Below are 137,802 nucleotides of genomic sequence, written 5' to 3'. Positions count from 1 at the left end.
CCATGCCCCTCAGAGCAGGACACAACACTAACATTAGTGCAGGCATCTTAGAACCCACACCACCCACGCATTCAGGGGGAGTCCTGTCTGCAGCCTGCTGAGTAGCCCTGTGCAGGGGCTGTGGGGCACTGGGGACAAGGCGAGGTCCTTGCTTTCCTCAGGGCAGTTCTGGCCACAGGAACCTGAGGCAGAGACAGCGATTCCCGTAAAGTCACCAAGGTGAAAAGAGCCTGGAAGGGCTGCAAGGCAGATGGGACAAGACTCCCAGTGGCAGAGAACAGGTGTGGACATGGAGGGAAAAGTCCCACAGTGCCAGGATCACAGACAAGAACGAAGTCAAAGTAACGGGAGTGGGGGGTGGGGGGGTGGGGCTGGGATGGACGAGGAGCAGGCTTCCTGGTGTGTAATGTCCATTTCGGGCTGTTTGAGAGACAAACACTGGGGTGCACCAGGTGCGGTGGAGATGTGAGACTTTGCCACTCACAGACTTGTGGTGTGTGTGTGTGGAGAGTGGGTTGGGGGTGTGAGAGAGAGAGAGAGAGAGGAGGGAGACAGGAGGGCTGCGGTGGAGCAGCAGCGTGGGACAAAAGAGAGAGGGAAACGAGAGAACTTCCCTGGCGGTCCAGTGGTTAGGGTGCCGCACTTTCACTGCGGGGGTCAAGGCTGGATCCTAGGTTGGGAACTAAGATTCCTGCAGCCTTTGAGCCTTGGCCAATTGAAAGAAAGGAACTGAGAACGGAGGATGGGTCGTGGAAGTGTCTTCAGTTCGGCTCAGCAATTTGTCCACAGCTACCAAGCTGGTGAAGTTAGAGCTGAGTCCCGAGTGGGGATTTCCTTTCGTGCTTCTTACCACTTACTTCCCGCAAGTGATGCAATACTGTTAGCTGGGTTTGCAGAGTCTAGTTGGACCTTGCTGTGTTCCCATGTGACTTCCCGGAGCTGATGTAACTGTTTTAGGGTCGAGCTTGATTTTCACTATCCCTTGATAGGTCACCCAAAACAACACTACTCTTTCCTCCCTGGGGACAAATGGGCCCTAAAAGCTGCACCGTTTCGTTTTTTTGTTTGTTTTGTTTTGGTTTTTTTTGAACAAAAGATTCTTTAAATTCTATAGTGCTTTACAATTTTCAAGCGATTCACACACAGGATTTCATATAATCTCACAATAACTCTTCTTTTCCCCTCATCCCTATCTTGCCCCTCCCTGCTTCCCTCTCCTCACTGGTAACCACCAGGTTTTCTCTGTATCCCTGAGTCTGCTTCTTTTTTGTGTGTTACTCACTAGTTTGTTGTAATTTTTCTATTGCACGTGCAAGTGTAAGTAACGTGTAAGTAACATCATACAGGGTTTCTCTTTTACTCTAAACCTCATCAGCTGTGACAAAGCCATAGTGTCAGACTTGTTCTCAAGGTCTTCCTGTGCTCTGAGACCTGTTTCTTCTAAGATTTGTGTGGCTGTGGGGTTGTTTTTACAAGTAAAAAGACAGCTAGGTTAACAGTAGACCCTTCCGCCTGGAGTTCAGGGCAGCCATTAAATAGTTTTTTCAGGATGCATGCCACACCTGTTTCAGACTCAAAACAGAAATCAAAAGAACATCTTCAGACCCTTTCCTCCTAAACTAGACAGAGCCCCTGAGGCTAGTCGCCTGATGACTGGGGATTTACCCTGTAAGCCCTGTGGGTTGCTGCGGAAGAAAGTGGAAGGAATTTGCAAAATGACTGACAGCAGCCCAGAAGGGGTGCTGAATGCAAGGGAGGGTGGGAAAGCTACTTTTCTGTACAAATCGAGGGGAAGAATAGATGCGATGAGCATATTCTAGAATCTCAACAAAAAAGAGGAGGGGAGAGGAAAAAGAAGAAGGGACACGGGAGGGAGGAGAGGGGAAGGAAGGGGAGCGGAGAAGCTTGCAAAAGAGTTTTCCATTCTTTTTCCTTTGGAATTTACTTCTGGGACAGCCAGACAAGCCTAGGACCGGGACGGAGAACACAGGCTCTTCTCCCTCTGGGCCCGGGTCGGTCCCGCCAGGCCCTGAACCTGCTCCTTCCCCGCATGCAGCCCACGGTAGATCTCGCTCGGATATGCCCCGGCCGCAGCTGACCCGGGCATGCACACCGCCGGGTCTTTTCCCGCCGCCATTTACCGGCCACCCGGCGCGCGTTCCGGAGTGGTACCCGCGGTGGTACTCACCCACAACACGACACCCATGACGAAGACGAGGTACCCGAACCGAAGTTTGGGGCCACCGGGGCGCCCTGCACCGGCGCTCGAGGAGGCCGGTGCCTTCCGTCCCCGCTGCCGCTTGCGGTCGGGCAGCGTTCGCTGTCGAGGTCCCCGCAGGTTGATGGCAGGCACAGTCATGAGGAATCTTCACGGTCGTCCGTGGAACTTGGAAACCCGCCTCTGATGGCCAGACGTCGGAGCTCCTCTGTATGCCGCCGCGGAGCTCCTCTGTATACCGCCGCTCCCGCGCACTGTACTCACGCTTTCAGAGAAAGCAGGCAGAGGTGGCCCCGCCTTGTCTTACTCAGGATGTGCCGGAAAAATAAGAATCTCCGTCTCTCTCTCTAGACGGCGAGTTGAACGCAGCCTGTGCGTGCTCAGTCGCTCAGTCGTGTTCCACACTTTGCTGACCCCATGGACTGCGGCCCACCAGCCTTCTCTGTCCATGGGCTTTCCTAGACAAGAATACTGGAGTAGGTTGCCATTTCCTCCTCCAGGGATCTTCCCGATCCAGGGATGGAACTCTCCTGTCCTGCATCTCTTGCATTGGCAGACGGATTCTTTACCAGGGAGCCACCTGGGAAGGCCGAAGCACGCAGAGTTGGCATTAAAGGTTCTTCTTGAACCGGATCCCTTCTCAGGGGCAACGACCCTCCTGAGCTACCTCTGGTCCTCTGACTACCGCTCTCAGCTTCTGCTCCTCCCAGGCTCATTGACAGTGTGGGTGCAAGGGAGGGGTATCACTGTCTCCAGAGTCACATGGCAGCTCTGTCCCAGGGGAAAGTTGTTGAATCAGAGGTTTGCTCTTAGCATCTTAGTAGCCAGGTGCCTGACTGGAGTAGATACTCAATGAACAGGTGGGTGGACAGAATGAAGGTCACAGAGACGGCCATCGGTGGGTCTGAATTCAGGTCACAAATAGGCTTCGGATGTCCTCCATCACTACCTGTGCGTTGCAGTAATGCCAGGGTCAACGTCTGCCTTTCACACGCAGGACTTCATACGATCTCCTCTCGACCCTACTGCTCTTGCAGTCAGGCAAGCTAGAGGAATCCACTCCATTCAGCCTTTCTTGGAAATTTTTCTTCCCCGTAGATTCTTTAAAGCCTTTGGGAAACAGAACTGCTGGACGCTAATTGGCATATGAAACCAAACGGGCCAGGAGGAGGAGGAGGTCCCCACGTGGGTCAGGCGCGTCCAGCTGTCCCGAAACATCTGCGCTCTGCTGGACTTAGGTTGTGGGGAGTCCAGTATTGGGTAAGCGGCTCAAGCCTAGGTCCTACAAGGCTAGGGCGACTGTGGGCTGGGGACTGGGCAGGGGAGACACGAACCGGGAGCCTCCAGCTCCACCCTTTTGTATCCGTTTTGTGAGGCCGGTGTGGTAGGAATTAAAATTCCTTTTTCCTCCATATGTTTATCCAGCGGTTCCAATACCATTTATTGAAAACACTTTCTTTTCCCATTGAATAATATTTCTGCCTTTGTTGAAATTCAATTGACCATCTGTATGTTCCATTTCTGGACTCTATATTGTGTTCCATGGGTCTATTCATTTTCTGTCCTGTGCCAATACCACGTTACTTGATTGTGTGTGTGTGTGTGCTCAGTCGTGGTCCACTCTTAGCGACCCCATGGACTGGAGTCCGCCAGACTCCTCTGGCTGTGGAATTTCCCAGGCAAGAATACGGGAGTGGGTTGCCATTTGCTTCTCTAAAAGATTTTCTGACACAGGGATGGAGCCGCGTCTCCTGCTGCTCCTGCACTGGCAGGCGGATTCTTCACCAGTAAGCCTCCTGGGAAGCCTGTTGCCTTGATTACCATAGCTTTATAGTGAGTGTTGAAATCAGGTAGTTTAAGTCCTCCAATTGTTCTCTTTTTCCTCTGAAATTGTTTGCGTTTCGATATGTTTTATATAAAATAATTTAAAAAGTCCTGCTGGGATTTTAATCCATATTGCATTGAAAGTGATGATTGACAAGAATTAACATTTTAACAATATTGAGTCTTGCAATCAATGAGATGGTTTTATATTAGACCTTTCTTACTTAATCTTGACAACATTTGGAAGCTTTCTGTGTACAGATTGTATACATCTTTTGTAAATGCATTCCCAAATGTTTTTGATGTTACTTTCAGTGCAATGGTTGAGATTATTGGTTTTTCTTTTCAGTCCATGGGTCCCAAAGAGTGGGACGTGACTGACTGAGCATGTTTTAGACAGCTTATAATTTCAGCTTGCTTTTTTCCAGTTGGAGAATCTTAGCCTTATAAATGACATGTTTATTCTAGTTACATTCATTGTTGTAGCTTTATTCGGAATATATGATTTGCCACAATTTTTTCATTTTGCCTTTGTTTTTTTTAACAATATTTTCACTGGGTATAAATGAGTAATGAGTCAACAGGTTTCTTTCACCACTTTAATTCTTAGCTCCATTGTTTACGTCAGGTCATTCATTGGTCTTTTGAATGCAAAAAAAAATTTTTTTATGCACAAAATTTTCTCTTTGTTACTATGATGTGCCCAGGTGGTGTTTTCTTTATATTTATCTTTCTTTGGGGCTTTCTAAGCTTTTTGAATTTGTAAATTGGTGTTTTGTACTACAGTTGAGAAAATTACGGCCATTTTTTTTCTCATTTGTTCAGTTATTTCTTTTCAGTCTTCGATCCCAAACATATTCCATGGTGTTGTCCCGAAGGTCACCAAGACTCTGTTCCTTGTTTTCTTTCAGTTTTTTTTTAACCTCTGCTCTTCAGATTGAATGCTCTTTAGATCTATCAAATCTCTCTTCAAGTTCACTCATTATGTCTTCTGCAGTGTTCAAACTCTGTTAATAACATTCAAGTGAATTTTTAATTTCAGATAATGGGATTTTCAGTTCTAAAATTTCCTTTTGGTTCTTGTTTTATAGTTATCACTTCTGTGCTGAGATATCCTAACTTTGTTCATTTTAATACTTTTCTACAGGCCAAACATATATTTTAAAGCTCCCCAAAAGAGATTCTATTATGAATTAGAGGTGAGAACCAGTAAAAAGATATAAACTTTACCCGGAAGGAAGAGATATGTAATGGGAAGTATCGGTAGCAGAAAATGTTAAAATCCCTCTGTCCATGGGATTCTCCGAACAAACATACTGGAGTGGGTTGCCATTTCCTTCTGTAGGGGATCTTCCCAACCCAGGGACTGAACCTGGGTCTCCTGCATTGCAGGCAGATTCTTTACTGTCTGAACCACCAGGAAAGTCGACAGAGAAGGTATTATACTTGATTGACAAAGAAGTCTAAAGGGAAACCCAAAGACAACAGAGAATAGATAAACAAGCACAACAAGGGAATTTTAGTCTCTGACAGCAACCGCTATCACAAAAATAAATAAAACCTCACCCTAAACACCTACTTAGCTCAGTTCCCTTACCAGTTACATTATGTCTAACTTTAAGCAGAAAATTATATGGCATCCTAAAAGACCAAAGCCAAAAACACTCATTGAGGTTTAAGAGATAGAGCCAGCACCAGAATGAGACACAGATATGGTGGAGATGTTGGAATTATCACATCGGGAATTTAAAACAACTAGGCATAATATGCTAATGATTCTAATAGAAAAGTGGGCAGCATGCAAGAACAGATAGGAAATGTAAGCAGGGAGATGGACACTTCAGGAAAAAAATTAAAAAGAAATTCTAGTAACAAAAACCCCCACAATGTAACAGAAAAAAAGGATGCTTTTCATGCGCTCATGAATAGAATCAGCGGAAGGGGAAGCATCAGTGAGCTTGAATCAATGTCAACAGAAACTTAGAAGCCTAAGTACAAAGGGGAAAACAAGAATTAAAAGAGCAGAACAGAATATTCAAGAACTGTGGGACAATTTAAAAAGGAAGTAACATAAACATAAGGGGAATACCAGAAAGAAAAGGAAAAGAGAAGAAAAAGAAGTATTCGAGGAAATAATGACTTCACATTTTCAAAAATAAATGATAGACATCAAACCACATATGTAGGAAACAAGCAGAACGCCAAGCAGGAAAAATGTTAAAAAAAAATTTATGCATAGGCATCTCATACCCAAGCTACAAAATACCAAAGAAAAAAAAGAGAATCTTAAAAGAGGCCTGAGGCTGAAGAGGGAGGGGATATATGCATATATATAGATAGCTGATTCAAGATGTTGTACAGCAGAAACTAACAACATCGTAAAGCAATTATACTCCAATTAAAATATTTTTTTAATTATATGGTTTCATGATTGATTGTGAATAAACTGAATTTCAATTCTAAAAAAGAAAAATCCTGAAGGAAAAAGCATTTTTCCTGCAGAGGATGAAGAATAAGAATTGTAAAAAAAAAAAAAAAAACCAAGAAGAAAGTGAGGTAAAATACTTAAAGTGTGAAAGGAAAGAAAATCCCACCAACCCAGGGTTCTTTGTGGAAGAAAATTGTTCTTCAGAAGTAAAAGAGAAGTAACAACTTTCTCAGACAAACAAAAATTGAGGAAACTTGGGCCTTGCAAGATATGCTTTTAGGAAGGTGTTTTGTTTTGTTTTTTTCCAGAAAGAAAGGAAATGATAGAGGTCAAACACTAAGATTTGCATAAAGAAAATAGCTTTAGAGAAGGAATAAAATAAGACAAATTTTTTAAAAAGGCAAATTAAAATCTTGTACTTATTTTTTTGAAAGAAGGTCTATATATTCAACAGTTCTTTATTGAACACCGACTATGAACCAGTAACTCTTTAGACTCTGGACAGCCAGAATGTCATCCTGGAGCTTATCCACTAGTAAATATATCCACAAACCACTTTCTGATTCTTCAGTGAAAACTATATTAATTATATTGCTATGAAGTTTGACTATTTAATCCAGATTAGAGACAAATGACATTCTAAGATTACTTATTCTCGTTTGGTCCAACAAAAACTCTGGAGTGAAGTCACTCAGGTGTGTATGACTCTCTGTGACCCCATGGACTGTAGCCCACCAGGCTCCTCTGTCCATGGAATTCTCCAGGCAAGAATACTGGAGTGGGTAGCCGTTCCCGTATCCAGGGAATCTTCCCAACCCAGGAATCAAACCCAGGTCTCCTACATTGCAGGTGTCTTTACCGTCTGAGCCACAGAGAAGCCCATTTGATGCCACAGATAATAATTTGTTCCAAATGATACTAGCCAAAAGGTATGTAGTGATGATAACTTCTTGATAAGTGAAATGAATGAAAGCAGTATTATGAAGGATGGGAGGGAGGGATTGGGATGGCATTGCTGTTGAGTACCTGTACTGCCTGTGAAGTGATAGTGTTATTAGAAAAAGGACTTGGATTAGTTTTATTTTTAAGTTCTTGTTATTTGTGTATGTGGCTGCACTGTCTTAGTTGCAGCAGGTGGGCTCAGTAGTTTTGGTGCACAGGTTTGGTTGCCCTTTGTAAACCAAAGGACAGCTACTTAGAAAGTACAAAAAGAAAAAGAAGAAGTAAAACTTATATGCCAACAGAGGTTAAAAATGAAATCACATAAAGTGTTCAATTAAACCCACAGAAGCCAGAAAAAGTGGAAGTCAATACAAGAAACAAACAACAAGGCAATGAATACAGAACAGTAACAAATATTTTAGATTTATAACTCAACTATATACATAATAATTAAAACATCAGTGGTCGAAATACCCCAACTGAAAGGCAGGGACTGTCAAAGTGGATAAAAACAAACAACACTCAACTGCATGATGTTTGGGGGAAAAAAAGGCAATGGAGATACAGACAAGCAGTAAAAGTGTAGAGAAAAATATGCTAACACTAAAACTAGAAAGGTGGGATGCTTATATTAATTTCAGACAAAGCAGACTTCAGAGTAAGGAAAATTATCAGGATTACAGAGTGGCAACATGCAATGAAAAAAAAAAGTCAATTCTGCATAATTTTTCCAAAGACATAACAATCTTTAATGTGAATGCACCTAACAACAGAGTGTCAAAATATACATGAAGCAAAAATTGATAGAAAGGCAAGGAGAAATAAAAGAATCCTCTATTATAGCTAAAGACTTCGATAGCCTCCATCAGTAACAGATAGATCCATCAAGCAGAAAATCAGTAAGATCCTAGTTGAGCTCAACAACACCATCAGTCAACTGCATCTGTGACATCTATAGTCTACTTCATCCAAAACCAACAGAATACATGTTCTTTTCAAGCTGACATGGAATATTCACCAAGATAGATCACATCTGGGCCATAAAACACTCCTTACCAAGTTTTAAAGAATAAAAATCTTACAATGTCTGCTCTCAAACCACAATGGAATAAAACTATAGAAATCGATAACAGAAACAACTGGAAAATCCTAAAATATTGGAAATTAAATAATAATTTCTCAATCACACATGGTCACATGAAAAAGGATTTAGAGAAATGGAATATTTTGAACTAAATGGAAGTAAAAATAAAATGTATTAAACTTTGTGGGCTGCAGCACAAGCAGTGCATGGAGGCAACTTTGTAGCAATGAATGCACATGTGAGAAAGGAAGGAAGATCTAAAATCAACAGTCTAAGATTTCATCTTAGAAAACTAGCAAAAAGAAGAGCAAGTTAAATTCAAAGGAAGAGAAAGAAAAGAACAAATAAAAACCAGAGCAAAAATCAACACAACTGAAAACAGGAAATCAATAAAGAATATCAACCAGACCAAAGCTGGATGTTTGAAAAGATCAGTAAAAGTGAGAAATCTCCCATGAGGTTCATGGGATAGAGAGAAGTGGGGAGAGGTGGTGGAGAGAGAGAGAGAAATGACAAATTTCAAGGAAGAAGCAGAGACCATAACAACTAATCCCAGGGATGTTGACAGAATAATCAAGTAATATTATGAACTACTACTATGTCTATGAATTTGATAACCCTGATAAAATGGGCCAAATCCGTTTGGTAGAACTTAAGAAAAATAGACAATCTGAATAGGCCTATATCTGTTAAAGAAATCAAATCAGTAATGAATAAAATACCCAAACAGAAAGTACCAGGCCCAGATGGGTTCACTGGTGAGTTCTACCAAACATTTAAAGAAGAAATTTTACCAATTTTCCACAGTCTCTTCCAGAAAATAGAAGCAGAGGGAATACTTCCTAACTCGTTCTATGAGGCCTGCATTACCCTAATATCAAAACGAAAGACATGACAAGAAAAGACAACTACAGACTAATATCTTTCAAATGTCCATGCAAAAATCCTCAACAAAACATTAGCACATCTAATCAAGCATAAGAAGAATTATATACCATGACCAAGTGGGATTTATCCCAGGTATGCAAGACTGGTTTAATATAGGAAAATCATTCAGCGTAATCCACCACATCAACAAGCAAAAGAAGAAAATGGTTTGCTCATATCAAAAGATGCAGAAAAGCATTTTTGAGGAGAGTATGTAGGGACTTCCTTCATACTGTTAAGATGCTGAAACTTTGAAATCCTGATTTTGCCCACATCTTCCTGGATGCTACTTCCCTGTGGCTTTGACGGTAAAATATCTGCCAGCAACGAGGGAAACACAGTTTTGATCCCCAGGTCAGGAAGAACCCCTGGAGGAGGGCATGGCAAACGAATCCAGTATTCTTGCTGGGAAATGCCACGGACAGAGGAGCCTGGTGGGCTACAGACCATGGGGGTCACAAAGTGTCGGATACAACTGAGACTAACACTCCCAGATCCTACTGTACTTGAATGGTTAATAAAACCACACTTCAGTTCAGTTCAGTTGCTCAGTCGTGTCCAACTCTCTGCGACCCCATGAATCACAGCACGCCAGGCCTCCCTGTCCATCACCAACTCCCGGAGTTCACCCAAACTCCCGTCCATCGAGTCGGTGATGCCATCCAGCCATCTCATCCTGTTGTCCCCTTCTCCTCCTGCCCCCAATCCCTCCCAGCATCAGAGTCTTTTCCAATGAGTCAACTCTTCGCATGAGGTGGCCAAAGTACTGGAGTTTCAGCTTTAGCATCATTCCTTCCAAAGAACACCAAAAAAAAGTTTCTCCTAAACCCTGTTTCAAATTGCTAGTGTCCCCCTCCTCCCTGTGGGAAGCAACAGGATTTTTTTTAATCTTCACTATGAGAACCTGGCAGAGCTCCTGGAAGTAAAACTCCTCACTTCAAGGGATTCCTTCTAAGACTGGCCTTCTTGGTGTTTTTAATTTTCAGACTTATCCACACATATAGTTTTTTGATACCTTGATGCTGGTTTCAAAGGAGGATTTCTCTTGCAGGTGTCTGCTCTAGCAAGTGTGATTCTCTGTAGCATATCTGTTTCCCCAGTTTTGGTGATAGAAGTTTGCCCTTTGACCTCAGTTCTCTGATGGGTCTAAGAGTTGCTCATTTATTGCTTTTTCAGACCTTTGTTAGGACACAATGATGGCTTCCAAGTTACTTTTATGCTGGACTGAAAATATAGAACAATTTGGATGGAAAGAGTGGAAGCGAAGACAGTGAGATGACAAAGTGATACATTTGGACTTGCCTGGTGATCCAGTGGTTAAGAATCTGCCTTCCAATGCAGGGGATATGGGTTTCATCCCTGATCAAAGAACTAAGATCCCACATGTGACTAAACCGCAACTACTGAGCCCAGGCGCCACAACAAAAGATCCTGCATGCCACAGCTCAGACCCAACGCTGCCAAATAAGTAAATATTAAAAAAATAAATGGGGATCAATTCTTTGGAGTGAAATTGAACAGAATCACAAATGGTCACTGAGTCATTCTAAAGAGTCGTGGCTGTTAATAGGTAGGGAGCAACAGCCTCTGTGGTCTGGGTGCTTTGAAGAAAGAAAAGGGATTTCCCACACCTGTTCTTTGCTCAAACTCCTCCGTCTGAACATGGAGGCAATTAAATTTAGAGGTATTTCAGCCCCAAACAGCTAAGAAACAAACAGTCATTCGAACAGATCAAAGATTCAACTATTGTATTAATACATTGTATTCAGGTAAATATTGTTATGCAATAAAGGATAACAATTTGATTAAATTGTTTCTTTATTCAGAGTTTGGTCAATTAAATTCATTCATTTATTCATTCAACAAAGTCCTCCGGATATGCCAGGCACTGTGCTAGAAACACACATAATTAACAACACAGTCCCTAACAGGAGGGCACTTCAGCTAGTCAGAGATACAGGCACAAAAACAGAAACTTAGAAAACAACATGGGGGACTTCGCTGGTGGTACAGTGGATAAGAATCCACCTGCCAATGCAGGGGACATGAGTTTGATCCCTGGTCTGGGAAGATCCTAAGTGCCTCTAAGCAACTAAACCCGTGTGCCACAACTACTTAGCCTACACTCTAGAGCCCAGGAGCTGCAACTACTGAAGCCCATGCCCCTAGAGCCTGTGCCCTGCAACAGAGATGCCACCTAACCGCAGTGAGACGCTCATGCATTGCAACGCAGAGTAGCCCCCGCTTGCTATAACGACAGAAAACCTCCCACCCGCCCAACAACAGAGATCTAGTGCAGCCAATAATAATAAAGTAAATGAAAGCAAACAATCTGGCACAATAAATGATAGGAACACAAGATTACAGAAGGATAAGGAGCGACACCTAATCCAGCCTAGAGCAGGAAGGAAGGAAGAGGAAAGAAAGAGATTGGGAAAGTCTCCCGTAATACAGCAGTGCCTGAACAGAATATTAACAAGCCTGCCTTCTCCCTCTGTAAACCTCACAGTTCAGTTCAGTTCGGTTCAGTTGCTCAGTTGTGTCTGACTCTTTGTGACCCCGTGAACTTCAGCACACCAGGCCTCCCTGTCCATCACCAACTGCCGGAGTCCACCCAAACCCATGTCCATTGAGTCGGTGATGCCATCCAACCATCTCATCCTCTGTTGTCCCCTTCTCCTCCTGCCCTCAATCTTTCCAAGCATCAGGGTCTTTTCAGATGAGTCAGTTCTTCGCATCAGGTGGCCAAAGTATTGGAGTTTCAGCTTCAATATCAGTCCTTCCAACGAACACCCAGGATTGATCTCCTTTAGGATAGATTGGTTGGATCCCCTTGCAGTCCATGGGACTCTCAAGAGTCTTCTCCAACACCACAGTTCAAAGCATCAATTCTTCGGCGCTCAGCTTTCTTTATAGTCCAACTCGCACATCCATACATGACCACTGGAATAACCATAGCCTTGACTAGATGGACCTTTGTTGGCAAAGTAATGTCTCTGCTTTTTAATACACTGTCTAGGTTGGTCATAACTTTCCTTCCAAGGAGTAAGCATCTTTTAGTAAATCTCACAAGCTAAGAATAATGTATTTTCCTTCTCATTACTCTTTTTGCCAAGTCCTAATGGCTGTAAATCATAGGAATGAGAACTAGAAATAAATGGGGAATGCAACAGGGTATGCATATTTATACAACAATGATGAGGCATTGTCAATAAGCAGGAGAAATGACATGGGGCATTGTGCATCATAGAGGCATTGCAGTGTTTGAAATATCTGCAATGTTTGTACTTTATGGCTGAAGTTAGGCTGCTTCAGTATCTGGCCAAAAACATATTGGGGCATCAGTATAGAAATAGCACAGCCATGACACACTGATGTTTAGGTGATACTCTGTTCTTCAGACTCCCCAGAACCAGAGGATTTCTGCAATCACACATTTACAGGAGATACTACATTTAAAATCAGAAAGCAGGAGCTAGGAAAAAAACTCAAGATCATAATGTAGAAACCTTTACTTCACAGAGGAGGAATCTGAGAGGAAACCTGCCTCTCTGAGTGCCTGCAGCTCTTTACCAATAGACATGAAACCAGAATGCAGGTCTAGGTGATTTCTTTCTTTCTTTTTTAACGGAATAATATCTAAGTGTTGAGCTATGTGTTGGGTACAAAATATGAAATTTATACTCACTGATACTTCTCTACTGTCCTCCACCCAACCTCCTGCCACAATATCATACAATCTCATTCATAAATATTTTTTCCACAAAAGAAACACTACGTGTTTTAGGGATACAGAATTTTTCTAAGTTATAAAATACATCAACATATACTGTGGGGAAGGGGTGTAGACATGAGCTGGAATGGGACCTGAAGAGGAAATAAAATTAAGACAAAGCTGGAGGAGGAGAGCAGATGATAAATGAGCTGCCTAGGCAGACACCTCTCTTCCCAGGAGAGTGGGGACCAGCCCCCAAGCAGACTCCGCCTTGGGATCTCTCTCTGGCATTCCCCAACCAGAAGCCCTGCTGCTGGAGGATGGAGACACCAGGAGGAAGACCAGAGATTCACCCAGTGGAGCTGTGCCTCTCAGCCTGAAGGGACTCCTGTTTCCTCGGGCCCATGTGGAGCCTGTGCCCGGAAAGCTACCCACTCCCTTGTCCTGCTCTCTGCTCAAATGCTCAGAGAGGGGGCAGCCCCGGCAGAGAAGAGCTGCTGGCCCTGGCCCTCAGGGGCTGGTGTGTGAAGTTGTCTTGACTGCTTCTCTTCTCTCCCTCAGGTCCCAATTAATGGATTCTGACATGGATTATGAAAGGCCAAACGTAGAGACCATCAAGTGTGTGGTGGTGGGGGACAATGCTGTGGGCAAGACCAGGCTTATCTGTGCCTGGGCCTGCAATGCCACCCTCACCCAGTACCAGTTGCTTGCTACCCACGTGCCCACGGTTTGGGCCATTGACCAGTATCGGGTATGCCAAGAGGTAAGGTTGCAAGTCTATGGCCTCACTCATCTGGGCTTCTTCCCCAGGGATCTCTCCAGAGGGGCCTTATGCTGAGCTCACGGAAGCCCTTTAAAGGTTGAGTAGAGGCAGCTGAAGAGCACAGATCCTTGGGAGAGGCCTGAAGGGAGCCCACTCCAGGGGAGGAGTCCCCAGCCTTTTGTGTTTGTCTGAGCAGAAGCCTGGGGCATCTTGTGTAACATAGCCCCCAGTAATGGGAAGCCCTGGAGCTGGGAAAGGGGTGGTGCTTTGGAGAGATGAGAGCTGCCAGGAGAAAAGAAACTGCTGGCTAATGATACCCAAAGACCCAAGGCTGGGAAACATCTGATGGCAGGTACAGCTGGGAACAAGGATGGGCTCCTTGGGAGATCGCATCACTCCCATGACTGTCTGCCCTCTGGAGTCTCTTCTGTCCTGGCCAGCTCTTGTTAGGGGACTCAGGTGTTCTAGGACACACAGAGGGAGACACTAGTTGTCCCTCAAGCCCCCATGCTGTGGGACCCAGGAGTGAGCTAACCCCACCCCAAGTTGGCATGCAGGGTCCCCAGGAACCATTGCCTTCGCTTCCCCCCCTCCCCGTCCCACCCCGCCCCCTCCCACCCCCACCAGATGCTAGAACGTTCCCGAGACGTGGTGGACAATGTGAGCGTGTCTCTCCACCTCTGGGATACCTTCGGAGACCACAACAAAGACCAGCACTTTGCTTATGGGAGGTAGGGAAGGCCCCCGCTGCCTGCAGGGAGCCAAGTGGGTGGGGTTTTTCCCCGAGGTATGAGGACACTCTGTGAAACTGAGTTAAAGGAATTTCACTCTGTGAAACTGGGAGGAAGGAGTGGAGAAAACAGTCTTGGGAGACCCTTGACGGGAAGGCAGCCCGGGCTGGGCAGGGAGCCGGCTTTGCAATCAGGAGGCCAGGTTTCAGTTCTCCCCTGTTAACCAGTAACGCTGGGACTTTGAGCAATTAGGAAGGCTGTTCTGAGATGAGTTTTCTCAGATGAGATGGTAAAAGTGGTCATGTCTAAATCTCAAGAGAGCTGTGAGGTCAACCCAAGAGTCTTTGAAAGCTTTCAAGTGCTAACTTGGGGGTATAGAAATAGGAGGTGCTATGATTAAATGTTTTGGGGAAGATCATGTGAGCCGATCCATATGACATTTGTGGGATTGCAGTGTAGGGGTGCCGTTGGGTATGTGTTCTCCCTTGTTCCAGCAGCAGGGAACCTATCACTAGCTTTTTTTGCCTATAACCTCACTCTCTCCCACCCCCAGATCTGATGTGGTGGTTCTGTGCTTCTCCGTTGCCAACCCCAACTCCCTCCACCATGTCAAGACCACGTGGTACCCAGAAATCAAGAACTTCTGCCCCTGAGCACCTGTCATCTTGGTGGGCTGCCAGCTGGACCTGCGTTACGCTGACCTGGACGCTGTCAATAGGGCCAGGAGACCCTGGCTAGGTAGGGAGTCCTGGTGCCTAGGGAGGGAAAGGTGGCAGATGGGGAAGGGGAAGAGGGGGTGGAGGGAGGTTGTGTGTCTCTCAACTCCCTGCTCAGCCCTGAGAGAATGCACAGAGCCTCACTTCTCTCCCTCCATTTGAAGCAGATTCACATAGGGGGCCAGTTAGAATGATCTTTCTTTCATCCATCCATCCATCCATCCATCCATCTATTACACACTGAGTGGGCAATACTGGGCTAAGCATCATGAGGAGAGAAGGAGAAGGAGAGGTAATCTTTGTATGAAAGGAGCTTATAATCTTGCTGGGAGACGAACTGGATAGGTGAATATGTTAAAAACCAGCATACTAATTGCCAGAGAGGCAGTCAGCCCTCTCACTACTCTGAGCCGGGGAGATCACCCAGGCCTGCCATAGAGGCCTACCTACCATGGAGGGCTACCTGGAAGAAGAAGGGCTTAGAAGTCAGCCTTGAAAGAATGGTAGGATCTGGCCAAACAGAGGAGAAAGGGAGTGGAAATGAGCAGGGCAGAAACAGGGCTTATACCCAGATCCTCAACAGGGATGCCCCCAGTCAGGTGAAAAACACACAGGATCAGGGGAATGCATCTCCCTGCCCCCCAGCCCTCCACCACCGACATGAATTTGGCTTCCCTTCTTGAACGTGCCAGGCCCATGAAGCCCAATGAGATCCTTCCCCCAGAGAAGGGCCGAGAGGTGGCCAAGGAGCTGGGTATCCCCTACTACGAGACGAGTGTGGGCGCAGTTCGGTATCAAGAATGTCTTCGACAACGCCATCCAGGCAGCGCTTCTCTCCCGCCGGCACCTGCAGTTCTGGAAGTCCCACCTCCGCAATGTGCAGCAGCCCCTGCTACAGGCACCTTTCCTGCCCCCCAAGCCGCCGCCCCTGCTCATTGTGGTGCCCGACCCCGCCTCCAGCAGCGAGGAGTGCCCTGCCCACCTCCTGGAGGACCCGCTGTGTGCAGATGTCATCCTTGTGCTTCAGGAGCGGGTGCGCATCTTCGCCCACAAGATCTACCTCTCCACATCCTCCTCCAAGTTCTACGACCTGTTCCTCATGGACCTGAGTGAGGGGGAGCTGGGGGACCCTCGGAGTCAGGGGGTCCCCGCTCAGAGGACCACCGGGGTCACCCTGATCAACACCACCACCACCACCACCATGGCCGGGACTTCCTGTTCCGGGCAGCCAGCTTTGACGTGTGTGAGAGCGTGGAGGAGGGCGGGGGCTCTGGGCCCGTTGGGCTCCGGGTATCCACCAGCGACGGGATCTTACGGGGCAATGGGACAGGGTACCTGCCTGGGCGGGGTCGAGTGCTGTCTTCCTGGAGCCGAGCCTTTGTGAGCATCCAGGAAGAGATGACAGAAGACCCACTGACTTATAAATCCCGGCTGATGGTGGTGGTGAAAAGGACAACTCCATCCAGCCAGGGCCGTTCCAGACTGTTCTCAAGTACCTGTACACAGGGGAGCTGGACGAGAATGAGCGAGACCTCATGCACATCGCCCACATCGCTGAGCTGCTTGAGGTCTTTGATCTGCACTTGATGGTGGCCAACATCCTCAACAACGAGGCCTTCATGAACCAGGAGATCACCAAGGCCTTCCATGTCCGCCGGACCAACCGGTTTAAGGAGTGCTTGGCCAAAGGCACCTTCTCAGGTATGAAACAGGCTTAGGAGCTGGTGTCCCAAAGGCAGGGGAGTTCCCTCCAGGCTCCTTCTGCAGAATCTGGGTTGGTCCGAGTAGCATTCTGAGTCATCTCAGCCACTGATGTCCTGGAGATACTGTGGCTCTGCTCCTGAAACCTAGAGCCCCCAGCTTGAGATTGTGGTCATGTGGTGCTCACAGAGTGTGGCTTCAGGAGGAAGCAGTCATCTTGGAGCAGTGTCGACCCGTGGGGCTGGTTGTCCCATATTCTTTCACCCCATCCTCACGTGATGCATCTTCTCTCACCCAACAGATGTGACCTTCATCCTGGACGATGGCACCATCAGCGCCCACAAGCCCCTGTTGATTTCTAGCTGTGACTGGATGGCTGCCATGTTTGGGGGACCACTTGTGGAGAGTTCCACCAGGGAGGTAAGGCTAGGATGGAAACAGCTGGGAGGGAGAGAGGTTTACTCCCTTTCCATCTGAGGCATCTGTTACTTCACAGTACTTCCTTCAGCCTTGACTCTGTACAAACCACCAAGTGATGGGCCCAAGAGAAGTTTATGAGATGGCTCCTATAGTCATGGACTTTGCAATATACCAAGATGGACAATTATGGTCACATCCTAGCTCTATAGTTGAGAAAAAACTTTTTTCTTAAAGCAGTAAGAACAGATTTTTATTCAGAAACTATTGCAATAGGGGAAGAGAGACCTCAGTATAGAAGTGGTTTTAATTCTTAATTGAGCATGATCAAGTGGGGTTTATAGTCAAGGTGTAGGGTGGGAGTCAGTGGGTAGAAAATTACTAAGAGGAAACATCAGGAGTCAGTGGGAGTTCTAGCCAAATCAAGACTGGAGTTCAAGTCTGATCTCCTTTCTGCCCTTCTCTGAACTCTGACACTGACTGTCCATCCCTCAGCCTTGTAGTTAACAGTGTCCTCCTTTGTGAATCTACTTAAAGTTCCAAGGGTCCACACCAAGTTTCTCCAGCTGATCTGAGGTTTCCCTTGAGTATGGGGATGAGGTCTTTTATTTCTGCTGAGTACCCTTCTCAGCTCTGGTCCCTTAGCCAGTGCTCAGCAAGCACTTGAATGAAAAGCTGAACAAAGAATGTTAGAGCATAGCATCCTATAACCCTGAGAAGGGATTTCCTAAGATTTCTGGGTCTGGTAGATCCTTTGGAGGAGGGAAGGGCACCCCTTTCCAGTATTCTTACCTGGAGATTCCCGTGGACAGAGGAGCCTGGCGGGCTACAGTCCATAGGGTCACACAGAGTCGGACATGACTTAAGCGACTTAGCACACACTGGAAAGGGAGTCCTTCTGGGAGGTGAAGAGGAGAGTTCGAGGTTTGAGTTGCCTCTGCTCCCTGAAGCATGAGTGGGTTGAGATGTGCAAAGTGTGAGATGGGAACTCTTCAGAGCCACAGAAGCATCTGTAAAGTTCCAGCCAATTCCCAGTGCAGCCTGGAGAGGCTGGCGGCTGATGAGAAAGTAGTTTTTGTGTTGGTCCTGCTCTGGAGAGATCCCAGAGGCCCAGAGCTGTAGCTTTGAGCAGCCCAGAGAGACCAGCTGGTGTTCGCTCCATTCATCCACATCCCACTTGCACTGCTCCCCGCAGGATAGAGTGGGGTTGGGTGCAGGTGACCAGAAGGACTCCTTCATGGTTCCTCCAAACCAGAAAGATGCTAACGCGAGTCCAGGTCCTTTTAAAAGGTGTTGGAGCCCTGCTCACAGGTGCTCAGCAGATGGGTTCATTGCAGGCTGTTGGTGTGGGAGATTAGCCTTTAGGGAAGGAGGGGTTCTGAGCAGGTCCAGGGACCGCAGAGGGGTGGCAGCCTGTCTATGGGAGACCAACTGTCCAGGCCAGAGCCTTCTGAGTTCTTCGGAACTGCTGCTCTTTCCCTAAAGCTGGACCTTGCTGCAGCCTGCTCCATTCCTTCCCATTCACAGGTGGTATTTCCTTAAACAAGCAAAAGCTGCATGTGGGCCATGCTGGAGTACCTGTACACTGGCATGTTCACCTCCAGCCCCGACCTGGACGACATGAAACTCATCATCCTGGCCAACCGCCTCTGCCTGCCGCACTTGGTCACCCTCACAGGTAGCTAAGCCCAGGGGAGGAGCCTCCAGGGAGGAGGAGGAGGAGTCAGGGGACCCCCTGGGAGTCATGATTTCTTCTCTCACCTGTCTCCTCCTAGGGGACAGGCCACCAGCACCAAGGGGATATGTTAACATAGCGTGAGATACATCGGTGCGTATTGGGGTTGCGGTGAGGACGTGGATGTAAAGAGATGTGTGAGAGGGATGCTTGGTGGGGTCACCTTATAGGTCTCTCTAGAGGTTATTGCGGTGCAGCAAGTGGGCACCAGTAGATGCCAGGGCTCAAGGTTCTCAGCTTGGCCACACTCAGGCAAGCTTAAGAAGCCAAAAAGAACAGAACACCATTCCTCATTCCTACCCTTGCATCTCCTCTTTCTGCCTTTCGTTTTTCTTCCCCTTTCTCATTTCCTTCTTCTCTTCCACCTTCCCTTTCTCTTTCTTCTTCTAGAAACACAGTAAACATTGACCTTATTGTTGGTCACTCCTAATTCTTTGATTCCTGGAAGATCCTGTGAGCTAGAGCTCAGGTTTCAGGATGGACCAACCCCAGAGGCTTGGGTGGAGCAGGGACTGCGGCAGGAGGGAGACCAAGGAGCAGCGCCTGGGGTGCCAGGGCAGGAGGAGAGATGGTGCAGTGCAGATGAGAAGCCGTCTGGAGCCCTTGGTGCCCGCCGACAGGTGGAGCTCCTGAGCTGGAGTCAGCATGTGTGTTCCATTGATGTTGGTGTTGGTACCTGTACTGGCATTGATGTCCAGGTTAATGTCCTTGGGTGGGTCGGCGGCAGAGAGCAAAGCCTCAGATACTGAGCTGAGGTTCAGGGAAGGACCTGGTGTTAGACCTGCTGTGGCCCTTGGCAGATGATCAAGATTGGGACTTGGCTATGAGGGAAGCAGCGATCCTATGATGATAAATGAGTTGAAAAGTGGCGCCTGGTCCCTGGAAGAGGTGGAAATGATAGACCAGAATCAAATATTAAGAGCTGAGCCTGCAGGGGCAGGCCAGGGGACACTGAGGGCTTTAGGGCAGGGAGTAAGAGGCTTCTAGAGATTTCAACTGCAGAATTCCCTGGTGGTCTGGTGGTTAAGGCTGCACTTCCACTGAAGGGGGCACGGGTTCGATCCCTGGTAAGAGAACTAAGATCCCGCATGCTGAGTGATGCCACCAATAAGTAAATAAAAAATAAATAAGATCACAGCTGCAACAATTTGAAAAAGTGGTACAGCATTCCCAGAACACAGAAAACAGTCTAAACTCTTAGACTAAATAACTTTTGAAAGACTTGCTGCAAAGAAATGGCCCAAATGAAAAAAAAAATGTATTCAGGTGTTTCTTTAAGTTTGTTTCATCATAGCAAGCAATCAGAAACAAGTCAAACAGGCACACTGGTTAAGCACACGTGGATGGATTTTGCAAGGTAGCCATTAAAAATGTTACCTCTCACTGCTGCATGGAAAGGCTTATAGAAAATAACATTGAATGGCCTTTCCTTTGAAATGCTTCATAATCGCTAAAAATCATCTTTAACAAATATGTTTCTATGTACCTTGTCAAGGAACAGTGGAAAATGCCAAATGTTGTATAATAAGTGACATGTTTTGTGATATAAGCTTACTATGAAGTTATTAGTTTAAGCTTAATTTTTAAAATGTTAAATATTGCACAAAACATGTAATATGTGTTCATCTTAATAAATTATTACAAACCAAAGTGGCCCTTGCTCGCCACACCGGAGCCCCCAGTCTGTCCCTCTCAACCATAGGCCCTCCCCACCCCAGAGTAACCGTTCTGCCTATTGCGCTAAGATTTGATGAGCGCTCTTCCTTACTCTTCTTCATAGTTATGTCATCCAAGTGTGCATCCTGAAACACTATAGCATGATTTTATTTTTTGTATATCTTTTAAGGTTTTTTTTAATCTGTAAGTACCTTGTCTGTTAAAAACAAAAACAGAAATTTCCCTTGCGATATGTTGGAAAAACCCTCTGATCCAGGGAACCTAGATTTATTTACTGATCACCTTTCTGTATCCACCATGTTTCCCTCCTATCAACTGGCCTTCAGGTCTAGAGGCTAGATTAGATCCAGTCTTCTTTTGGTGAGACTACATTTTGTAGGCTGTTTCTGCTTTTCATCAAGAAACATAGATCATCTGCTTTTCTCTCTTTTTGTGGTGTTAGCAGCCTTTGAGTTTTATTGCCTGTATCCATTTATTTATTAAGTGTTGTGAAATGGTAATATTCCAGGTCTTTTTTTTTCTTTTTTAATCTGTTAGAATACTTTCCAAAGGAGGGAAACTTTCCCTCACCTATAGTTTGATTTCCCAGTAGAATAGTTCATGTAGGAAAGGCAGGTGAATATGTGGCATTTTAATTTGCCAGTTTTTTTTCTTTTCTCTCATATTCATGTACTTATTTGGCTGCAGTGGAGTCTTAGTGGTGGCATGAAGGATCTTTAGTTGTGGCATGTGGGATCTAGCTCCCTTACCAGGGGTTGAACCTGGGTCCCCTGCATTGGAAGTGTAGAGTTTTAGCCACTGGACCATCAGGGAAGTCCCTGTTTACCAGTTTTCAAGACACACATTTGTTTCCTATCATCCTTTGAGAGTGACCAGTTGATTTTTTGTTATTAATATTACATGTGATTATGAATTTTTGGACTTGAACATACTCTATTGGTTTTTAGTTCAGGTCACTTGCTCAGTCGTGTTCGACTCTTTGTGACCCCATGGACTGCAACATGCCAGGCATCCCTGTCCATCACCAACTCCTGAAGCCTACTCAAACTCATGTCCATCACGTCAGTGATGCCATCCACCCATCTCGTCCTCTGTCGTCCCCTTCTCCTGCCTTCAATCTTTCCCAGCATCAGGATCTTTTCAAATGGGTGGATTCTTCACATCAAGTGGCCAAAGTATTGGAGTCTCAGGTTCAGCATCCGTCCTTCCAGTGAATATTCAGGACTGATTTCCTTTAAGATTGACTGGTTGGATCTCCTTACAGTCCAGGGGACTCTCAAGAGTCTTCTCTAACACCACAATTCAAAAGCATCAATTCTTTAGCACTCAGCCTTCTTTATAGTCCAACTCTCACATCCATACATGACTACTGGAAAAACCATAGCTTTGACTAGATGGACTTTTGTTGGTAGAGTAATGTCTCTGCTTTTTAATATGCTGTCTAGGTTGGTCATAGCTTTTCTTTCAAGGAGCAAGCATCTTTTAATTTCACGGCATCAGTCACCATCTGCAGTGATTTTGGAGCCCCCCAAAATAAAGTCTCTCAGTATTTCCATTGTTTCCCCATCTATTTGCCATGAAGTCATGGGACCGGATGCCATGATCTTAGTTTTCTGAATGTTGAGTTTTAAGCCAACTTTTTCACTCTCCTCTTTCACTTTCATCAAGAGGTTCTTTAGTTCTTTGCTTTCTGCCATAAAGATGGTGTCCTCTGCATATCTGAGGTTACTGATGTTTCTCCCGGCAATCTTGATTCCAGCTATCGGTTTTAAATCATTGCAATTAGCTTTATGGAAACTCAGATACTCTGCTGTTCCTTTAACCTGTAGAAGTCTTCTCAAGTTGGCTGCAGAGTCTCTAGAGGAGCTTTCGATGCTCTGGAATGACAAGATGTGCCAGGTTCATTGTGTACATTTCCTGCCCCATACCCGGTATCAGCCATTTCTCCAGGAAGTCTTGGCTTCCTGTAGTTGGAAATGGGATTTCAAGGCTACAGTATTTGCATTAGCAATGCTTTTGCTATTGGGATGGCTGTTGTTTCTAGGTTTTTTTCCATGGACTCAGCTGAGACATATTACTTTTAAAGATAAAATACTTTATCAGTTTATACTGCTACAGTTAAAATTCAGAACTCAAAGTGTTTACTTCTTCCCTAGAAAGGTCTTAACATGAAATGCAAGGTTAGTACACAATTTGTTACAAAATTTAAATTAAAATGAACAACTTGATTTAATCCTTAGTTCTAATCGATAGTTCTCAGCAAATTTGAGATTTAATACCCCCTCCCATCAGTATCAATGGCTGATTCTCAGGGGTGGGGGCTTTCACCCCACCTGTATAACTCCTTGCTGCAACATATGTAGCTTAAAAAACTTCATAGGTTATTCTAGTCTCCGCCTTCACTTCCCACCTCCTCTCCAGTGGGAAAGTCTTGCTCCAATCCTGGTTTTCTCACTGGTAGGAGCCGACTTAAATCTCCTGTGGCCTTTCCTGGCCTGTTGAGACTTGCCCTGGACCTCTCTTTGCCCTGCTGTGGGCCCCTGCTGGGGTCGGGGCGGGGATAAACAAGTGCCTGTCCACTCCTGTGGTTCTTCAGCCCATTCCTGGCTGTGTGTGTGTCACAGAGCAGTACACAGTGACTGGGCTGATGGAAGCAACTCAGATGATGGTGGACATCGACGGGGACGTCCTTGTGTTCCTGGAACTGGCTCAGGTAGGATGACAGGGAAGGAATCTCTCCAACATTCTCAGCTCTGGGCTCTGCCTGTTGGCAGCAAATGGGGAGGGTTCGGGAGGTGGTGGGTAGGAAGGGAACCCATTGACAGACTTGGTTCCCCCAGTGGGCAGACCCATCTTATCTTGCAGGCCAGAGGATTCACCCCAACATGCCAAGAGAAGAGGCTGGCTGTGGCAGGAAGGGACGGAGACTTCAGGCAACCGTTGGGCCGGAGAGGAAAACCAGAGCCCTGTATAGACGTGGTTGCTGCCTGCTGGGGTCATTTAAGGCACACTGGGGACTCTCCATCTAAGATGGACTTCCTTCCTCCATTTTCCCAAGTGATAGTGTCAGTTGCTCAGTCATGTCTGGCTCTCTGCGACCCCGTGCACTTTAGCCTGCCAGGCTCCTCTGTCTATGGGATTCTCCAGGCAAGAATACTGGAGTGGGTTGCCATTTCCTCCTCAAGGGGATCCTGCTGACCCAGGGATTGAACCCAGGTGTCCTGCATTGCGGGCAGATTCTTTACTGTCTGAGCCACCCAAAACAGTCAAGCAAAATCTCACCTACCAGCCCTCAGGGTGCCAAACATTCTAAAGATTAGTTTATGAAGTTAAAATATGGCAGATATGCCTGGGAGGCCAGCTCTCTAAGCCCGGTTGTCAGCACCTTAATGCAGGCTGCTCTGGTCCAGCATGGAGGATGAGGGGTCAGATCTGAGGAGGGCAGACCCAGTAAGAGGCTACCTCATAGGACTGTGGGTTTCTGGGGCTGCTGGGGGCAGGTCACAGGTGAGGTGGTGGTGGTGGTGGGGCCAAGGAGCAAATCCATGTCATTCCGTCATGGTTTTGTGTGGCCTTGCCTCTCGAGGTGGGTTCTTTGTGACTCAGGGCCTTTGCCCACCTGCGCCAAAGCTCTGGCTCTGAAGGCCAAAGTAGACATCTGTGTGCAGACCTTGGCCCAGAGGTCCCAGCACAGACATGCTCCTGTCTGTTCCCAGTTCCACTGTGCGTACCAGTCGGCTGACTGGTGTCTTCACCACATCTGCACCAACTACAACAATGTGTGTCGCAAGTTCCCCCGAGACATGAAGGCCATGTCCCCAGGTGAGCATCCCCAGCGGCATTTGTCATCTCCCTCTCCTTGGGTCCAAGCCTCTGACCCAGGGCGCCCAGAGGCTGCCAAAGACCCCTGTGGGTGGGGAGTAGCCTGCAAACATGCACCCAGCCCAGCGGAGGGGGTCCTGGAAAAAGCACTGGTGTGGAGGGCGGCTCCCCCGCCCCGGCCCACCAGAGACCTTGGGCAATTCACTCTGCCCCTCTGAGCTCCTGCTTTTCACAGGTACAGTCAGACTAGAGGTGGTATTTTTTAGATGTTTGTGGACCAAACTCCACATTAAGAAAAACATTTTTGTTTGTTTGTTAATTTTTACAATGTTGGTTGGTTTCTGCCAAACAACAATGCAAATCAGCCATAATTATACATATATCCCCTGCCTCTTGAGCCTCCCTCCCATCCCCACATCCCACCCCTCTAGGTTATCAAGAATTACATTGTATCTTGTGACCTAGTACACATATTGAAAAATTCATCAGTTGTTTTTAATACTGTTCACGACTCATGACATTAATTTCATAACCTAGGAATGGGCACAAGTCACAGCTTGGACAACACAGATCTGGGCATCCTCTGGGGTCCCTGCAGCTTGGTCTCTGCTTAATTGATGTCTCAGGTCCTGGGGCCTGACAGGAAGCCAGGGGTCCAGGATTCATGGGATCCAGGGAGAGGTGTGGCTGGCCTCCCCCAGTTTCTTCACTGGGCACCGTCTGCTCTGCTGTGACCCTCCTCCTCACTAGTACTCTACCAGGTCTCCCACTCCTGCTCTCTCCTCGTCACCCTTCTAGCATTTTCTTTCTAAAGCACAGCTCCAACTGCCTCACTTCCCTGGCCCCAAACTTTCGTGGAGCCCCCACACCTTCTAGAAGAAGTCCAAACCCCTCAGCCTAGCCTTCCCTCCCATCTGACCTCCTGCATACCCCCACCCCCCACACCTCCCCTCTCAGAACCTCATCTCTGCCAGCTGCACCTGCTGTCGGCCCAGCCAGGCTGAGCATCTTCTTGCCCACAGCTCTTCTCACCGTTTCTCCCTCATCCGTTGTTGCAGCCTGCTTTATTCTCCAAGCCTTGATAGGATCTTCCCTCTGCCTTGGAAGAAAAACGCAAGTGGAAATGCCTTTCCCCAGTGTGGACTGTCGGCTCCACTCCTTGGGCAACTGACTCTCTTTGGGCGCTCAGTGAAGGCAGGGCTTCCGCTTCTGGTCCCCAGGGGTTGGCATGTGGGCCTAGGAGGACCAGAGGCATGTTCCATGGCAGCGGGGCAGGGGTGGGAGTCCCTCTGCCCCTCCTCCTGCGTCTTCCTCACCCAGCTCTACTGCCGTTCTGCCCCAGAAAACCAGCAGTATTTCGAGAAACACCGGTGGCCACCCGTCTGGTACCTGAAGGAGGAAGACCACTACCAGCGGGCCTGGAAGGAGCGTGAGAAGGAGGACTATCTGCACCTGAAGCGGCAGCCCAAGCGGCGCTGGCTGTTCTGGAATAGTCCATCCTCTGCGTCCTCTTCGGCCGCCTCCTCGGCGTCCCCATCCTCCTCCTCGGCTGTGGTCTGAGATGCTGCCACCCTCTTCTGACCCTGCTGCTGTTGTCCCCACTTGTCTTTGCCCCTCTGCTCCTCCGCATCGCCCCTTCCACCTCCCAGGGACAGAGGACTCGCATAACCAGGACCCTTTGCGTGGAGCTGCCCTCACCAGCCAACATAGCTCAGCACAGAGAGGAGGGAGCCTGGCCTCGTGGACCAGAGCAGTGGCCCTGTGCAGAGGTCCTGATTCCATGGCTGGCCGGGAGACAACTCTTGGAGGCGGGCATCAGGGAGAGAGCTGAGGACTGTGGCCTCTTGTCTGTGGGTCGCAGAACCCTAGCATCAAAGGGGAAACTCTCCTGCTGGGAAGCTGTGTGTCCTGGTCTGCGCAGGCGGCCCCCTCCCAGGGAGCAGCAGTGGGCAGGCAGGGTCCTACCTCTGTTGGCCCCACGTCTCCATTTATGGACTTGAAGGGTTATAGAGGCTTTGTGGGCCTTTCCACGTGGAGCCTACTCAAACCCTCACTGGAAAAGTCAGGGTAGAAATTAAGCCTTCAGAGCCCAACTCCAGGCTTCCACCTCTGTGGTGCAGCTGCCAGAAGCCGCAAGCAGAAGACTTGCCCTCTGCCAGCATTGCTTCCGGGGCTGTGGGCAACCAGGCCTGAGAAGGTGGCAGAGGTTTTTCAGAGCTTCAGCTCTGGAAGCAGTGCTTCTTGGTGCAGTGAGAAACTTCTCTTTCCCCCATCCTTTACCGCTCAGGTTTGGAGATGGAAACAAAAGGAAACACTGGAACAGGGGGAGAGAAAGTAGAGGGTGATGGGACCTGAGTACAGCAATCCCATGCTCCTTTGGGCTCCTCCCCCCCGCTGCTGGCCAGCACAGCTTCTAATGGGGAGAGGGTAAATTTTGCAAAAATACGCAGACAATGAACAAAATCACTACCGACAAAAACATTGTGGCCTCTGTCCCCTCAAAAGAAGAAAAGCAGAAAAAGACCCTGGATGGCTCTCATTCTTATAAAGCCAAGCAGGGGACCCCATGTGGATGAGGCAATGGTCAAGGTGGGAGAATTGACTCCGATGCTTTTCAGGAAAGCAGTGTCACCGGCTGTGACCGAGGACGTCCTGGCCCCACTGACTGACTCTGGAGGGCACGGTGCAGGCCTTCAGCATGCTGGGGATGAGGTTGCAGGGGCGGGGAAGGTGGGCTCGGGAATCACCATGGTGTTGGACCCATCGTGAGAATCAGTCTGTTGTCAACTTCAGCAGGTAACTCCATAGGATATGACCGTGTTGAAGGGGTGGGATGCGGTAGGGGTCAAAGGTCAGGGCAAAGGGCACTGACATGGAGGATAGGAGTCTTTGTAAAGAAGGATCATAATGAAGTACATGACCTTACCCAGTGCTGGTTGGTGATAACAGGGAAGAATGGGGGAATTGAACAGGAGCAAAACCAAGGTCAGTCCAGAGAAGAGGAGGGAGGAGACTGGAGGATGGTGGAGGATTAAGACAGTATCTTGCAGCCCCATGGGGGAAAGCTGGGCCACAACTGACCCTGTCCCCCTTTTCTGATTCTGATTTGTATCTCACTCCACACACCCTTGTTAGATTCAGAACACAGGGTCCCTCTGATGAAGGTGGAGCCAGAGAGACTGAGCTCCTGTCCTCAGCACTCAGGAGTCATCTCATCTAAGAAAGATGCTTTAGGGAGAGGAACTGGGTTTTGGTCCCAGGGCCCGGTGTGGGGGGCTCCACCTCCAATAATCTGGCATAGAGCAAACCCCCCCAAAATGGAACCTCTGCATCAATTTTGTGGTGCCAAGACCTAGAGATTTGAGGTCAAGGCCTTGTCAAGAGAAGGAGCAGGAGGTGGCCGGTCAAGTGGGTCTTGAATGACTGTGACCCTTGGTGTCTGAGCCCTAGACCTCAAGGCCATGGCTGCCTCCCCTCCAAGTCCTCCAGGTGGCAGGCTTGGAAACCAGACATGTGCTGCCCTCTACTGGCTGGTCAGCTCACTTCTGCTGAGCTCAGGCTGAAGCTGAGGTGAAAGGGACAGAAGGGGAGCCTCCGAGGTGGGGTGTGCTGCTCTGCACCAGCCCCTTCACTCTGGGAAGGGTGTAGGAGGGGCCTTGGGGGCCTCTCAAGAACTCTAGGGGGATGGGAGAGCCAGGACCTGAAATCCAACGGCAGGGGAATTAGGTCTCCATGAGCTTGCAGGCCTGAGTCGTCTGGCCCAAAGATGAGGATGCAGAAAGGCCAGCAGGGACAGAAAGGAAAGGTGGCTCAGGAGTGGCAGGAGGCTCACAAGTGAGAGGCCACAGCAGGATCCCAGCAGGCAGGGTCTTGGCACCCCTTCCCAATAGCTCCGTCAGAGCCAGTCCATACCTCCAGGAGCCCAGCAAGCCCAGGTGGGACTCAAGAGATACCACCTGGGGAGGCTGTGAGGGACCTCGGCCAGCCCAGTCAGGGGAAGGGCAGGGAGGAGAGGGATGGAGGAGGGGCTGAATTCCAGTCCCCCAGGAACCTGGTGCCCAGAAATCTTGAGTCAGAGCGGGAGACACATTCATACAGGGCAAGCTTGAGCCTGAGGCATAAAAGCAAGAAGGAAGGAGGAAGAACACACACACCTGCACCCGTATCACTCAGAACTCTAGAGGAGAATGGGAGGATGGGGGAGAAAAACACACACATGCCTCTTTTTATATAAAATTGCATATTTAATTTGGTCATGAATTCATAAACACATGAGTATTTTGTACCTAATGGCCTTTCTTGTACTGTTTGATATTTCCAACAAACTCTTCTAAAATAAGAACTTCCAACGGGGAGAAGAGTAAAAAGATAAACCACCACTAGTGAAAAAATTAAGTGCCTATCTTGGGTCAGGTGCTCTTTGGATTGGATATAAAACAAGGCAACTTCATGCTCTCACCAAGCTTACCTTAAATAAACATGATGAACACTGACAAGGCTAATACTTTAGGTGGGCACTAAGGAAGTCCTCTGAGAAAGGGATAAGTGACCTGACACTTGATTGAGAAGAATTCATTTCTATCTCCCTCTGAAGATGAAGGCAGAGTGTCCTCCACAAAAGGAACAACAAAAGCAAGAAACACGTGACTTCCGGGGAACAGAGGGGCAGTAGGGCAGGACCTCTGAAAGGGAAGAGGAAAGGGCTATTGCACCAAGGCCACTGAGGTAGGACCCCTACCAAACTCCACTGGAGCACCATACCCTGAATGTCCCTAAATACTCAGCCAATTCTAGTTTGGGTCCAGCCATGCCAGTCTTGGGCACACAAAGTTTTGAGATGGAAAAGATAAACTGAGGAGTACTACTTTCATAACATCATCCTGCCATGACTGGAATACTATAGAGATAGGTGTGCTGGAAGGAGGGCTGAAGTGCTTACAAAGTATTTTTTACAGTAAGAGGAAGTGATCTGCCCTCCCTGAGCTGAGGGTGCTGCAGTGCATCTTCCACACTAAGAGTACTCAAGCAAGGAGACCTCCCACCAAGAACTGGGAGGGCAAATGGAGGAGGAGCCAGAGAAGGGGAGGAGACACCAGGAGAGGCCCGCTTGCATGTGTTTATTCTGAAAACCAGATCACAATACAGACAGGGCAAGATGGCAGAGCAGAAAGACCCTGAGCTTGGGTCCTCTCACGGGCAGCCCAAATTACAACTATTTGCAGAGCAAGCCCTGATAAAAAAGACAGGAACCCACCAGCATAGATCTTCTACAACTAAAGACATAAAGCAGGAACCACACTGAGATGGTTGGAGTGGGCAGACTCACACTATCATCAAGTACCATACGCCTGGGTGGACAACCCACAAAGTAGGGAATTATATTGCAGGGTTTTTCCACCGGAGAGTTCTGAGCCCCAGGTGGGCTCTCCAGCCCAGGGATCCTGCATCAGCAAGATGAACCCTCAGAGCCTTTGGCTTTGAAGGCAAGCAGGGTCCTAATTTTGCGTATCCCACAGGACTGGAGGAAACAGACACTTCAGTCTTCAAGAGCACACACATGCACTGGGACCTAGAGCAAAAGTGGTCACTTGATGGAAAGCTGGGTTAGAGCTGCCTGCTGGTCTTAAAGAGTGTCCCAGAGGGGCAGTGGGTGGGTGTGGCTCAGGCTGTGGGTATAGACACTGGTACAGCTGTACTTTTCACACTGTCCATGGGATTCTCATGGCAAGAATACTTGAGTGGGTTGCCATTTCCTTTTCCAGTGAACCATGTTTTATCAGAACTCTTCACCGTGACCCACCCATCTTGGGTGGCACTGCATAGCATAAGCTCATAGCTTCATTGAATTACGCAAGCCCCTTTGCCATGACAAGACTGTGATCCATAAAGGGGATTGACAGAGGAGCCTGGCAGGCTAGTCTATGGGGTCACAAAGAGTTGGACACAACTTAGCGACTGAACAGTAACAGCCATACTTGGAAACTTCTTCTGTTGGTGGACACGGGTGCTTATAGGCACTATTGTGGGATCTTCCCCCTAGCTCATTAGCCCCAGTAGCTAATGAGTTGGGTGGGATTGATCAGCCCCACCCAACAGCCTGTAGGCACCACTGCTGGGATGTGGTTATTGTTGTTTAGTTGCTAAGTCATGTTTAACGCTTGCTGCTACTGCTAAGTCGCTTCAGTAGTGTCCGACTATGTGCGACCTCATAGACTGCAGCCCACCAGGCTCCCCCGTCCTTGGGATTCTCCAGGCAAGAACACTGGAGTGGGTTGCCATTTCTTTCTCCAATGCATGAAAGTGAAAAGTGAAAGTGAAGTCGCTCAGTCGTGTCTGACTTTTCGCGACCCCATGGACTTCAGCGCACAAGACTCCTCCATCCATGGGATTTTCCAGGCAAGAGTACTGGAGTGGGGTGCCATGTCTAACACTTTGCAGCATGCGAATGGACTGTAGCATGCCAGGCTTCTGTGTCCTTCACTATCTCCCAGAATTTGTTCAAATTCATGTCCACTGAGTCAATGATGCCATCCAACCATTTCACTCTCTGTTGCCCCCTTCTCCTCCTGCACTCAATCTTTCCTAGCATTACGGTCTTTTCCAATAAGTCAGCTCTTGCATCGGGTGGCCAAAGTATTGGAGCTTCAGCTTCAGCATCAGTCCTTCCAATGAATATTCAGGGTTGATTTACTTTAGGATTGACTGGTTTGATCTCCTTGCTGCCCAAGAGACTCTCAAGAGTCTTCTCCAGCACCACAGTTCAAAAGCCTGAATTCTCAGCCTTCTTTTTGGTTGAACTCACATCTAATCATGACTACTGGAAAAATTATAGCTTTGACGATACAGACCTTTGTCGGAAAGTAATGACTCTGCTTTTTAACACACTGTCTAGGTTTGTCACAGCTTTTCTTCCAAACTGCAAGTGTCTTTTAATTTCATGATTGCAGTCACTGTCCACAGTGCTGGGATGCTTCAGGCCAAACAACTAACAGTCCCACCCATCATCAGACAGCTGAGTAAAGACAGTCCTGAGCCCACTGCCACCTCTAGGCATGCCTCTAGACATGGCACTGCCCACCAGTGGGCCAAGACCCAGCTTCCCCCGCCAGTGGGCAGGTAAGGGCCCTGCCCTCCAGGAAACCTTCACTAGCCTCCGGACAGCCTCAGCCACCAAGGGGCAGAATGCAAGAAAACCACAGTCCTGCAGACTGTGGATGCAACCTGTACACAGCAGGTGACACCCTGTCCTAGGACCAACTGGGCCCCAACCCTGCCTGTTAGCAGGCCAATACAAGCTTCAGGACATGCCAGATTCGATCCCCAACTGTGTCAGGAACTACCCCCTACCCCCACCCTGCACCAGTGATCTGACCCCAACTCGGGATACCTGGGCCCTATAGCCAGACTCCAGGGCATGGCTCTGCCTGCCAGTCATCTGGCACTAACCCCAGGACCTGGCTTCACCCACCAGTGGGTGGGCAACAGCCCTGGCGTTCTCTGGACCCTGGCCATGCCCACCAGTGAGCCAGCACTAGCTCCAGGTCCCATGGGGCTCTGCAGCCAGCTTCCTTGGGACCAGGTACCACTAATGAACCACTGGCAGCCTCCACACAGGGTAGGCCCCAGCAACCAGGCCTGTGACACCGCCTACAGAGCCCACCCCCAACAACAGAGGGAACACCCCCTAGAGCAGGGGTCCCCAACTCTCAGGATCTAATGCCTGATGATCTGAGGTGGAGCTGATGTCATAATAGCCAAAATAAAGTGCATAGAATTGCCAATAAGATATTGAAGAGAAGTAGTAAAACAGAGCATCCTGGTCTTATTCTCGATCTTACAGGAAAAGCTTTTTGTCTCACTACTGGATAAACTCTTTGAAAAAGCCCTTTGATTTTTTTTTTTTTTTTTTGATGATTACTTTTTCCTTCTAAAACCCAGGAACAATATTAAGCAAAATGAAGAGGCCAAGCCTCAGAGAAATGTGGCTCGGTATTTTAAGAAGTATGAATGTATAGTTGGCCCCTCAGAGGACTTACAGAACAAAGGAGTTTGACCACAGCTTAGTTTGCCACTTCAAGCAGAGCTGTATTGGAGAATCCCAGAAGTTTTAAAAGCAGATAAGTTTTCTGGACTCTTAGAATCTCTTACCAAAACTTCGAGATCAGCTTCGAGAAGTCTTACAATAAGTAGGAATGACTTGTCAATATTACAAAACTTATTTCCTAGCTTCCCTTTTATTCTGGTTTGAAAACCAATAGCCAGGTCAAGATTCTAAAGTAATGGAAAAGTATGTTTAGTCACTGGAAAATTCTTTCAGGGACAATATAAGCATATGTATCATACAAAGCAACCAATTATCTATTTCTTTCTTGGGAAAGGTAATAATATGAACAGACTTGTTCACAAAGGAAAAATCGATCAACGTTTTAAAAAGACTGCTGCTGCTAAGTCGCTTCAGTAGTGTCCGACTCTGTGCAACCCCATAGATGGCAGCCCACCAGGCTCCTCCGTCCATGGGATTCTCTAGGCAAGAATACTGGAGTGGGTTGCCATTTCCTTCTCCAATGCATGAAAGTGAAAAGTCAAAGTGAAGTTGCTCAGTCGTGTCTGACTCTTAGTGACCTCATGGACTGCAGCCTACCAGGCTCTTCCGTCCACGGGATTTTTCCAGGCAAGAGTACTGGAGTGGGGTGCCATTTAAAAAGACAGCTGATATTAATTCCTTGTGGCAGAGTGGAGATGCACAAAAGGAGGGAAAAGCCCAAGAACTTTTGCTTTGGTTCAAGAGACGAATTGAAAATAATTGTTTGTGCAAGGATATAGATCAGTGGGAAAAAATTACAATACCCATCATACCTGCTTTTTTGGATCAACTTAGAAGTGGTAGAAGCATAGAAAAAATAATCTTTTTATAATACCTGGGGTTTTCCACTGGAGACCCACAGGCTTCTGACAGGTTATGTGAAAGTCTAATCTTCTCCCTCCAGTTATGTGGACACAATAGCACTTAATTTTTTTTAGACCCAAGATCTATCCTTTAATTTGACAGATTTATAGATACAGCCTCTGACTTTTTGCCCCTGTATGTGCAATATTTATATTTCTTCTTAAGCATGCTATGAGTCCCATACGGACTGTGGTGAAAAAGGAAGGAATGAGAGATGTGGAAGCTATCAAATGTCTTCCTTGGTTTGGACAACACCACTGAAGGCAAACTAAGGGGGAGTTATGGATGGAATTGAGCTTCCCTGGTGGCTCAGACCGTAAAGAATCTGCCTGCAGGGCAGGGGACCCGGGTTTGATTCCTGGGTTGGGAAGATCCCCTGGAGGAGGAAATGGCAACCCATTCCAGTATTCATGACTGGGAAATCCCATGGACAGAGGAGCCTGGTGGGCTACAGTCCATGGGGTCACAAAGAGTTGGACATTAATTAGCGACTAAAACAACAAGCTCTTCCCTTTTCCTATCCTGACACCTTGACAAGCCCACATTGTACATGAAAAGGAAAGGCACAAGAACCTTTCCTGTGATGTGAATGGAAATTAAACCACAATACTGTGGTGCCCCATTTTTACTTCTTAGACTAGCAAAGGATTTAAGTTCAATGTGGCGAGGGTGTAGGGAGACAGGGAAACTTGTTTACTCTTCAGTTCAGTTCACTTGCTCACTCGTGTCCAACTCTTTGCGACCCCATGAACCACAGCATGCCAGGCTTCTCTGTCCATCACCAACTCCCAGAGTTTACTCAAACTCATGTCCACTGAGTCAGTGATGCCATCCAACCATCTCATTCTCTGTCATCCCCTTCTCCTCCTGCCCTCAATCTTTCCCAGCATCAGGGTCTTTGCAAATGAGTCAGCTCTTCACATCAGGTGGCCGAAGTAGTGGAGTTTCAGCTTCAGCATCAGTCCTTCCAATGAACACTCAGGACTGATCTCCTTTAGGATGGAGTGGTTGGATCTCCTTGCAGTCCAAGGGACTCTCAAGAGTCTTCTCCAACTCCACAGTTTAAAAGCATCAATTCTTCAGTGCTCAGCTTTCTTTATAGTCCAACTCTCACATCCGTACATGACTACTGGAAATACAATAGCCTTAACTAGATGGACCTTTGTTGACAAAGTAACGTCTCTGCTTTTTAATATGCTGTCTAGTTTGGTCATAACTTTCCTTCCAAGAAGTAAGCGTCTTTTAATTTTCATGGCTGCAGTCACCATCTGCAGTGATTTTGGAGTAAAAAAAAAATAAAGTCTTTCACTGTTTCCACTGTTTCCCCATCTATTTGCCATGAAGTGATGGGACCAGATGCCATGATCTTAGTTTTCTGAATGTTTACTCTTAGCGTGAGTTAAAATGGTCCAGCCTTTTTTTCTTTTTTTTGAGGGCTTTATCATTATCTGAGCAAAAGTATAAAATTCTCTAACCCACTGACACAACAATTTCACTTTGAAGCATTTACCCAGTAGACAATACACATACATGTATGACTCATACAAGTATATGCTACCCACTCCAGTACTCTTGCCTAGGAAATCTCATGGACAGAGGAGCCTGGTGGGCTACAGTCCATGGAGTCACAAAGAGTTGGACACAACTGAGCGACTAACACACACACATACACACACACAGACAACAGCTATTATCTCTCCTACTCACTTGACACAAGCAGGTATTGTTGTTGCTGTTGTTCAGTCGCTCAGCCGTGGGCAACTCTTTGTGACCCCGTGTACTGCAGCACACCAGGCTTCTCTGTCCTTCAGTATCTCCTGGAGTTTCCTCAGACTCATGCCCATTGAGTCGATGATGTCATCCAACTGTACATTACCTTCTATTTTATTTTCGTTTTGTAGACTGCTTGTATTCTGACCAGACAATTCTGTCAATATAATAGCTTTCTCATTCTCCCTTCCCATTTTTTACTTCTGAAGTCTTTTTCTTTTCCATACTGTGTCTTACATATGTTGTCTAACACAGAGTTTGTTCAGTGGTCATCGATCTTGATTTCATGGAGACATTTTTCATTTCCTGGGTCTATTTAAGCTTCCCATATGGCTATTATTGGGCCTCCCAGGCTGAGTCAGCTGGGGGCTGTGTCTGCCGTGCAGAGAGGACAGTAGACTGGAGCAGGTGTGCTGCGTCTGCAGTGAAGTGGGTGCGAGTTTCCCAGGCTGGGTAACTTGAGATGTCTGCCTTTACTCTGTGCTGAGGTATCAGCTGGGGTCGGGTTCCTCTGTAATTCCACTCCGTCCCCCTTGTGCCCAGATCAGACTCAACCCAGAATGACAGGGCTTTTCACTCGTAGCCCAGCACCTGCTTGAGAGAGGGGCGCCCCCCACGACCAGAGTGTCATCCCTGCTTCCTGCAGTGCTCTGCCTGGTGCTGACTGTCTAATAAGAAATAGAGTCTCGTCAGTGTAAGACCAAGGCCAATCTGGGGGAGAAAGCTGTTTTGATCAGAAAGTTGGGAGAATCGCTAAGCTTTCACTCTGGCCACATTTTTGGAAGAGTTTGCTCTGACTTCTTAGTGATGAAGAGTCATGCTGGGGGATCCTTTGGGTGCTGCTGCCTCCATGTTCCCTTGTTGATGTTTTCCGGGTGAGACCCCTGAAGCTGCAGATGGGTGGTCTCTGCCACAGGTTTTTGGAGGTCGCGGTGCTCTGGATTGGCTGTTAACTGTGGGCATTGGATCCAGCCTGGGAGGGAGAGAAAGTAACAGCTCCAGACTGGAAAGTAAAACCTGCTTTGCTCCCCGGCTGTGGAAGAACGCGCTCCCTGAGCTGCCTGCAGAGTTGTCAGAAGTGGCGATGACCCTGTGGGGGTTGGACCCTAAGCTGCCGCTGAAGTTCCAGATAAACAAGTGGGAGAGGAGTTGGTAGTGGGCCGGCAGGCCCCTTGCTTTATTGTAGGAGGGAGCCAAGGTGGGGGTGACCCCCTAAGTAGGAACTAGGCTTTGGACGAGCCGCCTCCTCGCCTGGCATTGGGTCATGCGTCAGTCATCTGTCCTGTGTCCTCAGTGTGCACAGAGAGGTCCATGACCACTCTCCATTCTGCCGAGGGAGCCTGGTGCCTTCCTCTAAGGGTCGGGCCTGGGCAACTAGAGCAGCACGGGGCCACTCAGGGTTCGGGGTGTAAATATTTTTAGCTTCCTGGCCACCACAGGGTCTCGGGTGGCTCCTGAACTAGCTGTAGTGTCTTGACACAAAGTTAGGCATCGATTTTCTGTAAACGAACAACTGTTCAGAAACATATGTATGTTCCAGAAAGCTTTATTTACAAAGAATCTCGGTGCTGGAGGTGGGCATGGGCCATGGCTTGCTGACCACACAGCGCAAAGCTCGGGGTGGACTGCTCAGTCAGCATGTGGGCTTGGGAAGTCACCAGACCCACTTCCCTGACTGGGGTCTGATGAGGCAGTGGCAGGCCCCACTGCACACCTGGGCGGGCTGGATGTGTGGCAGGTGTTGACCCTGAACGTGGGGTGTGCCTGAAGCATGTCATCCATGTTCCAGTTTGTGCCCTGATTCCTGGGTCACGTGCTTTGACAGTGTCCCACTTGAAGAGGGTGATCACTGCCAGCAGTCTTCCTGGAAGTGGGCTTAGGAGTCGTTGGCAGGCTGCTGGCTCTGTGGTTCTGGTTGGGGGCTGGCCTCCTGTTTCTTCATGCTCAGGCACCTCAGAAGGCTCTCTATGGCTGGGGTTCTTGGGAGACTTCTGGGGAGCCTGGTGTGGAGAGGGTTCAGGAACACCTGACTGGGGGGCCTGGTGTTGCGATGCCTCCTGGAGTTACCTCCCTCTGGGCCGGCTTCCACGTTGAGTGATTTTGTTTGCACCACCCACACTGAGCAGAAGTGCAGGCTGCCTCAGGGTTGGGGGGCGGGTCCAGTGTGGCAATGCTGGTGGCATCTGATGCTTCACTTTTGCCCCTGTTCCAGTCAGCTGTCGGCCATGAATACCAGTCAAAGCTCTCCAAGCACTGCTTTCAGGTTGACTCCGTCTGGGGATTTGGAGGCAAATTTGGTGTCCAGATGGACAGGTGAGTGAAATAGGTGAGTGAAGCGTTGTGAGCAGACAAGAATCGGGGTAGTGGCTTACCCTTGGGGATCAGGAAGGGGGCTCCTGGGTGCTGGCCGTGTGCAAGGGCTTCATTACCAAAAAGGTATCATGTGTGCCTGTCTCTGGCACATGTGTGAAGCTCCCACAAGATGGTTTGAAGACATCAGGAGAGGGCAGTGCTGGAACCCACCCCTGCTTCAATCTACCTCCGCATTCTCACCAACCATGTAATCCCACCATGGAATTATCCATAACATGACTTCTGTCTACACGGGGTATCCTGTGTTGAGCTTGCTGCCAAACCCTACACAAGGGTGAGAGACCAACGGCAGGGCGGTTAGGACAGATGTCAGGCAGCTTCCGGGGTCTTCTCTTGCAGAGGTCGTAAAAGAGCCTTGGTCAGAGACCTGCTTCTCAGGTACAACACCAGTCTCAGACACCAAAACTCACTCTTTATCAAGCAAAGAGTTGGCATATGTTTTAAGTAGGGTATCCAGTAAACTAAGAGGTCTATGCTAGTGGGATCTTAGAGCAGAGAAAACTGTGCCAGAACCTTGAGTCCATGAAAGAGAACAAGTTGACATGGATGAACTGACCACCCAGAGCCACCATAAGAAGTATATTAGTTAGCTTGCACTGTGTAACAAACAACCTCAGATCCTAGTGGCTTAAAATAACGTGTATTGATTATCTCAGGTTCTTTCGGTGGGGTCAGAAATTCAGAAATGGCTTAGCTGTGCGATTCTGGCTTGGGAGTCCCTCATGAGGTTATCGTCAAGATGTCATGGAGGGCTGCAGGTTTCTGAAGGTCGTTCTGGGGCTGGAGGATCAGCCTGCAAGATGGCACACTCACAGGGCTGTTGGCCGAGCCTCAGCTCCTCCCCACACGGACCTCTCCTCAGGCTGCTTGAGCGTCCTCACAACATGGCGGCTGGCTTCGCCCAAGGCAGGAAGTCCGAGAGAGAGTGAGGAAGAGTCTGAAATGCCTCTGACGGCCCTCTTTTCAGTAGTTACATGCTGTCATTTCTACCTTATTCTATTCATTAGAAGCGAGTCACTAAGCTCAGTCCATACTTAAGGGGAGGGAGATTGGGTTCCCTTCTGAGCAGAGGAACACCCCAAAACTTGAGGACATAATTTAAAACCACCTCAGCAAAACCCCAGGGACAGCAGTATTCTGGGAGCTTCTTTCGGCTTAGACTTTGTGACGGACTACGGGACGGTACCAACTGTCGCTAGCCCCCCTCCCTCCTCCCCAGTCAGAAAGTGGCCTCAGCTGGCTGTGTCTACAGGGCCTAAGACCTCTGGGTGTTGGCCACCGTGTCCTCACTCTGGAGATCACACTCATTCTCCTCTAAGCATCGCACACCTGGAACCCAGCATCCTGGGCAACCCAGGGAGCATACCACATCCTCTCCCACAAGTTGGCTCCAGCACCAGTTTTTAAATATTTACTAATTTGGCCATGCTGGGTCTTAGCACCAGTTTTTAAATAGTTACTTATTTGGCCACGCTGGGTCTTAGCTGCATCGCGCTGGATCTTTTAGTTGCAGCACGTGGGATCTTTAGTCGTGGCATGTGGGATCTAATTCCCTGAGCAGGGATCAATCCCAGGCCCTTTGCATTGGGAGCATGGGGTCTTAGCCACTGGAGCATCAGGGAAATCCCAGTAGCATCATTTTTTGAAGCAATAAGACAAATGGAGCCTTCGATTTGATAAAGTCTCAGCCAATTCTGATAAAGAGTGCCTGGTCACATTTCTGAGTTTTGGGCAACTCGGCAGGATGTCAAAAAATTGGGCCCAATCACACGTACAGGCTCATTCTATGATTTCCAGGACACAACCGTAAATAACAGTTCATGTTCAACAGGCCCAAAGAGAACAGCCATTGTGGGTTATCTACTGTTGCACAGTGAACCACCCAGAACTTAGTGGCTGCAAACAGCCACACATTCTCTCTCATCAGGCTGTGGGTCGGGGGGCTGATGGGGGCCTGATGTGTGGTCGATCTCCAGTGGGGACACTCCTGCGTCCACAGTCGGCTGGTGGGTTAGCTGAGGTTGGCTGCTCAAGGGTAGCCATGGTTCATGATGGACAAGCTGGCTGTTGGCAGGGATAATGATGGGAGTCTTGTCCTCCAGCAGGCTGGCCTGGGCTAGTTCACAGGGAAGTGGCCAGAGAGCAATGCTCTCAAGGCCCTGGAAGCTTGTCACTTTGCCTCTTTCTGTTGGCCAAGCCAAGTCACAAGGCCAGCCCAGAAGCTGTAGAAATATGCCATGCCTCTTTACAGGAAATGTTGCGAAGTAATGTGGCAAAGGGGGCAGTTACAGGCCAGGGCAGGAGAATCATGGCCTCCTACAATCCCCTCCATGTGTGGTCTTCTTGACTTGAAGCTGAAGAAGAGATTGGATAGAATGAAACATCTTCCCGCTGTTGTTATTGTTGTTCTGTTGCTAAGTCGTGTCTTACTCTTTGCAACCCCATGAACTGCAGCACCCCAGGCTTCCCTGTCCTTCACTATCTCCTGGAGTTTGCTCAAACTCATGTCCATTGAGTCTGTGATGCAACCTGACCATCTCATCCTCTGTCTCCCACTTCACTGGATAGAACTGAACATCTTCCTGCTAAAAACTCTTTAAAAGCAAAAAAGACAGCTTTGAAACAGAGTTAGAAAGATCTATTTCAAGCCAAGGGCCAAAATCGCACTGAATAGTGATGTGTTACTAGTGGTCTCATTAAAGTCAGGGACAAGTCAAGGATGTTGTGATCACCTCTGCAAATTATCAATGCTCTGAAAGTTCTAGAATGTGCTATCAGACAAGAAAAGTCAATAATAATTGTAGTTGCTGAAAGAGGGAAATAAAATAGCCACTGATTGAAGATGATATGATGGCCTACCTGAAAAACTCAAAAGTATCAGCTGAAACATGGTGATAATAGAACAGCTCTGTCAGGGAGTCAGATGCTAACAACTCTCCAGAGTTATTGTTGGCAAAAGAATCAGTGTACCTGCTGGAAACTGCAGCGGAGAAAGGATGCAATCCAAAAAAGCAAGGTGCTGGGAGAAATAGAAATACTCTATGATTAAACTTAAGAGGAATAAAATACCAATATGCACAAAATCGTAAAGTTCTACTGAGGAACGAAGGATGGAAGGAAAGGATTGGGGGAGGGAGGGAGGAAGTTTGTATAGATGGATGGATGGATAAATGAACAGATAAATGGATAAATGAACAGATGATTGGATGGATTAATGAGTTGATGGGTGGATGGATGGATGGGTGGTTGGATAGATGGATGGATTGATAGACAGATGGAAGATGGATGGAGGAGTGGATGAATGGATTAGTGAGTAGATAGATGGCTGGACAGATGACTGGCTGACTGGATGGACAGGTGGATGCATGGATGGGTGGATGGATGGATGGATGAATTACTGAGTGGATGGATGGATGGATTAGTGAGTGGATGGATAGATGAACAGATGGCTGGCTGGCTGGAAGGGTGGATGAACGGAGGATGGAATGAATAAAGCAGATGTTTACACTCCAATTCTAGAAACATACTCTACAAAATTGAGTAGGAGCTGGGCAATAATTGTTTTCCCCAGAACAGTGACAAGTGTTTGGAAACGGCCTAAGTGCTCATCAGTGAGCGGGGAGGTACAATCTGTGGATACCCCACAAGGAACAGCCCTCCCCCTCCTTCCTGCCACCTTCCCCATCCCCAGGAGCTCATCAGGATTCTTCGCATGCCCCACCCCCAACCCCATCCTCACGGGGGTGCTGCTTGAGTTCACCACCTGTTAAACTCAACTCATAAGAAGCTCCCTTTACTGAGATACTTTAATAAAACCTCCGGGGAACCCTCAGCACCTTCATTTCTAAAAAGGTGGCTCTGGTGAACCCTCGGGCACAGAGAGCAGAGCAGATACTCTAGGAACAAGCGCATCAGCGCGGGGTGATTGACCACCCTCACGCTCACACTTAGAAACAAGGAAGACAAACGGACGAGAAAGCCTTCACGCTTTTTGTGTAAAATAACCGTGAGCCTGAGTCAGGCTCCACCTGCTCCTCAGGGCAGGTACCTCTGGGAGGTCACGTCTCCTCACCAGGGTTCCTCTCCAGAGTGGACACACCAAGCGTGGGGACTGAGCTGTGTCCTGAGTCTGCACTCGAGAAATGAGGAGCTGGCCGGCCCTGATCTCCTGGCAACAATCCACGTTTCCACCAGATTCGTTTTCATTTTTCCAACTAGGAGGACCCTCTTACAGGACTTTCAAGGTCTTCCCACGTGGAGGAAACTTGGATGAGCACGATACGACTTGGTGTGACCTGGCGGATGTACGGACTCTTAAACCCTGAGAGCCCAGGGTCTACAGCTCCTGAAAAGGAATCTGCTGAAGAGGACAGGCCTGACAAGTCAAATGAGGGAAAAACAATGCAGCCTGGGGGCTAAGCCTTTTCTCTTTCACTTTCTTGACATTTATATTTACATTTCTTTTAATACATTTTCAAAAACTTCCTTTTTTTTTTTTTTTACAATTTTCACGTTTGCAGAAGTCCCTTTTTCATGTTTTTAAAAGCTCCCGTTTCTCTATTACACTGCCGCTGCAGCCCATCTGCTACAAAGATGATCTGTCTGAAGTATTCAATCATCTATCTTTTAACAACACAACTGCCGCAAATGAAAAGCTGTCATGGTTTTGAATGCTAGAACCTTATTTAATCTGGAACAGTGGACATCTGTATAGAGAACCCCGGAAGCGACACAAACGGGGCGCGAACTCTCCCTACGGAAGGAGGGAGGTGCACCGTTCTGGACGTGGGAGGGGCGGAGGGGCCGGTCAGGGACATGATCTCCTGGATCGCCAGCCGCAGCTTCAGCAGGTGCAGCGGGTTGCTGATGCCGATCTCACGCTGGATCTCCGTGTCCAAAAGGGGAGGCACGATGACGCCGCTCTTCACGTTGGCTCGCAAGCAGCCACGTACCAGGCTGGCATCCCGACTCAGAACTGGGACGGGAGACAGGAGGCAAGAGGTTATGCATGGCTGTGGAGGGACTGACACACGGGGCCCAGGACGGGGGTGCGGGTGCGGGTGGGGGTGGGGGGGCGCATACACACCTCCAGCCAGACCACAACAGTTGGCCCGTCCCACTGTGCGAAGGCACGCCTTGTCTCCAGGCTTCCTCCAGCAACTCATGCCTACAAGTAACGAAACATTCAAAATTCAAGAATCACTACTACACACGGGTATAAAACAAGTTAACCTAAGTATTTATTCTCTTTATAAATTTGCAAAAGTGAAATAGTATGCATCTCATCATTTTCCTTTAATCTTCTAAGCCATCTACTTAATGAGAGTTCAGACATATTACAAAGAACCCTGAGTCATGAAATGCTGAATGAGTCCCCGCAATTCCTTATAGAATCACATCCTTCCCGATGAAAGAGTTATTGCCAACCTTAAAGGATTCAGAAGTCTGCACATCCAAGGGAGGAGGGTAGTCAAGGAAAAACATCCACTCTTCCCTTTCTAAACAGGGAGGACAGATACATAGAAGAAGAAACCACACCGGGGTCTGAGCAGAGGAACCTGTCCCTGAGAGAGCTTCAGGGATGCACAGCATTTCACACCAGACACACAAAGAGCAGCGCAGACTTTCAACACAGAACACTCTAACACAGCAAGCAAGGAGAGGGGTGGATGGGGGCTGTTTCTATCCTACACTGCTGTTCAGCTAATTAGCTATGTGCTAAATTAAGATACTGGTCATTCTTTTTTGACTAGGCCCCTGCGTGGCTTGTGGGACCCTAGTTCTCCAACCAGGGATCAAACCCCAGGCCCCATGCAGTGGAAGTGCAGAGTCCTAGCTATTGGACTGCTAGGGAATTCCCTAAAGATACACAGTGGCTTTTCAATACACTCAAATGGCATTAGACTTTACTTAAGATTGTGAAGTCTATGTATGGTTAAAGCTCGAAATGGTTCACATCAAATTTCAAGTAACTGTTCCTTTAAGTCAACCTTAAGTTTCCTAGAATAGTAAATATTCTGTTTTCTAGGAATAATTATACCAGAAAACACAACAGGTATCTTAATAGCTCAAGAAGTGAAAGTGAAAGTGAATTCACTCAGTCCTGCCCAACTTTTTGCAACCCCATGGACTGTAGCCTAGCAGGCTCCTCCACCCATGGAATTTTCCAGGCAAGAGTACTAGAGTGGGTTAGTTACCATTTCCTTCTCCAGGGGATCTTGGATCTCCCAGGGATCAAACCCAGGTTTGCCACATCGGTGAAGGCAGATGCTTTACCGTCTGAGCTACCAGGGAAGCCCCTTAATAGCTCAGGGAGAGTTTTTTAAAAAGGCAAACTTTTTAAATTCCCATATCCCAGGGGAACAAGGCATGTATCACGTGCCTGGAGTTTGCGTCCCAACCACAACCACCATCCAGAAGCAAATGGAAGACTCGCTTGGCTTCTGCTGGGGTTTATTTCCTTCCTCGGCTATAGGATATTGCATCACTCTGCTGTCACCGGCTCACTCTCAGCTGAAACCTAGCTTTACAGAGACAGCTTCAGAGACGAGCCTGGGGGGCTACCTGCTCTGTGGAACGCTGTGGTGACCCTGCTCGGGCCACCCTGCGGGGCTACTTAGCTCAGACCTCCTCTGCCCCCTCGAGGGTCAAATTTGAGACCCCAAGTACAATTCGTCAAAACACTTGCTTAGCAGTCAACTGACGTGGCATGCTTCCTTGCCTTAAAGTTAGAGTCACAGGAGAAAGACATTCGGAAATACCGTGAATTCTATGGGGAACAGACACGCCCGAGAGAAAGCCACACCATCTGTGGATGACAACGGGCACTTTAAAGCAGGACATGAGCACCACGGTCAAGCTGTCTTTCCTAACAAGATGGCTGTGTGAGCTTCTTCCCATCAAATGCTACACACGTGGCACCACCCAGACAACAGGTGTGGCCTTGTTTTCAGAGACTGACCGTCCACACAGCCCAGCACCTCCTACGAGGGTTCGCTGGGCTCCCCTTCACCAACACCATGCCCCACTCCTGCAGCGCTGCTCAGCTCAGAGCCTGGAGCTGGGGACGAGCCCCACGGGGAGGCTTCAGGACACACACAGCTCAGCACACCTGCTGACTCGGCTTCCCCTGGAGCTGGCGCGTGACAGTGTCCACCACGGGGAAGAGGAAAGACAGCATTTGGAGCAGGAGGTACGTGATGCCTGAGGGGAGTCCCCGCACGCCCGGGACACTGCGATGACCAACAGGGATGCGGACGGTCCCGCGGCCTCGGCCTCCCTTCCTCACGGAGCGTGTCCAGCACCTGGTGAGCCTGCAGTGCTCTCCCTGCGAGTTTCCACACAACGTGAAAATCTGAGATTCACCAACCCTCAAAAATGCTCTGAAAGTGGATGCGTTGGCTGTGTACATTTAGCAATTAAAAGAATAACTTTGAGACAAATTGGGCTTAATAGAAAGAAAATAGTTTTGAGAAACAAACTGATTCTCACATCTATAATGCCAAAAATGTTAAACTATATTCAAGTGATTTTTTTTCTGGAATATTAAAACATTTTTTCACGTTTTATAGATAAGGCATTTTCCCTGAGTCAATGTTGTCTCTGGTTGACTGACAGAACTAAGATTATCCTCTGTGGTCAGAAAATCTTCGTACTTTGAATTGTTCCCTATGAAGCCACCAGAACCTCCTAGAGTTTGCCACGTGTAGCAACAGAGCAAAGAACAACCCACTTGTGCATGTGCGCACACACACACAGAGTTAGACATCCACCTTAACACCAGATCCAGAGAAACCTGCCTACCAGAAAACACACACACGCACACACACACCCCTAGACACAGGCACCAAATCCACTGGGATTCCTTTAAAATTATCCTACCATCACTTTCAAGAGGCACAGGGCTCCTGAAACTGACGACGAGGCGCACAGGCTCCTTACTTGCGGGCGTCCCTCAGGTCCCCGTGGCTGGCCGTGCACAGCACCCCGTCTGCAGCCGGTCCAGCCGAAGGGACCGCAGAGAGGTGGGGGTCGAGGTTTCACATTTGATGGTGGTCTTGTCATCTCGTACCTCTTCCCGTAAAGCTGGCAGCTGAGGGAATGAGGTAAGTGTAAAACTGGGTAACAATAGACTGTGTCGAATATGTGAATCTGGAGCTCTGTGAATCTGGAGGTCTCAGGAGAGACTGGCAGCTAGCTGGTCACGTGGAATAGCTGTCCCCATGATGGCGTTTCTGTCATCGAATGTGCCGGTGCTGCTCTAGTGTGACCACCCCGCCCCCCCAGGTGGCAGGGACCCCCACGTGTCAGCCCCCAGGCTCACTCTCTCCGCCTCATCCACCCTCTAAAAGTTTCCCCAGACCCTCAGTAGGAGTGAGCGCTGCTGCGGGTGTGAGTGTGAGTGTCCTTGTGCCCCATGTGACGTTCCACGACTACCCGCAGTCTGTGTTTGCACGCTTCCTCCCGCACTCTTGGGACCAGGAAGCGTGGCGGGAACGCAGAGGCTGGATTCTGCTACAGTCAGGACTTACTCCTGCTGAGTTTCGGGGTGAGTACAGGCTGGCCTGGTCCCGCAAGGGCATGGAGGCGACACCCTAGGACTGGAGGGTCAGCGGGTCTCCGGAGGTCAGCCCGGGAGAGCCCTCAGCAGCAGAGAACATGACCTTGGCACCTGGCTGCCGCCGGAGTAGTCAGAGCACGGCCCGAGTCTCCCTCGCGTCCATGCACACGGGTGTCCCTCCCACAGTGGCAGTGCTGCTGGCCACGCCCTGCGTGCACGTTCTCAGAGGGAACAGGGCCCAGAGCATCAGGGTTCACGAGGCTGCCCTGCCCTGGGCCTCTCCGTCCGGAGGCCAGTGTTTAACACTGAAGTGCACCAGCATTTGGGGGTCGGCTGCCGCTGAGGGGCCACCGTCCCTTGCAGGTGCTGCTCTGGGTGGTCCTCTGGTGGGTCCAGCCCGGGAGCCCAGCCCTGCTCCAGCCACTCTGAGAGCACGAGGCTGTCTGCTCTGTCCTGTTCACGGCTCAGCTGGAAAGCTGAATTGAGTTTTAAGTTTTTTTACCAGCAGCTTTTAGCTATATGTCAGAATAAAGTCAGCCACAGAGTTCTCTCCTTGATCTGCTTGGTCCTTCGTGTTTCTCTGGATTCTCAAAGCAGCTGAAGCCCAGAATGGGGTGGGGGTGGGGTGTCTGAAGGGGCAGGGGCTCCGGCACCAGCCGCCGTCCCTGGACTGACTCGTCTGTTTGTTTCCAGTTTACCTGCACTAATTCTGCAGGCGATTATACAGCGTCCAGAATACAACAAAGACTACATTTTGAACTCAATGCAATCTTTAATCTGTGAATACTTGTTATATGGACCCTAAGATATTTTATTACAGAGTTTTTAATTAGTGAAAAATTCATGAATACCACAGAGAAAATATTTTAAAATTTAATGTTTCTTATATTTATGTAAACTTATGACTTCATTTATATACTTACTTTTTCTTGTATATCCGGGCTATGAATCTCCTTTCAGATCAGTTCATGTTCTGATACCTGATTTTAGTCTTTCAAATGAATGTACTGTAATGCTTGTCTGTATAAATCCTATGAACAAATATAGGGCTTTTGTAAATGATGCATTTATTGTAATTATTCTTGTTTAATTTTTAAATGTTAAACCATGAGAGAAGGGGTTTTACTGCGATTGTAAAATCATCATGACGCGGTGTGCATTATCCTTCCAGAATGTAACCAAGCTGTCCAACAATCACTCTGAAATGAGCGAACTTAATTTCAACCAATTGTTGTATTTTAACGACTGACTTAAACTGTACTTTTTTTTCTAGGAAGACATGCTTTTTGTCTGCAGTGTGAAGCGATTTAAAAGTACTGGGTGTTAAATGTGAGCTTCTAATGAAATTTGGGCTGAAAGGATGACTAGAAGAAGACTATGAAAATCTCTCCTGTAACCTAGTCTCTGTGGACCTGGATCCCTCGCCTCCAGTGAGACTCTTCGAGGACCAACCGCGGTGCCCTGCACCCGCTGCGGAGCCATCGAGCTGAACACTGAGGGCGCCACATCCCAGACAGACAGACAGCAGAGTGCAGCTCTGACAAAGGCCTTATTTTTCTTACGTAAATCATCTTTTTACATCTGTTTGTAAACATGTTTAAAGAATGGACCTAGGGGTACATTTTTAGATTTTGATGACATAGCCATTTTGGATAGTTTAAGTAGCAAAGGTAACTTTTACTTTTTCGGCAGCACATTAAAGAAGCTAGTAAGAGATGCGTTCAGATGATGCTGCCTTATGCAGCTGATATCTCGGTAGACAGAGACAGCATGTCTCTCTACATGTGGGTTCTGCCTTTAATTTCCTTGTACAATTCATTGTTACCATTCTGTTTTTCTATTAATCTTTTGTGATCTTCCTGAATATGTGACAAAGTATGTCCAGTCTACTTTTGAACTATTTTTTATCACAGTATTATTTATTGCTTTCTTTCAATAAAGTCAGAGCTTCCCTGGTGGCTCAGAGGATGAAGCGTCTGCCTGCAATGCCGGGGACCCGTGTTCGATCCCTGGGTTGGGAAGATCCCCTAAAGAAGGAAATGGCAACCCACTCCAGCATTCTTGTCTGGAGAATCCCATGGACAGAGGAGCCTGGCGGGCTACAGTCCACGGGGTGGCAAAGAGTCGGACACGACTGAGCGACTTCACTGCACTCACTGCTTCAATAAAGTACTGGAGCAAAATTTCCCGCTGCCAATAGAGAGTGCCGAGGGTAAGCTGTACTCTCAATGAGAACAGACCAGAGCTGGTAATGGGAGCCCGTGTCATCACACGGACATTCTGTTAAGAGAAACGGATGGATACAATGGAAAGGCTAGAAGGCGGAAGTATAGGTGTCCCCAAAGGACGACCGACTAGGTGTTCGTACCCTTGGCTCCGGAGACAAGAGGCTTCATCACTTCAGCATCCGTGGGGACAGGGCCCCTCTGCTGCTGAGGCGTGGGCAGCGGGCCGAGGGTGGGAACAAAGTGCAGGTGTCAAGGCTCACCGTGGATCCCAGGGCGGGGTGGCCGAGGGCAACCCTGACGCGGACCCGAATGATGCACTAGGGAGTGTGCGTGTGCATGCTTGTGTGTGGGAGCTTTTTATGTTATTTTAGTCAACAGTCTTTATTATTCATATATCCATAGAAACAAGAATGTAGCAAAGGGAGGTGGGAGGGAGATTCAAGAGGGAGGGGATATATGTACACCTATGGCTAATTCATGTTGATGTATGGCAGAAATCAAATCGATATTGCACAGCAATTATGCTTCAGAAAAAAAGAACATAGCAAGGTGGTCAGGAAAGTATGAAAAAACATTTCTCATATTTATAATCACAACTCTGTGTACATCTGGGAGCAGGCTGCCCACCATCATCACACCTCCCGCCAGCATCAGACGTTTGCCCCCAGCATCAGGCCCTAGTCCAGGATCAGGACCTCCCCCAGCATCAGGCCTTAGTCCAGCATCAGGCCCTCCTCCAGCATCAGGCCCTAGTCCAGCATCAGACCTTCCCCCAGCATCAGACCCTAGTCCCGCATCAGGCCCTCCCCCAATATCAGGCCCTAGTCCAGCATCAGGCACTCCCCCAGCATCAGGCCCTTCCCCAGCATCAGGCGTGGCAGCCCCACTTGTCTGACACTCCTGAGCACACTTAGGCAGCCCCAGAGCAGCAGGACGATAGCTCTTGCAGGAGGTGCATCTTTAGGAATCACCTGCGGAACAACAGTAGCAGCTGGGGCCTGTTTCAGGCCAAAGAGAGGCAAAGAAGAGGCACTTGTGCCGGAAGCAGCGGTGGGTGTGGGCACGTTTCAAAGCTCTGCTTCCTCCCTGAGGGGGCTTTGCTCTCCAGCTCTCTCACGTGGTCACTCGAGGGCCCCAGGGCTGTGTCCTTCCAGATTCACGGTCTCCTCGATATCTCAAGCCCAAGTCCTGAGTTGAGTCCCGGTCTGGTGTGGCAGAGGGCTGGGAACACACAAGCTCAAGGGCTGAAAGGATCCCAGGGGAACAGTCGGGCCCCAGCGGGTGGCAGAGCAGGGGATGAGGGTGGCCGCCCACAGAGGGCCCCGCAGCAGCACTGGAAGGAGAGCAGGGATGCCTTAGCTCACTCGGGGACGTTGCCCGGCCTCAGCGCCCAGATGTTACCACCAGCAGCTCTGGGGACGCAGAAAGCTCACTCGGGCCGTGTGAGTGGGCTCTGCTGACCATGGCCTCGGTTTTCATTCCGGTTCCATTCCGGTTCCAACTGTCCCTCCAAGGGCTCCTCTTCCGAAGGGCGCATTTTCTTGATGTGGGTGAACGCATCCCTGCTTGTTTCTGTCAGCACTGTTGTCGGTCATCGTGTGTTTTCCTCTTTACAATCTGTGCTTGCTGCTCTTCTAACTTAGGAGCAGCCCTTATTTTCTGCATTTCCTAGTTGTCAGCGTTCACTGGGGCTTTCCAGGTGGTTCTAGTGGTAAAGATCCTGCCTGCCACTGCAAGAGATAACAAGAGATGGGGTTTGATTCCCCTGGAGGAGGGCATGGCAACCCACTCGTCTTCTTGCCTGGAGAATCCCATAGACAGAGGAGCTAGTGGGCTACAGTCCCTGGGGTCACAGAGAGTCAGACACGACTGAAGCAGTTCAGCACACACTCAGGTTTTAGTTCAGTCGCTCAGTTGTGTCCGACTCTTTGCCACTCCGTGGACTGCAACACTCCAGGCTTTCCTGTAATTTACTATCTCCTGGAGTTTGCTCAAACTCATGTCCATCGAATCAGTGATGCCATAGAACCATCTCATTCCTGTTGCATCCACCAGAGAGGTGGCTGGGGCTCGGCAAAGTGCATGGTCACACTGCATGGGTGTGAACCTGCCCTCACCACTCCCTAACCGCATGACCATCACTGTCTCCTCCTCTGTAAATAGGGAGGTGGCAGCACCTGTTTGGTAAGGGGCACACACAGCATCTGGTATATAATCAATGCACCATCCATCTCAGCGTCATATTTATTAATAATAAGGAGAGCATTTAATAATCTGCTTTTTCTGTCTTCTCACTTAACTGTGCTCCAGACCATATCTGTTTTACTTACCCCTATACATCCTACACCCAGCACAAACAAGACACTCAACAAATCTCTGGCTGAAGAGGCAGGAACATACCCTGTCCTTCAGGAGATGAAGCCGAGTGAGATGGGGGCCTGATAACACTGTGTGATGAGGAGATGCCAGGAGGACCTGTGTGGCTGTGGGATGGAGTAGGGGGCATGGGCAGAACCCATGATGAGCTCCTGGGGATGGGGAAAGTGGCAGGAAGAAGAGGGTGCTGTTCCTTGTGGGGTGTCCACAGATTTTACCTCACCCCTCACTGATGAGCCCTTAGGCCGTTTCCAAACACTTGTCACTGTTCTGCAGGAAACACTCATTGCCCAGCTCCTACTCAATCCATTTCGTAGAGTATGTTTCTAGCACTGCAGTATAAACATCTGCAATATTCATTCCGTGCTCTGTTCATCCACCCATCTGGCTAGCCATCTGTTCATCCATCCATCCACTCACTAATCCACCCATCCTTTAACTCTTAATTCTTCCATCCATCCACACATCCATTCATCAACTGATCCAATCATCTCGGACCCTAAAGAAGACAGACGCCTCCTCTGCTCCTCCCAGGAGGACACCCAGCGTGAGTGACAGGAGCCTCGTGGGGACAGTGGGGGAGACACAGAAGAGACACGCATGCAGACCCTCCTCCCTCTGAACAGTGAGGCACCCACCTGGTCCTAGCGCCTCCTTGCCGGGGTGTCCAGGCCGGCCCTTCTCCTTCTTGCCAAACAAACGACCGATGGAGGACTTGATGCCCTTCTTCTTTGGGGCTTTCTGCAGTGAGTCCTGGCTGCTGCTGGGGTTGCCCCCGGGGCTGTCTTGAGAGCCTGTTGAGCTTTGGGGAGAGAAAACAACCTTTAACCGGTGCCCTTGTGCAAACACACACCCCTCCACAAGACCTACTGATAGAACTGGCCACCCAGCAACACCCGTGCCTCAACCTCACAGCAGACAGTGGAGTCTGCTTCACCAGCCACACTCCACACGAGCAATGCAGGCTTCCGGCCACAAACAACGGCCCTGGGAAGCTGAGATTCTCTGCCTGGAGCTCTCCCCTGAGGAGGGCTTCACTCCAGACGAGCTGGTGCAGAGGGCCCTCCAACCCTCCCTCAGGGTCGCTGCTTGGCAGGTGACGACCCTCCCAGAGAAGGCGAGCTCCCCTGCTCTGGGCAGTTCCCCCCGCCTCTCACAGGGTGACCATCCCCGGCCGTGGCAGGAGAGTGACGGTCACCGTGCGCAGGGCTGCAGGTCAGGTGACCACATGTGCCCTCCATCGAGTGCTGCCTGGCTCACGACGGGAGCTCAGCAGGTGGGGGTCTGAATGAGGACAGGGTCAGTCACAGGAGGTGACAGACAGTCTCCTGAGAGGAGACCCCTGAGAAAAAGGGAGGGACCCTCAAGAACAAATCCGAGAGGCACGGAGCCATAACCATCAGGAACGCGTCCCAGACTGGGCAGACCTCTAGCAAGAGCAGGAAGAAATCTCCCACAGGAGTCAACACATAGAGACGGATGTTTTTTAAAATCACTGAGGTCACTGAACTCTTCTACCCCGGCACCTGAAGTTCACCACTAAACACAGGCACCGAATCCAGTGGGATTCCTTTACCATCATCCTTGCAACTCTTTGAAGACAAGAGGCGCAGGGCTCCTGAGACTAACGACGAGGCGCACAGGCCCCTTACTTGCGGGCGTCCCTGATGTCCTCGTAGCTGGCTCTGTGCTGTGACCCCCTGTCCAGCCGGTCTAGCCGAAGGAACCGCAGCAAGGCGGGGGTCGAGGCTTCACATTTGATGGCGGTCTTGTCATCTTGTACCTCTTCTGGTATAGGTGGCAGCTGAGGGAGTGAGGTAAGTGTAAAACTGGCTAACGATAGACTGTGTCAAAAAAGGCAATCACACAGGCTTTACATTATAACCAGAAACTTATTTGAAAACATATTAGCGATGCTATCCGCCAAGTACAAAAAAATGTGTTGTTCTAGCTTAATGCCATCTTAAAGGACTGTCTTGTTCAAGAGAAGCAGGGCCATGGGGCAGCGAGAGCACCCTACTGAGTGCAGAGATCCTGGCCAGGAGCCTCCCTGCAGCCAGGCTCCGCCCTCCTTTGCATCCAGCGACCAGATGGCCCCGACAGGCAGGACAGCGGAGCCACGCCAGCACTGTAAACCCTGCATGGCATGAACTGCCCTGATGAAAGGACTGTGTTCATCGCCAGATGCTGCTCAGGAGCACTACTAGCAAGAGTAAGAAACCTCTCAGCAAAGCCGTCCAGACCTTTCTGTTTGAAGGAGAAAAGGAAACAGCTTGTATCACCACCCAAGATCATGTTTAGTGATGATGCAGGTTACTGAACCCATGACAGCAAGTGAAGTACAGAAAAGGTACCTAACCCCTCCATGCGAACACCATGTGTCTGGCTTGTATTTCTCAGTAACATACAGACTGGGGGCTACACACTGAAGTACTTGCAGTTTGAGTGTAGTTCGCTCACTGTGGTTTACATAAAGTAAACTGCTGCTGCTAAGTCACTTCAGTCGTGTCCGACTCTGTGTGACCCCATAGACGGCAGCCCACCAGGCTCCCCCGTCCCTGGGATTCTCCAGGCAAGAACACTGGAGTGGGTTGCCATTTCCTTCTCCAATGCATGAAAGTGAAAAGTGAAAGTGAAGTCGCTCATTCGTGTCTGACCCTCAGCGACCCCATGGACTGCAGCCTTCCAGGCTCCTCCATCCATGGGATTTTCCAGGCAAGAGTACTGGAGTGGGGTGCCATTGCCTTCTCTGGATAGATAAGCTGCTCCTAAGTCACCTCAGTCATGTCCGACTCTGTGTGACCCCATAGACATCAGTCCACCAGGCTCCCCCGTCCCTGGGATTCTCCAGGCAAGAACACTGGAGTGGGTTGCCATTTCCTTCTGCAATGCATGAAAGTGAAAAGTGAAAGTGAAATCGCTCAGTCGTGTCCGGCTCGTAGCGACCCCATGGACTGCAGCCTACCAGGCTCCTCCGTCCTAGGTCTTCACTAAGAACTGATTGGTTTCAACCTAGAGGGGTGGGATGGGGAGGGAGATGGGAGGGAGGTTCAAAAGGGAAGGGATGTATCTGTACCTATGGATGGTTCATGTTGAGGTTTGACAGAAAAGAACAAAGTTCTGTAAAGCAATTACCCTTCAATTAAAAAATAAACTAATTAAAAAAAATGATCTCGCCTGGACTCCCAGCTTTTCCGCTGGTCCTGGGTCTGAAGACAGGAAAGACAGTGGTGGCAACAGTGTGGGGAACAGATTAACCCCTTCGGGGTCCAGACAGGTCTCACTTATACAGTTGCTACTGGGTGTGCGAGCCTGGGCACGGTGCCCGGCCTCTCGAAGCCTCAGTGTCCATGTCTGCTGAATGGGGATAACAGCAGCCTGGACCTCACCTGGGTGTCTGCGGGATTACATGACAGACTCGGAAAGCATTTGACACGGTGCCTGGCGCACAGAGTCACCTGCACACTGCTACCCACCATCATTAAATTGGCTTCCTCCAAATCTAACATCTATGGCTCTGAGTCAGTCATTTGTTTTTAAAAAACTCTAAGCGGAGATTCCATGGTAGTCCAGACATTAGGACTTGGCATTTTCACTGTCGGGACACCAGTCTGATCCCTGGTTGGGGAACTAAGATCCCATAAGCTGTGCAGCATGGCCAAAAAAATAAGTAAAGAAAATTTTAAAAGTAATAAATAATACTATATCTACTATAAATAAGCATGAGATGATTAGAAGGCAAACAAGTGGGATATAGGCAAACTGTTACAATGGTCCCAACGAATGACCTATTTCCAACAGAACCATCAACATATTTTAAGTGGTGGGTGAGTTTCATTACTTCCATTAAAATGTCAATTCTTCACCAGTACATAACCACACAGTGTTCATTCACGTAAAATGATAAGGACTCTCTAATACTTCACAGAGAAACAAAGGCATGCTAAATTACTAAATAGTTTACCTTTCAACAATGCTTCCTTAAATCACTAGGCTGATAGATGCATGCAAAGAAAGGAAGAGAAACCAGATTTATTGTGACTTTGAAACTAAAACTTCAAGAATCAGCATAGACAAACACAGTATAGCAAAAATGATGGCAAACATAGAAGTGAGATGACGATTTAGAGAACGTGTAACTGGAAACAGAACATTTTTTTTGACCACAGAAATTAAATAAGCTATTCAAGATTTACTAAACACTATAAATTATTACTCAGGAAGATACAATTCTATTACAACATCATGATTTATTAAAGCACAGCATTCTCTACAATAAAGGGCCTTAACAGTTGTCTCTTCTCAGCCAAACTTCTCTATACGTTAGTTTCTCTTAATAAAAAAGATGTTATACTTTAAAATAGTGATTTAACTGATGAGGAAGTTACCATAATACCTATTTTAACACTGAACAAATCTAACCACCTATTGGATATTAATGTAAAATGCTTACCTAGAATTTGATTTAAAATTTCTCAAAATAAATTGATTAAAGCAGGTGCCCTGTGAAAATATGTAAGAATGGAAGCTAGCATAATAGCAGGTGCAGTCTTTACATTTTATTCACCAGAGAAGATAGTTTTTTAAAGAGTCTAGTAGAGACATTAACTGTGCAAAAGCTGATGAGATTTATAGTCTTAAATACAAGCACCAACATAGAAAGGATATTGTGTCAAAAGTCCATTAATTCTACACTTAAGAAGATCATTTCTATAGGTAAGGATAATCTCATTTATGAATTACACATGATATGTAGTTGAGGATCCATCTACATTACGCTTCTAAGTACATAGTGATAGGCTAATTCAAACTTACTGCTCTGGGGGAAAAACACCATTTAATGAGACATGAAGACAAAGCACAAACCCGACTAAGTGCACCCACAGCATTGCTATGACCAGAGCAGGTGGGAGGACGGGGAAGGGGAGATGGATGGGTAAACTACAGCCTCGGGGGTGAGGGGGGGCAGTGGTGGGAAGCTGCGCTCTGAATTGACAACCACTAAGCAGACAACAGGATGAGCCAGGAAATCAAAACCAATGATGAAAGCAGACGCACCGTCAGAGAACTCCAACAACAGGACAAAATATACACAACTGTTCTTTTACAAATACTCGGAAGGAAATCAAGCATGAAACCACAGAGAAATCGTCAAAGAATTTTAAATATCAACGAATTAGCCAATGATGCAAATTAGAAAAACAGTGTCTCCAAAGACCACACAATGGACTAGTTACCACTTCACATACCGCTACAATGATTCACACTTAATTTAATGATATGCTGACTAACAATGCAGCTAACATGAAGTGGGTGGAACACCAAAAAAGGGACAATACAAGTGCAGTGACAAAGCAGAGTGTTGTGAACCTGATTTCATGGGTAAACAGCAATGCACAAAACCTAAGCAAGCAGGGAAGAAAGCTGGGACACGTGCTTCAGAGCCGCACACTCTGTCACCAAAAGCCCTAGGTCGTCATCCCGTTTTCAGACTCGGAAGAGTGAAGAAGCCTGACCTCTTCCCTGGGGCCCTGGGGCACCGGGCTTTTAACCTGGTTTCACACGCAGAGCTGGCCTGAGCGCACGGCCAGGCCCATCAGCAAGCAGACCAGTTTAGATTCCTGGTTTGGTTCCCGCCGCACGCCCTGCACCCTGCAGCCAGGCATCCCCAGTGGGAAATGTGCTGCCCGGTTTCCACACTCCGTGAGAGCTGCCTACGGTTACTCTCACGAAGCAGTCTGCTCCCTGAGAACAGCAACTTCCCTGCAGCTGCTGTTGTCCCAGCACAGGCCAGGCCCAACGTTACAGAGGCAGGCTCTGGCTGAGTTCATGATGACGTGCTAAGCTGGTGGTCCAAATATCAAGACTAATTTGTCGCTGTGCGATTATGGAATGATCTCGCTCAGTTGTGTCCGACTCTTGGCGACCCCATGGACAGTGGCCTACCAGGCTCTGCGGTCCATGGGATTTTCCAGGCAAGGATACTGGAGTGGGCTGCCATTTCCTTCTCCAGGGGATCTTCCCAACCCAGGGATCATACCCGGGTCTCCTGCATTGCAGACAGATGCTTTACTGTCTGAGCCACTAGGGAAGCCCGATGAAAGCCTAGGCAGTTTTAAAAATCTTAGACCTCTGAGTGTAGCAAATGTACCTGATTTTCTTCTGGGTGAAAAGAGAAAAAACAAACAAACAAAAGAAAAACAGTGTGCTCGGAGAGAAGCACAGACACATACCAGAGTCTTGATGTCCAGCTTGTCTACTTTCCGCGCCAGCCTGCGCCGCCTCCTTCGGGGCTTGGAGCGCCCTCTGCTGGGCGGGAAGGAGCTGGCATGCGAGGAGGCGGGATTCAGGTTGAGGGAATTCAAGGTTTTAAAACGACGAAGGTTACTTGGGCTCCTCTTGCCCACCCTGCTCTCAATCCCCTCGGCCTTTTCTTGGATCAACCTAAAATAGAATAAAATCACCACCTGCATTTGTCACCAGAGGCATGTGTCTGGACAACAAATTTGGGCTTGCATTCTGTGTCACGATTAGCAAATTCCACGAACAGTTGCTCAATTAACATCTCAGCAAAAAGGTTCAACTTTCCCTCTTTGGAATCTTCTCAAACTTAAAATAACTTATCATTGAGTCTTACAAAGTGGTCCCTGATCATTCACGTTTGATTTGACTTATTTACTCTACCATTCTGATGGGGTCTGGGTGGCGACTCTCTCCATGTGAGGAGATACCTGAAGTTGACAACCTTTACCTTCCCTGCCCTCAGGGCAGAGATGCACGTCAGTGCCTCAAGTCTTTTCCATTGGGAATCCGGAACTCTGTATAACCAAAACAGCTATTCATGAGCAAGCTGGAGTTTCTAAACAGGAGTCTCCAGACCAGATGAAGTGCTGAGTTGATCTTTTAATTTTTTTTTAAAGGTTGTATATGTACAAACGCATCACTTGAAGTTCTCCACCAGCTTTGTGTGAGTTTCTGGATTCATGTCAATGTGCTGTATTAACCTAGAATTTAGTTACTGCTCTTCTCCCCTAATGTGTCGTGGATGATTTTATATACAGGTTAAATGCATGATTATGCAAATGGTTTCCAAATTAAAATACAAGATCCTTACAGGTAGTAAACTCTCAAGTTTCACTTCTACTTACACATCTTGAAAGTTTTTCATTGTTGACAAGTTGATGGACAGAATTTACCATTTACATCATGTCAACTTGTTGCATAAGGAAAGAATCACTTTTACCTGACCACCTGCTGTAAAAACAAAAATATTAATATATAACCGTTCCAAATTTCCTACAGGGATGGGGAAAGACAGTCTTTCTGAGCTTGTCTGTGGCTCAAACACGGCCCATAAGGCAGTCTGTCTCGGCATCAAAAGTGCAGGCGGCACCATCTGCGTTTGCTGGCTGTGCCGTTCACCCCTGCCTTTTGCCCGAGCCCCCGCACTCGACCGGCAGGAACGGGCACCTCGGCCAGGGCTGACGGGACAAGAACAATCTGAGCAGCAGCTCTGCCAGGTCCTGTGCAGGGTCACCGGCCTGTGGCCACTCTGAACGTGGACTCGGGACGGGAGGCACAGGTGCGCAGGTGTGGCACCAGGCAGGCCTCGGGGCCCCCAGCCACACGGCTGCACCCAGACCCAAGGCCCCCTGCTCACCACAAGGCGGGCCTTTGGGTTCTATCCTGTTTTGTAAACTGTTAGAACTGCCAAGACTGTGTCTAAAGAAAACATTTTAAATATACTGATGAGATGAGAAAAACTCAAACACATGTCCTGAGAGTAACATACAGTAACATATCACTATCTTACAACAAGCCAATCTTCACACTGTATTAAGTTAAAAAGGAAATGCAGATCTGAGTGGGAATTTGCCAACCCCAGAACCCCAGCTTTTCTGTTCCAGGTTGCTTTTCACCAGAACGTGGGGGGCTCCGAGGGACACACGAGGGCGAACCCTCAGTGCCGGAGGATGCACGGGCCGCAGGAGACACCGCCTCGGCACCTCACCCACCTTGGGGCCCAGAGCTGAGAGGGGGACACCCCACAACACCCGCCCCCGCAGAGTGCCGACACCACACTGTGGACAGAATGCCCTGGCTGACTGAGCTCTATAATCAAGGGCAAGCTCAGAACTGAAACTTCTGGAAGCAGACCTGAAGTCCGTTTTCTTACTAAGGAACACTCAGACTTCTCTAAGCAGAAGACAGCTCCTCAGAGGAACCGAGTTTCCGGGGAGTTGGGCTCAGGCGCACCCACCGGATCTCTTCGTTGATCTTGTCCAGCTGCTCCTGAATCATCATGGCCAGAGTCTCGGCATCGGCCTGCCCGCTGGGCGACAGCAGAGAGGCCGAGCTGAAGAGGGTGACCCCGTCACCCTCGCCGTCAGACGCGCCCTCGTCACTCTCGAACGCCTGGGCCACGTTGGCTAGCACGCTGGCTTGCTGCCCGTGCTCCCGGTCCTGATCCTTCAGGGGCTGCACCTGGGCACGACAGGACCACGTCTCGTCAGCGACATTCTGGGCAGCTCAAGTCTATCAGGAACTGAACACAATTTTACATGGAAGCCCTGACTTTGGACACATGGGCCATGCTTATGAGACACTGCCATCTCTTAAGCGAGCAGTACTGAAGAAACGGGCAGGAGGAGACTCCAGTTCCTAGATGGCCTGGTGACACTCAGGTCTTAGTGTGGACGGAAGGCAATCCTATGCGGTTATTCACAAGGGTGGGCTGATGGAGTCAGAGACAAAAACCGAAAATTAAAAAAATACATTCATGCTTCCGTCAGCCAGGCTGAAGGAAAATTAGAAAAAAATCCTTCAGCTCTGCAGCCGCTGGGTCCCCCTCAGCGGTCATCACTGGTCCTAGTTCACCGGGGAGTGCCGTCCTCGCGGGTTCCCAGCCCTCCATTTCCCAGGCTGGTCTGAACACGCACAGACAGGAGCGAGCAGGGGCAGCCAGGGGATGGGAGGGCCAGCCCCCCGCGGCTCTCTTCTCGGGGCACAGGCCCTTGGGCTGTTCTGGGGATGGCCCCTCACACCGCGAGGGTGGCTCTGTCATCTGAGATGCACGGGAGAGTGCCTGCTGGGCCCCGTGCCGCCCTCTCGCTCTCAAACCTCACACCCTTCTCTCCACAAGTCTCCCCCCACTGCCCCACTCTCACCCACGTCCTGCCTTGATTTCCCAGATATGACCTCAAAGCAACCAAGGGGCAGCCTCGAGGTGCTGGCTTGCCGGCTCCCTGTCCCCCGTGGCCAGTACCCGCACCCGCTGTCTTTGTCACGACCCCTCCCCAGGGCTGGGCCACCCCTTTTTGAGCCCATGGAAATAAAACCTGTCACGGCTTCCCCAATAAGGCATCGGCATTCAAATATTTTTAAAGCAAAACAAAAATTGACTTTGAATTGGCTTAGTCATAAACAGCATCCCAATCGCAACAGCCTCTGAATAGCAGTTCTGAAAGTAAGGAAGTGCACCCCCGATCAGGAGACCTTGTCCTCTCTGCCTAAGCAGGGAGGGAGCCTCACTGCAGGTCTCAGGATGGGAGTCAGAACCACAGCCCCCCGGGAGCCCGCGTGTGAGGCTCTGCAGTCAGGCCCAAGAACACAGGTATGGTGGGGACAGTACTGACACTTGAGGCTGGACCTGGGATCCCCACTCCATTTCCTGAATGGTCTGCATCACTGTGTGGCCAACCCTTCTGGGAAACCTCTCTCAGGACTCTCTGATGCGAGCCCCCACCATCGCCCTTTCCTGACAGGCCTTCTGTCACAGCAGAACTATGGTTCTCCTCCTGCCTAGGAGCAGCCATCCTACACACACACACCATGTCTGGACCAGCAGTTGGGCATGTGGGACTCCAGCGCCATGTCCGAGGCAAGCACCTCCACAGCTGGGCACCATAGACCTCAGGCTGTCACCCTTAGGTTTGTCTGAGGGGCACTAGTAAGGTCCAACTGTATCCCGAGCAGCTCCCCGGCCTGGCTGGTCAGAGCAACAAGCAGCCTCTTTGAACGTGGGGACCCCCTGGCCCCTGCCCACCACCTACGGGTGACCACATCTGGCCCTGCTCCCAAGGTTGGGTGCCTGGACCAGCAGACAGGGCTATACACACACACTCGACGGCAGAGACCTGAGCGGCAGAGACAGCAGAACTGGCCCCCGCCCAAGCCACGTCTCTGGCCCGGACGCGGCCTCCCCATCAGCACACGCACCCACAGCAGCTTCTTCTTGTTCTCCTCCAGTTGGGCCTCCATCTGGCGCAGCCTCTCCTTGATGTTACGGTGTCTCTCTTCCACCTGTCGGCCAAGAACAGCGTCAGCTCCGCTTGCAACGACCCTGTCCTGATGACACGCGGGCTGTGACCGCAGGGGTGGCAAGCGGGCTATGCTCTGTGCAGACCACTGGCTCCGGGTTCGCGGGGGGCACGCCCACTCGCCTGCTCACGCAGCCAGCGCAGCTTCGCGTGTGACACGTGGCTGACGGAGGGTGCTGGTGACCGGCTCGTGAGAGGAGACGTGCTCGCCCCCGCCCCGGGCCCCGCACCCGCGGCCGCTGCACAGCCTCCTCAGACTGCCTGTGGCGAGCCAGCGCGGGCAGGGCAGTGGCAAGCACGGGACGCACAAGAGCACACATTCTACCTTCCTAAGCTGGGAGGTCAGTTCCAACAGTTTAGCCTCCTTAGTGACAGAGCTTCCGGAAGACCAAAGTTCAGACTACAAGGCCGACCGGGGACAGACAGCAGAGATGTCAGGGGAGAGAAGAAACCAACCCTTGAGAGGAAGATCACAGGCAGAAGGGTGCCCCCTTGGCGGCTGTTAGTGACCCTGCTCTGGGAGGGTTTGGGAGCACCCGGCACCACCGGCCTCCCGCAAATGGCAGGCCCCTCAGCCGCTCACTGAGCTCTGGGCAACGCTCCGGACAGCCGCACCAGCACAGGCCCACCTCTCCATGCCCAGCCAGTACCCACCAGCAGTGTGGGGCAACACCTTTCCCACCAGAAGGACGGGGTGGCTGGCGGGCTGTGGGGAACATGCCCCCAGCAGCGCCACGGGTCCGGGACGCGGCCTCTCACCCGTGGGCTCCCGGGGACTGCAAGCTGGGAGTGGGGCCCCGGGTCTGCACCGTGCCCCGCTGTGACTTACTCAACAATGTATGAATCAAGACTTAAAACTGTGTTCATTACAGAGCTATTTTGGCCATCTCTTAAACGAGAATGGGATTTTTCTAGCTCTCTATCCTGCTAGGCTTTGAGGTGCTGACTGAACTCTGAGCAGCAGTGACTTGGAGCTGAAGCGTCCTGGGGACACTCAGAACACAGGACAAAACTGGAGGGAAATTAACGGAGGGATGACACGGGAGCCGGGACTGTCTGACACTCAGGGCGTGCTCCCATCTCAGCCGGGCAGCACGCTCCCCGCGGCTGCGCTCCTTTGTGGACTGAGCAGCACGGGGAGGGGCACGGTGGGACAGCATGGAACAGGCCCTCCCCGCGCCAGCCCCGCAAGGACCCAGAGCAGCACCTTGGAGAGCGCGGCCACCCGCTGAGCCAGCTCAGCCTCCACTTCTGGCAGCGTCTCCGCCCTGGGCAGCGTCTGCTGCAGCTTCTGCTCCTCCAGCTCCAGGTGCTCCTGCAAAGGTCGGTTTTTATCCTCCTCCTACAAAGGGAGAGCAGAGCATCCAAACAGGCCAAGTGGTGTAGCCGCTGCCGTTTTTAGTAAGCTGAGACAAAACCTAAATGCACGTGTCTACTGGATTAGTTCTGTTTCAGAAGCTGCGTCACGGGAATTTTTCTCTCTGTTCCTGGGCTTGGTCTCAGTGGGCAGAACACCTCCTGCCAGAGTATTTGCTTTTCCTAAACGTCCCCATGAATAGTATGAAAAGGCAAAATGATAGGATACTGAAAGAGAAACTCCCCAGGTCAGAAGGTGCCCAATATGCTACTAGAGATCAGTGGAGAAATAACTCCAGAAAGAATGAAGGGGTGGAGCCAAAGCCACAAGAATATCCAGCTGTGGATGTGACTGGTGATAGAAGCAAGTTCCGATGCTGTAAAGAGCAATATTGCATAGGAACCTGGAATGTCAGGTCCATGAATCAAGGCAAATTGGAAGTGGTCAAACAAGAGATGGCAAGAGTGAATGTCGACATTCTAGGAATCAGCGAACTGAAAAGGACTGGAATGGGTGAATTTAACTCAGATGACCATTATATCTACTACTGCGGGCAAGAATCCCTCAGAAGAAATGGAGTGGCCATCATGCTCAACAAAAGAGTCCGAAATGCAGTACTTGGATGCAATCTCAAAAACGACAGAATGATTTCTGTTCGTTTCCAAGGCAAACCATTCAGTATCACAGTAATCCAAGTCTATGCCCCAACCAGTAACGCTGAAGAAGATGAAGTTGAACGGTTCTATGAAAACCTACAAGACCTTTTAGAACTAACACCCAAAAAAGATGTCCTTTTCATTACAGGGGACTGGAATGCAAAAGTAGGAAGTCAAGAAACACCTGGAGTAACAGGCAAATTTGGCCTTGGAATACGGAATGAAGCAGGGCAAAGACTAATAGAGTTTTGCCAAGAAAATGCACTGGTCATAACAAACACCCTCTTCCAACAACACAGGAGAAGACTCTACACATGGACATCACCAGATGGTCAACACCAAAATCAGACTGATTATATTCTTTGCAGCCAAAGATGAAGAAGCTCTATACAGTCAGCAAAAACAAGACCAGGAGCTGACTGTGGCTCAGACCATGAACTCCTTATTGCCAAATTCAGACTTAAATTGAAGAAAGTAGGGAAAACCACTAGACCATTCAGGTATGACCTAAATCAAATCCCTTATGATTATACAGTGGAAGTGAGAAATAGATTTAAGGGCCTAGATCTGATAGACAGAGTGCCTGATGAGCTATGGAATGAGGTTCGTGACATTGTACAGGAGACAGGGATCAAGACCATCTCCATGGAAAAGAAATGCAAAAAAGCAAAATGGCTGTCTGGGGAGGCCTTACAAATAGCTGTGAAAAGGAGAGAAGCGAAAAGCAAAGGAGAAAAGGAAAGATATAAACATCTGAATGCAGAGTTCCAAAGAATAGCAAGAAGAGATAAGAAAGCCTTCTTCAGCGATCAAGGCAAAGAAATAGAGGAAAACAACAGAATGGGAAAGACTAGAGGTCTCTTCAAGAAAATCAGAGATACCAAAGGAACATTGCATGCAAAGATGGGCTCGATAAAGGACAGAAATGGTATGGACCTAACAGAAGCAGAAGATATTAAGAAGAGATGACAAGAATACACAGAACTGTACAAAAACGATCTTCATGACCCAGATAATCACGATGGTGTGATCACTCACCTAGAGCTAGACATCCTGGAATGTGAAGTCAAGTGGGCCTGAGAAAGCATCACTACAAACAAAGCTAGTGGAGGTGCTGGAATTCCAGTTGAGCTATTCCAAATCCTGAAAGATGATGCTGTGAAAGTGCTGCACTCAATATGCCAGCAAATTTGGAAAACTCAGCAGTGGCCACAGAACTGGAAAAGGTCAGTTTTCATTCCAATCCCAAAGAAAGGCAATGCCAAAGAAAGCTCAAACTACCGCACAATTGCACTCATCTCACATGCTAGTAAAGTAATGCTTAAAATTCCCTAAGCCAGGCTTCAGCAATATGTGAACCGTGAACTTCCTGATGTTCAAGCTGGTTTTAGAAAAGGCAGAGGAACCAGAGATCAAATTGTCAACATCCGATGGATCATGGAAAAAGCAAGAGAGTTCCAGAAAAACATCTATTTCTGCTCTTTTAACTATGCCAAAAGCTTTGACTGTGTGGATCACAATAAACTGTGGAAAATTCTGAAAGAGATGGGAATACCAGACCACCTGATCTGCCTCTTCAGAAATTTGTATGCAGGTCAGGAAGCAACAGTTAGAACTGGACATGGAACAACAGACTGGTTCCAAATAGGAAAAGGAGTACATCAAGGCTGTATACTGTCACCCTGTTTATTTAACTTATATGCAGAGTACATCATGAGAAACGCTGGACTGGAAGAAACACAAGCTGGAATCAAGATTGCCGGGAGAAATATCAATAACCTCAGATATGCAGATGACACCACCCTTATGGCAGAAAGTGAAGAGGAACTAAAAAGCCTCTTGATGAAGGTGAAAGTGGAGAGTGAAAAAGTTGGCTTAAAGCTCAACATTCAGAAAATGAAGATCATGGCATCTGGTCCCATTACTTCATGGCAGATAGATGGGGAAACAGTGGAAACAGTGTCAGACTTTATTTTTCTGGGCTCCAAAATCACTGCAGATGGTGACTGCAGCCATGAAATTAAAAGACGCTTACTCCTTGGAAGGAAAGTTATGACCAACCTAGATAGCATATTCAAAAGCAGAGACATTACTTTGCCAACAAAGGTCCGTCTAGTCAAGGCTATGGTTTTTCCTGTGGTCATGTATGGATGTGACTTGGACTGTGAAGAAAGCTGAGCACCAAAGAATTGATGCTTTTGAACTGTGGTGTTGGAGAAGACTCTTGAGAGTCCCTTGGACTGCAAGGAGATCCAACCAGTCCATTCTAAAGGAGATTAGCCCTGGGACTTCTTTGGAAGGAATGATGCTAAAGCTGAAATTCCAGTACTTTGGCCGCCTCACGCGGAGAGCTGACTCATTGGAAAAGACTCTGATGCTGGGAGGGACTGCGGGCAAGAGGAGAAGGGGACGACAGAGGATGAGATGGCTGGATGGCATCACTGACTCGATGGACATGAGTCTGAGTGAACTCTGGGAGTTGGTGATGGACAGGGAGGCCTGGCGTGCTGCGATTCATGGGGTCGCAAAGAGTTGGACACGACTGAGCACTGATCTGATCTGATCTGATCTGAAACGTCCACAAAGAAGTCTTTAAAAAAAAAAAAGTTCTTATATATTAAAGAAGATCAGTTTTCTGTACAAGCATATTCATTCTTATTGACAAGTTAAGGGAATAAGGGTTCAGTACTGACCCTTCTTAAAACATCACCAGAATCATCATTTGAAGGGAACCCTACCGACCGCAGATGGCCACGGGCTTGTAAGCCACAACACGGCTTTCATCTTCTCTGAAATACAGACCTGATCAGAGTGTGCCTGGTGAAATGCCAGTCAACTAATATTTGTAAATGCACGATTATTCTTTGAACAGATCTTCTTACTCTGAAAAACTTTCAATGTAGAACATTTAGATTCTTGTTTGAAAAAGAAAAAAAATTAAGTTATCTATACGCTCGGGTTCCTGAGAGGTTAGCATTTGCTTCTAAGCAGTTTTCTTATGCTTTCTGTGTGGGTATTACTCTATGTACACACATAAACAATATGATATGCTTTAAAACCCTCAGAAAACAACAGCATATGGTACATAGTATTTTCTTATCTGCCTTTTACAGCCATTATTTTGTATATCGTAATGCTCTTAATTAGCATTTCGCATCATAAATTTCAATGGCTTTCTAGGATTTTATTTTTGTGGTGGGGCCAATGATACACTTTGTCACACACACCAGACTGACTCACTTTGTTTTGGAGAAGCCAGATTTGGTTTTCCTGGGTAAGTCCTGATTATCTGAGACCACACGGGAACAGGAGCGAGTAAAGCTCACCAAACCATAGGAAGTACACACCCTAATCAGACTGGAGCTCTAACCCTGCCTTTTGTCACAGAGACCCCAGTTCCCAACAGGCAGCCAGCTGCCCTGAAGTTCCCTGCTGCTCTCTGCTCTTTCAGGAAAAATGCTAACAAGCCAACAGATTCAAGTCAAGTAAAACAAAAGAGTCAGGAGTGGAATTCCACAAAATGGTTAAACCAAATCCCAAACCATTCAAACCTGTAAGTTGCAGTCACCCTCAGTTTTTAAACATTGTATTTCTTTTCAGTACAGTTGATTTATCATGATGTACATCCACACTTTCGAGCACAGTATTTTCGGGTCATAAGAACTTTACACTGGGACTTGATTTCCAACATGGGAGTCACATGAAAAGGTCTTTACCTTCCTTCCTCAGTATTCACTACTATAAAAGTCAGACACAGGTCAGTAAAGGCCATTACCTGTCGATGCAGAGAATCCTTATTTGTGATTTCATTTTCAGGTTTATCATCAAGGTCATGCACAGAGGAGGCTTTGCGCTGTGCGGCAAGGTAGCGTTTCTCAAGTGTAGTGATTCTCTTCTCCATGTCCTCCTTCTGGGCCATGGCCTACACCGGGCATTACAGAGGAGAAAAGTAAGTCATTATCATGGAATACTCCAGCACACTTAAGAGTAAAAAAGCTGGACTAAATCCTAAGTTTCAAATCAAACACAAAATTAGCATCCTCAAAAGTAAACTCCTAGACATGGCAGTTTTCTTAGACGTGAGCAAAATCGCGCGTACCTCAGATGTCACATTTGCCACAATGGCACCCATCTGTCTTAATGTCTGTCTGGCCACTCGATTTACCAAGCTTCTTTTCTACATAATAAACCCAAACAGCAAACAAAAAGTACACTAAACTACCCTGTCATTGCAAGAATTCCAGGAGGGAAGGGATCTGGCATGAAACGAGGACCTCTGTCTCCTACACCATACAGGCGTGCTTGACCCAGAACAGGGAGGGACCTTCAACAGATCCAACAGGGAGCTCTGAGGTTCATTTCCTCAGGTAAAGTTGGAAAAATCTCATGCAATTTCCTCAAAATTAAAGTAAGAATATCAATGAGTGGAAACACAAGTCAAAGTGTAACACAACTGGAAGCAGCCTTCTCAAGCCTAGTTCTTCTAAAGCAGAGTTACACCACATGTGTGAAACGCTCACACCAGGACCAGAACTTGCTGCCGGTGCAGCTCCTGTCCGCCAGCTCAAACTCCATTTCAGGTCCCTCCGTAGTCACTAAGTAACCAATGTAGTCCTGACATTAAAAGTGAAAGGTTCTAAAAACGCTTTTTCCAGAATTCTCTACATATTAAACTCTGCCACCTAATCTCCTCCTATTGCCAAAGAGTAATGTGAACAGGTTATACAAAGATGTGCAAATATTTCTGTTTTGAGTTCTCACACAGAATTACTCACACCAAGCTACTAAACAAGTCCACCTGCTGGAAAACATGTTGGAGGGGTTCTCTCTGAGACGGTCTCATGGTGGAGGGGTGGGGCAGGGTGGGCTGTCTGCCTGTGTACAAAGGAAAGCTGAGGAGGAGGCCTGAGCCCCCAACACTCTTCTGTTTTCACAATCACTGTTAGGTAGTTTCTCATAAATCATGATACCCGCAGACATGACCACCAGAAGCATCATGATTCTACATGGTTACATAGCACGGGCCTGAGGATCTGAGGGTGAGCAAATGCCACTCGTCTTGTCTGACCGCCGTGTCACTGTCACACATCCCTTCAAGGAGCGGAACCTCAGAAACTAGAGAAGATGGCCAGGCAAGCTGCCTCAGCAGAGCCCACACAGCATGCTCCCATCTCTCCGAGAGAACGGGCTCCACAGACGTCACCAGGCTCGCCTGAGTGAATCAGAAGGAAATTTCAGCATCATCGGGAATACATTCAACAGGCAGGTAGGGGGATGAACTGGGAGACTGGGGTTGACACATATACACTACTGATACTATGCATAAAGTCAACAATGAGTAAGGACCTACTGTACAGCACAGGGAACTCTACTCAGTGCTCTGTGGTGAAGTTAATGGGTAGGAAATCTAAAAAAGGAGATGTGTGTGTGTGTGTGTATATATGTGTATATTTATGATTGATTCACTTTGCTGTACAGCAGAAATTGACACAGCAGTGTAAAGCAACTATACTCAAATCAATGAATGAATGGATGAATGAACTTTTTAAAAAGGAACACACTAGGCCCCCTAGAACTTGTAGAAATGAGCAGCCCACACCCAGGGTGCAGCACAGCGCTAGGGCTACCCTTATGTTGGTCCACTGCCAACGGACCGCCTGGACCAGGCCTCTTCTACCCCGAGACCTCGACGCAGAGGTGGGGAGGCAGCCAGTTGCGGTCTCGCCAGAGCTCTGCTCTTGCTCACGCAGCCATCCCCAGGCTGAGACCACCGGGAGAACAAGGGACCCACATTCCACCTCAGGACAACAGACACATCCACCGTCACTCACTTCGCGGAGGTCCCGCTCTAGTTTCACGTTTACTTCCTCGGACTTGAGGAGATCCTTCCTGGCCGTGTCCAGGTCCTCCTCCATCTCTGTCACCTGGGCAGAGAGGGCTGCCAGAAGCTCCTTCATCTGGCTCAGGAGCTCCTTCATCTGGCTCTCCCGCAATTGGTTGTTTATGATTTCCTGGAGCTGGATCACCCGAGCCAGAGAGCCGTCGCGGGTTCTCTAAGGGGGAAAGGAAGCCTTAGACAGCCTTGTTTTGGGAGGCAGGGAACACAGCACTTCCGGGCAACCGGTGAGGTCAAAACTGCCTTCTGTGCTCTGGAGCTCACACGACTGCCACAGTCTCACAGAACTACATGGTGCTTTGGTGAGAGGTCCCAACAGCCCTGCACAGACTGGATGGTAAGACGAGAACCAGATCGAGTGGGACCGGGGACTTGCCTTTCCATCGGCGCTTGGCATGTTTTCTTGCTTGGGATTTACATCAAGCACCCCGTCCATCAGTATCTTTTCCGGGTTTTTCTTCTCTTTAAGAATCATCAGCTAAAACCAAAAGTTTGAATCAGAATAAAGAAATAAGTCAAGACAGCAAAACTCCATTTGGAAAAACTCAACTCAAAACTGAAATACAGCATAAAAAGAAAATACATGGTGATGCTATCCATCCCAAAGAGAACCAGGTGATTAGAGTCAGAATTTTGTCTTCTACTGGACAAAGGGGGTACTTAAGAGATCCTGCAGCTCTGAGCCACAAGTCTAGGTTACTAGTCATTAAAATAACCCAAGTGGGAGGGTCCTCAATCAGAAAGATAAATAACATCTGATGTCCACTACAGCCTTCATACTTCTTTTAAATGAAAGGATACAAATGACAAACCCTTCACGGAAATTACACGATGACTGATCAAACTTATCTCTTTATGTGTGGCACCTAATTCTTCTTCTAACAAACTACACCTTTCAAGTGCTCCTCGTAATCGCTCTCAACTGAAATAAAAGGGGCCGAGTCACTGTGTGTTGAAGTGTGTATATATGTTAGTGCACATCTTAGTGTACACTCACCCTAATTTAACACGGCTACTGTAACAGAAGACATTTAATACATCTCATTGATCTTAACGTCAAGAAAATCTGCTTATTAACAGCTTTAAATTCTAAGTTAGAGAGGGAAAAAAAAGTTCCTAAAATAATCCTATTACCTAGTTTTTAATTGCAAATTGATATACAGAATATAATAAATCTTGAGACATTTATGCCAACTAATACTTTTTACCTGGGGCTTCCCAGGTGGATCAGTGGTAAAGAATCCGCCTGCCAATGCAAGAGGGCAGGTTCTATCCTTGGGTCGGGAAGATCCCCTGGAGTAGAAGATGGCCACCCACTCCAGTATTCTTGCCTGGGAAGTCCCAGGGAGAGAGGAGCATGGTGGGCTACAGTCCACAGGGTCGCAAAGACTTGGACATGACTGAGCATGTACACAGGCAACACTTTTTAACCATATAACATTCTGACTTCTTACAGAAAAAATGTATTTACAAGAATTCAAGAAGCTCAAAAGTCAACCAGTTACATAAATACATGCATCATCCACCTAACAAGGCAGCAAGTGTCCAAATCCAGGACGGCCGGGTGGCGGGTACCTTCTCGTCCAGGGCCTTGTGGTACTCAAACAGTGATTTCAGGGCCGTGAGCACCTCCACCTCGCTTCTCATGCCGGCCGGGGACTGCGCCTGCTGCTTGCCCATCTTCCTCCGGAGGGACGGCACATAGCGTGAAACCAGGCATTCCAGGTGCTCCAGCAGCAGCTGCAGGGCGGGGCCAAAGGAACACCTTCAACCTCATACTTGAATTCAGGGCCGATAACTCCTCTCAGCCTCATGCTAACACCGAAACCATGCTAAGGCAAGTCGCAATCCCGCCAGTTCAGTCGAAAGTTAGAGTGGACTTCCCCAGTGGCCTAGTAGTTAAGACTCCACACTTCTGCAGGGGTCCTGAGTTTTAATCCTTGGTCGGGGAACTAAGACCTCACACACACTGTAGCATGGACAAAAATGTAAGTTAAGAGAACTCCACCCTCAAATGTACTAAAATTATATTAGCTCTCATCATCAATTTGAAGCAAAGTATGAGAACCCCGATCTGATCCACCCCGGTCTGCTCAGTGGGAAGATGTGAAAAATGACTTGAAAACCAGACAGAGTTTAAAGACAGCAACACGGAACCCAGTGGTGACCCCCGTGGGGCAACTGTCCACACGTGAGAATCCCCCTACTGACCCTGGTGTTGTTCCTTTCAGCTCTCATCTCGGCAATCTCTTTTCCTCTTGCTAGAAGCTGCTCTTGGCATGCACTGACTTCTTCCGTAGGTGATGCCAACTCCTAGAAAACAGTTAAATGAGTAAGTAACTAAATGCAAACACAAATTAAAAAGAGAGCGAGACTGAAGACTGACCCTGTCAAGTCTCTCCAGCCTCCACACAGAGGGTCTCCCTGCCCCTCCAGAGAAGAGGGGTCCGCTGACCCCAAGACCACACAGACCACCACAACTCAGACCAGCCTTTAGCCTCCACCTCGATCTGGCAGGCACGCGGCAGGGGAGAACCTGGAATCCAAGCCTGCCTTCTCAAGACCCAGGGAAGTCTGAGAAACTTTCCTAAACATAAACCTAACAACAAACTGGACAAAGAGGTTCTTAAACGACACACAGACCAGTGACCTAGAACCACTGGGGACAGGGCAGAAGAAAGGGAAGATCTACAAGGCCACCAGGCTTTGGAGTGTTCCTCTGGGAAAAAGGCTGATGGCACCCCACAGCCATCTGTTAGCCTGACCCCACTGAAGTCACACAGTCATTCAATAAACTGGTTAAAGGGTTAAATTCATGTTTTATGTATTTTATCACAATTTTCGTGCACACGGTGCCATCTACGTGGTGAACTTGCTCAAACTGAACCACACGGCATCTTTCATTCTTCTATTTTTCTTCACACACATAAAAAAATCCTGGGCTGCATATCCCCTACTACACACTGAGCATTCAGCACCTAGAACACTGCCCAACACTTGTAAGAGGCATGTAGTAGACATGTGAACTATGAGGGTGTATGTTATACATGTAAGCAGTAGGTAGCCATCATTAAAATACTGGACACACTGTTCTGTGCTTTGTAAGATGGGAGACGATAAGGGGCTTAGCCTTTCTGCTTCAAGGACTGACTCTATAGCTCAATCCACGTGCCCCAGTGACTCCTCCAGCCAGCGTTTCCCTTCAGAAGGTGGGGCCCCCGGCCATCCTCCACGCAGCACCTGCACAACCACTTACAAGGTCAACCTGCTGGGGTCGATCTTGCCCAGAAGACCAAAACGCCCTGGCTGGCAGGGACCCCCGGCAGGGCCCACAACCATGCTAACAAAATGAAACACAGCCCCAATGCTTCACTGGGTAAGGGACAATCCCACGGGCCCAGCCCCCAGCTGTTCTCACGTCAGTCCACTCCGCTTCCAGAACTTGGGCCGAGGCCGAGGTCTTCCTTGTCTTGGCTTTTGCCTTGGGGTTGCAGCGCTGGAAAAGTGCCCATAGGCGGGCCCTTCTGCGACCCATCCTCGCGTATGGGGGCAGTCCCCCACTCGGGGGCAACTGCTGTTTCACGGTTAGATAGCTCAGCACTGGAGCTATCACCACCGATCTCACACTACGGCCACCGCTATTCACACTACAACCACTGCTCTCACACTCACCACTCTCAGACACCACTCTCAGACACCGCTCTCACACACCGCTCTCACACACCGCTCTCACACACCGCTCTCACACCCCGCTCTCACACACACTGCTCTCACACTATGACCATCAGTACTGCTGTCTCTAGAAGAAATGGCACGAAGGCTCTGCCTCCAGCATGTCTCCCAGGAGCCCAGAACCTGAAACCCACTCAGTCACAAGGGGCTCCATGGCAACAGGGGGGCTGGGCTCAGGCCCATCATCAGGGGTGCACAGAGGGGGGAGGGGCTGCCAAAAAGACGTCAGGGGAGTGTGGTGTGTGGGAGAAGGAAAGCCATGCCCACAGCTCAGGCCCACCGTCAAACATAACCCTGCAAGGATACTGGTTCACAGTCGAACCAAATAGTATAAACTGCTTCAGAAACCACCAGCACTAGGAATGAGCATGTCTTCTAAGTGGGCTTCTGCCTCCTTCACCCCCCAAACAAGTCTCCAGTGAGGCTACTGAAAGGGCACCCCTGAACTCAAGGGTGCCCCCAGAACCCACTCAGGTGAGGAGGACTCACTGCGCTAGCTGCCCCTCACTCTCACCCTGAGCTCGGTCCTCCCTGACTGACTCCCTCCCTCGAGCTCAGCAAGGGCTTGACCAACCTCGCTCCAGGCACTTAAAATGAACCCACAGTGGATACAGGAGTTCCGTCAATCTGCTGTGAACTCGCCCTCTTAACTTCGACCCTGGGATGCCAGACAACTCTGCCCCGTGGCGGCTGCACGGTGGAGGTTCAGGGGTGTCCCTGCCTCGAGCCGTGACAGCCCGCGCCTCCCAGACCCAGCCAGGTGCTGCCCCTACCTCCGCGCCCGAGTCTCCCACCCCCTCTCCTGGCCCCACTCCCAGCCTCGCGGCTCTCCACTCACCAGGGCACAGGCCACACTGCTCCTGGCTCAGCTGGGACCTCAGCTCTCAGTTGAGGACCTCGGTCCCCAGGGTGCTTGGGACCCTCTATCCACCCATCTCAGCAATTACAGACTCTGGGAGGGACAGAGTACAGTTTGGGGTCCCGCCCGCAGTTCACCCTGAACACATTCTCTTTTTTTTCGCTTTATCTGCTGGAGTTCTCGGAGATGTCTTTTTAAAACCTCAACTGTTGCTTTCAAAAAGACTGTAAAATCACTGTGCTCAACTTTAAGAATAAAATCTTCATTTTCAACCTTAAAGTCAAACTGGAGGGAAGACTAAAAGCAGTCATTTTTTCAAACTGAAAAAGGAAACACGCATGTGACCACGTCACAGAATACAGTTCACGCAACCCTTGCCTCCTCAGCCTTCTCCTGGACCACAAGCAGCCCGTCATCACAAGGCCTGCCCTGGGCCGTCAGGGGCAGGGGAAGAGGGCAGACCGGCTCCTCTGTCCCCAGGCTGCATGGGCCGCTTGCTCCACCTTCTTCCCAAGTTGAAGTGGCACTGACACAGCCCAGGGAAGCTGGGGATTCTGATCAAAAACACAACCGTGGGTACTAAGCATGGACCTCTGGTTCTTGTTTTCCCCGGTATCAAAGATGATCAATATAATTACTGTGCATTTTACATGTGGCTTCAGATGAGAGAAGACACCCAGGGCTTCCCCACTTCCAGTTACAGACACAGGCAGCTTGTGGGTCAGCCTACCAAGAGCTAGAGAAGCTAAATACACTTTAAAAAGAGGTCCGTAGGCAGCCACAATCCAAGATTTCAAACAAAAGCCCAGTGAGGGAGCTGGACACTGAGAGGGCCACTCCTTCCCTCGCGGCATCTGAACAAAGCTGACTCTTGGAAGAAAAGGCAGGGGAAAAGTCAAGCAGAGGGTACTGGCTAACACAGCTCTGGATGGTTCCTTGGGCTGGGAAGACAAAAATTCGAGCTCAGGCCTGACAAGTCAGTCCGGATGTTCGAGACTAAGCTCCCCAAGAAAAGGGAGGCACAGAAAACGTACCCAACACTCTGCCCAAACCGGCTGAGTACTGAGTATCAATCACCTCGTGATGCTCGGGAGACAGATGGTGGGCCTCAGGACTGGCCGAGAAGAGGCCATGGGAGGCATCCCAGGCTTCCAGATGGACATGCTGGAGGGCTCCTCCCTGCGGTCGGGGGGAAGGTGGGTGAAGGCTGCTGAGACTCAGCTTACAAGGACACCCCAGCCTCAAGTCACTCAGGCCCTGAGTGAACAGACGTCTCTGTCCCCACTAGAGGTCTGCCTCAGAGGAACCTCTGGAGAAGACAGCATCACCAGAAACTCTAGGGTTTTCCATAGATAATGTCCAACATGCGACCAAAACAAGCAAAAAGGGTGTAACAACAAACAGGACCAAGAGAAAAAGAACTGAAACCGATCCAGAGGTATCAGATGTGTATCAGCATATCAGAGGTATGCTAGAGGTATCAGATGCAAACTTCACCAGTTCAAAAATATACTTGACAAAAGGAAAAATTTCTGAGAATCAAACCCGATTCTAGAACTTTCAAATAACAGTGACTGAATTTAAGAACCCAGTCTCTGGGCTTAACATCAAATTGGACGTAGCTGAAGAGAGGATCAGTGAACTGAAGAACAGATAGGTTAAAATATATATATATATATATATATATATGAGGGAAAAAAGTATAGAATATAGCGAAGGAGCCTGTTGTTAAACCACATTGTTAAAATGTGGCCCCTCATGGTAGAGAAAAGACAGAAAGGGGAATAAGAAATGCCTCCAGGGGCTGAAACTAAAGAGCCTCTTAATGAAAGTGAAAGAGGAGAGTGAAAAAGCTGGCATAAAACTCAACACTCAAAAAATGAAGATCATGGCATCCAGCCCCATCCGCTGCTGCTGCTGCAAGTGGCTTCAGTCGTGTCCGACTCTGTGCGACCCATAGATGGCAGTCCACCAGGCTCCCCCATCTCTGGGATTCTCCAGGCAAGAACACTGGAGTGGGTTGCCATTTCCTTCTCCAGTGCATGAAAGTGAAAAGTGAGAGTGAAGTCGTTCAGTCGTGTCCGACTCTTAGCGACCCCATGGACTGTAGCCCACCAGGCTCCTCCATCCATGGGATTTTCCAGGCAAGAGTACTGGAGTGGGGTGCCATTGTTTTCTCCTAGATCCATCACTTCATGGCAAATAAATGGGGAAACAATGGAAACAGTGACAGTCTTTATTTTCTTGGGCTCCAAAATTACTGCAGATGGTGAAATTAAAAGACGCTTGCTCCTTGGAAGGAAAGCTATCACAAACCTAGACAGCATATTAGAAAGCAGAGACATTACTCTGCTGACAAAGGTTCATTTAGTCAAACCTATGGTTTTTCCAGTAGTCATGTATGGATGTGAGAGTTGGCCCATGAAGAAGGCTGAAGGCCAAAGAATCGATGCTTCTGAACTGTGGTGTTGGAGAAAACTCTTGAGAGCCCCGTGGACTGCAAGGAGATCCAACCAGCCAATTCTAAAACAAATCAGTCCTGAATATTCATTGGAAAGACTGATGATGAAGCTCCAATACTTTGGCCACCTGACGCGAAGAACCGACTCATTGGAAAAGATCCTGATGTTGGGGAAGACCGAAGGCAGGAGGAGAAGGGGACGACAGAGGATGAGATGGTTGGATGGCATCACCAACTCGATGGATATGAGTTTGAGCAAGCTCCAGGTATTGGTGATGGACAGAGAAGCCTGGTGTGCTGCAGTCTGTGGGGTTGCAGTGGGTCAGACACCGAGCGACTGAACTGACTGACAGGGACAGTGGCAAGAGTTGGTTCAAGAATCAGAGCATTGACTCAAAAATGAAAACTACACATTGGTTTCAGCAGCTCTGTGGGTGTCTAAGGGAAGAAGAAAATGTTCAAGCGCTCAGAGGAAAAAAGGAGTGGCTTTTAATGGCACAGCAACACTGAAAGCTGACTTTTCAAGTCAAAGGAAGTCAGAAGATAATGGACTGGCATCTGTAAAATGCTGAATAAGAAATAACCACCAACCTGGAATTCTATACTCAACAAAAACACTCTTCGAAAGTGAAAGCAAAATGAAGACTTTTAGGGCAAATGGAAATGAGACAACTCATCACCCACAGGCATGAACTAAAAAAATATCAAGGCAGTGCTTTGGGAGAAAGAAAAGTAGTCTCTGACTGAAATATAAAAAACAAGGAAAGACCAACAATGAGGGAACTGTGAGGGTAAATATTAACTCTACAATGATGATAACGCCAAAAATATATCTAAAATTTTAAAGGATAGCAGTGACAAGGAGGAAACAGTCGTGTCAGGGAGGCAGTAAAAGTGCTAAGTTAGACTTCAATGTAAAACACGCGCTGTGTGTGCGAATGTGCCCCCAACAACCTGACAGAGGAGCACAGAACCAGAGAAACACCTCACACTTCTAAAGGACGGCAAGAGAAAGGAGCACAGACTAGGTGGGGCGAACAGAAGACACACAGTCACATGGCATCTACAGACTGAAATATCAACACTATAAATAGAGCAAATATTCTCATTAAAGGATAAAAAGTGTCAAACTGAGGAAAATGAAAACTATACACTATTCACAGAGGTACATGTTAAGATGGAAGACCACAGACAGGTGAAAGTAAAAGATACCCAGGCCAACAAGGGCAGAAAACTGACGTGGCAATATCACCGTCAAATAGTGTCTAAAGTAAGAGGCATTACTAGTGATAGAGAGGAGCATCTCATACTAATACAAGTTCAGTCTACCAAGAAGATGAGGATTCTAAATTTGAATGTACCTAATAACATAACCTCAAAATATCAATACATAAAAACTGACAGAAATAGAAAAGGAGTGACAGCCAAGTTCATAATTGCAGTGGGAGACATTAAAGGCACATATCCCATGCAGCTGGGCTCCCTGGTACGTAGTCACCTGCAGCCACGAAGTACCTGAAATGCGACTGGCTCGACAATGAGATGTGCTGCAAGCATGAAACACACACTGGATTTGAAAGGCTTAGCATGAAAAAATGAATGTAAAATATTTCATTAGGTTTTATTATGTTGATTACACAGTGAAATAATCATATGTTGAGAGTGTAAAAATAAAATATATTACAGGTAATTTCGCCTACTTCTGCTTTATTCAACATGGCTACTGAAATCTGAATTACGATTGAGAAACCTGATCTAACTGATAGGCACGTAACACTGCATTCCTACTGATACATATTATTTTCAAGAGCCCAAGGACATATAACAAAATGAATATGTATTGGGTCCTTAGGAAAGCTCGAATTATTTCAAAGCACTGAACGAATGCAGGGTATACTTACGGATTGCAATGGGCTGATGGTTTATGTGCCCTCAAATTTCACCCTGCACGTGGTGATGATCCTAGGAGGCAGGGACTCTGGGAGGGGTCAGGTCAGGAGGGAATGGGCTCCCGTGCTGCGAGGACAGGGAGAAGCAGCAGGCAGTCTAGGAACCAGGAAACAGGCCTCACCAGATGTGGCACCTGCTGGTGATCTTGGGACTCTGCAGCCTCCAGGACTATAAGAAACAACTTTCTGTTTATCAGCTAGTCTATGGTATTTATAACCGTAGCCCCAAAAGACTAAGACGGGGCTCTTCATGGAATTCATAGAGATCAAAAAAGGGTCACTAGAAAAACCTCCCCAAACATTGGGAACATAAATGACATACTTCTTGTAGAATTTCATGAATAATCTTTAAAAACACAATGTAAATTAGAAAATACTTTTACATAAAAGATAATGAAAATTTGGCTTATTCAAGCTTGTGGGACCCAGCGAACTGTGTTTAGATGGTAACTTAAAGCCTTAAACACATATACTGGAAAAGAAGGAAGGCTAAAATCAATTGAGCCTCTCCCTCAAGAAACCAGAAAAAAAAGCATAGCCAACGAAACACAAGGCAGATGGAAGAAAAAGGAGTAGAAAATAAGGAAACATAAAGCAAATATGAAATTTTTTAAAAAACAAAGCCAAAAGTTGGCTCTTTGAAAGGACTGATAAAACTGATAAGCCCCTAGACAGACTGATTAAGAAAAAGCGACAAAGCACAAATCACCAGTATCAAGGATTTTTAAAAGGGGAGACAACACATCTTGCAGATAAGAAAGATATCATGAACCACAGTTCACTTACTAATAGGAGAGTCTGCTGCCTAGCAAAGGGGAAATGCTTTACCTAAATATACCCAAGAAGACATACAAAATCAGAACATTTTATTTGCATGAAAAAAAATAAATCTGAAATTAAAAGCCTCCCCACAATGAAACCAACTGGTTTTGCCAATCAATTCTTCCAAAAATCTAGGGACAAAAACAGCAAGCTCACAGGAACTCTCAGGGTAAACAAGGAACACTCTCCACCTTGTTTTATAAGACGAGCATACTGCTACTGCTGCTAAGTCACTTCAGTCGTGTCCGACTCTGTGTGACCACATAGACGGCAGCCCACCAGGCTCCCCCGTCCCTGGGATTCTCCAGGCAAGAACACTGGAGTGGGTTGCCATTTCCATCTCCAATGCAGGAAAGTGAAAAGTGAAAGTGAAGTCGATCAGTCCTGTCGGACTCTTAGCGATCCCATGGACTGCAGCCTACCAGGCTCCTCCGTCCATGAGATTTTCCAGGCAAGAGTACTGGAGTGGGGTGCCATTGCCTTCTCCATGGATTATAAGAACTTTAAACATACACAAACACACAGAGTTAACTGTGTGAGGCGATGCATATGTTGGGCAATCATTCCATGATGTCTATGGGCATCAAGTCATCACAATGTAGACCTGAAATACACAAAAACTGTATCTGTCAGTGACTCCTTAGTGAAGCTAGGGTTCTAAAATCAGGGCCTGGCACCTTATAGCTGGCAGGTGTGGGAACTCGGGTTCATGTGCAGGCTGTACACACTCTTAATCACAGGTGAGACCTGAAGCAACCAAGCCACTCTCCATTTTTCTTTTTCTGTTTTTCTTTGTTCCCCTTGCCATTTGTATTTAACAGATTCCCAGTATGGAGTGAGCAGCGTCAATGCAGCAATAATGTTCCCCATCTAAGGCAGGAGCCTGTAACACCAGCAGACTTCCCAATCGCCCCGAGAGTAACTGGGGTGCTGCATCACACAAAAAAGCAAAGAAACACAACATTTCCCGAGACAGAGCTGCCCAATGGCAGTGGGGACTATGGTCCACCAGATGTCCCAAGGGGACCCCCAGGGGCTAGGAGCCCACGCTGGGCCCCCCAGCTTGAGGCCACACTTGCCTTTCCACCATTCTGAAGGTCCTGGCAGAAGAAAGCCAGGCCATGGAAGGGGGATGGTGTGGCCGGGCCGTGGGACTCAGGGCAGGACTGACTTGGGTCTGTGCTGGGCTCCACATCCAGTCACCACCACCCTTGGAGTGTACAAAGTTCTTGGGACCATTGTAGGTTTCTGGCAAAAAGCAATGGAGCCAAAGTCACTTAGGATGGTTTTTAAGGAAAAAACCTCACTGAAGATTCACTCAGTGCCAGCCTCGCCCCTACTGAGATGCACACTCCTGGTGGGGAGTCTGGGTGGGGAGTCTGGAGGCCACAGAACCGCAGGGGCCTCGAGCCTTGGCGTGGGCATGGGGAGGGCCAAGAGGCTCGGGGAGGGGACAGGGTCAGGGCCCTTGCAATGGACCGCCACCAAATGCTGGACAAAGACAAGAAATAACAAACCCCACACCTTAAAGTTCCTAAAGAGCCAAGAAGGCCCAGAAGAGTGACCAGGACTGTGCCGTCCGAGGTGGGGGAGGGGAGGGGGAAGGCTTGCCCATGGCAGACTGGATGGGGTTCAACCTCTGCTCCCAGCTCAACTCACCGGAACAGCGACCTCACCACAGTCATTCCCAGCACTTTCCTTTTAGAAGGAAGAAGGGAATCACAGGACAAGCAAAAACTTGCCCGAGGGGGATTCCTGGTGGCCGAGGATGCCAAGGCTCCCTCTTCGTCCCCACGGCTGCCTGAGCCGGCGTGTTGTGTGTCACGGTCACCCGTTTCTGCTGAAGGGCAGCCACCTAGGTTGTTGGAAGGTTGGCCTCAGTGAGGCCGAGCCTGGGGTCCCTAGCTGCCCCCAGAGGGCTCCTGGGCAGCACACCTCTCCAGCCCAGCCTGACCCCACAGCTGCCGCCCACCACAGAGGGCCCTGTCACTGCCATCAGGGAACTATGGGTGCCAAGTCTCAGGCCCGAGGGTGGTGTGGGAGCCTCCATGGCATCCTGTGTGTACACCCGTCCCCGGCTCATGGTCCAGCAGGAGCTGCGGGGAGCGTGTGTGCACGGCAGGTACACACAGGACGGCTCCCGAGCACCGCCGGGCCAGGAAGCCACGGAGCCCCAGTGGGAGGCCTGGGTCGGACTTCTGACCACCACAGGGGCCTGGTCAACTTCCCCCCTGTGCCCTCGGCTTCCTCAGCTCCAATGATAATACCACCACTCGGAGGGCCTCTGATGCCAGGGCTCCTCTGTTCTCCCCAGACGTGTTCAAGGCACGTGATGCCTGGTCAGTCCCTAATGACCGGGTGCATTCTTGGTAGCCCTGGGTCCTGCCTGCTCTTCCTGTTGGCACTGGGGTCCCACATGGGTGTGAGCTGGAATGCTGGTTCCAGGCTGGGTCTGTCTGCTTAGGTGACCGACGGGCCCCCCAAGAGGGAGAGTGTCTGGCATGGGGTGGGCCTCACCCCCTCCTTCTCCTGATCGGCGCCAGGACCACCCTCCTTCCAGTTCCCGGAGTTGGAAGACAGGGGCCCTTTCTGGGTCACTGAACGTGTCATCTCATGGGAGCCTTGATTGATGATATTTGCTGAGTGATCCAGGGGGCCGGGGGGACAGTCCTGCTGAGCTCCTACTGTGTGCTGGCCAAGGATGTTCCTGCGGTCCTTCCCCAACCTCTGGCAGCATCCTCGAGTTCATTTTAATACTCATGGACGAGGGGGCAGGCTGGGACTGCCACTGGCGGCTGACCCTGACTTGCTCACGCCTGCCCTCCACCTGGACAGCTCCCGAAGGCGACAGCAAAGTGCTCAGTCCCTGGGCAAGGGTCTGCAGGGAGGCATTTCTGCACCGTGGTTCCTGCTGACCATGTCTGCACCCCCCGGGAGGAGCGGTCACATGGGGTGCTGGCATAAGCATGCCTTCTACACATCCTGGACATGGTACCCTCGACTGTCTCCAGTAAACCAGGACCCAGAACGCGGTCTCTGAGGGAGCTGGGGCTGCAGGACTGGCTAGGGCGGACTTACCCCTCAGCTTCGGCATAGGGTCTGGCTCTCAAGGCCTGGCTTGTTGAAGGAATAAAAGACATGTATTCATTCACAGTTCTGCTTTGATGATTGGTGGGTAGGTTACTCAGATCCACCCTCTCATGGAAAACAACAACAACAAAAAGTGTCACGCCTTTAAGTTGCTGAAGACCTGAGAAGACCCAGAGGGGCAACTGCCAAGAGGAAGAGTCTAACAGAAGACCCCTCCCTCCCCATGGAGCTGGACTCCCAGGAGACAACACTTTCAGGTGACCCAGAAACCACCTCCCTCCTCCAGCCACGGGAATTACAAGGAAGGTGGTTCCGGTGCTGAGCAGGAGAAGGAGTGGGTGAGGACCCCAGGGGGTCCAGGCATGTCACCTTGGTTCAAGGTGATCCTATTCATAACACCCTCAGATGAGTGGAGAATGCAAGTGCCAAGTCTTTCTGGATAAAGACACCTTCTTCCCAGGCTTGGGAACTGCCCCACGGGTTATGGAAGGGTGGTGGCCATTGTGGAAGAGCATCAGGCACACCAGGATGAAAGACAGCTGCAGGAGAACCAGCAGAAGTGACCCCTCAGCTTTGGGATTCTGAGAGGATTTGATGGATAATAAATCTAACCAATCAGCTAAGCTCACCTCATTTAGAGAAATTAACCTCAAGATAGAAAGGTCCTGCACAGGACAGGAAACCATTAAAGAAAAGCACACAGCCAACTTGGAAGAGAACCAAACAGAACGCGCAGAAATAAAGAAGTGTCACAACGAGAAGCGAAAATACAACAGACACCTTTGAAGACACTTGACCTCTTCAGGAAAAGGAGACACGTGGCCACACAGCAGGGGCATGCTGATAACGTAGGCAGCCCCCTGCCCAACCCCTTGCTCTCCAGGAAGAAAAACCAACTCTGATCTGTAGCTACATCATTTGCCAATTTCCGTGGTGTAAATACTCCTGCCGTGGCCTGTTTCATGTACCAAAGGGTTAACACCCAGCTGGCAGAATTCCCCATGAGCCAGAAAGAGCTGACTCTGGCACACAACGACCTAGAGACATGGGAGGACGTCAGAACCGCAACCAGAGGGGCACAGATTTCAGCCCGACTACCTGGGACCGGGAAGAGCCGTCCTTAGGAACTTTAAAGACAAGACTCTTAAAACATGTCCAGAATTCACTTTATAACTTTGCCATTTCCTTCTCCAGTTTATAACAAGTACGCTTCCACAAAACCAAGAGAGGCCCAAAGGAAGCCAGGTGGGGTGTATAAAAGCCTCAGCACTTAAGACTCAAGAGACATAAAAACGTTATGGCCAAAGAAATGAATGTGTAATGGTGGAATTATGAATAGAGATATGAATAGCTTCGGGACTAGACAATGGCCCCTGAAACCTCACTGTAGGAGAGGCTCATGGCATAGGCACTAAGCCTGGGGGTAGGAGTGAGATGGGGGCTGAAGACCACATTTTGTTGTTTTTCAGTCACTAAGTCACATCCAACTTTTGAGACCCCATGGACTGCAACACACCAGGCTTCCCTGTCCTTCACCACCTCCCAGAGCTCACTCAAACTCATGTCCATGGACTCAGTGATGCCATCCAACCATCTCATCCTCTGAAACCCCCTTTTCCTCCTGCCCTCGATCTTTCCCAGCATCAAGGTCTTCCAATGAGTCAGCTCTTCACACCAGTGGGCCAAAGTATTGGAGCTTCAGGTTCAGCATCAGTCCTTCCAATGAATATTCAGGGTTGATTTCCTTTAGGATTGACTGGTTTGATGTCCTTGCAGTCCAAGGGACTCTCAAGAGTCTTCTCCAACAACAGAGCTCAAAAGCATCAATTATTTGGTGCTCAGCCCTCTCTGTAGTCCAGTTCTCACGGTTCAGGGAAAAGAGTCTTGACACGAGGACCCAGCACCCAGGTTCAAGTGCTGGCTCTGCCCCTGTCGGGCCCAGTGGCCTTGATCTCCTTGCCCCACCTCTCAGAGCCTCAGTGCCTTCCCTCGGTAAAGGGATCTGACCCCTGTACCACAGGCCAGGTCAGGATGCCCACAGAAGGTGGGGTGGGGATGCGGCTTTGCATCCAGGCTGACAAGTCCCTGAGAACATCTGTTGCTGCATTATCCTTACATACGGAGTTGTTGAAATTAGACTTGAGGTGCCTCCAAGTCGAGAACCCCCACCCCAATGTCCAGGCTATGAGGAGGGACCCCTGCCCCCCAACTCCATGCTTATCACCACACTTAGCCAAGTCTGGGAACTGTCTCGGACACCAGCTCATGCCCACTAGGCCTCAGCTGGAAACTGCAAGAAACATCCCCCTCTACCTTGTTCCATGTCCATGGCAATCCTTCCCACCCCCAGCAGATGAAAGCCCCTCCATTGTAAGATGGAAAAACCAAGGTCCCAAGTGGGGAAGCCACTTGCCTGAGGCTGCTCAGCCCCCAGGAAGTGGCCAGGCTGGGTCTGGACCCACACACGTGGCCTCAGAGGGGCTGTGCGCGGTCTGAGCCTCCCTGGGAGCTCAGGTACCCTCACCGCCTGACCAGCCATCCTGGAGTCTGGTGTGGAGGCGGCTCCCATCCTCCAGCAGGTAGTTGCTCGCTTGCTTTTCAAAAAACAATATCCACGAAGACGGGAAACAGATACCGCCACGGCCCACACCAGCTCCGGGGAGGAATGAGGAGAAACTACAGCGTGCCAGCCCTGGGGCGCCGTGGCGAGCCCTGAACTGCAGCTTGAAAGTAAACTGACCGTGTAGGGTTCACGTGTCTGCAGCCTTAACATTTCTGCCAAATCTGGAGTCAAGTTCAACATCAGGGAGGTGTGGACCTCGGTCACCCCCAGTACACAGCCCCAGTACACAGCTGGGAGTTTCCTGTGTGGCCTTTTCGGCAATTACCAGTGGACATAAAAATGCCCTGGCTTTGAGTTTGCACTTGAAAAATGCTGATGGGTTTCAGTTACAAGGAAACATGTTGGCCCACAAGCTGCTCCTTTTTTTTTTTTTTTTTTTTTTTGAGTACTTGGGCCCCCATGGACCAGACGTGGTTGATTCAGTGTGTGAGAAAGGAAGCTGCAATACTTTGGCCACCCGATGCAAAAGAGCCAATTCATTGGAAAAGACCCTGTTGCTGGGAAAGACGGAAGGCAAAAGGAGAAGAAGGCAGCAGAGGATGAGGTGGTTAGATAGCATCACCGACTTAATGGACATGAATTTGAGCAAACTATGGGAGTTAGTGGAGGGATGGAGGAGCCTGGCGTGCTGCAGTCCATGAAGTCACGAAGAGATGGACACGACGTAGCGACTGAACAAGTGAGGAGGGCAGAAAGGACACAGGTGAGCTCACAAATAGGCCCAAGGACTCCCCAGGGCTGTCAGAGCCTCTCTTAGCTCTGACTCCTTCCAGCCCCTCCCTGTCCTCAGGGAAGACTGCAGGGTCACTGGGCCCCATGGCTTAGGCCCAGGGCAGGCAAGGATGAAACTCCAAGCCAGCTAGGCACAGTCCAGGGGTGGGAAGAGAGCCAAGAGCACTGACCCACGAGGCCCTACATGGCAATGGAGCCATCCCGGAGTCCGTGCTCCCGACGAGGATGCTGACCACAGCCGGGGGGCTCTCTTGGCACCGCTGCTGGGCGTCATGCACCCTGACCACCTGATCCTCACTCTTGCGTGAGAGCAGCAAGCTCTGGGCCCCCAGTCCCTGGGCTGCCTTGTGATAATCAGTGTAAGCCAGGCTACAGGCCACATTGCTGCCCAGAGAGGGCACCTGCTCCCTGGAAATCTGGGTCCAGCCAGCATCATTTCCTATCAAGGCCATCACTGGGATCTTGTGTCCAACGAAGGTGTCAAATTCGATTAGGCTAACTGGGATCTTGTGTCCAACGAAGGTGTCAAATTTGATTAGGCTATAGCCAAACGCTCCATCCCCAAACAGGCACCAGACCTCAGCATCCGGCCGACACAGTTTGGCCCCAAGCGCAAATCCGGCACCAACCCCCAGAGTCCCGAAGGCCCCAGGATCAAGCCAACACAAGGGCCCACGGGGCTGCACCAGGTAGGCAGCTGTGCCCACAAAGTCCCCGCCATCGACCACCAGGATGGAGTTGTCAGGCGGAGTGTCCTCCACCAGCTGCAGGACCCGCACTGGGTTAAGATGCTGGGCTACGGGCATCACTGCCTTCTCCCGAAAGTTCTGCTCCTTCTGTTGGTCAGTTTGCCGAAGCTCCTCTGCCCAGTCTGAGGCCCACATCCGACCCTGGAGGCCCTCCACCAGCTTCACCACGAGGAGCCCACATCTCCCTGCACAGCCTCTTGGGGCTTCCAGAAAATGTCTGAGTTGATCAGCATCTCCTTCCGGTCACGGTTGACAACAATGAGTTTGCTGCTGCAGCTGAGGACACGCCCACAACAGGCGGAAGTCACACACTGCTCCTGCCAGGACAACCACGTCTGCCTTCAGGGCGGCCCTGTGGTTCTGCCGGAAGTGGAGGGGGTGGCTGCGGCCCAGCCGTCCCTGTGCCATCCCCGCCAGGAAGCAAGGGATGCCCAGGGTCTCCACGGCAACCCGAAGTTTGTCTGAGGATGTCGAAGGCAGCAGGGCCTGGCTCCCAATTAGCATGAGGGGCCTTTTGGCCCGACTCAAGATCTCCACATATTGCTGAACCTGCTGGGGGGAGGCCTGGGGAATGTCCAGGGGCAGAGGCCCCTCAGGCTGAGGCTCCCAAGCTCCTGCAAAGAGGTTGGCCAGGGAATTCGCTAAGTACCAGTGGACCGCTCGACTCATGAGGCCCTTGGGCGGCTTACCTGGCACCATCTCCTTCTGAACGAGGAAGTAGGGGTACAGCACATCCAGAGACAGTTCCACAAACACCGGGTCGGCGGTGCCCGACTGTGCAGCGGCCATCGCGGTGCTCAGGGTGGGGATGATATCCCGCACTCTCCACACAGAAGCACAAAACTTGCAGAGCGGCCTGAACAGGGCTATCTGATCAACTGCCTGGAGTGCACCCTGATTCGGCAGCAGGGTGCTGGCCCCACCACCCAGGAGCAGGACTGGGGACTGGGCTACCGAGCATTCTTCACCGCAGTCGCTGCGTTGGTGAGGCCGGGGCCGGCCGTCACTGCTGCCACGCCCACCGCCCCGGTCAGGTGGGCTACAGCATCAGCGGCAAAGACAGCTGTGACTTCGTGGCGGGTGTCCGCCACGCGGATGCCCAACTTCTCACAGGCCACCAGCAGTGGCGAAATGTGCCCGCTGACCAGCGTGAAAAGGAAGCACACACCGTGGGCCTTCAGCACGGCTGCCACATTCTCCCCACCATGCCGGATGCTTGCCGTGTCCACCTTGTGCATCAACTGATAGAAGAGCCCCAGGCGGTGAGCGGCGCCCAGCAAGGCGGCCACTAGCGTCCCAAAGGCCAGGAGCAGGAAAGAGGAGAAGCAGCCCCAAGTTGGGGCGGCAGCTGCCGCGGTCTCCATGAGCTGACACCTGCTTCTCAATGGGTCGGCGGGAAGCCCCGCCTCTCTTTGATATCAAGGACCCGAATCTTCGTCCTAGTGGTGAGACCACCCCACGACTACACCCCCAAGTCAGCGTGCCCCTTCTCCTGAAGCCGAACCCTCCGCTGCAGCGAGTGCCTGGACTTCAATCTGACTCCGGACCCCAGGCCCTGAGTCAAGGTCAGATCGTTTCAGGATGCTCCTCCTACCCCCGTGGCACTTTACCCTTCATCCATAGGAAATGGCGCTGGCTCCAGAGGAATTCCCCACAAGCTGCTCTTGTCCGTTTCCTGGGAACCCTGGCCACTAACCCCACCGCCATCGGAGGGACAGAGCAGTGGGGGATGGGCGGAAGAGGCACTTCTGCAGAACGCAGGCCTGGGCCGCCTGCCTCCAGGACCTTTCCCCACCATTTCCATCCTGTCTGCCCCCCAGGGGTCTCTGGTATGACACCCCTCCTGGACCTTCATGCATGAAACTGACTTCGGGGCCATCTTCTGGATCAAGGTGTCAGATCCTAATTTGACAATGAGGGCCCCTCTTGTGGGTGGGTGGGGAAGCAGTTTTTAAGCTGAGTTCCTCTGGGCCCACAGTGCCTGGCAGAGGGTGGGGGGGGGGCAAGTGGATCACCTGTGGTCACAGCCAGTCAGCCAGGCTCAGCCTCCATCTGTCCTATACGCAAAGTTATGAGCACATTTCTTCCAGACCCACCACTTCCCCCTCCACTGGGTTCCTGGCCCGGGCACCCAGTGTTGTGTACAGGTCTCTGTCTGGGGTACCTCTGGGGCACTGGACAGGGGATTGGGGACTTGCGTGGACAGTGTGGGGGGGGCTTCCTTGGGGAAGTTTCCGACAGCTCCTGGGAAACAGGCCTGCACGCTCCTTGCACCTCTAAGCATGGACCAGGGTCATCAGTTTATACACCCTGGGAGCAGGTGAGAAGCGCACTGTGGGGCACTCCTAGACCTGCTAAAAGTCAGAACCTGCATCTTGATGACCTCAGGGGCTTCCATGCACAGCCGGGGACCCTGCACTGAGGCAGCCAGGCCAAGGCTTGGTCCCCGACAGACCACCTACCCTGCTCAGCCCTCCAACCACGCACCATGTCTCCCCCACCCATGGCTGTACTCGAGGGGTCCCGTGTGAGCTCCCCCTACTCCTGGGATAACCGCTCCTGTGTAAGGGCTCAGCTTTGTGGCAGGGTGAATGGTGCCCTCCAAAAGAGACACCCACATCCCAACTCCCCATATTTGCCAGGGGGCCTTTTTTTGGAAATGGGGTCTTTGCAGATGAAATCAAGTTAGATAAGGTTACAGTGGATTAGGTGGGCCTTATGCAGGATGATGGGTGTCTTTATAAGAAGAGGAGAGGCACACAGAGACAAGGAGGCCGTGTGAGGAGGAAGCAGAGGTTGGGGGATGTGGCCACAAACCCAGGAACACCTGGAGCCCCAGAAACTGGAAGAGTTGGGAGTGATGCTCCTCCAGAGCCCAGGTCGGGGGGCCCGGTCCTGCTGACCCTTGACTTTAGACTTCTGGCCCCCAGAACTGGGAGAGAATCAATTAGTATTGTTTTAAGCCTTCCCGCCACCCCAGTTTGTGGTCGTTGGTATCAGAAGCCCCACCTGGGACACTCAATGTTCTGTGTCCCTAAGATCCACCAATCGACCGCTACCTCATCCAGGCCAGTCTTCCCCCGGTCATCGTGGGGTGTCTTCTCAACAATAAATCTCCTGACTCGGGAGAAAGGCTCATGCTGCACACAGGGGCCCCATCTGTGTGGGGCTCGAAGCCCATGTTGCCTCGGAGCGGCTCAGCCTCACACACCTGCTGGCCCAGAGGGAGCAAAGGGGGTCACAGACCTCTGAGCCCCTGTGACCTCCACACCCTGCCCAGTCATAACTGCAGACGACCGGGCCAGCAGACATTTCAGGAGGGCAGACTTGCTTATCTGCCCCCATTCCTCTTGCTTCACTGTCCTTTTGCATCCCCCTACCCCTGCTCCTGGGCTTCCCTTGGGCCTCCCTTGGGGCTCAGCGGGTAAAGAATCTGCCTGCAATGCAGGAGACCTGGGTTCGATCCCTGCGTTGCGAAGATCCCCTGGTGAAGTGAGAGGCTACCTACTCCAGTATTCTGGCCTGGAGAATTTCATTGACTGTGTAGCCCTTTGGGTCACCAAGAGTTAGACACGACTGAGCAACTTTCGTTTCATTCATCCCTGCTCCTGGTCCAGCCTGTCGAGCCGGCCCTCATGTTTGGGTCCGGGGGACACTGGTGACATCTGGGGACATTTTCAGTTGCATTTATGAATGCTGCAAGATATTAAATGCCAACAACGCCAAGGCTGAGAAATCCCACTTTAAGACTCTTCATCTTTTGGGGGTCATTGTTTGAGGATCCAATGGAGCCCATGGATTTCTTTCTCCCTGGGGAAGCACGCATAAGCCCCAAGTTTGTTTCACAGTGGGCAAGGTCGTGTGGCTGGGCTCTCTCCGAGGCTATCTTGTTCCCCAAACCCTCTCACTTCTTGGAATCAGAGCACACCTGGGAACGAGTCATCCCGGACATCTCTCCGCTAATCGGGCTGGTGTGGACCCGCACACACCCCGCACGCTGCCTGTGCCCAGCGGCCCCTGAATAGACCCTGGTCTCGAGCAGGGGCAGGCAACAGGCTTCCTGGGGCCTGACTCATCTCAGGGGAAAGCTCGGGGTTGCAGGGGCCATGGAAAAATCGGTAATGATCTGAAGACACCACAAGAAGATGGCTCATGCTCAGCTCCAGCTTTTCAAAATCTTGAACAATTTAGTTTATGCCACGATAACAGTTTCACCTAAAAAGGGCCCAATCAGGGACTTCCCTGGTGGTCCAGCGGTTAACACTCTGCCTTCCAATGCAGGGAGTGTGGGTACAATCCCTGGTTGGGGAACTAAGATCACCGCATGCCTTGAGATGTGGCCCCAAAGTTTTTTTTAAAAAAGGTCCAATCAACCGCTGAAAAACTTTTAAGGCAACAGAACCAAATCATCACTGACATTTGGGGTCACTGGGAGCTTGTGATTTGTATTAATAATAAGAAATACATTTTTGGCCTTTGTCCCCCGGTCCTGGCACAGGGCTCCTAAAACTCTGGGAATTATCTAAGTGGGGAGAACAGTCAAGGTGTCTCTTGTTAGGTGAATGAGGTGACTTTGCGAAGAGTGCCTCCTTTCCAAAGAGGGGCACTGCTTGCCAGGGTAACTAAGCACATGGTTAGACGACTGAAACTTTCGGTCCCTCCCCTGCCCCCGCCCACTATGTCTGGGAAAGCCAGAAGGTCTTCTGCTTGAAGCAATCACCAACAGCCAGTGATTTAATCAATTGTGCTTGTGTGATGACTCCTCCATAAAAACCCCCAGAGTCTGGATAGCTTCTGGGTTGATGAACACATGCAAATTTGGGGAAAGTGAGGCTCAGAGAGCGTGAAGTTCCGTGCCTCCCCCACACACACCTTGTCCTGTGTATCCCCCTCCATCTGCTGTTCCTGAGTTTATTACGTTTTACAATAAGGCTGTGATCTACCAGGCAACATGTTTCTCTGAGTTCCATGACCATTCGACAAATTAATAGAACCCAAAGTCATTAGAATCTCTGAACAGGTAGCCACTGGGTCAGAGCGCAGGTGACAATCTGGGCTTGCAAATGATGGCTGGAGTCGGGGGAGGGTCTTGTAGGGCTGGGCCTTTAACCTGTGCGGTCTGGAACTACCCCCAGATAGGCAGTGTCCACACTGAGTTAAGTTGCAGGACCCCCAGCTGCTGTCACAGAAGTGCTGGGTGGTGCTGGGGAAACAACGCATGCATGTTGGAACTGGAAGAAGCCTCGTCACTGATTAGTACAACTCGATCTTTCCTGGTGGCCATAACCAATGTCTTTAAGCTTGATGTTTATTTCAAAGTCAGAAGTTTTAAAGAAGATATGTGTGGTGAAGGATTTAATTGGACTTGGAAAGGCTATTCTTTCTCCTTTGTGAGCATGGCCATTCCATTATCATATGAGCAATAATGACATATGACTGAATATTCACATCACCAGTGAGAATGTCCTGAGAGCCAGACTCTAAGTTAAGTCCTTCAGGATACCCCGTGATGTACTGACTTGTTTCCCAGGTGGTTCAGCAGAAAAGAACCCACCAGCCAATGTAGGAAGTGCAGGAGACCTGGGTTCAATCCCTGGGTGGGCAAGATCCCCTGGAGGAGGAAATGGCAACCCATTTCAGTATTCTTGCCTGAAAAATTCCATAGAGGATAGAGGACCTTGGTGCTACAGTCCACAGGGCTGCAAAGAGTTGGACACGAATGAGCAACTGAACATGCACACTGTCGAGCAAATACTGTTGGTATCTCTGTTGCACAAATGGTGAAACTTCATGGCTGTTGGTGTTCAGTCATTTGATTTTGTCTGATTCTTTGCCACCCCATGGACTATACACTCCAGGGAATTCTCTAGGCCAGAATACTGGAGTGGGTAGTGTTTCCCTTCTCCAGGGGATTTTTCCGACTCACCACATATTGTAAGATTAAACTTGAGAATTCTTGTTTTTTATTTCATTTCAAACAGCCTTTGGGTATCTGAAAGGACAGTGTAGGTACTTTCAAGATGTCTTCTGCAAAACAAAGCCCTTTTGGCAAATATGCTCATGATATCCAGGTAAGTGTTGCTGTTGTGTCACATCTCAGCCAGAAGGCAGATCCTAAGCTCTTCCTCTGGCAGAAACAAATTCACAAAATAAGCCAGGAAAGACAGCTGGAGAAACAAACCACACCAACAACTGGAAAAGCATTCCTCATGAGACAAAGCTAGAGAAAAACCCAACATCCTGGTGGCCCAAAAACCCTCTTGGCAATGAATGTTCAGTAAGGAAGAGATGAAACATATCAAGTTCTAAGGAGAGGAAATGCCCATGGCCAGTGTAGTTTAGAGATGGCCTGACTGCTCAGATGTAGACACACACCAATGTAAACCCTTTGCAGACAGGAGTGATGGTCATCACCATAGTGTTTACTCTGGTGACAACCTGCCCTGGGCACCACATAAGACAGCAGACCTGATGCTCTTCCTCTGCCCCCACACCATTCACTCCTGAAGGCAGCTCAGGCGCTATCGTGCCCTGCCTGCCTGTCTGGCTCGTCCATGAGCTGTGACCACCTCCAGGGAAGGACTCTGCCTTCTCTTCTCTCTGCACCATGAACCTGCACACAGGGGGCCTTCAGAACCTCAGGAGATTCACCACACCCCAAGTATAGCCAGAACCCTCCCCAGGCATTAAAACGGCTGTGGAGTCACTTTGGCCCAAGCCCTGGTTACGGATCCCTGGAACCTACTACAGCCTCTACAGTGTGAATAATCAGGTCCTTTATGCACAGATTCCCAGCTGTGAGATCTGAGCTTTGGATTCATTGTCAGCTCTGTCCCTCCCGTGGCAGCCAGGTGGGCCGTGATATAAACAAAGGAGCTCATGAGCTGAGTTTCAAGGGAGGCATTGAAAGGACAGTGATGGATGGAACCTGTTACAAACTGAGGGAGGGTCCCTACATGTCTCAGAAGAGGCCTCTGGTGTGCAGGTGTGGAGGAGGGCCCCCACACTGCAAAGGAAAGAGAGGTACTCAGGGGCAAAGGCTCGTGGCCTCTCCTGTAGCAGCTCCAGTTGGTAGCTCGTGCACAGTGGACAGCCAATGTGGTCACATGAGTGTGACTCTTATTCCCTCACAAAGCAAGAGAAAGGGGGCAGGGTGTGGGAGTACCTGGAGGGTGTGGTGGGGTGGATGAAGGGAGGTGTCCTTCCTCTCTTCAGTGCAAATTGCTTTTGTGAGTCTCAGAGCCGCCAGAAGGCAGTCAGCAAATCAGGTCCCCACAGTATCCAGTGTGGGCTGGGTGCCTTAGCCCCTGTCAAGCCACACCATATGGCTTCCCTGAGTTCTAACAGCAGGATCTGGGGATTTTGTCTAGGTACACACTTCCTTGCTGTAGCTGTGTTACCTGTTACCCCCTTCTTTGAGCCCCAGTTTTGTCCTCTAGAAAAAAGACATCGATTGCTACCTTAGCAGGTTGCTACCTTAATCCTGTGAAGACTAATTAGGGTAATCCTACAATTAATAGCTCGCCTTAAGAGATATCAGTGAATAGCTGGCCTTAAGAGATACTGGGCTTCCCTGATAGCTCAGCTGGTAAAGACTCCTCCTGCCATGCAGGAGTCCCCAGTCTGATTCCTGGGTTGGGAATCCTGATCCACTGCAGAAGGGACAGGCTACCCACTCCCGTATTCTGGCTTTTCTTGTGGCTCAGCTGGTAAAGAATCTGCCTGCAATGTGGGAGACCTGGGTTCAATCCCTGGACTGGGAAGATCCCCTGGAGAAGGGAAAGGCTACCCACGCCAGTATTCTGGCCTGGAGAATTCCATGAACTCTATAGCCTATGGGGTCACAAGAATCTTCCACGAATGAGGGACTTGCACTTCACTTTCAAGACATATGACCTGAATCCAGATTAAACTGGAGTCTCCAAGTGTCATCTGGCATTTCTTCTCTGAAGCCAGCCAAAACCCACACAGTTGCATTTCCAGGGTCTCCACTTAGCCAGCTGGACAGAAAACCCAGCGTGGTTCAAACAAGCTGACAGACAAGCAGGAGAAGACTCACAGGCAGAAGGCTTCCCTCCGGTTTCAGGTGGAGCTCCGGGACCACAGCAGGAACCGGCGCTCTCAACCGCTGGGCTCAGCAGCGGCCTCATTCTCAGGCCAGCAGCTCTACCCTGAGGGGCTCAGGAAGGCCACCAACCGCCCCAGGCTGACCTCACGCCCCTCCCACTGCTGTAGCCTGACCTCACCCAGCCCCACCCCTTCTGGCAGAAGGCCAGCTCCTCTTCCCTTGATTCCAGCGTGAGGCCCGGCCCTGGGCCCCGATTGGTCATCGCACCAGTCCTGAGCCAATCACGGTGGCCAGGGGGGAGAGAACACACCGATTGGCCAGGGCCAGGTCATGGGCCCATACTCTCCAGGACACGTGTGAGGTGCTGCCCCTGTGTCCGCGGTGGAGACAATGCGATACCCCCAGAGCAGAGCTGAGAGTCCAGTCACTGTGTCCATGTGCTCAGTGTCCTGGGACGTGCCTGCTCATCCTCTCTCCACACCACTTTGTCCTCTGCAGGCACAATACTCATGACACACCTCTAACCTTCCCAAGTGCTGTTTCACGCACCCACATTCAAGGGAGCAGGTCCTCCTGTTGGAAGATAGGTTTGGAGATCCTCTCTTAACCTCTGGCCTTGTTTCTTCTGTCATGGTAGAATAATTTATTCATTCTAAAAACCCCCACAAGCACCACCACAGGCTGCTTTGCGTATTCAGGATTCTTAGCTGTTGTGAGTGGAGGACATGGCCCACGGGCCTCCCAAAGGGAATGAATTTTGTCCAAGGAAGCACCTGAGAGGCTAAATCAGTGAATCACTTTGCTTTTGCTTTTTTAAGGTGTACACCTTAAACAAACAAATTATTGTAAATCAACAATATCTCAACTTAAAGAAAAGATATTCCTTCATCAAAAATTGTTCAAAATTTTGTAAAATTTTTCTTTCAATTGTTGGTTCTTCAGTTCAGTTCAGTCACCCAGTCGTGTCCGACTCTTTGCGACCCCATGAATCACAGCACGCCAGGCCTCCCTGTCCATCACCATCTCCCGGAGTTCACTCAAACTCACATCCATCGAGTCCATGATGCCATCCAGCCATCTCATCCTCTGTCATCCCATTCTCTTCCTGCCCCCAATCCCTCCCAGCATCAGGGTCTTTTCTAATGCGTCAACTCTTTGCATGAGGTGGCCAAAGTACTGGAGTTTCAGCTTTAGCATCATTCCTTCCAAAGAAATCCCAGGGCTGATCTCCTTTAGAATGGACTGGTTGGATCTCCTTGCAGTCCAAGGGACTCTCAAGAGTCTTCTCCAACACCACAGTTCAAAAGCATCAATTCTTCGGCGCTCAACTTTCTTTACAGTCCAACTCTCACATCCATACATGACCACTAGAAAAACCATAGCCTTGACTAGACGAACTTTGTTGGCTAAGTAACGTCTCTGCTTTTCAATATGCTATCTGCTGCTGCTGCTGCTAAGTCGCTTCAGTCGTGTCCGACTCTGTGCAACCCCATAGATGGCAGCCCACCAGGCTCCCCAGTTCCTGGGATTCTCCAGGCAAGAACACTGTAGTGGGTTGCCATTTCTTTCTCCAATGCATGAACGTGAAAAGTGAAAGTGAATTTGCTCAGTCATGTCCAACTCTTAGCAACCCCAAGGACTGCAGCCTACCAGGCTCCTCCATCCATGGGATTTTCCAGGCAAGAGTACTGGAGTTGGGTGCCATTGCCTTCTCCAATATACTATCTAGGTTGGTCATAACTTTTCTTCCAAGGAGTAAGCATCTTTTAATTTCATGGCTGCAATCACCATCTGCAGTGATTTTGGAGCCCCCAAAAATAAAGTCTGACAGTGTTTCCCCATCTATTTCCCATCAAGTAATGGGACCAGATGCCATGTTGGTTCTTAGTATGTGTCTAATTGGTTTGGTGGTGTTTTGTGAGGTAGGGATCCAACTTACTTTTCCATATGGATACCAAATTGTCCCAATGGGACGATTCCTTTGTCCTTTCTCCTGGAAATGTCCTTTCTGGGTTTACATATTAAGAAGCTTTTTTTTAAATGCCAAGTATCAAGAACTTCAGAATTTTTTTAATTTGTAGAGCACCCCAGAGACATGTTTCCATTTCTGTGTCTTCTCTTTGCATTTCACCATTGCCAGTTTCTAGTATACACAAGTACCCTCAGAGGGTTCTCTGTAGTGAACCGTGTATGTTTCTGTGAGAACAGAGGATGTGAGCATGGAGGAGGGTCTGAGTCCATAGTGACCATGTAACTAGGCTCAGCAACCCCAATATTAAGTCTGGCTGAGACTTCCTAAGGCAAGGTCTGTGTTTCTTCCTCTCGGTGTCTGGATACGGAAAACGATGTTGGTGGATTGGGACTTGGGTCTCTGGGTCCAGCAGTGTAGAGATATACGCATAGCCTGCTTTTCCATTATATTTTCCTCCTGTGGGCTCTGCTGAGATGGTGTGGAGATATTTCTGCTAAAGGCTTGAGAGGTAGTCAATCCTTCTGCTTCTCATCCCCTGCCTCATCTGTACTTCTGTCATTTTTTTTTTATATAGCTAATTTTCAATGTTGTTAGTCCTTGTGTCATTCTGACACTCAGGCACCTGTAGTTTAATAGACCTCCAGCTCCTGAGAGCTTTTTGCCTGGTGGAGACATGGAGAACTCAGGGAGCAGCACCACATCACACTGGAGCCTGGACCAGAGAGAAGGTTCTTGCCAGGAAGGCTCCATCCCTGCTGTGGGGGGTTCGGAGTTATCACTTCTGATTGTGCATCCACCGGGGCCTCGGTGCAGGCCCCACTCTGAGATCTGGAAAGGAGGTGGCTTCCCTCATTGACACAGGACTAGTACTTTTTGTCCTCGTCCTTGTCCAGTCCCGTTTGGTTCCCAGGCTCTACCCTTAACCCTCACCCACCGGATCAGGAGAGCCCCGTTCTAGAGGAGTTTCATACAAGGAGAGACTCCTGGAGACACTCTAACCCCCAGGCCTAAATAAGCATCTCCTTGGAGTTTCACAGCCCTGGAAGGAGATACTGGGTTTGTGTCCATTTTACAGTTGAATATGTTGAGCCTCAGATCATGGTGCAGTTTGCCCTGGGTCACTCTGCAGGTCAGTAGGTGAGCTGGGATTTGAACCCAGACTCTATGTCTTGGAGCCCATAACTGTACAGGTGTTTCTGCCCCTCGGTTAAATTTATTTCAGGTTTTTTTTTTTTTTTTTGGATGCATTTGTATATGGGACTGTTTTGTTCTCTCTCTGATGGTTCATATCTTGCTATATTGCTGAGTTTACTAGTTTTGATAGTTGTTACTGGTGGAGTTTTTAGGGTTTCATATAAATCCTGTCGTAATCGAATAGTGACAGTGTAACTTCATCTGCTCCAATGGGGATGCCTTTAATTTCCTTTTCTCGCCTAGTTACTCTGGGTAGGACACTTCCACTACTATGTTGAACAAGACTGGGGAGGGTGGACATCCTTGTTCTTTCCTAATCTTTTAGGAAAATCCCTGTTGGCTCAGATGGTAAAGCGTCTGCCTACAATGTGGGAGACCCAGGTTCGATCCCTGGGTTGGGAAGATCCCCTGGAGAAGGAAGTGGCAACCCACTCCAGGACTCTTGCCTGGAAAATCCCTGGTAGGGGGGTCGCCAAGAGTCGGGCACAACCGACGGACTTCACTTTCACTTTTCACCTCTTTGCCACTGAGCTGGATGTTAGCTGTGGGCTTGTCTTATATACCCTTTAGTATGTTCCATGTATAACCACTGTATTGAGAGATTGTATCAAAATTGATGTTACCCTTTGTCGAAAGCTTTTTCTGCAATTATTGCGAAGATCATGTGATTTTATTCTTAATTTTGCTCATATTGTGTATCACAGTGATTGATGTACAGATAATAAATCATGCTTGAAGGCACGGAATGACTTACATTTGATCATAGTGTATGATTCTTTTAATATATTCATCAATTTGGTTTGCTAATATTCTTTTGAGGATTTTTACATCCATGTCCACCAGGGTCAGGGTTCTCTGGTGGTTCATATAGTAAAGAATCTGCCTGCAATCCAGGAGACCTGGATTTGACCCCTAGGCCAGGAAGATCCCCTCAAGAAAGGAATGGCTACCCACTCCAATATTCTTGCCTGGAAAATTCTCTGGACAGTGGACCTGGTGGGCTACAGTCCATGGGTCACAAATAACTGGACATGACTGAGTGATTCACACTTACAAGACTGCTTCTTGACATTCTTAATATCTAAATTTAAGATTTTATCTCAGTCAAAAATTACAGTCAAAGGCAAAATGTCAAAAGTCCAAGAGTCCTTAGAAATAAATGACAATAAGGCATAACAGATGAAAGCAAGAAGGACTCCACATAATTTACTTTTCATAAGAATTTTAGATCTTCAGAGGAATTCTCCTTAAGCTGAATTAAAATGCAAGCTTTAGTTTACAATGGAAACCTTTTTTGGTATTACGTTTCTGTGTGGAGACTGAAATTTCATTATTTATGTATGATATCTTAAACAATGCTTTGTGGCTATTAAAATCATATTTTCAAAACCTTTAATGACATTTCTAAGCACTTATAGTGGAAAAATAACTAGGAATAGAAGATGATCCCATATAGCTTTAGATGACAGTACAGATGTGTTGAATGATAGTTTTCAGATTGTATTTATTTTTAATCAATGAATAACTACTTTACAATGTTGGTTGGTTTTCCTCATACAACAACACAAATAAGCCATAAGGATATTATCCACTCTTTGGTGAGCCTGCCTCCCACTTCCCGCTATCCCACCCTCTAGATCGTCACAGAGCTCCATGCTGGGCTCCCTGTATTATATAGCAACTTCCCACTAGCTAGCTATTTTGCATATGGTAGTGCCTATGTTTCAATGCTACTCTCTCAATTCGTCCCACCCTCTCCTTCTCCAGCTGAGTTCACGAGTCCTTCCTCTACATCTGTGTATCTATTCAGTTCAGTTGAGTTCATTTCACTGGCTCAGTGGTGTCTGACTCTATGCAACCCCATGAACCACAGCACGCCAGACCTCCCTGTCCATCACTAACTCCGGGAGTTTACCCAAACTCATGTCCATTGAGTTGGTGATGCCATCTAACCATCTCATCCCCTGTCATCCCCTTCTCCTACCTTTAATCTTTCCCAACATCAGGGTCTTTTCAAATGAGTCAGCTCTTCGAATCACATGGCCAAAATATTGGAGTTTCAGTTTCAACATCAGTCCTTCACACCCAGGACTGATTTCCTTTAGGATGGACTGGTTGGATCTCTTGCAGTTCAAGGGACTCTCAAGAGTCTTCTCCAACACCACAGTTCAAAAGCATCAATTCTGTGCTCAGCTTCTTTTTATAGTCCGACTCTTACATTCATACATGACTACTAGAAAAACCATAGCCTTGACTAGACAGACCTTTGTTGACAAAGGAATGTCTCTGCTTTTTTAATATGCTGTCTAGGTTGGTCATAACTTTCCTTCCAAGGAGTAAGCGTCTTTTAATTTCATTCCTGCAATCATCATCTGCAAGGAAAGATATAAGCATCTGAATGCAGAGTTCCAAAGAATAGCAAGGAGAGATAAAAAAGCCTTCCTCAGCGATCAATGCAAAGAAATAGAGGAAAACAATAGAATGGGAAAGACTAGAGGTCTCTTCAAGAAAATTAGAGATCCCAAGGGAATATTTCATGCAAAATGGGCTCGATAAAGGACAGAAATGGCATGGACCTAACAGAAGCAGAAGATATTAAGAAGAGGTGGCAAGAACACACAGAAGAACTGTACAAAAAAGAGCTTCATGACTCAGATAATCACAATGGTGTGATCATTCACTAGAGCCAGACATCCTGGAATGTAAAGTCAAGTGGGCCTTAGAAAGCATCACTACAAACAAAGCTAGTGGAGGTGATGGAATTCCAGTTGAACTATTTCAAATCCTGAAAGATGATGCTGTGAAAGTGCTGCACTCAATATGCCAGCAAATTTGGAAAACTCAGCAGTGGCCACAGGACTGGAAAAGGTCAGTTTTCATTCCAATCCCAAAGAAAGGCAATGCCAAAGAATGCTCAAACTACCGCACAATTGCATTCATCTCACATGCTAGTAAAGTAATGCTCAAAATTCTCCAAGCCAGGCTTCAGCAGTACATGAACCGTGAATTTCCAGATGTTCAAGCTGGTTTTTGAAAAAGCAGAGGAACCAGAGATCAAATTGTCAACATCCGCTGGATCATCAAAAAAGCAAGAGAGTTCCAGAAAAACATCTATTTCTGCTTCACTGACTATGCCAAAGCCTTTGGCTGTGTGGACCATGATAAACTGTGGAAAATTCTGAAAGATATGGGAATACCAAACCACCTGATCTGCCTCTTGAGAAACCTATATGCAGGTCAGGAAGCAACAGTTACAGCTGGACATGGAACAACAGACTGGTTCTAAATAGGAAAAGGAATACGTCGAGGCTGTATATTGTCACCCTGCTTATTTAACTTCTATGCAGAGTACATCATGAGAAAAGCTGGGCTGGAAGAAGCACAAGCTGGAATCAAGATTGGCGCGAGAAATATGAATAACCTCAGATATATAGATGACACCACCCTTATGGCAGAAAGAGCAGAGGAACTAAAAAGCCTCTTGATGAAAGTGAAAGAGGAGAGTGAAAAAGTTGGCTTAAAGCTCAACATTCAGAAAACGAAGATCATGGCATCCGGTCCCATCACTTCATGGCAGATAGATGGGGAAACAGTGGAAACAGTGTCAGACTTTATTTTTGGGGGCTCCAAAATCACTGCAGATGGTGATTGCAGCCATGAAATTAAAAGACGCTTACTCCTTGGAAGGAAAGTTATGACCAACCTAGATAGCATATTGAAAAGCAGAGACATTACTTTGCCAACAAAGGTCCATCTAGTCAAGGCTATGGTTTTTTTAGTGGTCATGTATGGATGTGAGAATTGGACTGTGAAGAAAGCTGAGCACTGAAGAATTGATGCTTTTAAACTGTGGTGTTGGAGAAGACTCTTGAGAGTCCCTTGGGCTTCAAGGAGATCCATCCTAAAGGAGGTCAGTCCTGGGTGTTCATTGGAGGGACTGATGCTGAAGCTGAAACTCCAATATTTTGGCCACCTCATGCGAAGAGTTGACCCACTGTAAAAGACTCTGAGGCTGGGAGGGATTGGGGCAAGAGGAGAAGGGGACGACAGAGGATGAGATGGCTGGATGGCATCACGGACTCGATGGACATGAGTTTGGGTGAACTAGCGGAGTTGGTGATGGACAGGGAGGTCTGGCGTGCTGCGATTCATGGGGTCGCAAAGAGTCGGACATGACTGAGTGGCTGAACTGAACTGAACTCAACTGAATGTGCTGAGTGTGCTATATCTAGATGATGGAAAAACAGTGAGGGTTCTATATATATGTATCATTTTAATCTTCTGCAGCAAATATGTCTAACAAAACATATAATAAATATTATTTTAAAATATACAATGTTTGACCCTGTTTATAAGAGAGGTCTTTTTAATATGATTAAATTTACTTTAGTGTAATTATTTCTCCCAGCAAACCAAATGCTTGTAAGCAAGCATTTCCTTGAACAATGCTAATTTTTTTTTTAAACATGAACTAATCTTTTTTTATTTTTTCACGTATTGATTTATTTTTGGCTGCACTGGATCTTATTGCTATGCTCAGGCTTTCTCTAGATATACTGCATGGGCTTCTCATTGATGTGGATTCTCTTGTTTTGGAGCATGGGCTGCAGAGCGTGTGGGCTTCAGTAGTTATGGCACACCGGCTTAGTTGCCCCATGGCATGTGGGATATCCCTGGACCAAGGACGGAACCTGTCTCCCCTGCATTGGCAGGTGGATGCTTAACCACAGGCCCAACATGGAAGTCCTAAAGAAAAAAAAATTTTTTTTGAAAGGGGAATTCCAGCCAGTTTCTACATCTGCAGTAATCACAGTGATTCAACAGTAACAGAGTGAATTTATTCAATGGTCCCATACACTGAGCATCCAATGTCCATGACCTTAATCCTCATTTGTTGCTGTTGTTCCATCACTCAGTTGTGTCCGACTCTGTTACCCCATGCACCGCAGCATGCCAGGCTTCCCTGTCCTTTACTATCTCTCAGAGTCTGCCCAAACTCATGTCCACTGAGTCAGTGATGCCATCCAAGCATCTCATGCTCTGTCACTCCCTTCTCCTCCTGCCCTCAATCTTTCCCAGTATCAGGGTCTTTTCCAATGAGTCAGTTCTTCCCATCAGTTGGCCAAAATGCTTGTTGTCCAAAGGACTCGCATGAGTCTTCTCCAGCACCTCAAATGATCTAGAAAAATAATTAGGATGAAATTATTGCCATTTTAACCATCTCCTGAACGTGCCTTGCTTTATTTTAGAAAACTCATTTCCAGATTTCCTGCTTTTGCTTAGAAGAAGGTAGGAGAGCAGGCTGACCAAGAAATGCATCCTGGCCTAGGTCTCTAGCTAGGAACTGGGGTTTCTTTTGTGGGGTGAGAAGGTGGAGCTCTGCAGAGCCTTTGTGTAATTGTGGCTTTATAGGGTAGTCACGGGTCTAGAACAAGCTTGACTTTCGGCCAAAGCACCTCATGTTATTTTCAACTATTATAAAAGGAAATGAAAGGGAATAAGATGTAGTGTTCTGGTGCTATACTCTGTTTTTTAAAAGCAGGATGGTTATGCAGAGTCTTTGAGCACAGCACAAAGGTTTTCTTATTTATTTATTTCCTCCTCCTATTTATAGGCAGATCAAATTCTTGAGAAATCTAGGTAAGGGGCCGAAGTTGAGGTTAATTGGTGTGAAATCCAGGAGAACTGGAGGAAGCCAGGAAGATGGAAGAAGTGGATGGGGCTGCAATCAGTAAAACCGGCACCCTCCTCCTGCAGCACACCCCTCTGAAGTGTAACCCACGGCGCTTTGTCTTCAGTCAGTCCCTCCCGCTGGCCCCACGAGGACAGGAGAGCGATCAGCTTTGCCCACTGAGCACAGGGGTGGTTGGCCCAGTTAATCTGCCCTGTGTTAAGAAATTGGGCCTGCAGCCCAGCACACAGGGCACCAGACCCATTCATTCTGCGTGTTTTGGCAAAAGTGGCTGAGGATGACAGTCCAACAAATACCAAAGCTGCTTCTGTTTCCAGACTCATTCCTGAGTGCATTTTCTTTTCAAGTATAATCAGGCTCCCTCCTGATTGCACTTTGTCTCAGATTGCATAATAAACATGCTTTTGTTGAAAAAATTGCTTTGCATTGTCACTTCTGAACTATGTTGATAATATCCTATCTGACATAGCAACAGAGTTTGGTTTTTTGTTTTTATTTTCACTCAAGAAGGGTTCTGTCTTCAAAAGACAGAAGAATGACCTGAGAAGTGTCACTCTTTTGGAGGCCAACGCTAAGGTGAAGGGTATTGCAATATCCAGGGAGAGGAAAATTCTAAAAGATGAACTTCAATAAGGTACTTTTGAGCATATTTTCCATGGGGTTTTAGTAGATGAAAAAGATCCAAATATGGAGAAGGAATGGCAGCCCACTCCAGTGTTCGTGCCTGGGAAATCTCATGGACAGAGGAGCCTGGTGGCCTATAGTCCATGGCATCACAAAAGGACAGACACAACTTAGCAACTGAACAACAACAATACAAAATCAGCAGATTGTGATTTGGGGAAACACTGCTTGATGGAAATGTGGAATAAAATGGAGAGCGAAGTGACCTAGCAATATGGAGCATAGAGTTTTGGAAGAAATTAAGAGTGTATAGAATAATAGTTGCAAATATTCAAACAATAGTCTGTGGCTAAAGGAAAAAAAGAAAAACATCCAAATAAAGAAAAGCAAGTATTTGTAAAAACAGTTAAAGATCAAGCTTCTGAAATTCAGGTGACAATGATGCTCACTGAGAGTTGTAAGCTATGAGGTCTTCATCACAGAAATCTTCTTCCTATCACCAGGGTGTGTATAGAAGGAGAAAAGCCCATGGGGATATCGGCTTACATGAACTGGGGGAATCTTAGATTGATTTTCCGGCAGTGCCAATTAGTAGAGGCCCATAATCCACAGGCGGTTTCTCAACAAGACTTGGTTCACATGACTGTTCAGATTGCCTGAGGAATGAGCTGTCTGTCCAGTAGGGAAGTCATCCACCAAGATGTGGCTGTTAGGACCTGTATCGCTGAGGATACACTTCAAGTTAAGATCGCAGACAATGCTGTCTGCAGAGACTTGTTCCCCGTGGACTATGTCATTGCCTGGGGGACAATGAAAACAGGCGGATTTGGTGGATGGCTCTTGAAAGTCTGGTTAATAATGAGTTCTCCAGGGCCAGTGACCTGTGGGCCTTCAGAGTGATGCTGTGGGAGCTAGCTTTTGACTCAGGGCCAAATGCCCTACGTGGACATGGACCCCTTTGACATGGCAGCGGGCCCTAAAAGACGGTTACTGCGCTGTCCTGAGGACCTGTTTGCTGTGCTGGCTTGTTGCTGGCCCTTCGATCTGGAAGGGAGAGCCCAGTTCTAGCAGCTGGTCATGTATAGCCACCTCTGCCATGTCCTGATGATTACAGATGAGTCACTAATTGCACCACATGTTCAGCTATATATATTGAAAGAAAAAGATCAAAGAATTTGTGCACCTGCCTTAAAACCACCACAGGTAAATACTATTAATAATCTTGTTTTTTCCTCTTAACATTTTTAAACACTTTTTTCCAACATTTTTTCATTTCATTAATTATTTTGCTATGTTACTTTTGATAACTCCCTAACATACTGTATGGGTCTAACACCAGTAACTTAACCAGAATCCCATTGGGAACATTTTAATTCTTTTGAAGTTTTTGACATTTGAAGAATACTACAAAAACATTTTGTCACATAAATGTCTATATGTGTCTTAGTCACTCAGTTGTGTCCAACTCTTTGCAACCCACCAACTGTAGCTTGCCAGGCTCCTCTGTCCAGGGGATTCTCCAGACAAGAACATTGGAATGGGTTGCCATTCCCTTCTCCAGGGGATCTTCCCAACCCAGGGATTGAACCCAGGTCTCCTGCATTGCAGGCAGATTCCTCACCATCTGAGCCAGCGGGGAAGCCCAAATGTCTCTATAATCCATGATTATTTAACAAGGCTAATAGGTAGACTAAAATCCTCATTAGTGTGGAAATGGTTTCAGCAACTCAGAGGATGGAGCAAAAGCCAAGCGCTTAATAAGACATTGTCTGGACACTCTCCAGGGAGGGAGGGGTGGAAATCCTGGGAAGTGGTTTGCATCAGGAAGATTCCAGACTCCTGTGGGATCTTAGCATAATGGAGGACAGAGACAGCTGTCAAAGCCGGAGGCCTGTTGCTGTGATTCAGCAGGGACAGCATGAGGTGTGCCCGAGGGGACAGAAAAGAAAAGAAACCAGAGGAAGAGCAGTCAAGTGCTGAGACATGGTAAAACCTGAGTCTGAGGAGTCAAGAAAAAACAGGCCAAGATGACTCAGGACCCAGGAAAGGGATGGGTGAAAAGTCACTTCATGTTCTTGTGGAAATCTATTCCAAAAACTGAGTTTTGTATTTTCTATTTGTCCAACTCAAACTATTGGGGGATGTCAAAAAATCTTTAAAAGTTTATATGTATTTAATGAAATCCCATAGAGTGAATGTTTAACATCCAGGCAGAGAGACTGTGTGCACCCTGCTTATCTTTACTACTGGGGACAAATTTCTGGCCTTTAATCCTATTATCTTCAATTTATAAAATGGACATGACATTTTTCAGGTTTGCTTAAAGTTTAAGTTTTTTGAGCAAAGATTGTGGGCAACTTTGCTTAAAGGCTGTTTGGTTAACAGGACTTTTCAGGTGGTGCTAGTGGTAAAGAACCCTCCCTGTCAATGCAGGAGACCTAAGAGATGCTGGTTTCATCTCTGGGCCAAGAAGATCCTCTGGAAGAGAGCATGACAACCCACTCCAGTATTCTTGCCTGGCGAAGCCCATGAACAAAGAAGCCTGGTGGGCTAAGGGCCATAAGGTTGCAAAGAGTTACACATGACTGAAGCGACTTAGCATGCAGCAAGCACAAATGGTTGACAGGCCTTAGAAGGGAGAGGTTGGTTACTGCCCTGTAGGGACTAGAGGTTGTCCCCTGCCGATCAGGGCCGTGTACTCACATTCTAGGCTTCTTTCCTCCAAAAGAGACTTTGTTTCTATTCCAGAAGAAAATACAGGATATTTCTTACTGAGGAGGAGAGCAGGAGTTGATGTGTCAGCCATCTATTTAAGCTCTGAGTTTCATAACCTGGAATTGATGCATAAACCCCACTGCACACACAGGTACACGTGCCTCTACCCTCTCCCGCTTGGGGAACCAGGGCTAAGTGTACTCGGCAACGAAACAGTCTGATCCTCGATCCAGAGATCTCACGACGGGATGGTATGTGCACAGTTGGCTAGCACATATGTTTGTATGCATCCATATGCACTTGTATACTGGTATATACACACTACCCAGGTGAACATGCACACTCATAAAGACTCACATAAATAATGTGGTAAGGTAACTCACTAACTCACAAGTAGGGTCTCAGAGCTGTCAGATTTTCAGATAAAATACCGAGAAATGGATCAACAGAAGCAGTGGGATGTCTCAAGATCAGGCTAAAAGGATGGTGACTCCTCCCCAGCTCCCACACCCCACCCATCCCCACCGCATTGCTCACTTTCTCTGTTGAAACAAGCTGCCATGTTTTGCTCAGCCCTGTGGAGAGGCCTGGGCTTCCCTGGTGGCATTGGGGGTAACCAACCTGCTTGTCATTGCTAGAGACCTAAGAGTTGCCAGTTCAGTCCCTGAATCAGAAAGATCCCCTGGAGGAAGGCATGGCAATCCACTCCGGCATTCTTGCCTGGAGAGTCCCATGGACAGAGGGAGCCTGGTATAGGGTCGCAAAGGGTCTGACACAGCTGAAGCGACTTAGCATGTACACACACACATATGGAGAGGACTGGGCTTCCCTGGTGGCTCAGCCGTGAAGAATCCGCCTGCCAATGCAGGAGACTTGGGTTTGATCCTTGGGTTGGGAAAATCTGCTGGAGAAAGAAATAGCAACCCACTCCACTATTCTTGCCTGGAGAATTCCACGGACATAGGTGCCTGGTAGGCTACAGTCCACGGGGTTTCAAAGAGTCTGACACGCCTGAGTGACGACTAAACAGTAAATGGAGAGGCCCACAACACAAGGACAAAGGACAGCCTCCTGCCAACTGCCCCCAAGAACTGAATCCAGCCCCACCTCATGTGTAAGCTTGGAAGCACGTCCTTTTCCATTCAGGCCTTGAAGGGACCACAGCCCCAGTCTGGTGAGACTCAGTATCAGAGAACCAACCTACACTGAACCATTAGAAATGGTGATGTAATAAAGGCTGTGACAAACCTAGACGCCGTTTTAGAAAACAGAGACATCACTTTGCCGACAAAGACCCGTCTGGTCAGCGCTATAGTATTCCCAGTAGTCGTGTACGGACGTGAAAGCAGGACCATAAAGTAGGCTGAGCACCGAAGAACTGATGCTTGTTTAACCGTGGTGTTGGAGAAGACTCAGGAGAGTCCCTTCAACAGCAAGGAGATCAAACCAGTCAATCTTGAAGGAAACCAACCCTGAATATTCATTGGAAGGACTGATGCTGAAGCTAAAGCTCCAATACTTGGCCACCTGATGGGAAAAGCTTGAAAAGACACTTGAAAAGACTGATTCTGGGAAGGACTGAAGGCATGAAAAGAAGTGGTCGACAGGATGAGATGGTTGGATGGCATCACCGACTCAGTGGACATAAGTTAGAGCAAACTCTGCGAGATGGTGAAGGACAGGGAAGTCTGGCATGCTGCAGTCCATGGGGTCACAGAGTCGGACATGACTGAGTGACTGAACAACAACAATAAGGCTGTAGTGTTAAAACTCTATGTTTTAGGTTAATTTCCACTAATATGTGCTCTTACCTATCCTGTAAAACTGCTCAGATGCATCCCATATGTGAAATGTTAGTCGCTCAGTCATGTCCAACTTCTTGTGACCCCATGGACTGGGACTTGCCAGGCTCTTCTGTCCATGGGATTCTCCAGTCAAGAATACTGGAGTGGGTTGCCATTTCCTTCTCCAGGAGATCTTCCAGACCCCGGGATTGGACCTGTGGCTCCTGTATTGCAGGCAGACTCTTTATCATGTTAGCCACCAGGGAAGCTCAAGTCTGTTGATTATATAATATTGCCCCTAACACCCTCACCCCGCCCCCAACCCCCCGCCATCCCTCAGCTTCTCATAAAGTGTTAACAGACACAAAAACAAATGGAGGCCCAGTCAGTCTTCTCCATTCAATGACAACTTAGGTGATCTGATATAGGGGTCTCACACAGGCAACACTGCTTCTCAAGAATTTATTTTCAAGTAATTATAAATTCACCTCTTCCTCCTGATTTGTGATCTAAAATATTTTTCTTCCCATTCCTGATGTAATATGTTCACAGGCAGGAGTGGGGGCAGTCAGGGGGTGTGCAGCTCTGCTCGAGCACCTTTGCTCTGGGAAAGGGGACAGGGCTGGGACCACGGGGCTCCCCCAGGAAATCTAGGTGGGTGGGGGATCCTACCCTAAGGTCCAGGGGAAGGGAGTTGTGTCTCCATGAGGTTGCAGGGCTGAGCCACCAGACCCACTGTGATGAGGATGCAGAAAGGACAGCAGGGACAGAAGGGGAAGGTGGCCCCAGAGTGGCAGGAGGCTCACAAGTGAGGGGCCACTGAAGAACCCCAGCAAGCAGGGCCCCACCAGCCCTTCCCAACAGCTCTGTCAGAGCCAGTCTGCACCTCCAGGGAGCCCAGCAGGCCCAGACAGGACTCAGAGACACCACAGTGGGGAGGCTGTGCAGGAGCCTGACCAGGCTGGGGCCTCTCTCCCAGGGGAAAAGCGGGGAGGAGGTGACAGACGAGGGGCTGTGTTCAGGTCCCCCAGGAATCTGGCATCTGGAAATCTTGAGTCAGAGCAGGAGACACACCCATGCAAGATGAGCCTGAGGCATAAAGGGAGAAGGAAGGAGTGGGTCACACAGCAAGAACACACCCCTGTACCCTTCACTCAGAACTGCTCCAGAGAACCAGAGGATGGGGAAAAAACACACACATGCCTCTTTTTATATAAAATTACATATTTAATTTGGTCACAAATTCATAAAATTGTATATTTCATAACAGTTTGATAGTTTTTATACTTTTTATAACATTCCACATTTGTCAAAATGTATAAAACTATATATAAAATTATAATATTTGTATATAACATCACATATTTAATTTAGTCACAGTCATAAAATTGCATATTTATATAAAATTGCAAAATGTTTATGTAACTGCCATGTAATTTGGTCACAAATTCATCCAATTGCTTATTTATATAAAATTATAAAATTTGTATATAACATTGCAGATTTAATTTGGCCACAAATTCTTTAAATTGCATGTTTATAGAAAATTGCAAAATTTGTATATAACACTGAATATTCAATTTGGTTCAAAATCATAAAATTGCACATTTACATAAAATTATTTGTATATGACATTGCATGTTTATTAATTTTTTTATATTTAATGAATTTTAATTATCCAATTTTTAGATGAGATATAGTATTATGGTTGCTTTTTTATTTTTTAATTTAAATTTATTTTAATTAGAGGCTAATTACTTTACAATATTGTATTGGTTTTGCCATACATCAACATGAATCCACCACGGGTGTACACGTGGACATAACATATTAAAATTGGTCACAAATTCATTACTGAGGAGAAACCTGAACAGGCATCCAGTCTTCAAGTAAAACTTTAAATTGTCACATTTGCACTGGCATAAAGCAGTAATGCTTCCCGGATGGCTCAGCAGACAAAGAACTCGCCTGCAGTGCCGGAGACACAGGACACGCGGGTTCGATCCCTGGATCGGGAAGATCCCCTGGAGTAGGAAATGGCAACTCACTCCAGTATTCTTGCCTGGAGAATCGCATGGACAGAGGAGTCTGGCAGGCTTAGTTCACGGGGTCGCAAAGAGTCAGACACGACTGAGCGACTAAGCACCCACCGGGAAGCAACAAAGGAGTCAAGTTTCACGTTTCTTGAAGGTTCTCATTAGTAAAACACACAATAAATGGGTACAAATGAATACACATGACAAATACTGACAAGGCTGATACTCTAGATGGGCACTCAAGGAAGTCTTCTGAGAAAGGGACAAGTGACCTGACACTTGACTATGTATTTTTTAAACTGTTTTACAAATGCACATGCTTTTTGTAACATATAGGTGACAGTTTCAAATTTTATTGTATCTTATTTATTTTAGCTGTGCAGACTCTTCACTGCAGCACACAGGCTCCTCTAGCTGTGATGTGCAGGCTCTACAGCACATGGGCTCAGTTGCGGAGCACATGCTTAGTTGTGGTATGTGGGATCTCAGTTCCCCAACCAGAGACTGAACTCGGGCTCCTTGCATTGGGAGTGCAGAGTCTTAACCACTGAACCACCAGGGAAGTCCCAAGAATTCATTTCTATCTCCTTCTGGGGATGAAGGCAGAGTGTCCTGCACAGAAGGAACAGCAAAGACAGGAAATACCTGACTTCCAGGAGAGGGAGGGACATCAGGGCCAGAGGGATGTAGCACCAAGACCACAGGGGTCGGCCCTTCTCAAAACACAAGTGAACTCCACACACTGTATCCATTTGTACCTAAATTTTAGGCATTTCCAGTTTTGACCACACCAGTCACATCAACCTTAGGGAAGACAACATACAAACCTTGAGATGGACTAGACCAAAAACCTCCCTGAGAATTGCTTCTGCCATTAAATTATCCTGCAGTGATTGGAATACTACGGAGAAGGGTTTAGCAGAAGGTAAAAAAAAAATTTTTTTAATTAAAAAAAAAACCACCCTAATATAGCAGGAATTTTAGGTCAGTTCTCACAGTATTTAAGAATCAGCATTTCTGTGTCTTTTCTGCAGAAGGTCAAAGCTTACAGAGGGGCTGAGATTCTTAATCAGCCAATTCAAACACAAAAAGGCAATTCTGGGCTCAGAGCACCAGTATCAAGGGGGGCCCATCTAGTGCGGAGCAAGCCAACACTGAACATAACCCAGGAGCCCGTCCATTCTTCCTCCCAGAAACTATGGCAGATCCTTGTCCTCTGTTCCTTGAGCCCAGATGCAATGAAGGTCACTGATAAGAGCAGATGTGACACAGAAACTATCTGACACTCATATCTAACCCACGTCCCACCCTAACCTCCCAGATGAGCAGGAGGAAGCCCGGGGAATGACAGCCCAGTTCACGGTCACCAGACACAGCACGGGGGTGCCACTTCCCCTCCCTCTCTGCTCACTTGTTAACATCTCCCTATGAAAAATACAAATATTCACCCAACTATAAAGTTGACATGTTTAAAGCCTGGACCCTAAAGAAGTCGCCAGGCAATCCCAAAGTGGTCAAATTCCCCCAGCAGTGGGCTTGCTCTCCTTTATTGTTGTTGTTGTTTTGTAGGTTTTTGTTTGTTTGTTTTTGCCTCATGGCTCGTGGGATCTTACTTTTTTTTTGCCTCATGGCTTGTGGGATCTTACTTTCTCACCAGGGATTCAACTCAGGGCTCTCAGCGCAGAGTCCTAACCACTGAACAGCCAGGGAATGCCCTCCTTTTGTATTTCTAATTGCTTTGGATTGCCAGTACTCAACCAGGTAGCCCACATAAACCTAGAAATTATATTTGCAAAATGTTTTTCTACACATATAAATATATGCACAAACATAAAAGTACCAAGACATACAAGATGTTTGCACTTTAATCATGTATATTACAAGTTACGGGGCCTCCCTGGTGGCTCAGTCGGTAAGGAGTCTGCCTGCAGTGCAGGAGACCTAGGTTCCATCCCTGGGTAGGGAAGATCCCCTGGAGAAGGAAACGGCAACCCACTGCAGTACTCTTGCCTGGAGAAACCCCATGGACAAAAGAGCTTGGTGGGCGACAGTCCATAGGGTCGCAAAGAGTTGGACATGACTCAGTGACTAACATCTTCATTATAAGTTACATCATTAAATGCATACATACTAACATGAATGACAAATTTCAAACAAATACAAATAAAAACTAGAAGTCTATTAGGAGTGTGTCCTGAAATGAAAGATTGAAGCCCTCAAACGCTAAGGGCACAGCAGAGCCTGTCTCAATTTCTTCATAAACATGTTAATACTTTCCTGAGTTCAGCAGGCGCTCTTGAATTGTCTCTTTTGTCAACCTTTGCCCCAGCATTTCCAAGGCATCCATCAGGGTGTTGACTGAGGTCCCCTGTCCCTTCTTGGTGACTGGCAGCATTTCACACAAGGCATCCGGAGAGACCCAGGCCTATTCTCTGGTCACAAGGATCTCATTTCATGTGAGGCCCAACTGCCTCAGGAGCGAATCACAGAAGGAAAAGATAGCTGCAAAGCATAGCTTCAGGCCTAGGTTGGGGGAAAGTCACAGAGACAGAGTTGGAACAGGCTTTCACAAAGGCCAAGGACCCTCAATTCAGGCCTAGACTTCAGGATGGGAACCTGAGGAGCTCCCCCTGCTGGTAAGCCTGCTGCTCTGCGCCCCGACCTGCTTTCCAGCAGCAAACAAGCCACACAGGCACTGGGCTTGGACTTCACCAGCACCCAGCGCAGTTGGGGGCAGTCCAGGTCAGCAGTGAGTCCTGCCTCAAGCAGGGGATGAGGGCCCATCTGGAAGAGGAGACTGCTGTCACAGAGGGAAAAGGCATCTGTGATAGGAGATAGAGGGTGGGACAGCGAGGGGCAACAGACCTCAGAGGAGGGCACCTGCCTTTCTCAGGAGGGTGAGGCCCCCTGGCTGCCACCTCTGCACTGGGGACAAAGCAAAGGCCTGGAGGGAGGAAGGTCTCCGGCCTCACACCCCGCTCGGCCTCACTGCCTGACACTGCGGTGGAGCTGGATGGGGACAGACTCTGAGCAAGAATTTAACCTTAAAATGGAGCAAACACCACCCGCCTCATGGACTGTGCTGCAGATTCAACGCTGTGTGTGTGAAATGCTGTGCACACCACCATCCACAGTACATAAGGAGGGCACCCAACACAAGTTTATATTCTCTAACAGTTACACTGAAAACATGAAAAATAACAATACTAGTTTTCATAAAATATGGTACTAACTCAAAGTATTCTAAAAAAGTTCATTTCAATATGTAATATAGATAGCTAATGGGATGTGGCTTTATAACACAGAGAGCTCAATCCGGTGCTCTAAGGGAGGTGGGATGGGGGTGTTGGAAGGAGGCTCAAGAGGGAGGGGATATATGTGTACCTATGGCTGGTTCGTGTTGCTGTACAGCAGAAAGAAGCACAACATTGTGAAGCAATTATCCTCCAATTAAAAGTAAGTTAAGAATTTTTTTCACTGCAATATGTAGTGTTAGCTGCTCAGTTGTGTGTCTGACTCTTTGTGACTTCATGGACTGTAGCCTGTCAGGCTCCTCTGTCCATGAGATCCTCCAGGCAAGAATACTGGAGTGGGTTGCCATTCCCTTCTCCAGGGGATCTTCCTGACCCAGGGACTGAACCCTGTTCTCCTGCATTACAGGCGAACTCTTTACCATCTGAGCCACCAGGGAAGCCCCTCAACATGTAATGAATATACCAAAAAAAAAAAAAAACCTGTTAACAAGACAAATTACAGTCTTTTTTTCTACCAACTCCTTGAACTACAGTATCGAGTTATATACTACAGCTTATCAGATTTAGCCACAGTTCAGGTGCTCCACAGGGCTTCCCAGGTGGCACCAGTGGTAAAGAACCTGCTTGCTAATGCAGGAGATCTAAGAGGTGGGTTCGATCCCTGGGTTGGAATGATCCCTGGAGGAGGGCATGGTAACCCACTCCAGTATTCTTGCCTGGAGAATCCCATGGACTAAGGAGCCTGGCAGGCTACAGTCCATGGGGTTGCAAAGAGTTGGACATGATTAAAGAGACTTAGCATGCATGGATAGGCGCTCCACAGCCTCCCTGGGCCAGGGGGTGCCCTGCTGGACAGCACAACCTCTCGGATGTCTCAGAGTGGGTCAACCTGGCCCTGAGCAACCAGGGAGGAGAGAGGATGGTAGAGGAGGGAAGGACAGGGAGGTGTTAGGGGCCACTGTTAGAGGACAGAGGGGTGCAGGGTGGGAAAAAGAGGAGGGGGCAGGGAGGGAATTAGAGTCCTGATGGTTCAGGGACAAGCCATCCCCTTTCTGAGTTGCCCTAACCGCTATGGAGACAGAAATTAGGACACTGTCCCTCCTCCCTCCACTCCTGATCCCCTGCCCAGGAAAAAAACACTCACTTTCAGTGGTGTCTGTTGGAACCAGCAGCCATCTTCTCCTCTGAGATCCTTCAGGTGCTGCTGGTTTCTGTAAAACACAATGGAGAGAGCAGCCTTGGTCTTAACCGGGGATCCTAGGTTACAGAACTGAGCCTAGTAAACCTTGTTCTGAAATTCTGGCAGATGCAGCCGTAAGCAAATCAAAACCAATGCAGGATCTCTGAAGGGAGCGGACAAAAGAGTCGTTATTTTATATACGATTGTATTCTTATAAAACTCTAATGGTTCAACAATAGTACTTAAATGTGAATGTGTGGATGGATGACTGTTAAAAATTATGACAATAAATTCTATAATGAATTATGAGTTGGATACACTCATAAGGTTATAGAACATTGTAATACAAAGGTACAGCCTCAACAAGAAATGAGCAATTTACTGAAGAAAAACACACATGGAGTTGAGGTATTATAAAACTCTTAAAATGCTAACTCTTTTCATAAGAAAGATATAGAATAGCTAAAAGATCTCTTCCTCCTAGATTAATTTATAAATTAAGGTAATACTCAAAAACCTCAAAACTATTGAAATGATATGACCCCAAACTGTAAACGTCTCTGTATGTGTGTGTGTGTATACATAAATAATATACATATGTTTAGTCACTCAGTCATGTCTGACTCTTTGCGACCCCATGGACTGTAGCCTGCTGGGCTCCTCTGTCCATGGGGATTCTCCAGGCAAGAATACTGGAGTGGGTTGCCATGCCCTCCTCATACATATATATACACACACACACACACATATACATAGTGAAAATACTTCTATATGTTGACAAAGAAATTTTACTTCAAGTAGATTCAACTTAACAATACTTTTGAAATAAATGTGAAATTCCCACTATGATGAGGAATGGCTTAAAAGTATGTAACAGTCACACAGAAAAATATTATGTAGCTCTGACTCCATCACTGAGTCAGTCATGGGAGGAGTGATTACCCTTCGCCTGCCCTGTTCTAGATGAGGGATGTGGTGACAAGACAGATGAGAAGTAGCATCAGAGCTGCCAGTGGACCAGAACACGGGTTGGGGCTCCCTTCCCCTCCATGCCCTGGTCTCTCTCCAGAGCAGGGGGTGGGCTCCCTTCCCACCATGCCCCGGTCTCCCTCCATCACCACCTCCCCAGAGAAGAGGAGACCTGACCCACTGCCTCTCCCTGTCTCTACCACAGACCCAAGCAAGCAGAAGGGCCAGAGCCCCACACTCACCAACAGGCAGTATGCTTGCTGCATCTCGGGACTGGGCGTTGTTTCCTGCAGCTTCTTTTTCTGCCAAGGGACCAGAATGGAAAGTCAATCTCCATTGGTCAGCCTGTTGTTGTGTGCATGGTCCAGAGCCCCAGACCTTCCTGGGGGACATAAGTGCCAGAAAAGGGCCTTGAAAAAGCAAGGCACTGATCTACGAGTCACAAACCCACAAACCCCTACAGCTTCTGAGGGGACGCAGTAGGTTCTGCCTTCCCACCTACACCTGTGCTGTGCCCCCCAAGTGGGCATAGACTCAGCACATCTGGGCTCTGCTGATGGCACCCAGACTCTGGTGTGATGCTAAGGGGAACTGAGCACCCCTGCCTGACACCCCCCACACCCCAGGGCTACAGAGTGAGGGTGTCTCAAACAGTAAGGACAGGGCCAGCGCTGCCAACCAGCCTTAGGACAGCTCTCAGCAGACCAGTCTCCCTTCTACATTCAGCCTAGAGCCCCCAGGCCAGTTGAGAGAGTCAGGGACAACAGCATAGGACACACCGGGGACCGTGTCCACCCTGGGCTGTGTTGTGATGCAGTTACTGAGGGTCTGAGGCCGCCAGATGCTGGAGAAACCGATCACCTTGTGCCAGCACTCATTAAAGGGACCTAGAAGAGAAGAGACATCCACTGAGTGGTGGGGAGGGCGCTCTTGCCGCACCTCCCTTTCTAGGGACAGGGTGCAGGTTGGGGGCTCAGACACTGAACAAAGAGCCCCGGGCCTGTGACTGCAAGTGGGACATTCTGAATCTGGAGAACCCTCAGGGACGAGAAGAGAAGGGAGAAAATGAAGTAAAATGAAACCTATGTAAAATCTCTGTGCAGTGCTACTGAACCACCCTCTTCTCCTGCCTCCTCCCACCAGACTCGGCCAGGGGGAAGAGGGGACCGTCAGCTGAGTTGGGGGCCCGATGTGATCAGTTTTGTAGGACCAGGTGAGGTGGGAGGAGGAGGGGTTTCCTGGGGAACAAGATCAGAGACAAGCCAGGAAGAACAGGAGGATTGGGGAGATGGAGGAGGGAGCCAGCACCTCCTCCTTCCCTTCTAGAACCTTACTTTTAAAGCGGCACCATACCACACATCCGATTAGGAAAATGATTCCAGTTACAATTATTCCAATCATCAGCCTTGAAGGGCCTGAGGAGGGAGAGGGAGTGATGGGTAGTCTCTGGCTCATGGTTGCTAGCTCTCCAGGACCTGGGGCCTCCCCACGGGGCAGGGTACCTGATTCTTGGTCCACCACTTGATGTTGCTCCAGGGGGTACAGTCCATGACCATCACCTTCCCATCAGGGCACCTGGGTACAGACAGAGGGGGACCCATCAGGGACAGCTGGCTGGATGAGGAGAAAGAGGGGGAAGCTTCCTGTCCTGGGTCCCCTAACAAGACTGTGGAGGGGAGACAGGCTCTTGCTGTCTGCAGGGGAGGGTCCCCTCACTCCCCCTCCCTGGGTGGGAGAAGGATCCAAGATTGTGTACTGCGGCCCCCAGGCTCCTACTGAGTGTTCAGAGCTGTCCTTCAGGAGCTGGGCTTCCTCTTCAAGGCCCGCCTGGCCTCCCTGGGCTGTATGGGGAGCTCTGTGAGGGGGGGGTGCCTCGTCCAGCTCAAGGGTCAGAAGGGTGTGGGCACAAGTTTGACTCATTCTCCAGTCAAAGTTGAACACGAGGCCCTCTCATCCACCTGTTGACTCTTCCTACCAATCTCAGCCAACACTGGAGCATCAGAGGATAGTGAATTACTATTGGCCACCGAGTCCCCAAATAGGAAAGATTCAGGTGCTACTGGGGAACAAGGGGCTGGGTGTGAGGCCTGTCGAGTTGGCTCCGGTTTTATAGGAACCTTGAAGGAGCGCACTCATGGTCTCCTCATGACTTCTGTCTGCTGTCAGCACTTCGGTCTTTCTAGGCCCCTCCCGAGGAGACGTGGGAAGGGGCCACCGGGAAAGCCGTGCAGGACAAACAGTGGTGGTAGGGAGCACTGCTGCAGGCTCAGGAGACCCCACAGGCACAAGGGAGCTCTGGGAGGTGGGAGGGGCTTCACGGAAGCAGGAGAGAGAAATGGGTACAAGGAAACTCGGGTCTCCTGTGGGTTGGAAGCCCCCCTAGGCTCCTGTGTCTCACCCGGTGCTGCATTTTTGACAGAATTCAGGTGCATCTTCTCCACGGAAAGTGCCAGGTTTGCACTGACACTCAGTGTCCTTGGTCGGGGTGCAGCCATTTTTTTCTTCTTCTCCTAGAGACCAAAGATAAGGTTTTGAGGGTGTGTTTCCCTCGTATGTCTCTCAACCCTTCTTCACCACCCAGATCTCCATCCACTCAGTTGAAGAAGTAATTCGGAGGGCTTGCTGGGTGGTCCAGTGGCTAAGAATCCGCCTGTTAAAGCAGGGGACACAGGTTCCATCCCTGGTCTGGGAAGACCCCACATGTTGCGGGGCAGCTAAGCCCGTGTGCCACAACTACTGATCCTGTGCTCTAGGGCCTGTGCACCACGATGAGAAGCAACAAGGAGCAGCCCCCCTCACCACAACTAGAGAAAGCCCTTGTTCCGCAACAAAGACCCAGAACAGCTAAAAATAAATGAGTTAATCTTTTTTTTAAAGTAATTTTGGGGGCATTTTCTGTGGCAACACACATACACCATCCATAGAACAGCCACTGTTCACGTGTCGCCAACCGAGGCATACAAAAGGCACTGTGCATCATTACAGATTGCATCAGGGTTAGGAAGCAAAATGTTTTAGATCACAAATAAGGAGCAAGAAGTGGGCTGGGGTGAGGTGTAATCTGAGATGCTGTGGATGGAGAGGAACCCTTGGTTGATGTCCCAACGGGTGATGCCCTGCTGGAGAGGCAGAGGGACCTCAGGTCATGAAGGCTGAAAGAGGCTGAGACCCCAGAGTAGAGGGCATGGCGCCCGCAGGAGCCTGGCCCAGGATCAGACACATCACACAGCTCAAACCCAGCCCTGCCCCACTCCCCCAGGCCTTCTGCACTGTTACCATCCAGCCCCCTCCATCAAGGGACACGTTATTCTCCTCTTTCCAGCTGATGTTCTGAAAGACTTCCCTACCAGTTGAAATGCGTTATGCAAGTAACTTCTGTTTTCATTATTTTACTGACCTAAGACAGGATGAAGACCTAGCTGGGCTGGAAATCAGGTCTCTGACTCCTCGTCCCATTTAAATCCCATCTCATCACCCAGCACCCTAACTGCAGGCATGCGGGACCACAGGCTCTGTACCTGATTTGCAAGTCGTGCAAGGTAAGCAAGAAGGGAGGGTGTTTGAATGATTGGTGTAATCCCATTGGTGCATGGGGCACAACCTCCAATGGCTTCTTCCATATAGAATCCTGGGAAGGAAGGGAAAAGCTGGTGAGAAAATCCCCACAGGATTCCCTGAGGCTGGCAGTGTGGCTGCGGAGGCCTCTTTTGGCCATCTGTGGAATCCACAAGGGGAACTCTCCTCAACCGGGCTCTCATCTTTTGATTCTTCATCTACCACATACCCTAGACCAGTACTGCCAACAGAAATATATTACAAGCCACACATCCAAGTCACACTCATAGCTGGCACATTAAACAGTAAAAAGAAAGGTCAGGAGCTTCCCTGGTGGCTCAGTGGTAAAGAATCTCCCTGCCTATGCAGAATACATGGGTTCGATCCCTGGTCTGAGAAGATCACACATGCTGCAGAGCAGCTAAGCCCACGAGTCACAAACACTGAGCCTGCACTCTACAGCTCGGGAGCCACCACCACTGAGCACACAGGCTGAAACTACTGCAGCCCGTGCACCCGAGAGTCTGTGCTCTGCAACAGGAGAAGCCCCCCAGGGAGAAGCTCAAGTACCGCAACTGGAGAGCAGGACCCGCTCTCCACAACTAGAGAGAGCCCGTGCAGCAACACAGCCTCAGCACAGCCAAAAATAAATACACAGACATGAAGACAAGGGTTGGAGACCAGTCTTAGAATCTACCTGGTGGACATAACTTCTGCTGGGGGCTCCGTTCCAGTGGGGCTGATGAGTGCTGGTGAATTTCATCCTTCCTTACAGATATGGCTGAAGCAGCTTTGACCTATGGGGACAAAGAAGGGACAGGCATGAGTGGCTTCCACACTCTCACCCCTTCTAGGATCCACCCCACATTTCCTTGACCACTACCTGCAAAATGAAACAGAACTGGGACCTTTCTTCCCAGCTCTGAACTCTCATTCATGTTTGTTCTTTGGCCTTTTGTGCTAGCAAATAACTTACACTTAAGTTTTTTCCCCTGTATTTTTTCCTCTTAAAATGTTTATTCCAGAAAGTATGTGCTCAGATACGTCCAACTCTTTGCAACCCCATGGACTGTAGTCCATCAGGGTCCTCTGTCCATGGGATTCTCCCAGCAAGAATTTTGGAGTGAGTTGCCATTTCCTCCTCCAGGGATCTTCCCGACCCAGGGATCAAACTTCAGTCTCTTGCATCTCCTGTGTTGGCAGGCTGGTTCTTTACCACTAGCACCACCTGGGAAGCCCAGAAAGTATGGGCAAGGAAAATTTTTTTTATAAGGATACAGAAAGCATAGAGATCCCCTTGATTAGAGAAAACATCCATTATTTTGTGTCTTGACTTCTTCTATTTGACCACGTGTGAATACTCTCAGGCTCTCTCTCTTTCTCACAGTGCGTGCACACACACACACACACACACACACATTTTCACAAATGAGGGTTCTGCCATTAATACAATTTTTCATAATCAGGATATAGAATCATATATTGAGTAATGGACTTATGGCTTTAATCCAACAAGCGGTCCCCAAAAGGCAGCTGTCAGTGTTCCACAAAATACCAGAATCACATGGAGAAAGAAGAAATTGCAATATAGGGTTTTTAGCCAAGTCTCTGTGCTAAAAATGACAGAATGGGGCCAGTCTGAAATCACTGGAGTCTGAGGATTCCACCAGGATTAATGTGTTGATTATAGTGTTCTGACGTTCAGGATTGTCTTGTCATTTGTGGGGAGACTGCCCTCATTTGTGGGAAATACACATTCAACTGTCCAGTCATGGGATCTGTCATGTCAGCAGCTATGTTTCAGATGATACAGGAAACAAAGGGTTTTGTATAGTTTTGTAACTTTAATCTGGGAGTGATTTAAAGTAGAAAATGACATGAAGAGGAAAAAAAAGAAAGAAAAACAAAGTGAAAATGGAAACAGCTTATGTTGAGCCCAGTTCAACTGCCTGCATCTAAACAAGATAAAATGCCATCAGTTAAATATTTGGGGACAGCTAAGCTCATATGTGTCCCCTAATCATCCTTTCCCCAGTCTGGGCCTCCTCCGAGTCACCCCAAATTGGTGGACTCTCCCTTCCCTGCCCTCACAATCCTATGCCTTCCTTTCTTCCCTGGTTCTCCTCTCACAGACTCTCTCCCTCAATGTTTTGTTACGAACAGTTTCAAACATCCAACAAAGTTCTAAGATTCATTCATTAAACTCTTACATGCTCACCACCTAAGTTCTGTAACTTAGGTGTATCACATATTTCTTTCTCTATCCATCCCCCTCTGTCCATTCTCCTGTCTTATTTTTATGATGAAATTCATATCTGCAACTCTTAATACATCGGCATTATGTCAGTAACTCAAGCTCAATATTTCTTTACAGTTTACGTCAATGTTAAGATTTCCAAAGAAAGACGTGCACAATCTTACAGGAACCATTCAAAGAGTTTTTTGGTTTTTTTTCAATGCATACAGTTGGGAAATCCAAACCCTCTATCTAGATCATGGAAATTAGCTTGCTTCAAAACATTCTCTCATGCCCCTTCCTCAGTTATCCTAATCTCTAATGTGACCCCAAGAGGGAGTGGCCTTCATCATATGGAGGAAGGTCCCTTTTCTGACAGTAAAGAATCTGCCTGCAACGCAGGAGACCCAGGTTCAATCCCTGTGTCAGGAAGATGCCCTGGAGAAGGGAATGGCAATCCACTCCAGTATTCTTGCCTAGAGAATTCCATGGACAGAGGAGCCTGGCAGGCTACAGTCCATGGGGTTGCAAATTGTTGGGACACGATTGAGCAACTAACACTTTCCCCTTTTCATTACAGGGGGTTAAGTGTCAGTTCAAATTCTTTTTCTGCATCTGTTAAGCTGTTCGTAGTTTTTCTCCTGTACACTGGGGTGTGTGTGTCTGTGTGTGTGTGTGTGTGTGTGTGTTTTAAATTTTTAATTAGAGGAGAGTTACTTTATGTGATGTTTCTGGCATAGTTTTTAAAGATCTATTTATGAAGCCACTGCAATGAGAAACCTGGGCACTGCACTGAAGAGCAGCCCCTGCTCTCTGCAACTAGAACAAGTCCACGTGCAGCAATGAAGACCTACTGCAGCCAAAAATGTAAATAAATAAATGGATCATATGAAATATTTTTTCAGTTAGGAAAAATAAAACAAAGACTGACCCACAACATCAGATCAAAACTACTGAATTCCAGGAACCAAAGCTGGATGCACCTGTGCCCAAGTGTGTGTGTGTAGATGGGTTACAGTAAAAATACACTTGTATATTTACAAGTACAAAATATGCTTGGTGGGTTGACCCAGATTCTACTCTTCTAGAAAGTCACCTACTAACGTCATCAGAAAACATATATGGTTTTATTTTCAAATATATACAATGTAATACTTTTGAAAAAAATCAGAAATGTTTAGTTTTAGGAGGATTTTTACTAAATATTATAACCACCACACAGTGGAATACATGCAGCCTTTATTCAATCATACAACAACCATAGGAGCACCCGCTCTGTGATGCCTGCTTGAGGTTTCAGGAATATATTGACAGCTAGTGAAAACAAGACAGGTAATAAGTAACACAACATCTCTTAGAGCAACCAGTCTACCACAGCTGGCTCCCTTCCCCTCCATGAACCTGATCTCCCTCCTTCACCACTTCCTCTTGGGGCAGAAGATCGAACCAGAACAGCCTTTTCCAGTTTCTACTGCAGTCCTGGGCAAGCAGAAGGGCCAGGGCCCCACGAGGTCCATCACACGCTCATCAGCATGGACTCTGTTGTTTTTCTAGCTTTAGTTTCATTACTTTCTGTTCTAATCTGTACTACTTCCTTCCTCTGTTTACCTTTAGTATGTTCTTCATTTTCTAGTGTCTCACTGTATAGTATTAGGTTATTGATTTGAGATTTTTCTTCTTCCTGAATGCAGTCATTTATAGGCATAAATTTCTTTCTAAGTTTTCAGCTGCTTTAGCTATATCCCATAAGTGTTGGTATACGGTATCTTCAGTTTCATTCATCTTAAAAGATTTTACAATTTCTTTTTTGATATCTTCTTTGACTAATTGGTTATTTGAAAGTGTGTTGTTTAAATTTGATCATAGCTGTGAAGTTCCCCAATTCCTTCCTGTTCGTGATTTTTAATTTCATTCCATTGTGGTGGGAGGGTATGTGTTCTATTATGCCTCTCCTTTTAAATATATTGATATTTGTTTTATGAGCTAGTATATGGTTTATTCTGGAGAATGTTCCATGCACACTTGAGAAGAATGTATTTTGTTATTGACTGGAGTATTCAATAGATGTCCGTTGGTCTAATTGTTTTATAATGTTGTTCAAGTCGACTATTTTCCCGTTGATCTTCTTTCGGTTTATTATGAATCCTTACAGATTAAGGAAATTACATTTCTAAGTGTGATTTGTGTTCTGAGTACTTTTTTTCTAGTTTGTTTTTATCTTTGTCATGATTTCTTCCCTTTGGCTTTCTTCTTAATTTTTATATAGCTTTGGGCAAGTTTTATAATTTGTTTTCATACTAAAGAAGTTCTTCCCCTCTCCAAAGTGGTAAGACATTTTTTCTCATATTTTTGCAGTACTCTTCTGGTTTCATATATTACAATTCATTCATTGATCCACCTACTTTTAATTATCCAATAAGAAGAGCATAAGGAAGAAACATCATTCTTTTTCAGAAGGCATCCTAGTTGCTGTATCATCATTATTGAAGAGTGAATTTTTTATCATTAATAGGAAGTGTCATCACCATAACACATTATTAAGGAAAGGTTTTAAAGGTTGGGTTTTTTTAAGAGCATCTTAATTATTAATAAATATGAATTACATGAGAGAGACAGATCCTGCAAGGAAGACTGAGGTCATCTGAAGGAGGAGAGCCCGGGAGGTGAAGGTCAAGCCTAGGGACATGGGGTCCCGGGTTGTGACAGCTCTTCCACGTCTTCAGCTCAGTTCCAGATCACAGAGCCCCTTCCTGTGGGTCACTGTTTGACTCGCTACAGGTCGGACCCATTTTTCCTCTTGTTTTCCCGCCAGGGCCCAATGGCATGAGCTTTGTTTGAAGGCTCTTCCCTCATCACTGTATTTTGTCTGTGCCTCTTTGTGTCTCTTAATGACTAGGAGCTCCTTGAGAACCAGAATTAGGACTTCCTTCTCTAAGTTCTAGAGGCCCAGGTGGTGCTGTTCAATAGAGTAATCACCAGGTCCTTATGGGAGTGGAGCACTTCAAACAACTTCTCTGAATCAAGATGTGTTGCAAGTGAAAAATACATTCTGAATTTCAAAGACAGTATTTAAGAAAAAAAGTCCAGCAATGTTTTATATTGATTGTTGTTGTTTAGTCACTAAGTCATGTCCAACTGTTTGCGACCCCATGGACTGTAGCCTGCCAGGATCCTCTATCCATGGGATTCTCCAGGCAAGAATACTGGAGTGGGTAGCCACTGCCTTCTCCAGGGGATCAGGGGATCATTCCCTTCTCAGGGGATTTTCCCGACCCAGGGGTGAAACCTGGGTCTCCCGTGTGGCAGACAGATTCTTTACCATCTGAGCCACCAGGGAAACTCCTGAGCTTCCCTGTACCCCATTTTCTCCCCTCTTCCTATAGAGCCCCAACCGCCCCCAGGCTTTCCCATGCTGGTGGGGTCTTCTGGGGCTGCAGAGGCCCCTCCTTATCCGACTGTGTGGCCCCACACTGCCCCTTGCAGTGTCCATCCCCACACCTCTTCAACACATTTCCCCTTAGGCCAAGCTAGCTTCTCCACTGGGCACAGCAGGCTGCAGGTTAGAGCCCATGATCCCATCAGTGGCCCACGAAAAATTTTTCAGTATATATGTAGAATCTAGAGAAATGGTACAGATGAACCTATTGCAGGGCAGGAGGAGAGACACAAATGTATAGGACACACATCTGGACATGGGATGGGGGTGGAGGTGGGGGAGGGAGGGATGGGATGAACTGGGAGATTGGGATTGACATATATACACCGCCACGTGTAAAATAAATAACTAGTGGGAACCTGCTGCATAGCACAGGGAATTCAGCTTCATTCTCTGTGATGACCTAGAGGATTGGGGAGGTCCAAGAGGGAGGGCTATGTGTATACATATAGCTGATTCATTTCATTGTACAGCAGAAAATAATACAATATTGTAAAGCAATTATACTCCAATTTTTAAAAAAAATCTTGAAATCATACAAAACTATTTGCATAGAGTTCAGTCTCAGTTATATTCATCTTTATACCTATTGAGTCCTAAATATAATCTTTAATTGTTTTTGTAAGCAAGAAGGGGCCTAGAAAGACCAAAGGTGCTGACAGCAGACAGAAGTCATAATGAGGCCACGAGTGTGCTCCTTCAAGGTTCCCATAAAACCCTGAGCCAACTTGACTGGCCTCACACCCAGCCCTGTTCTCCAGTAGCACCTGAATCTTTCCTATTTAGGGACTTGAAGGTCAATAGTAATTCGCTGTCCTCTGACACTCCAGTGTTGGCTGAGGTTGGCAGGAAGAGTCAACAGGTGGAGGACGCGAGGGCCTCGTATTTAAAGCTTGACTGAAGCATGAAGCTCAGCTTGTGCCCACACCCTTGTGACCCTTGACCTAGATGAGGCCTCCCCTCACAGGACTCCTCCTGCAGCCCAGGGAGGCCAGGGTGGGCCTTGCAGAGGCCCTGCAAGGACAGCTCTGAACACTCAGCAGGAGCCCGGGGGCTGCAGGGCACAAGCCTGGATCCTTTTCCCGCCCAATGAGGGGGAGTGAAGGGATCATGACCTGCAGACAGCAGGAGCCTGTCCCCTCTCCTCTGTCTTGTCAGAAGACCTGGGACAGGAGGTTGCCCCTTCCTTCTCCTCATCCAGCCAGCTGTCCCTGATGGGTCCTCTACGTCATCCCTGTGTCTGTACCCAGGTGCCCTGAGGAAGCTCATGGCCATGGCCTATACCCCCTGGAGCAATGTCAAGTGTGTGGACCAAGAATCAGGTACCCCGGCCCATGAGGAGACTCCCTCTCCCTCCTCAAGCAGTTCACACACACATACACACACTCACACACACACTTTTACAAATAAGCATTATACATAGTGCAAACAAACAAAAAATCAGATTACAGGATCAAATGTTAAGGAACTATCCTCAGGTTTTAAAAGACATTGATCTTTTGTGTATTAACTATAGGGTTTGTTTTGTGAAGCCCAAGAATACTGAAGTGGGTAGCCTGTCCATTCTCCAGGGGAACCTCCCAACCCAGGAATTGAATCGGAGTCTCCTGCATTGCAGGGGAGTCTTTACCAGCTGAGCTACCCAGGAAGCCCCACATATGACAACTTATATCTATAACAGTCTATTTTAAGTTGATAACAAGTGTGACCCCATTCTAAAGCTCATCATTTTTAGTCTCCTACGCCCAACATTGTACATTTTTGATGTCACTTTTCACATCTTTTCATCTTGAATATTCCTTTGTTAATTATTGTAATCATAGTTATTTTTACTGCTTTTGTCTTTAAGCTTCATATTAGCTTTATAAGTAATCAAACCAGTACTGTTACTAAATATTTACCTTCCAGTGAAATTTATTCTTTCTTATCTGTTCTTGTTATTATTTAATGGCTTTTATTTTCAGCTTAAAAAAATTCTTTTAACATCTGTTTTAAGGCCAGTTTAGTGATTAACTCCTTTAGCTTTTGTTTGGTAACCATAACCATAATGTGCTCAGTCATGTCCGACTTTTTGGAGCCCACCAGGCTCCTCTGCCCGTGGAATTTTCCAGGCGAGAATACTGGAGTGAGTTGCCATGTCCTCCTCCAGAGGATCTTCCCCACCCAGGGATGGAACCTGCATCTCCCGAGTCTCCTGAATTGGCAGGCGAGTTCTTTACCACTCCTGACCATTCTTTAGGGCCAGCTGTCTGGAAAACTGTTTCTCTCTCTTCGATTAATGAATAATCACTTTGCCATGTAGAGTATTACTGGTTAGAGGTTTTTTTCCTTTTAGCATTTTGAATATATTGTGCCACTTCCTTCTGACTTGCAATTTTTGTGCTGAAAAGTCTGTTGATAGCCTTATGGGGGTTCCCTTGTATGTAACAAGTTGTTTTTCTTTTGCTGTTTTTAATATTCTCTCCATTATCTTTAACTTTTGACATTTTAATTATAATGTGTCTTAGTAAGGATCTCTTTAAGGCAGCAGCAGCAGTAGCAGCAATGATCTCTTTAAGGCCCTTATTTGGAACTTTCTGAGCTTCCTGTATCTAGATGTCTGATTCCTTCCCCACATTAGGTAAGTTTTCAGCCATTATTTAATCAAATAAGTTTTCTGCCCCTTTCTAGTTCTCCTTTGGAGCCCTATAATGCAGTATTGCCCTATAATGTCCTTTAATGTTGTCCCATAAGTTCCTGAAGCTATCTTCACTTGATTTCATTCTTTTTCTTCTCTGATGTTCTGATTGGGCAAGTTCCACTGCTTTGTCTTTTTTTAAAACATTTTGAAAAATATATATTTGTCTATTTGGTTGCATCAGGTCTTAGTTTTGTCATGTGGCTCTTTTGTTGCAGTGCATGGACTCTCAGGTTGTGGTGTGTGAGCTCAGCAGTCGCAGCGTGCGCTTAGTTGCACTGTGGCATATGGGACCTCAGTTCCCTGACCAGGGACTGAACCTACATCTTCTGCATTGCTTTCTGGTAGCTCAGCTGGTAAAGAATCCACTTGCAGTGCAGGGGACCTCAGTTCAATTCCTGGGTCGGGAAGATCTGCTAGAGAAGGGATAGGCTACCCACTCCAGTAATCTTGGGCTTTCCTGATGGCTCATCTGGTAAAGGATCCGCCTGCAATGCGGGAGACCTGGGTTTGATCCTTGGGTTGAGAGAAACCCCTGGAGAAGGGAACGGCTATCCATTCCAGCATTCTGGCCTGGAGAATTTCATGGACTGTATAGTCCAGTTCAGTTCAGTCGCTCAGTTGTGTCCAACTCTTTGCGATCCCATGTATTGCAACACGCCAGGCCTCCCTGTCCATCACCAACTCCCGTTCACTCAAACTCATGTCCATGGAGTCAGTGATGCCATCCAGCCATCTCATCCCCTTCTCCTCCTGCCCCCAATACCTCCCAGCATCAGAGTCTTTTCCAATGAGTCAAAACTTCGCATGAGGTGGCCAAAGACCTGGAGATTCAGCTTTAGCATCAGTCCTTCCAAAGAACACCCAGGACTGATCTCCTTCAGAATGGACTGGTTGGATCTCCTTGCAGTCCATGGGACTCTTAAGAGTCTTCTCCGACACCACAGTTCGAAGGCATCAATTCTTTGGCGCTCAACTTTCTTCACAGTCCAACTCTCACATCCGTACATGACCACTGGAAAAACCATAGCCTTGACTAGACGGACTTTGTTGGCTAAGTAATGTCTCCGCTTTTCAATATGCTACCTAGGTTGGTCATAACTTTCCTTCCAAGGAGTGTCTTTTAATTTCATGGCTGCAATCACCATCTGCAGTGATTTTGGAGCCCCAAAAAATAAAGTCTGACACTGTTTCCCCATCTATTTCCCATGAAGTGATGGGACCAGATGCCATGATCTTCGCTTTCTGAATGTTGAGCTTTAAGCCAACTTTTTCACTCTCCTCTTTCACTTTCATCAAGAGGCTTCTTAGTTCCTCTTCACTTTCTGCCATAAGGGTAGTGTCATCTGCATATCTGAGGTTATTGATGTTTCTCCCGGCAATCTTGATTCCAGCTTGTGCTTCTTCCAGCCCAGGGTTTCTCATGATGTACTCTGCATAGAAGTTAAATAAGCAGGGTGACAATATACAGCCGTGACGTACTCCTTTTCCTATTTGGAACCAGTCTGTTGTTCCATGTCCAGTTCTAACTGTTGCTTCCTGACCTGCATACAGTTTCTCAAGAGGCAGGTCAGGTGGTCTGGTAGTCCCAACTCTTTCAGAATTTTCCACAGTTTATCGTGATCCACAGAGTCCAAGGGGTCGCAAATAGTCAGACAGGACTGAGTGAATTTCACTTTCACTTTCCCCTGCACTGTAAGCTGGAGTCTTAACCACTGGGCCACCAGGGAAGTTTCCACTGCTTTGTCTTTGAGATGACTGATCCTTTCTTTACTTTACCTAGTCTGCTGCTGAACCCTTCTATTGTTTTTCAGTTCAGTTATTGTATGTTTCAGCTCTGTGGCTTCTATTTGACAGTTTCTTATATTTCCCATCTCTTTCTTGAAGTTCTCACTGTGTTCATCCATTCTTCTCCCCAGTTCAGCAAGCTTCTTTATGACCATTACTTTGAACTCTTTATCAACTAAATTATTTATCTCCATTTCATTAAGGCTTCTTCCTAAGGCTTTATCTCATTTAGTGACTTGGAACAGGTTTCTCTGTTTCTTCATTTTGCTTGACTCTCTGTGTTTCTTTCTATACAGTAGATGAAACCCCCTCTCTCCCAGTCTTGAAGGAGTTGCCTTGTGTAAGAAATGAATTTTTCATTCAGCCTGCTCTTAGTCATCTCTCAAACTCTTGGGATTGTTGAAGCAGCCTACTATATTTTTTAAGAGTTCCCAGTAGTTGAGCATGTGCCAAGACCTGTCCTATTGCAACGGAGCAGGACACTATGGTCCTTGCCCCTCCCCCCACTATGTCCTTTGCCTGCCTCTTGTCTATGGAAAACTTCAGTCCAAGAATAAGTTTCATCAAAGAAGTGAGAAATGCAGAAACTAAAGAAAATAGTCAAAGGAGACCAAACAATAATAATGTAGTCATTAAGCTTAGTCAAGGATCTTTCTTTCTTTCTCAAGGGCTACAGATAATATTCTGAGCCATATCCTGTGAGCTGTCTTTTTTTTTTTTTAATTAATTTAATTGGAGGCTAACTACAATATTGTAGTGGTTTTTGCCATACATTGACATGAATCAGCCGTGGGTGTACATGTGTTCCTCATCCTGAACCCCCTCTCACCTCCTTCCCCATCCCATCTCTTGGGGTCATCCCAGTGCACCGGCCCTGAGCACCGTCTCATGCATCGAACCGAGACTGGAGATCTAGTTAACTATGATAATATACATGTTTCAATGCTATTCTCTCAAATCATCCCACCCTCATCTTCTCCCACAGAGTCCAAAAGTCTGTTCTTTATATCTGTGTCTCTTTTGCTGTCTCCCATACAGGTTATCGTTACCATCTTTCTAAATTCCGTATACATGTATTAGTATACTGTACTGGTGTTTTTCTTTCTGACTTACTTCACTCTGTATAATAGGCTCCAGTTTCATCCACCTCATTAGAACTGATTCAAATGCACTCTTTTTAATAGCTGAGTAAGATTCCATTGTGTACCACAGCTTTCTTATCCATTCATCTGCTGATGGACATCTAGGTTGCTTCCATGACCTAGCTATTGTAAACTGTGCTGCGATGAACATTCGAGTACACATGTTTATTTCAATTCTGGTTTCCTTGGTGTGTATGCCCAGCAGTGGGATTGCTGGGTCATATGGCAGTTCGATTTCCAGTTTTTAAAGGAATCTCCACCCTGTTCTCCATAGTGGCTGTACTAGTTTGCATTCCCACCAACAGTGTAAGAGGGTTCCCTTTTCTCCACACCCTCTCCAGCATTTACTGTTTGTGGACTTTTTGATAGCAGCCATTGTGATCCGTGTGAGATGGTATCTCACTGTGGTTTTGATTTGCATTTCTCTGATAATGAGTGATGTTGAGCATCTTCATGGTGAGCTGTCTTACAGATACTGAAACCCCAAGTGGGGAAGTTAACTACATGATGACCAGACTGTACCCAGGATATGAGCTGCCACAATTCCAAGAACCGGCCTCAGAGAAATGGAAACAAATGGACCCTGGAACTGTACCTAAAACAATGAAGATGATGTTGGTCAGACCACCGATGATCAATTTGAAGATGACTATCAGAGCTGACTCTGCTGTTTCTGTATGTGGCTCCCTCCTAACTTCTGTCTATAAAAGCTCTTGCCCACAGGTTGCCGGTGGGGGCGGGGAGTCGGCCTTCAGAGAGATGTTCACCACTCTCGCCCCCCAGTTGTCCGCATCTGAAATAAAGCAAACTTTCCTTACCACCAACCTGGACTGTTTATTGGCTTTTGGGCAGAGAGCAGCCAGACCCACACACACACTTGCAGTAACACTATCCCAAAGAGGAAGATCTCAGTGCCTAGATTCAGGTTGACTGGAAGTCAGCCACATACACACACAAAGAAATTTACAGGCCAATATTCTTGATGAACACAAATGCAAAAGTCATCAACAAAATATTAGAAAGCTGAATTCAACAATACATTAAAAGGACCATACAACATAATCAGTGGGATTTATTCTAAGGATGCAAACTATGGTTCAAAATTTACAAATAAAAAAAAAAAAATCACAGTCAATGTGATATACCACATTAGTAAAATGAAGAACAAAAGTCATATGATCATCTCAATGGGTACAAAAAAAGCATTTGACAAATTCAATATTGATTTATGATAAAACTCTCAACAAAGCAGACATAGAGTAAATACACCTCAACAAATAAAACCCTATGTGACAAGGCCACAGCAAACACCACATTCCATAGTGAAAAGCTGAAATTATCTCCTCTAAGATCAGGAACAAGATAAAGACACTCACTTTTGTCATCTTTATTTAACATAGTATTAGAAGTCCCAGCCAGAGCGATTAGGTAAGAAAAAGAAATAAAAAGCATCCAACTTGGAAAGGAGGAACTAAAAGTGTCCCATTTTGCAGGTGACATGATATTATGTATAGAAAATGCTAAACACTCCATTGAAAAAAAACCTCTTAAGACTAATAAATGAAGCCAGTATAGTTACAGGATATAAACATCAATATGAAAACATATGGTGCATTTCTTTACATGAATAACAAACCATCAGAAAGAGAAATAAGAAAACAATCTAATTTACAGTGGCATCAAAAAAATAAAATTCCTATGAATAAGTTGAATAAATTTAGCCAAGGAGGTCAAAGACCTGTACATTGAAAACTGCACAAATAAATGGAAAAATAGTCCATGCTTATGGATTTGAATAATCAATATTTGTAAATGTCCATATACCCATAGAAATCTATAGATTCGATGCAATTTTTATCAAAATTTCAATGGCACTTTTCACAGAAATAGGACAAATAATTAAACTTTTTACAGAACCACAAAAGACTCTGAAGAGCCAAAGTAATTTTTTAGAAAAGATAAGGAAGGCTGGTGGCATCTTGCTTCTTGCTTTCAAACTATGCAAGTGAAAGTGTTAGTCGCTCAGTTGTGTCCAGCTTTGCGATCCCATGGACTGTAGCCAGCCAGGCTCCTCTGTCCATGGAATTTTCCAGGCAAGAATAATGGAGTGGGTACCCATTCCCTTCTCCAAGGGATCTTCCCAACCCAGGGATCAACTCTGGGTCTCCCCCACTGCAGGCAGATTCTTTATGATCTGAGTCACCAGGGAAGCCCTGTATTGGAAAGGGAGAGTCTTAACCACTGGACCACCAGGGAAGTTCCTTAATGAAGGATTTTTGCATGTATAATAGATGTTGGTCAGTATTTTTTTTTTTTTTGGTAATGTCATTGTAAGTTTTTGATACCAGGGTTGTGCTGGCTTTATAAAACAGTGAGGAACTGTTGCCTGTTCATATTTTCTGAAAGAATTTGTATAAGACTGATATTATTTTTTCTATGAATATTTATAGAATTCCTCAATGAAACTACATGGGCCTGCAGTTTTCATTGCTGTAAGATTTTAAGTGATGAATTCTAATTCATAAAAAGATAAAGGATTAATCAGATTTTCTTTTCATCTTGTATTTGTTTTGCTAAGTAATATTCTCAAGGAATTTGTCCATTTTATTCAAGTTCAAATTTATTTGACATTAAATTATTCCTAAGTTCCCCTTATTGTCATTTCTATGGCTGCAGAGTTTGTTATAATATCTTATCATTAATTGTTGATACTGGTATTTTTTGTTTTTTTGGCCTTTTTTCTTTTAAAATTTGGTTTGTTAATTTTGTTAATCATTTCAGAGAATCAACACTTGGTTTGTCAATTCCTTTCATTATTTGTATTCTATTTCATTGATTTCTACTCATATTATTATTTTTTCCCTATTCTTCTGAGTTTAATTTACACTTATTTTATGGTGATTTAAAAATGTGAATCTTCAGGTCGCTTTTTTTTCTTTACTTTAAAAAAATTTTACTCCCCACTTCTCCCAACCCCCTATTCTTTTTAATAGAACATCTTTAATTGGAAGAGCTTCCCAGGTGGCACCAGTGGTAAAGAACCCACCTGCCAATGCAAGAGACTTAAAGACTTCAAGAGATGTGGGTTCAGTCCCTGGGTCGGGAAGATTCCCAGGGGGAGGACACAACAACCCACTCCATTCTTGCCTGGAGAATCCCTTGGACAGAGGAGCATGGCGAGCTACAGTCCATAGGGTTACAAAGGCTAGGACACAACTGAAGTGACTTAGCATGCACTCACACTTTAATTCGGAGAAGGTGATGGCACCCCACTCCAGTACTCTTGCCTGGAAAATCCCATGGACGGAGGAGCCTGGTAGGCTGCAGTCCATGGGGTCACTAAAGAGTCGGACACGACTGAGTGACTTCACTTTCACTTTTCACTTTCATGCATTGGAGAAGGAAATGGAAACCCACTCCAGGGTTCTTGCCTGGAGAATCCCAGGGACGGGGGAGCCTGGTGGGCTGCCGTCTATGGAGTCGCACAGAGTCGGACACGACTGAAGTGACTTAGCAGCAGCAGCGGCAGCACACTTTAATTGAAAACTGCAGTTTAAGCACTGTGTTAGCAGCTTTTCACAAGTTTCCACTTAGTATGTATTCATTACTATTTGTTTTTAAATTCAAAAAAAATATTCTTTTGATTTCATGTAAGAACCATAATGATTTGAAGGATGTTGCTTAATAGTCAAATTTTGGAGTCCTTTTCTAGAGATCATTCTTGACTAGCAATGTAATTTCATTAAAGTCAGAGAACAGAGTTTATATGATTTCATTGCTTTTAAACTTATTTAGACTTTTTAAATTGTCTAGAATGTGGTCTATCTTAGTGGAAGTACCACATTCATCAAAAAAGAATGAGTCTTCATTAGATGTTGCAAGCGTGCTCTCTGAATGTCAATTAAATCAAGATGGTTGATTTTTCTTTTTCTTTTTTTATTAATTTGGTCTCTCTGTGCAGCTTCGAGGATGTTAGTTCCTCAACCTATGAACCTGTTGTGCCCTCCATAAGACAGCAGAGTCCTAACAACTGAACGGTCAGGGGAATTCCCGTTATGGTTAACAGCGTTACTTTTGCTGTTGTTTAGTGGCTAAGTTGTGAGAGACTCTGAGACCCCCTGGACTGTAGCCTGCCAGGCTCCTCTATGGGATATTCCAGCAAGCATGCTGGAGTGGGTTGCCATTTCCTCCTCCAGGGGATCTTCCCCAGCCTAGGGATCTAACCTGTGTCTCCTGCATTGGCAGACAGATTCTTTACCGCTGAACCACTGGGGAAGCCCGATAATGTTACTACCCTTTTTCATTTTCATTAAAGGGTGATATGATAGTCCTTTGATTTCATCCATTTTTGCTTTATGTATTTTTAAAGCTCTTTTATTAGGCACAATATATTTATGGTTAAGATGTCTTCCTGATGAATTGACACTTGTAACACTACAAATATACGTTTAAAAAATCTTTGGTAACATCAGATGAAAACTTGAAATAGTCTTCTATGGACCTGGGCAATCCTTCAGCATTGACATTCAGTTATCTCTATTCTGTCCCCAGCTTGCCGGTCACATTTCCCACCACCCAGATCAATACCCTCCATGCCCCTCAGAGCAGGACACAACACTAACATTAGTGCAGGCATCTTAGAACCCACACCACCCACGCATTCAGGGGGAGTCCTGTCTGCAGCCTGCTGAGTAGCCCTGTGCAGGGGCTGTGGGGCACCGGGGACAAGGCGAGGTCCTTGCTTTCCTCAGGGCAGTTCTGGCCACAGGAACCTGAGGCAGAGACAGCGATTCCCGTAAAGTCACCAAGGTGAAAAGAGCCTGGAAGGGCTGCAAGGCAGATGTGACAAGACTCCCAGTGGCAGAGAACAGGTGTGGACATGGAGGGAAAAGTCCCACAGTGCCAGGATCACAGACAAGAACGAAGTCAATTTCTTGAATTGGGGGGGGGGGGGGGCTGGGATGGACGAGGAGCAGGCTTCCTGGTGTGTAATGTCCATTTCGGGCTGTTTGAGAGACAAACACTGGGGTGCACCGGGTGCGGTGGAGATGTGAGACTTTGCCACTCACAGACTTGTGGTGTGTGTGTGTGGAGAGTGGGTTGGGGGTGTGAGAGAGAGAGAGAGAGAGGAGGGAGACAGGAGGGCTGCGGTGGAGCAGCAGCGTGGGACAAAAGAGAGAGGGAAACGAGAGAACTTCCCTGGCGGTCCAGTGGTTAGGGTGCCGCACTTTCACTGCGGGGGTCAAGGCTGGATCCTAGGTTGGGAACTAAGATTCCTGCAGCCTTTGAGCCTTGGCCAATTGAAAGAAAGGAACTGAGAACGGAGGATGGGTCGTGGAAGTGTCTTCAGTTCGGCTCAGCAATTTGTCCACCGCTACCAAGCTGGTGAAGTTAGAGCTGAGTCCCGAGTAGGGATTTCCTTTCGTGCTTCTTACCACTTACTTCCCGCAAGTGATGCAATACTGTTAGCTGGGTTTGCAGAGTCTAGTTGGACCTTGCTGTGTTCCCATGTGACTTCCCGGAGCTGACGTAACTGTTTTAGGGTCGAGCTTGATTTTCACTATCCCTTGATAGGTCACCCAAAACAACACTACTCTTTCCTCCCTGGGGACAAATGGGCCCTAAAAGCTGCACCGTTTCGTTTTTTTGTTTGTTTTGTTTTGGTTTTTTTTGAACAAAAGATTCTTTAAATTCTATAGTGCTTTACAATTTTCAAGCGATTCACACACAGGATTTCATATAATCTCACAATAACTCTTCTTTTCCCCTCATCCCTATCTTGCCCCTCCCTGCTTCCCTCTCCTCACTGGTAACCACCAGGTTTTCTCTGTATCCCTGAGTCTGCTTCTTTTTTGTGTGTTACTCACTAGTTTGTTGTAATTTTTCTATTGCACGTGCAAGTGTAAGTAACGTGTAAGTAACATCATACAGGGTTTCTCTTTTACTCTAAACCTCATCAGCTGTGACAAAGCCATAGTGTCAGACTTGTTCTCAAGGTCTTCCTGTGCTCTGAGACCTGTTTCTTCTAAGATTGGTGTGGCTGTGGGGTTGTTTTTACAAGTAAAAAGACAGCTAGGTTAACAGTAGACCCTTCCGCCTGGAGTTCAGGGCAGCCATTAAATAGTTTTTTCAGGATGCATGCCACACCTGTTTCAGACTCAAAACAGAAATCAAAAGAACATCTTCAGACCCTTTCCTCCTAAACTAGACAGAGCCCCTGAGGCTAGTCGCCTGATTACTGGGGATTTACCCTGTAAGCCCTGTGGGTTGCTGCTGAAGAAAGTGGAAGGAATTTGCAAAATGACTGACAGCAGCCCAGAAGGGGTGCTGAATGCAAGGGAGGGTGGGAAAGCTACTTTTCTGTACAAATCGAGGGGAAGAATAGATGCGATGAGCATATTCTAGAATCTCAACAAAAAAGGGGAGGGGAGAGGAAAAAGAAGAAGGGACACGGGAGGGAGGAGAGGGGAAGGAAGGGGAGCGGAGAAGCTTGCAAAAGAGTTTTCCATTCTTTTTCCTTTGGAATTTACTTCTGGGACAGCCAGACAAGCCTAGGACCGGGACGGAGAACACAGGCTCTTCTCCCTCTGGGCCCGGGTCGGTCCCGCCAGGCCCTGAACCTGCTCCTTCCCCGCATGCAGCCCACGGTAGATCTCGCTCGGACATGCCCCGGCCGCAGCTGACCCGGGCATGCACACCGCCGGGTCTTTTCCCGCCGCCATTTACCGGCCACCCGGCGCGCGTTCCGGAGTGGTACCCGCGGTGGTACTCACCCACAACACGACACCCATGACGAAGACGAGGTACCCGAACCGAAGTTTGGGGCCACCGGGGCGCCCTGCACCGGCGCTCGAGGAGGCCGGTGCCTTCCGTCCCCGCTGCCGCTTGCGGTCGGGCAGCGTTCGCTGTCGAGGTCCCCGCAGGTTGATGGCAGGCACAGTCATGAGGAATCTTCACGGTCGTCCGTGGAACTTGGAAACCCGCCTCTGATGGCCAGACGTCGGAGCTCCTCTGTATGCCGCCGCGGAGCTCCTCTGTATGCCGCCGCGCAGCTCCTCTGTATGCCGCCGCGGAGCTCCTCTGTATGCCGCCGCGGAGCTCCTCTGTATGCCGCCGCGGAGCTCCTCTGTATACCTCCGCTCCTCTGTATACCTCCGCTCCTGCGCACTGTACTCACGCTTTCAGAGAAAGCAGGCGGAGGTGGCCCCTCCTTGTCTTACTCAGGATATTGCTCAATCAGTGCCGGAAAAATAAGAATCTCCGTCTCTCTCTCTAGACGGC

At 48.0% G+C, this 137,802-nt stretch overlaps 1 protein-coding gene, 1 long non-coding RNA gene and 3 pseudogenes across 2 annotated transcripts; 1 reads left to right on the top strand and 4 right to left on the bottom strand.

Moving 5' to 3' along the window:
• The first annotated feature begins 13,694 nt into the window (after positions 1 to 13,694).
• Positions 13,695 to 26,507, top strand: LOC129651732 (rho-related BTB domain-containing protein 2-like; annotated as a pseudogene).
• Positions 26,508 to 42,475: 15,968 nt separating this feature from the next.
• LOC129651032 (liprin-alpha-1-like) lies at positions 42,476 to 81,088 on the bottom strand. The gene is given in 22 exon segments (XM_055579761.1): positions 42,476 to 42,726; positions 42,729 to 42,765; positions 42,877 to 42,917; positions 42,920 to 42,957; positions 47,274 to 47,292; positions 51,563 to 51,756; positions 52,607 to 52,758; positions 54,919 to 54,948; positions 57,188 to 57,398; positions 59,215 to 59,438; positions 61,173 to 61,256; positions 61,599 to 61,673; positions 62,481 to 62,615; positions 67,062 to 67,208; positions 69,118 to 69,339; positions 69,559 to 69,660; positions 70,011 to 70,102; positions 70,754 to 70,922; positions 71,394 to 71,495; positions 73,885 to 73,979; positions 74,808 to 74,952; positions 80,960 to 81,088. Coding segments are annotated over 22 exon segments (2,694 nt in total).
• A 4,542-nt stretch (positions 81,089 to 85,630) lies between these two features.
• Positions 85,631 to 87,578, bottom strand: LOC129651731 (2-hydroxyacyl-CoA lyase 2-like; annotated as a pseudogene).
• A 21,889-nt stretch (positions 87,579 to 109,467) lies between these two features.
• Positions 109,468 to 117,141, bottom strand: LOC129650570 (uncharacterized). The gene is made up of 3 exons (XR_008713837.1): positions 115,930 to 117,141; positions 114,683 to 114,749; positions 109,468 to 112,807 (listed from the first exon to the last, which is right to left on the bottom strand). It is a non-coding gene; the product is annotated as an uncharacterized LOC129650570 (long non-coding RNA).
• A 37-nt stretch (positions 117,142 to 117,178) lies between these two features.
• Positions 117,179 to 119,307, bottom strand: LOC129651031 (tumor necrosis factor receptor superfamily member 10C-like; annotated as a pseudogene).
• Positions 119,308 to 137,802: the final 18,495 nt, after the last annotated feature.

Source organism: Bubalus kerabau, chromosome 4, assembly GCF_029407905.1.
Source record: "Bubalus kerabau isolate K-KA32 ecotype Philippines breed swamp buffalo chromosome 4, PCC_UOA_SB_1v2, whole genome shotgun sequence".
NCBI lineage: Eukaryota > Metazoa > Chordata > Mammalia > Artiodactyla > Bovidae > Bubalus > Bubalus kerabau.
This window is presented reverse-complemented; position numbering and strand designations above follow the sequence as displayed.